This window comes from Larus michahellis, chromosome 1 (genome assembly GCF_964199755.1).
Source record: "Larus michahellis chromosome 1, bLarMic1.1, whole genome shotgun sequence".
NCBI lineage: Eukaryota > Metazoa > Chordata > Aves > Charadriiformes > Laridae > Larus > Larus michahellis.
Window position 1 is genome coordinate 117,143,882 of NC_133896.1, and position 144,179 is coordinate 117,288,060.

Sequence of the window (144,179 nt, forward strand, 5' to 3'; positions counted from 1 at the left end):
TGATGGACAGATCCCACAATACTTGACAGGGATACAAGTCAGCAAACAGAGGAATCGTTTTGGAAATCCTGTTCTCTGTGTCTAGCTGACATTGAATTTATCCTCCATACTGGGAGAGCTACACAAGAAAGTATTCACAGCCTTATTCAGCCTAAATTCAACTGAAACCAATGCTAAGAGTTTCTTACTATACTTCAGACATTAATTAAATTCTATGTACTATTTTTTTTAAGTATTTAACAGTTTCTGTAAAAAGTGACTCCAGGAATTGATGTTACATGCCTAATAGACGAAGGAATGACAGACACACTGCTGTAGCAGTATTGCAGCTCTGTATTCTCTTAGCCACTGGAAATCTTGACTTTTATTAAAAACTTGGGTAAGGGCAATACCAGAGCTCACCTATAGTTGTACTATATATATGGAATCACATATAAAGCCTCACTGTCAAGAAGTAGCAGTCTCCTTTCCTGTATTGCAGAATTCACACATTCTTTCCTGATTCATCTGCTTTTTCCATGAAAAATAATTAATGTACTCATTCACTTTCTTTAGGTCATTCATAAGTGTATCACTAGCAACTGATAGGTCAATACCAAAACTGCCTCTGAAAAAGTCACCAAGGTCAAAAAAAAAAAACCCTCTTGCTATTACTTTGACAAGTTTAAACAAGGCATGTTTATGCTCAATCTATTCTTCTACAATTAATTCAACAGCAAATGCAAGGAACTGGAAATAAAATTTTGTGGTATTATGAAAGTAGGTCTAATTTATCATACAAAATGAAACACGTAGTGTGCAGAAGTGGTGAATATTCAAATGGTATAGAATGGTTTTGAAACTGGTTAGCAGAATTGCATTTCCTGAAATTCCATACACTTTTATGTGAGGAGTACAACAAGTTATGCTATAACATAAGTCTAATTTTATATAGGATTTTATATTCTTTCTATTGATTGACTAATCCTAGAAATGAACCTATTGTTTATTTGCCAGGTATTTCCACAGGAGCAAAAAAATCTACCACTGTCCACTATAGAAGTAGTTCAATAAGGGGCTGAGCAATCCATGGCTGAACATTTAAAAATTGGTTATTATATGAAATGTAAAAAATTTATGCTAGGGTTCCAAACAAAATGGAATTTAATAAATTTTATGACAATCCAGGTCTGCTGCGTAAACTGTTATAAGTCAGGGTATCTTTGCAGCTAATAGTAAACACTTATAAATTTTCCACTAACTTTGATTTTGCATCTGCCATCACATTAACTACTGTATCTTCAATAATCCAATTCATTATCTCCACTAAAGCTTGAAATCAGCAAAGCTATAAAGAGCATACCTAAAGTTCAAAGTGTGTTATTTCTAACAACACATTTCAGGCAGCTGATAAATAACACTGTTAAACAAAGTCTTTGTTTTGTTCTATATGAGTACTAATACACTGCCCCACTGTTCACATTTTCAGGATTTTTATCTAAATATCACTTAGAAGATATGTGAGCTTTTCCTTGAGATACCTTGCATTGGATTATGCAAGTGTTTTTCATTGTAATGTGATGTCCTCAGTGAGGGAGAAGAACCAACATGACATTTTTGAAATTGCATCTCAAAGCAGGCAATCAATAAGTCTTCTCCGAAAATGGAACAGTGATACAAAGATAGGTCTACTCAAAGACAGATAAAGGGAATATTATTCTTCTCCATTCATGAAAACAAAGTAAAGTGAACTACAACTCCAGTAAGACGATTTTGCTATGAAGTTCAACAGTCTCAGTCTTCTACATGAAGACAGTTTCAAGTTGCCATGTAAAAACTTTCTTTTTCTTTGATTATTAAGGAAGAAACAAATTAGAAATGTTCTTCAGTATGTGATATGAAGTTTAGACGTATGCTATTTGAAAAACATGCTCCTTTTTACCCCCAAAAGGCAAAGGAGAGGAAGAGCTTTCAACTAAATAAGTTGTCTTTTAACATTGATTATGCACAACTGAGAATAATTGTTTAAGTCTGACATTTGTTTAGAGAAAGTTTTCTGAAAGTTAAAGTATTCACTATAAGGTCAGCTTCATGCAGAACAAATATCTATTCATTAATTCATGCTTTTTGTGGATGAAAGTACATGAAGAGCATGCTTTGGTATGATTAAGTCATCCCTGAGACTGAAATATTGTGCTGGTAGTCAAATGCATACATTTGCCCATCTTGGAAAGACAATCATAAAAACTGTTTTTAGTATAAGAAAAAAACAGGTGTAATGATTTGAAAGTGAAGCTTACACATGCTTTGCTTCTTATTTTTCTAAGATGTGAAGAAGCTTTCAAGAAATCAAAGTGTACAAAAGAAAATAGAATCTGATATGAAGGTACAATAAGATTATCTGAAGCTATGTTTTGGTGTAAACAGGAAATTAATTTTTAATATTAAAAGTTCTGCTATATTCTGAATGCCAGAATAGGAAGGAATGGTTTTGAATAAATACATTCCTTACTTCATACAGATAAGTATGATCTAATCTGAAAATATATTAATGAAAGATATTAAACTGAAGATTAGTAAAATAGAGAAGAAAAAAAGAAATATTATTAATGTTGTAACAGTTGGGTTGAAAAAGCTAGATTTTCCTTACGTTGTCTTGTTTACAGCTGAAATTTAAGTCTTCATATCATCTATACAATTTGAAGTGCAAAATCTGACATTGTTATTTATTTCTATATCTAGACCAAAATTTGATAGCATATGGAATAATTTAAATCTTTGCAAATGTACCAGGAAAAAAAAAATATCTAAGGCTTTTTTTTTTTATCTTCAAAAGCAAAGATGCTTCTTGTATCCCTTAAAATAAACAGGAATTTTCCAACTAGGTTTACTGGATCCACGCTCTTCTGACAATCTCTGATCTCTGTGCCCCTTCCATCAACATCAGCAATATAAAGCTTTGACAATCCCTGAGTATTGGCCTGAACTGCTAGCTTTGCACATTGATACTTGTGTTCTTAAAGGAATATTTTTGTAAACTGAGAGCTCTTACGTTTCTTGCTATCTGCTCACAAGGCTTTCTGATTCAGTAATGCTCTGCAAACACTTTGAATTTTTCTTCAGAGGTGAGGTTTGAAGATGAATATATAAAATAACAGTACAAAACACAGTGATTCGTTTCAAAAGAGATATATGAAAACTGTAGTATGTTCAGAGAAAAACTGAAGTATGAAACTGATTCCATATGAGAAAAAAATGAGTATCCAAAGCTCCTCAGCTTGGAAAGAAAAGCTTTAATTGCATCTAATCAAGTTCTACAAAATCAGGAAGAGCTAAGATAATCCACCACACACTCCTTCTAATAGAAGAAAAAAGGACCATGAAAAGAACCTAATAGGAGTTTCTAAACAAATAAAAGGATGGGTTTTTTTCACAGAACAGGTAGCAGCATCCTTAAGGAACTTGCCAAAACATATCACAGATACAATCTGTAGCTGAAGATACTTGATCTGTTTTCATACTTTTCTAAATGTCTGCTGATGGCCACAGTTGGAAGCGGAACACAGGGCTAGATGGAGACTCATTTCAAACCAGAACGGTTGTTCTCGGGTTCAGTTCGAGGAAACAAGACTGAAAAAAAATAGTCAATATGAGGACAAAAAACCCCCCGATGTTTATGCCTAACTGTAGTCCATCCAGAAGAGTATTTATGAAATTTTTGATCTGAGCATCACTTGCAAATTACCATAGTAATCTAGGTATCAGAGGAACAAACCTTTCTGAATATTTCATTTGACCTCTTAGGTAGTATAGCACCAAACATTTCATACAAGACTTCATTCATTCAAGGCAACACGTTCAAATCAAGCATGAATTTTACAGCTATTCTTGACTTAAGAAATATAAATACTAGGTTAATATTCCATCTAAAAATGGAATACTCCATTTCTCTGCATTGTATTATTTATTAGACATGACAGTACTCTTTTCTTTCAGGTCTAAGCACCATGATACAGTCACGTTACCCTGCTCTAACTGTTTCTCAGAAGATATGGATATGCTAATCAGAAGTGCATCTGATTGCCAAGTAGGCATAGAGTGTTGTTGATATGTCTTGTCAAAAAACTGTGTCGACATCTCAGCCAAATCCAGAATCCACACTGCCTTCCATCCTGCTGTGGCTAGATTGGGCACTGGTACCCAATTTCGCTGTTCTGAAACTTGTCTCCAACTCTGCAGCTGATTAAAATCTGATTTAAACAGCACTGAAGATGAGTCTAGTTATTTCACTTGCCCTTTAAATCTTGCATACCCAAGCTTGTGCCTATTTTTTTTTCCTCCTCATTCCCTCAGTATTCTGCCCTCAGTTTAACACTTCTGTATTCTGTCCACCTTTACCTTTAGTTCTTCTGAAAACAAACTTTTTTCAATATTCCTTGTGCTCATTTTTAAAATATGAACTATGATGTTATAGTATAAATTCATACCAAAAAACCAAAGAGTAGTGTGTCCAGAAGAGGGCGACCAATTTAGTGACAGGTCTTGAGGGCAAAACTTGGGAAGAGCAGCTGAGGTGACTTGGTTTATTGAGCTTAGAGAAGAGAAGGCTGTGGGGTGACCTCGTCACAGTCTACAACTTCCTCAAGGGGAGCAGTGGAGGGGGAGGTGCTGATCTGGTGACCAGTGATAGGACAGAAGGAAATGGAATGAAGTCGTGTTAGGGAAAGTTAGGACTGGACCTTACGAAAAGGTTTTTCACTGAGAGGGTGGTCAGTCACTGGAACAGGCTCCCCAGGAAAGTGGTCACAACACCCAGCCTGTCGGAGTTCAAGGAGTGTCTGGACAACACTCTTAGTTATATGGTTTCATTTTAAGTAGTCCTTTGAGAAGCAGGGAGTTGATTCCTTCCAAGTCAAAATATTCTATGATTCTATGGTAACTATGCTAAGATAAACATTCAGAAATCAGAAAAATGTGTGAATGCAATCTCAAATTGATACTCTTGCAATTACTCTTTGGTAGAATTTAAATGTTTAAAACATAACTTAAGAAATAAGTATCTTATAGAACCTAACAACTAGTGTCAGGTTTTAGCTGCACAGTACAAGCCACCTGTCCAGATAGACTTAAAAGGTGTTACTCTGATAGATGTTTCTGAGCTGAAAAAAATTCTGCAGAATAAGATGTATCTTGACTGTTCTGCAGATGTTTTCTGTCAGCAGGCATATGGCAGTTATGGAGTTCATTTCTGTTTGGATGTTTTTGTTTTGGGGATTTTATTTTGGGGGCATTTCTTGTAACTGAAAACAATTCCTCTGTATCACCCTTTAGACTGACCTTCTCCCACTCTTCTTCTACCTCATTGTCTCCTTCTTGGTTATTACTCCCAGGTTCCACTCTTACAAGATTTTTTTTTTTTCCTGGTATTATTTTCCTCTCCCAATCCTCATGGCTCTTTAGCCTCTTTCAGTCTGTCTGTTACTATCAATCCTATCTTCCACTACAGATGCCATGTCCAGCCATTGACATTAATACCCTCCAAACAACTTAATTTGGCAGAGCAAAGCTAGTAAAAATCACCTGTCCACCTTCCAATTAAATTGTAAGTCCCTGCTTCAAAACACAGAGGTTAAAAATTCTCAATGAAATAGATATTCTGTTTTCCATTTAAAAATTTATATGTTCCTCTGATCTGATTCTTGGAAAGAGTTGTGGTTTAATTTTTAAAATTAATCTTTCAAAAAAATTTAAGCTAGGGCAAACATCAAATCAGAAATTAAAGATCTGAAAAATTCAGCTAAAGAGTTATGATTTGACTAACTGGAGGAACTGGAAAACAGAGTCTTATCATAGAAAATGATGCAAGGCCTTTGTTATTGGAAAAATATGGCTTCTCTCTATACCAAGAACTATATTTAGCTCTGAACATAATTTTATGTTATCAGTCATTTTCATTCCAAATTAATGAAACCCATTAGGTTAGATGGTTGATTCACTATCCCTGGAGATATTTAAAAAAAACATATAGATGTGGCACTTAGGGACATGCTTTAGCAGTGGATTGGCAGTGTTCGGTTTATGGTTGGACTTGACAATCCAACCTAGTCCAAGGGTCTTTTTCAACCTAAATGATTCTATGATTCTAAGAAATACTTTGTATGACTATACAAAAAGTCATGCTGAAAAAATTCAAACAAAACTAGAGTTTGGCAAAAATAGCAAAACATAATTTTAACACTTTCTACTGACAGCAACACTGTAATATCCTTATTCTTAGGTTGCTTAGTAATTTACTATGTAAGTTGTTCCATTTGAAATTAAGATTTTTCAGTAGCAGATAATAATCAAAGTATACAATAATCAACGTAAAGCATAAGAACACAGCCCTTCGTCAGAGACTAAAGACATTGAAGAAATTCATCAAGCCAGACAGTGAAATACATTTTCATTTCATAATGTTGTGACAGCCTAAGAACATACGTAGTAATTATTATTTAATATCTCTCAGGAGAATTTATTGCTAAAGTTAAAAAGAAATTAAAGTTGAAAAGAGTTTGGTTATTTAAATCAAAATTATTTGTAGTTGACATGGATATCACTTTCCTTAATATCTAGTTAGAAAACACGTAATTTTCAGGTTTCATCAATTCATTAAATTGTTATTTGCTGTCAATTAATATATCCTGAGTTTCTTGATGGCCAAGCAATACTCCCAGTAAGAGTTAACAATAAAAAGATGTGAATAAGCCTCCTGTCCTCATAATTTTAAATGCCCCCATATTTTATGGTATTGTTGTTTAAAAAGATAGACAGGGGTTTTTTTCAAATTATGTAATTTAATTCTAAGAACTGAAGCATGAACAATCCAATGTTTCATATATAAAAATATAATTGAAAAATAAGTGAAAGCTTTATAAGTAATTTAGAAATAAGATCTACGTTTATAAATTCTAATGTTTCATTTTATAATTGCCTTCAACAACATCAAAAAAGTAACTAGAGGTTGCTAACACTAGATGCAGGTATACTTTCTTTTTAAGCTGATGCATTAAGGTGATACTCGTTCTCTCAAACAGCACACAAAACTGTATACTAGCTAGTGACTGTACAAAATGAGCAGTTCTTTCGGATATATTTGAAAGAGAAGCAAGAGAAAATAACTTCCAAAAACTGGAAATGTTTTTGCCAAAATTATTTCTTTGGTATCTCTAGATGCAGTGAAGGACCAAGCAGAAGTTACACGCAAGAAAAGATATGATCTAGATAATCCAGATTTCCAATTGTACTGCAAACCAGACAAAACCCAAATGAGATGTTGATGAGAATGTCATGAAATCAAATCAGTTCATCATCCCAACTTTTCTAATTACTAGCTGTGATGGGTTGACCTTGGATGAATACCAGGTGTCCACCAAAGCTGCTCTATCACTCCCCCTCCTCAACTGGACAGGGGGAGAGAAAATACAACGAAATGTTCATGGGTTGAGATAAGGACAGGGAGAGATCACTGAGCAATCACAGACTCAACTCAGGCAAATCAGCTTAATTTATTACCAATGAAATCAGAGTAGGGTAATGAGAAATAAAAACTAAACCACCTTCCCCCCACTGCTCCCTTCTTCCTGGGCTCAACTTTACTCCTGAATTCTCTACCTCCTCCACCACCAGCAGCATGTGGGGACAGGGAATGGGGGTTGCTATCAGTCCACATTTTGTCTCTGCCATTCCTTCATCCTCACTCTCTTCAACAGCTCCAGTGTAGGGTCCCTTCCATGGGAGACACTTTTCCATGAACTTCTCCAACATGATTTCTTCCCACAGGCTGCAGTTTTTCACAAACTGCTCCATCATGGGTCCCCCGCATGGTCACAGGTCCTGCCAGCAAACCTGCTATGGTTTGCGTGGGCTCCTCTCTCCAAGGGGTCACAGGTCCTGCCAGAAGCCTGCCCCAGTGTTTGCTTCCCCTGGGGTTACAGTCTCCTTTGGGTGCATCCACTTGCTCTGGTGTGGGGTCCTCCAGGGTCTGCAGATGGATATCTGCTCTACAGTTAACATGTATGGGCTGCAGGGGGACAGGCTGACTCACCATGGTCTTCAGCATGGGCTGCAGGGGAATCTCCACTCCTGGAGCACCTCTTCCCCCTCCTTATTTACTGATCTTGGTGCCTGCAGAGTTGTTGCTCTCACATATTCTGACTCCTCTCTCCAGCTGCTGCTGCACAGCACTTTTTTCCCCCCTATTTAAATATGTTAACACTGAGGCACTACAACCATTACTGATCGTCTCAGCCTTCGCCAAGGGCAGGTCCCTCTTAGAGCAGCTGGCATTGGCTCTATCAGACACAGGGGAAGCTTCTAACAGCTTCTCACAGAAGCCACCCCTGTAGCCCTCCCACTAGCACAACCTTGCCATGCAAACCCAATACATTAGATGAGTAATTTGTGTATATTAAATCATATATTGAAAAGGAAGCTTAATTTAAAGAAAACAACAGTAAAATCTCCTCTTTGCATGCACAGCTTACAAGGCTGGTTTGTACATACATAAAAACTGATGCATATCCAACTCTACTCCTTCATCTCCTTTCCTGAGCCTGGTACCCTTTCTCCCTGGGTTCTACCTGACCTTGAATATCATTGACAAAAGATATTTATTTTCCTGTAAAACACAAGTGCAAGTAAAGTTTTTAGTAGATCCCCTAAACCACTAAGAATTTTGAGTCACATGCTTTAAGTCATATGCACAAACTTGAAGTTCTGTAAGTATTATGGTTTGGGCCAGTCTGGCCAGTGACAAAACTACAGATGCTCTCCCTCACCTCCTACTCCAAGGAGAGGAAGAAGAGATATAAAGAGTTATGAGTTTAGAAAATAACTAAACTAGTTCAATAATAAATTAATAATAAAATTAAAAAGGATATAATGAAACAGATACAATATAAATAAATACATACAAAACCAGATCAGGTTCCCAGGATGATGTCACTGGCAGGCACTGGAAAAGTTCCAGACTGGACTCAGTGACAAATGGGAACTGGAACACACTGAGCAGGACCAAAAGGCAGATGAGTTCATGGGGTCCTCTTCAGACATCAGTAGTCAAAGAAAGAGAGACATCAAAGAAGCAGCCCCTTCAAGAAGAGCCAAAGAGCAAGCCTGATCCCTTTGACCCCTCAGTTTTTATACCGAGCACGGCAGATGGGATTGAATATCCGATTGGTCAGTTTGGGTCACCTGACCTGTCCATGCCTCCCCACAGGTGGGACCCCCCCACCGGGTAAACACCCGAGTCAGCTGACCCTGGTTGCCACAGCAACAAGCGTAAGCAAGAGCCTCTCTCACTGCACAGAAAGTTGTCCCTGCTCCACCCCAAACCAGGACAGTAAGTAATACCAAACCAGGACAACCTCCAAGAGGGTGTGAGCCCTGGCGTGTCTCTGATGACTCACGACTGTGGGACATCCTGCTGAAGCTGCAGCCCTGTGTCCCCTCACAGCAGCTGACAGGCAGTGTGCTCTGCACACAGGCAGTAGCTCTCTGCACCTGGGTCCAGTCATGTAATTACAAGTAATGAAGAGAAGAATTGTGTTTGGTAGTATTTCTATAGAGACAGAAAGACTTGTCTAACCTGTATTTGTTCATCATGATGATACAGAAACATGGTAATTTTCCAATATGCATCAAGCTCCATGCAGCTCTTCAAGGTTCATTTGGTGTAGCCTACATTAGCCAGAGATTCCAGATGAGTCTAAATAGGTCCCAAAACGCCTTTGAACTGTAAGGTCAGTTTTATTGGACAATCAACTTTGAACCAAACATTTGAAACAACTTTTTTAATAGAAGATTTTCACAATATAAAAGACATTATAAAGAAATATATCCCCACCCTCTGTGTACTCACAAATAGATCTTTTCTTTCAGGCTTAGTTTCATACGATGAGCTCAGTTACTTTCTAGGTTGCTGAAAACTTTTCACATTACCTGTTTCTCCCTAGAAAATATAATCTTTCTATCTCCCTGTTGAGCTGCCTTTGTATCTGTTCCTTTATGCAATACATCAAGCCAATAAAGTAGTAGAAGTGGGTTAGTAGAAGTGAGGTGCATCCAAAACTGCTGTAATAAAAAATAGAATTATGATAATGCAACTGGACTTGACATTCTAAACTATTTAGAGAGCTTAAATATGAAGTGGCTGATGTAGTAACAACATACAATAACTCTTTGAAAACAGTTTCTATTCCATAAGAAAAGAAGGTACCCAATGCTATCTCTTTTTTTAAGGGCTTTTGGGATTATTTTGGAAAATCGAGACAGCTTGTTGCCCCATATGTGCCTAGCAAGTTACTTAGCATTTTTCTTTAGCAGACTAAAATAAAGTGAAAAAGAATGAAAAAAACTTAAGTTGGAAAAGTAAGGTATGTTGAGCTTGTTCAGTACAATTGTTGTGAGAGAAAACTGTATTGCTAATCTCTTACAACACTCTGAAAGTACTGTGAAAAAGTGGATAAAGCAGAAAAACCTATTCATATAATTTATGATCTACAAGTTGTTATTGAAAAAAACAGTTGTAATGCTTTAAAACTGTCTAGAAAACAAAGCTAAGACTCCATATTGAGATTCAAAATCTTATTATTAAAAAGGCCAAACCCAAGATATTTGTTTTTAGAATTGTATAATCATGTTTGCTGAATGTTGCTTTTTCCTGTGAATTAGCGTCACCATAAGGATATTTGCTAATTATCTTCTCTTTCAAGATCCTTTTTGTTAATCTTAAAAAGTAAAAAAAAAAAAGAAATTAACAAGTTATTCTGTGAGGAATATCAAAGGAACTACTGTAATATGTCCTTCATTACAAAGCAAAAGCACCACTGCATTACTTGAGATAACATCTGATATTCATTACAAAATTAAATGCAGAAAGCTGTCACCAGATCTTCAGTAGCATTGATTTTATACATTGAATATACAGAATCATATTTCTGAGTTGCCATATTGTGTTACACTTGATTATGTGATATAAAAATTCAGTAACATAAAAACGTAACAAACATTTTCATCTCTCTCGGTAGCGTATGAGTAGAGGAGAAGAGACAACCCCTGTTGCTACCATGTCATCTAAATGGAGAAAAATACTATTGCTGATGCTTGGAAAAGCAGAATCCACACATTGCTTTTCCTCCTCTGGAAGTAAAAAAAGAGTCTGGCCTCACTGCCACGTAAAAGGAAATGAAATGTGACAGGCCACACAGGCAATTTACGTGGTGTCCTATGTTGCCATTAGTCTTCATGCTTCAGACTCGTTTAGCACTAGTCAGAGTGGAGCCTCTGTGCACACAGACTCACAGTCTTCTCTTGAAAGTCATATCATCTTACCCTCATGCCTGAATATGTGATATTGAAAAGAGACGCTTTTCAATGAGTGCAAACTGCTATTTGCACTCAGTCAGAAATACTTAAATTATTATTTTCTACCTATTCCATGCAAAATCTAATGTCAAAATCCTGTCTAAATTAAAGCCCAGTGGAAACAGGGATTCAAACTGCAACTGCGGATGGATCCAAAGTCTTTGCAATGTCACTTCCAAAATCCATGCAAAATGCACAGCAGGCACAGAGCTATTTATTGCTTCAATTTGTACTTATGCTAAGTAAATTACAGCAAGAAGGAAAGAAAAAGCAAATCTCACTTAAACGGAAAAGAAGAAAACAAATTTGGCAGGCAAATAGGGCAATCCTGCTCCATTTCAATTACTTAAAGACTATTTGTGCTTGTATTTTTGTTTCACGTTATTATGCATATCTCCTTGCCTTGTTTTTGCTTTCCTACCTCTGCACACTTTTTTTTTTTTTTTTACCCTAGCAGAGTGCAAGGAAATCTCTCAGGGGTTTAAAAGGCCAATAAAACAACCAGTCAATGCTGTTCGTCATTTAAAACTCTTTAATCCCTATAAGAAATTTTCTTGAGAAAGATTTACAAGATAAAGTCAGCAGCAATTAGCTTCCAAAGTGTTCCCTTTTCCAAGTGATCCACATCGTGCTTATCCTGCAGAAATTGATTAGGTGCATCTTAGTGGAAAATCTTTGAGTCTCAACACTTCTGTGTCTGGAGCATAACTTGTTCTGAGGCAAGCTGTTTCTTTTTTGTAAGGGGAAAAAATCAGGAAGAAATTTCTTATTATGAAAGAAAGAAATCTATTTTCTTATAGGACATTTTCCCAAATTACAGCTGTTCATTGCTGCTGAGAGACTTTAAATTTCGCAGTAAATTAGTAATCTTTAGATGGTGTTAGCAAAAGAGAATAATATGTTGTTTTATAATCCTTATCTCAATGTTATGAAGTAGGTATTTGTAATACATGAATGTGTATGTACTGTAATATGAAGGGCCTTGCAAGAATTTGAGACTTAAAAAATACACACAGGAACAAGACTGAAAAGAAAACCTGTCTATTCGAATAGATGTTCAGACACTCACAATAAATTGGAAAAGGCATACATTTAATAACTCCTAGTTATGCTCATTTCAGAAAGAATACTTAGGTAGGAGCTGAAGCTGAAAAAGTCTCACCCACTGGGGTTCCTATTGAGAACACACACATGCAATCAAAAAAATGCATAAGCATCTCTAGATAAATTATACATGAATCTGAATAAGCAATTAACAGCTTCATTTGATTTGCTCAATTTAGGGATCAAAAATATCAGAGCACAACTTATGACATAGGAAAATCACTTCTGTGTTTCTGGGGAGGGAGAGAGAAGGGAAGTCAGAGAAGATGCAGAAGGATGCAACCCCCTACACCAATTTGTTTGGTGAGATGCTTTTTGAAAGTTGTTATATAACACAGTGAAAACATTTTTTTAAGGCTGAAGGTACATAGCTAACCAATTAAACACTGATTTCTGTAAGGTTTTTAAAAGAACCTCTTAAATAAGAACGTGCAAATCGGTTCTTCTGATGAGTTCTCTCATACATGTTCTTTAGTCGAGTCAGACATTTCAGAATAGAACATTGATATTTCTTCATTTCATTTTAACATTCCTGCTATATACACAAGCCTTTGAACGTCAAGATTTTCAGTCTCATTGTTGGTCCAATTTACAACTCTCTAGGGTACAGAATAAAACCAGGAAAATTACCTTTCCATTAAAAAGAACTACCAAACTCACAACCAAACTACAGACCACTCAGATAAACAACAGAACTTTTGCTCTTGTTCTAGCAGACAATTTCAGCTAATTTTTACCTTTTTGGATACTGCTGATACAGTGGAAAACTCGAATTTTTTATTGTGACTCTAACTACCAAGTGGCTTACCAAAGCAACTAAACCTCTAAATATTTACCCCGCAATAATACAGAGGTGCTAATGAGCAGCAACATAGCATTTAGGACAGACAAACAGCTTGTCACTCTTTCTTGTTCAATGCAGAGGCACACTGAACTCTGGGGCACAACATATTAAAAGACTTTTTTTTTTTTTTTTTAATTTTCCCACACAACTCCATTAACCTCAGTGAGGAAGCATTTCCAAGACTTCTATAGCAGTACGAAGGTCAAAAAAATTTTCACAGATTAATAGATTTGCATAACTTCTCCTTCTCATACCATATTCTTAATGTTCCATTCAATTCTCTGTGTGTTGTAAAGTGTTGGCAATCTACCTAGTTAGATATTCCTTAGAGAACAGATAAGGGGAAGATGGTGCAATTATTATTTTAATTTAAAGCTAAGTTCAAAGATGACAGTTCTAAAGATAACATCATGAAATGTTTTTCATCATTACATGGAGCTTGTGTTCTCCTTTTGGAATACTGCCATTTTCAGTGGGGAAAGAAGTAGGTCGGTTAGCTTTAAGACTTTCTCCTTAATAAATATGTCTGCTTTTCCCTCTTTCTTAATGCAATCTCCAACTATCCGCCCTTTGATCATCTATGAAGGAGGTAGAACCTTAAAAATGCCTTGTCTGTATTTTAGGAGCTGAGAAATTACTAAACTAGAGAATGTAAACTAGAGAATCTTCAAAAATTACATTTAAAGGCTCATTAACCATTTTCAACTTTGTGTTTGATACTTAAGTTTCTTTTTGGAGCTACAGGGCAGGAAAGTAATCCTTTATACCACCAGCAGTTTTCTCCATTCACCTTATGAAGGGTGACCTCATTAATTTTTCCTTGCATACATTGGATTTGGTTCATTCTGTCTCTCCTCAGTCTTACCAAATAATATTCTATAGGAAGAATAAGAGCTCACTTCTAGTCATGATCACAGTTTATTCTTCTGTCTCCTAGATAAAAGATGTGACCTTTTGTCAGATGTGTGCTTTCCTTGGGTGTTCACTGACTCTTACCCTGTATGATGTAAGAGTCCTGTTTTTCTGCATTACTAACCACACAGATGCATTACGTATTTGTTCCCCAATTTGAACTCCTGAACTTTGTGCTATTAAAATCATGCTCCTGCCATTACAATTATACAGTTATTTGTACATTACAACGTCCTGTTCACTTGTACATGAATCTATGTTTACAGTTCAACTACTTTGATGATTGATGCATCATTCAAATCACAGTTTCCTGTAGATGCTGTCAAAGCGTTTTCTGTTAAATGTTTGAGTTTGAAGACTTTTTGCAAGCCTTACAGCATGTTGTCCAGTAGGATTGCCTTACACAAATGGCTGGTGTAATGTTGATCTTTGCATGAAATAAATTGTTCCAAGATCCATGACAGAGTGTCCAGAGCTGATGACTCTTGAAAGAGAAAAAATATCTCAGGATATTTTTGTAAAGCTTGGAGAGAAGAAGAGAAGAAACTGTAGTAAAAGGGCAGAATAACATTGTATTTTGATTTAGCTAGTAGCCGAACTTTGTAGGAATTGGGATTTCCTCATGTGAGAAATTATTTCAGTTTAATCCTATAGAAATTTATGAAGAACGGAATTTTCAGAGGAAAGTATTTTGAGTCTCTTTAGGTTTTTATTTTGTGAATCATTTTACAGACTGCATTAAAAAACAAGAAAAATGTTTCAAAAATAATATTAAAGGTGCTTCTAGACATTGCCTTTAAAACACTGAAAAAAAAGATTTTACAAAACTGGTATATTGACATGATAAGTTTTGCTTCTTCCGAATCAGTATATTCAGGTGGAAAACCGTGTCCCAGATAATTGACTAGTATTCAGTGTTAGTTATTCTTCTTTCCATACACCACAACTTGTAAGTTTTTTGATCGTTGTCGTGGTTTAACCCCAGTTGGCAGCTATAACCATGCAGCCTCTCGCTCACCCCCACACCCCTTCCTCCCCACCTCTCCTCACCCCCTTGGAAGGGCAGGGAGAAGAGGGAAAAAAAGGAGGGAAAAGGGAGAAGGAAAAAACCTCATGGGTTGATATGAAGACAGTTTAATAGAACAATAATGGAAAAGGAAAGTAACAATAATAATAACAACAATAATAACAATATTAATAATGACACAGGTAACTCTCCCAGACAGCTGGCACCATCCTGGGGAGTGATTGTGGATCCTCCTCCCCAGCCAACCCCCATTTATATGCTGGGCATGATGTCTATAGTATTGAATATTCCACTGACCATTCCATTTTACTGCCTATTCTACTTCTATGGGAAGCTGAAAAGAGTCCTTGAAAAGCATAACCATTGCATAGTTGCAACTAAAAATAATGTCTACATTTCTGACATTCCTTTCACTGCAATCTCAGGAAAGAAACTTAACTCTTTCTCAGCTGAAACCAGCACAATCATTTAGAAAAAGAATATTGAAAAAATCTCTATAGAACTTACTTTCTACAATCAAACATTCTTGGTGCATTAGCTGCATACTGTAGGACAGAAATATGACAAAGCCCAGATTTTTTAAACAGAATGAATATCATCATAGATTTAACATTTATTTTAACATCCACAGCATTTAGAGAGAATGTAAAATCACAGTTTCAGAAAAAATGTTTTTTATTTCCTAGAATCATAGAATGGTTAGAGTTGGAAGGGACCTTGAAAATCATCTGGTTCCCATCCCCCCATGGGCAGTGACACCTCCCACTAGACCAGGTTGCTCAAAGCTCCATCCAGCCTGGCCTTAAGCACTTCCAGGCATGGGGCCTCCACAAATTCTCTGGACAACCTGTTCCAGTGCGTCACCACCCTCACAGTGAAAAATTTCTTACTGATCTTTAATCTAAATCTATCCTCTTCTAATTTGAAGCCATTACCCCTCGTTCTATCACTACATGCCTTGTAAAAAGTCCCTCTCCAGCTTTCTTGTAGGTCCCTTTCAGATACTGGAAGGATGCTATAAGGTCTCCCTGGAGCCTTCTCTTCTCCAGACTGAACAACCCCAACTCTCTCAGGCTGTCTTCATAGGAGAGGTGCTCCAGCCTTTTGATCATCTTCGTGGCCCTCCTCTGGACCAGCTCCAAGAGGTCCAGGTCCTTAATGTGCTCCAAAGCTGGATGTAGTACTCCACCTGGGATCTCACCAGAACGGAGTAGAAGGGGGGAATCATCTCCCTTGAGCTTCTGGCCACACTTCTTTTGATGTAGCCCAGGATTTGTATTTTTCATAACTATCCTTTAGCCAAAAACCAAGGTTGATGTCAATGAAGCATCAGGAGTGGATGACATTAACCCGTGCATTCTGGAAAAATTCAAAAGTGGAATTGGAGAACTCCCATCCAACTGCATTTGCAAGATACATGGTCACTGTGCTAGACATCTGCTAGGCTGCCTTCAGAACTCCTATCTAGACAAGGGGAACTCTATGGGATACCAGGATACATTATAGGATCTCTATAGAATGGCGTCCTATAGAGTAACCTGTGAGCTGCAGGCTGATGAATCTGACTTCTGTCTCTTGTATGATGGCTTTGTAACCAGGAACACGATCACTGAGACTGTGGAGAAAGTCTGTTGGGAAACGGACAGGCTGGCTTTTGTAATGGAAATCCTGGCTCACTAGCCTGCTGGCATCATAGGAGTTGTCAGTAACCATGTGGATAACAAACATCAGATAGACATAATACATTTGAATTTTCAAAAACCTTTGACAAAGTTCTAGCCTAGAAATCATCAGGAAACTGACCTACCACGGACTGGAGAAATGTTGCTTGCTTTGTAGGCAATGTATCTCTTTTTCATAGACAGAAAATTCCTTAAGAATAGGAAGAAATGTCTTCAAGATCAAGTATTATGATAGGAAGAAGTCAGAGGCTGCGTCATCAGTGGATCAGTTTTGGACTTGGCTTTATCTAATATCTTTATAAGAAAGCCTGGACGAGGCAGTACACAATGTAATCATTATATCTGCAGATGATTAAGCTCTTCCAGGTAGTCAGTTCATAGAAACATAGAATAATTTGGTTTGGAAGGGACCTTTATAGATCATCTAGTCCAATCCCCCTGCAATGAGCATGGACATCTTCAACCAGATCAGGTTGCTCAGAGCCCCGTCCAAACTTACCTTGAATGTTTCCAGGGATGGCGCATCTACCACACCTCTGGGCAACCTGTTCCAGTGTTTCACCACCCTCAATGTAAAAAAATTTTCCTCCTTCTATCTACTCTAAATCTTCCCTCTTTTAGTTTAAAGTCATTACCCCCTGTGCTGTTGCAGCAGGCCCTACTAAAAAGTCTGTCCCGATCTTTCTTATGAGCCCCCTTAAAGTACTGAAAGGCCGCTATAAGGTCTCCCCAGAGTCTTCTCTTCTCCAGGCTGAACAACCCCAACTCTCTCAGCCTGTCTTCATAGGAGAGGTGCTCTAGCCCTCTAATCATTTTTGTGGCCCTGTTCTGTGGCCTGCTCCAACAGGTCCGTGTCTTTCCTGTGCTGAGGGCTCCAGAGCTGGATGCAGTAGTCCAGGTGGGGTCTCATGGGAGCGGAGTAAAGGAGCAGAATCACCTCCCTTGAGCTGCTGGCCACACTTCTTTTGATACAGCCCAGGATACAGGTGGCATTCTGGGCTGTGAGAGCACATTGGCAGATCAAGTCCAGCTTTTCATCCACCAGTGCCCACAAGTTCTTCTCATTAGGGCTGCACTCAATCTTTTCATCCCTCAGCCTGTATTGGCACTGAGGGTTGCCCCGACCCAGATGTAGGACTCTGCACTTGGCTCCGTTGAACCTCATGAGGTTCATACGGGCCCACTCCTTGAGCCTGTCCAGGTCCGCCTAGACGGCATCTGTTCCCTCAGGCCTGTCAACCACACTGCTCAGCTTGGTGTTGTCTACAAACTTGCTGAGGGTGCACTTGATCACACTGTCTATGTCATTGATGAAGATATTGAACAGTATTTGTCCCAATATGGGCTTCTGAGGGACACCATTGTCACCGATCTCCATCTGGAAATTGAGCCGTTGATCACTACCCTCTGGATGCGACCATCCAATCAATTCCTCATCCACTGAACAGTCCACCCATCAAATCCATATCTCTTCAATTTAGAGAGAAGGATGCTGTGGGGAACTGTGTCAAAGACCTTACAGAATTCCAGATAGATGACATCTGTATCTCTTCCCTTTTCCACTGATGTAGTCACTCCACCATAGAAGGCCACTACGTTGGTCATGCAGGACTTGCCCTTGGTGAAGCCTTGCTGGCTGTCTCGAATCACCTCCCTGTCTTCCATTTGCCTTAGCATAGTTTCTAGGAGGATCCGTTCCATGATCTTCCCAGGCACAGAGGTGAGGCTGATGGGTTGGTAGTTCACAGGGTTCTCCTTTCTACTCTTTTTAAAAATGGGTGCAACATTTCCCTTTTTCCAGTCACCAGGGACTTCACCTGGCTGCCACAACTTTCCAAATAGAGTGGCTTGGCAACTACATCAGACAATTCCCTCAGGACTCTGGGATGCATCTCATCAAGTCCCATAGACTTACACGCCAAACCAGTGGTGTCAAATGGCAGAACGATCTCACTGAACGGAATGTGGGAGCAAAACGCTGCCAACTGAGCTACAACGTAGATGAGTGTAAGGTAACACATACAGCAAAAATAATCTAAACCAGGGCTATGTGATGCTGAACTCAGAACTGGAAGTCTCAGCTCTGGAAAGTGATCTGTCAGTTTTCTGAAATAATCTGCTCAGTGTTCAGTGGCAGCCAAAAGAGCTAACAAAATGTTGAGTATCATCAGGAAGGATATTGAGAACAAGACAGAAGGTGTTATTTTATTGCTATATAAAGCTTTGGTATGCTGACTTCTTGAACAGTGCACACAGTTCTGGTCCTGTTACTCAAAGTCTTGTAAGTGGCAAAAGGGAACACACCATGTATATGGAGTCAAGAATGCATTGTTTGTTCAAGTACTGTTTTAACAGTCTAAGAGTCCAAATTATCTAATTAATGTAGAAAAGTCTCATTAGCAATATGGCTAAAATTGTTAGACAAAAATCCCTTCCTATCATCTACTCCTATTCTCTGGTGCTATGCTTAGTCTTCCAATGCACTTGGTTTCAGTCATCTTTTTAGGAAAATGGGTTGGGGAAGTCATCAACAAGTCATCAGCTTCCTGAGTTCTTCACTAGGAGGCATGTGATGTTCCTGGGGGGGGTTCTTCCTCCTCTTCCTTGTCTGTCCTTGGGGTTACTGGAATGTACAGCCTGCTCCCTTCCCACTGCAGGTCTGTCCATGTGCTTGAAGAAGACCAAAAAGTCAGTCCAGAAGGCAATCCTTATTAATCCACCCATGTGAAACACATTTGCTTCCATAGGATGCTTGGAAGTAGGCTGGTATGTTTTTTTATACTTTCATTTAATGTGTTTGTCAAGGTTTGGGCTGGACAGGCCACTGAAATGAATGACAGATGCTCTCCCCCAACCTCTCCCTTCAGGAAGAGGAGGAAGAGAGAGAAAGATTTATGACTTTAAAAGAAACTAAACTACTTTAATGAAATATTAATAAAATAATAAAAAGAAAATAATGAAATATATACAATATACAAAACCAGCATCAAGCTCCTGGGATGATGATCATGTCACCAGCAGGCACTGCAAAGTCCCAGACTGGACTCAGCAATAAATGTGAACTGTATTCTGGAACTGGATTCAGGAATGCATGGATTGGGATCAAAGGCAAACAAACAGACCAAGTCCTCCTCAGGCACCAGCCACTGAAGAAAGAGACTGACCCTTTGATCCCTCAGCTTTTATACTGAGCATGGGGCAGGTGGGATGGAATACCCTGTTGGTCAGTTTTGGTTCACCTGTCCTGTCCGCTCCTCCCTGCAGATGCGAGCCCTGTATGCTTTTCATTTCTAACTCTCCAATGGGGCAAATAACGAGTTGGCTGACCTTGGTTCTTATAGCAATAAGTATAAGCAAGAGCCTCTGTGTATACTATTCCTTGGTATAAATTATAAACAATCAGGTCTTATCACTCTGGAAGCAGACAATGTCTGAAAAATATATGCAATCAATTTCAGAGTTTAGTTAGTGTGGAATAGTTACTAAATTGGCCAAGAATACAAAAGTACAGCATTGTTCACACATTAAGGAAAGTCATAAAATCAAGAGGCTTCTGAGGTAGAATACAGCCACAGCTGGCACGCGAAGAATGCAACATCTGCGATTCCCTGTACAAGGTTGTTTGTGAAACTACACGAGGGATGGAACGGAACACGCTTGTTCCATGGCCTTCCCTTGTGACGAATAGCAGATATGGGGACGAGATGGTACTACGGAACTGATAAGCGGCCTACATGCTACCCGAGCCAACATTTCGTCAAATGTTGATGAAATGCTGTCCTTTGTGCGAACTTTGCTCACTACAATGTACCAAAACACATCTCCATCCCGGAGACTATCCGCCCCCGAGGTGTGAACACTCCTCCTTGAGTACGTTAATCATAATAAAAGTACGTATAACTAAAGTCACTCAAACTCCACTTTGAAGATAAAACATAGTATAAAAATAGCCCAAGAGAGAGGGGATGCCAGGGAAGACACCATCGTGAAGAATTCCATCGCTGATTTCCGGGATCAGTCGACGGGCTGAGCCTTTCTTCCCCCCCATAGGGACGCCTTTGGGTAAGACCTCGATTACACCAAGTGCTTTCTCCAGGACTTAGAAATTTCTCTAGAGAATCTCTACCCTGTATCGTTTATACTTTTGTCACGCGTTTTGTATACTCAACAATGTCTTTATTTGCACGTTCTTTGCAGACAGTGTATTTATCACAGGCAATCCTAAGAACCTATATATCTGTTGTTTAAATAAACTGCACTGTTTAAGTAGCTAGTCGTTTTGGTTTCTCACTGAACGTGACCAAAGATTCGAGAGTGGCCGTGCTAGTTCAGGAGCACGACTAGACTGAAGGTGCAGTCCACTATTAGCGTATCCAAATCGTAACAGTTTAATACATATTAAACGTGACTGGACTGATAGTGGTGGATTGGCATCATTCAGAATTTAAACCTAGCCGCACCAAGCCTCCCACCTCGGTGAGGAGTGCTAGAACACAAGGGGGTTTATCTTCTGCCAAAACCGCTTTGCCCCTTTTTATGCAACAGTTAGATAGAAGATACTTAACTGAAAAGTAAAATTACTGAACAGAAAGTTAGTTCTGTTTTATTTCAACCCAGGACAGTCGTGAAGATATTGATCAGGCTTCAATTACTTATTTTAGATAGGATTATATCTAAGTATTCTAATCCTTGTTCTAGACAGGAGAAGCAAAGCAATGATTACTTTCAATGATTTAATGTGTCATTTTAGAATTGCATTAAGGGAACAATTTCTTAATTTAAAGGTATTAAGCCCCAAATAAGATCCACCTTTAATTTAAAACCCAACATATCTTCAGCTGGGTACATAGAAGATATGTGCCAATCTGACTGCAAATTTACTTTTTACTGTCCTTTTGGTTGCTGCTTTTTGGAGTTTTTTACCTTTTATTGTACTAGTGAAATGGGACTGTTTGGTTTTCACTGCATGTAGTAGCAGTGAATCCAAAAGTTGGATATTTTTCCTCTTAGCTATTAAAAATAAATGGAGACACCTGGAAACTGAGGGTAATGTGGCATATCAAACACCAGTAGTTTTGGAGTCCAACGTAAGAACACAGAAATTCCCCAAATAATAGAATCATAGAATCATAGAACACCAAGTTGTAAGGGACATCAAGGATCATCTAGTACAAACTTTCTTGGCAAAAACACAGTCTAGACAAGATGGCCCAGCACCCTGTCCAGCTGAATCATAAAAGGGTCCAATGTTGGGGGGAATTCACCACTTCCCTGGGGAGATTATTTCAATGGCTGATTGTTCTCTTTGTGAAAAATTTTCCTCTTGTGTCCAATCTGAATCATCCCAGGAGTAATTTGTACCCATTACTGCTCATCTTTTCCATGTGACTCCTTGTAAAAAGGGTGTCTCCATCTTCTTTATAGCCACCCTTTAAATACTGGAACATGGTGATAAGCTCTCTCCTAAGCCTTCTTTTCTCAAGGCTGAACAAATCTCATTCTCTCAGCCTTTCCTCATATGGCAGGCTTCCCTGTCCTTTGATCATCTTTGTGGCCCTTCTTTGGACCCTCTCCAGCCTGTCCACATCTTTTTTGTATAGCGGGGACCAAAACTGAACACAGAGTTCCAGTTGTGGCCTGACAAGCACTGAGTAAATTGGGGTAATTACTTTTTTATCTCTGCTGCTGATGCCCTTACTGATGCAACCCAGCATCCTGTTGGCTTGCTTAGCCACTGCAGCACACTCTTCCTGGTTGTGCACCAGGACCCCCAGATCCCTTTCCACAGAGCTGCTCTCCAGCCACGTAGATCCCAGCCTGTGCTGCGCTCCTGGATTATGTTTTCACAGGTGCAAGACCTTACACTTGTCCTTGTTTGACTTCATAAGGTTCTTGTTAGCCCACTTTTCCAGCCTGTCCAGGTCTTCCTGAAGGGTGGCTCTCCCTTCTGAAGTGTCCACTTCCCCATTCAGTTTGATATCATGAGCAAACTTCACCAGGGTACACCTAGTCCCATCATCCAGATCACTTAATGAAGATATTAAACAGCATTGGGCCCAGTATTGATCCCTGGGAGACCCCACTCATGACAGGTTGCCAGTTTGAAAAAGAGCTCTTTACCACCAGGGTCCAGCCTGCCAGCCAGTTCCCAACCCACCACACAGACCACTTGTATCAAACATAGCGCATCAGTTTCTCTGGGAGGAGGCTCTAGAGAAAGGTGTTGAAAACCTTAGAGAAATCCAGGCAGACAATGTCCACCACTTGACCCACATCAACCAAGCAGGTTACTTTGTTGCAGAAGGTGATCAGGTTTGTCAAGCACAATTTGCCTTTGGTGAATCCATGCTGACTTTTCCAAATCATATGTGTCATTTGACTTGTGAGAGCCCCCAGGATTCATTCCATAACTTTCACAGGGACTGAAGTAAGACTGATAGGCCTTTAATTTCCTGGATCCTCCTTTAAGCCCTTCTTGTAGATGGGGGTGACATTAGCCTTCTTCCAGTTTTCTGGGACATCACCTGGTCTCCATGACTTCTCAAAGATTGTGGAGAGCAGTCTTGCAATAACGTCAGCCAGCTCTCTTAACACCCTCGGGTGGATAGTGTCAGGGCCCATCGATTTCTAGGGGTCAAGCTCCTGTAATAGTTCACATACCAATTCTTCTTTCACTGATTGTGGATCTGAGTTTGCATCAACATGCACTGTTGTTCCCAAGGTCAACTAGGATCTTAATGTCTAGGTAACTAGTATTATCTATTTCTATTAAACAAAAAAAGTTGTTTCAATAATTTCTCAAACATGTTTACAAAATAAAAGCCCCCATAATCCAAGGGGAAATGGTGAATGACTTGCTACAACACTTAAACACACACAAGCCTATGGGGCCGGATGGGATCCATCCGAGGATATTGAGGGAGCTGGCAAGTGTTCACCAAGCCACTTTCCATCATTTATCTGCAGTCCTGGTTAACCAAGGAGGTCCCAGTTGGCTGTCGTCTAGCAAATGTGAAGCCTATCCACAAGAAGGGCCAGAAGGAGGATCCAGGGAACTACAGGCCTGTCAGTCTGACCTCAGTGCCTGAGAAGGTTATAGAACAGATCATCCTGACTGCCATTATGCAGCACATAAAGGACAACCAAGTGATCAGGCCCAGTCAGCATGGGTTTATGAAAGGCAGGTTCTGCTTGACAAACCTGATCTACTTCTATGACAAGGTGACCCACCTAGTGGATGAGGAAAAGGCTGTGGATGTTATTTATGTGGGCTTTAGTAGAGCCTTTGACACTGTTTCCCACAGCATTTTCCTGGAGAAACTGGCTGCTCATGACTTGAACAGGCACACTCTTCACTGGGTAAAAAACTGGCTGGATGGCCGGGGCCAGAGAGTTGTGGAGAATGGGGTTAAATCCAGTCAGCAGCCGATCACAAGTGGTGTTCCCCAGGGCTCAGTATTGGAGACAATTCTGTTTCATATCTTTATCAACAACCTGGACAAGGGGACCAAGTGCACTTTCAGTAAATTTGCAGATGACACCAAATTGGGTGAGAGTGTCAACCTACTTGATGGTAGAAGGGCATTGCAGAGGGATCTGGATAGGCTGCATCGATGGGCTGAGGCCAGTGGTTCAGCAAGACCAAGTGCCAGGTCCTGCACTTGGGCCAAAATAACCCCATGCAGCGTTAAAAGCTTGGGGAGGAATGGCTGGAGAGCTGCCTGGCAGAAAAGCACCTGGGGATGTCGGTTGACTGTCATCTGAATATGAGCCAGCAGTGTGCCCAGGTGGCCAAGAAGGCCAACAGAATCAGCATCCTGGCCTGTGTCAGGAATAGCGTGGTGAGCAGGACAAGGGAATGATTGTCTCGCCGTATTCGGCACTGGTGAGGCACCACCTCGAGTACTGTGTCCAGTTTTGGGCCCCTCATTACAAGAAAGACATTGAGGTGCTGGAGCATGTCCAGAGAAGGGCAATGAAGCTGGTGAGGGGTCTAGAAAACAAGCCTTATGAGGAGCGTCTGAGGGAAGTAGGGTTGGTTAATCTGGAGAAAAGGAGGCTGAGGGCTTTATCGCCCTCTACAGCTACCTGAAAGGAGGTTGTAACAAAGTGGGGCTGGGTCTCTTACCTATCACTGGTAACAAGTGATAGGACAAGAGGAAATGGCCTCAAACTGCACCAGGGGGGATTTAGGATGGATATTATGAAAAATTTCTTCACAGAAATGGTTATCAAGCATTGGAACAGCCTGCCCAGGGAAATGGTGGAGTCGCCAACCTTGGGCGTATTTAAAGACAGGTAGACATGGTGCTTAGGGACTGGTTTAGTAGTGGTTTTAATGTACAAGTGTAGCAATCCCTGAGTGTTTTGAGTGTACTGTGCACAATATTAGAAAGCTGGGGCAAGTCTAAGAAGTTTAGAAAATGGCCTTGATCCTGCATCTTGCAGACTCAGACTGGAAGAATCAAGATCAATGGCAACTTGTTTTAGTGCAATTTCAGCAGCCTCAGCCCTGCAATAAAACATCTGTTTAATTTCTGTTCATTTTTTAGGAACTTACTCCACTCCCTTCTTGGTCACCTTTCTAAGGAGGGAGGGGGAACCAGCTGGGAGGGTCTTTTTTTTCCTGTGGCAATGTTTCTTCAGTGCTTCATGCTTTATTTCAGTAATTATTATCTAAAACACAGAATGAAACTTGTTCATCAGTAATTGAGATGGATCAAATCGCAAGGACAACAAATTGATCCATCCAGAAATCTGATTCATCACTTTACTAATGCAGAGATTACAATGTGCATTTACTTATCCAGCCAGCCTGTGAGAAGATAAAATAGTCATGGGAAAACCTTGGTGTTGGACAAACAGCAAGCAACCTAATTTCTTATCCAATATTGTGTCAATGTCTTTACTTATTTTTTTTTTAAATGCAGAAATCATTATATTTAAAAAAAAGCACTGTGTTTGAAATTCTCAGATTGGTAATGTTTGAAAAAGAGAATTCTATGCTGTCTCAACATCACATTATCAGTGTTTATTTAGGAATACGAGGACCTCAATCATTCAAAGACGTTAGGACGTACTCAGACTTATGTATGTGAGCAGACTCAACTCTAACACTTTAATGAGCATATTAAGTGAAGAAGATGTGGGAACATTTTGATGACTAGGGTTCTGTTATGTGAAAAAGCCAGCCGCTACTGTGATAAGAAGATTCAAGGAGTGGGAAGCTTTTAATGGTCAAATGACACAAACGATATCATGATGAATGTCTTAGTTTAACTCCAGACAGCAACTAAGCACCACAAAGACACTTGCTTATGCTCACTCCCCCGCACCAGGATGGGGAAGAGAATCAGAAGAGTAAAAGTGAGAAAACTTGTGGGTTGAGATAAAGAGTTTATCAGCTAAAACAAAAGCAACGCACACAAGCAAAGCAAAACAAGGAATTCATTCACTGCTTCCCATGGGCAGGCAGGTGTTCAGCCATCTCCAGGAAAGCAGGGCTCCATCACGTGTAATGATTACTTGTGAAGACAAACACTATCATTCCAAATGTCTCCTCCTGCTTTCCTCTTCCTCCAGCTTTTTATTGCTGAACATGACATCATACGGTATGGAATATCCCTTTGGTGAGTTGGGGTCAGCTGTCCCGGCTTTGTCCCCTCCCAGATTCTTGTGCACCCCCAGCCTACTCACTCGTGGGGTGGTGTGAGGAGCAGAAAAGGTCTTGACTCTGTGTGAGCACTGCTCAGCAGTAACTAAAACACCACTGTATTATCAACACTGTTTCCAGCAGAAATCCAAACCATAGCGCCGTACTAACTACTGTGAAGAAAATTAACTCTATCTCAGCCAAAAACCAACACAATGATAAATAGTTAAAATTATGTTAGTTCTAACGATAACATCATATTGAATATGGCCTGTCAATAGTTAAAATTCTTTAATGTGATATGTTTATAGACATATACACACCCAAAAAGAAATTTCATTAAAAGACTGAAGATACAAGTAGGCTTTATTAGAGTTCTTTTGCAAGCCAAGCAGTTTCATGAGCACCAGAATTAATGAACCCTGGTTTCCTATAGATTTGTGTCTCAGGGTTGATTTGTGAGCCCTGACTGATGAGTTCCTTGCAGCAGGGATACATTAAAGCACTCTGCTGGTGTGGATTCTTTCTCACAAAAAGTGAACTCCTGCCATAAGCTTTGCTTTAGTTGGGCACATATGTGACAACATACAGATCATCTCCCAGGCCACTTCTATAGACAAAACTTGTTGAAGCTTAATATCAATGAGATGACCACACATTTCTGACAGCTTGCTTAAAATAAATTATTGAGTTTAAGAATCAAGTGGTGGAGAGTGGAGGGATAAAGATAGCTGCTTTTTCACACCTGCAGATTAATATATTGTCATCAAAACAAGGAAAACCATGCCAGTCCTGTCTGTTGTTTTCTTTTAAATATGTACCTATGCCAGATAAACCGATTAATATGAGCAATGTGCACTGCCCTCCTAAGCACCTCCTCCTAAGAGGACCTAGCGTGGCCCTCTTTTTCCAGTTAGGCACAAGGAATATATTGTTGGCTGTTCCTGTGGTGTAACCACATGAGACAGTTTTGGTTTTATTGTATGACATATTTCTCTAAAAATTTAAAATATACTTTTACTCATATGAAATGAAGACTGCAAATTATTTTATGAGGTGAGGCAGGCATATTCAAAACTACAAAAAAGTCAAAGGGCTGTGTGGCACTTACCAATTCTGCTTCCAAAAAATCACCACTTCAGTGGAGTGTGTCAACCTACAGCAGCAAACAGTGGTGGGAAAAAAGTGAAAATGCTGCAGAACTTTTACATACCTGTGGAAGTGCAGAATTTTAGCATATGGCAAAGTTGGGTTCATTATTTACTATCTACGTGTACTGAAACACAAATGAAAAAGAATATTGTTTGATTTTTTCTTCACTGCTCAGGAGGGAAGAAGAGTGTTAGTGGAGGGAGGGATTTTTATTCTTAGTGTAGAAATTAATTCATAAAACAAAACAAAAACCCACCTGAAGAATCAATGTGCTGATGTCTTTATACCAAAAATGCTGTTTTCCCATTTTTCCTTAAAATTCTACAAACACTGTCATCTCCTGAAATAATACTTGTGTGAGCACATCCCCCATGCTCCCCCCCAGTCTACATGCCTTTGTAACTGATTGCAATTTGTTGCTTGTTCAGCTGCACAGATTTCCAGACAGATTTACAGTTAATAGTACCTTGATGAAAAGCTGACTAGCCACTTCAAGAATTCACAAAATTTAATTAATTGTGTCTGTCATATATGTGACAAAAATGAAACTGCATTCTATCCATGGTCTGATTCCTTTGTAGAGACGTTGGTGATTTTTTCTGTATAAAATGCAACACTGCCAATTTGCTGCAGGGTAGACAGTTTGGAATCTCACAAACAGAAATGCAAACTCGAAAGGAACATCTCTATAACTAGTAGTTATTTCTGATCTGTTACACCACTTCAGGAACGAGAAAACATCACCCCATCATCCATTTACGCAATGGCATTGTATATGCATTGCATTTGTGTGGTAAGGTGTTGGTATAAGTGGGGGCTAAAGCTGCTAGAAGCATTCCTCATGTCCGATAGAGCCAATGCCAGCTCAGTCCAAGATGGGCCCACCCTTGGCCAAGGCTGAGCCCATCAGCGATTGTGTTAGTGCCTCTGCGATAACATATTTAAGAAGGGAACAAAACTGCATGGCAGCAGCCAGGAGAGAGGAGTGAGAACATGTGAGAGCAGCAACCCTGCAGACACTAAGGTTGGTGAAGAAGGAGGGGGAGGAGATGCTCAAGGCACCAGAGCAGAGATTCCCCTGCAGCCCATGCTAGAGACCATGGTGAAGCACGCTGTCCCCCTGAAGTCCATGGAGATTAAAGGTGGAGCAGACATCCACTTGCAGCCCCTGGAGGACCCCACACCAGAGCAGGTGGATGCGCCTGAAGGAGGCTGTGACCCTGTGGAGAGCCTGCGCTGGAGCAGTCTGTTCCTGAAGGACTGCACCCTGTGAGAAAGTCTGACTCTGGAGAAGTTCATGGAGAACTGTCTCCTGTGGGAAGGACTCACACTGGAGGAGGGGAAGAGTGTGAGAAATCCTCCCCCTCAGGAGGAAGGAGAAGCAGAGACCTGATAAACTGACCACAACCTCCATTCCCACCTCCCTGCACTGCTCAGGGAGACAAGGCAGAGAAATCAGGAGTGAAATTGGGCCCAGGAAGAAGGGAGCGGTGGGGGTAAGGTGTTTTAAGGTATGGGGTTTACTTCTGCTTACCCTACTCTGACTTCTAATTGGCAATAAATTCAATTAATATTCATCAAGTCAAGTCTGTTTTGCCTGTGACAGTAATTGCTGGGTGATCTCCCTGTCCTTATCTTGACCCATGAGCCTTTTGCTGTATATTGTCTCCCCCTGTCCAACTGAGGTGGGTAGTGACAGAGCAGCTTTGGTGTGCACCTGGCATCCAGCCGGGTTCCAAACAGCAGAGTGTAACTATGACAATAAAGAAAAAGAGTTATACAAAATACCACTTACAGAAAAGCAAACATATCTTTGATCTCATGAGGAAAAGCGGTGATTTTTAAAGGCCCTCCATGCCTCTGAAATATTTTTTTCTAACCTAATGAGCACATCAAAGGAATATAGATGTGTGTAGATAGGAGAATCAAGTGAAATTGTTTCTTTTCTTTCTTTTTTTTTTCTTTCCCGTCAGCGATAGTCAGCTATTCAATAAGAATCTGTGACATGTTTTGTTGTTTTCTGGGTTTGTTTAAATTATTTTATTCTCGTGTGAGGGTTTTGGGGAACAATTACGTCTGAACCAGAAGGTGTGTTTTTAATTTTCATACTCTGGTCTTGTATAATGTGTTCATTATGATTTATTCTAATTGAATCAGAAGCTATAAATCTACTCTTCAAAGGAATCACACTCTTAGCAGATTGATAATTATGACTCTTGTCTGTCAGATTTATCTTAAGATCTAAACGATACCATAAAAATGCAAACCAAATTATTTCAGAAGAAGCTTAGCTTTCATGTTCATTACTCTGAAATGCTCAAAACCATCACTACATCTGAATGAAGCAGTAGAGTTAGGGAAAACACCCGAGGTTTTTAATCACTGTAAACTCCATCCAAGTGAACTGTTACATTTTACATTAGCTTTAACTTCAGATTTTATATAAGATGGTTTGAGGTGGATTTTACAAGACTAATTTACTAGTGCACTCCTATCCCTAGGAGTGGTCAGCATAACTTTTACCTTTTTTTTTTTTTTGAGAAATTCAGTTACTACAGACTGATTGTTTTATATAATTTGATATTCAGCAAACCTACTTCTAGCCTGGCTTTACTTCCACACAGATTATTTTTTGAGGGCATTTTCCTGCTATTATATCAAGAAGAGTCATCAGAGGTGAGGAACAGTGAACTCAAGCAACATGTGGAATACTTCACCTGGCCCTAGGAAATCCTAATTGAATCTGAATCAACAGTGTTAATTAGATGAATTGGCAGATTGTTCAGTCTTTTACTTTAGGCTGTTAAACCTCGAATGTGTGAAGTTGCTATTTCAGTGCTCTGTAGTCCTCAAAGAAATTGCTTATCGGAATTATCAGAATAGGTGTGTGGAGAGATGGTGAAGTTAATTACAGCTTTTTTGTCTTATATGAATATACTTTCAATTTCTTCAGTTTACAAAGGAAGAAAAAATAGATTTTATGGTTAGGATTTGTTTTTTAAAAAATATCATTAAACTTGAGTGTTACATTTTCAAGTTAAAAATAGGGGAGTTATGCTATAAAAACCTAGGATAGTTTCAGGTTTTCTCAGACATTCAGGATACCTAAGAAAATGCAGAGTATTACTGCTCTAAGCTGATTTTCTTTCTCCCTTTCTAACTTTTTGTAAATGAAACTCCTCATGCAAATCTGCAGATAGAGGCAATAATAAAATGAAAACATATATTCTACAAGCAATGCATCCTTTTGCCTGACAGCTTGTTTACACTACGCAATGGATTGCAGCGCAGAAATTCTGGAGTTGTCCCCTATCGAACTTACCACATTGCTGGACTCAGCATTCACCCATCTACAGTTACCATTCTAGCACTAGCTCAGAGGATGCTAGCTCAGAAGTCACTGCTTCAGGGTCGAATGAAACCCAGTTTCAATGGGAGAGAGGAAAAGGCTGTACACCTTCATAACTTCTGCATCACACAATCAGGATCACAAGCTGACCTTGGCAATGCTAACAGGGCAAAGAAGGATGATTCTGCTATTTTCCCGAGGACTAGAGGAAATCTGTGTCTAGTGCTTTGTTGGTAGACAGATGACTGCCCTTATATATTATTTCCCTTTTCACTTTAGCAGAACACAAACCCTGACAATGCCAAGAAGGAAAATTCCTGTTAGTCTCCACTACTTTGCATCAGGAGATATTGCTAATGACAGCAAAGGGAAATAAAATTAGGTGAGGAAAAAGAAAAACAACACAAAACAAAACAAGTATGGCACTTAAGACCAGAAATTGAACAGTCGGTGTAATCCTCCTTCCATGCCTTGCATCAGAGAAACAACATGTATCCCTTGTTGAATAACATAATAATTGTGATTATTGTGAGGCCGCTGGCAAGGCCTCCTGAGGTCCCTTCCAATCTCAACCATTCTGTGATTTTGTGAACAGCTTCAAAATCTCTGTGATGTCTGTTCTGAAGAGGCATCTGAAAGTTAAGGACAAGATTATACCTAGTTGTGATCTTTCATTTTATTTGCTATTTTATTTGTAAGATACATATCATATTGAAGAAGAATGCAAGGTTTCTTCGAGTTTTGCAAGATACAGCAGAAACATCATTGTGAAAAACCATGTTTGCATAGAATTATCAAGTTATAGTACCTCACATATTTTCCAGGGGGGGAAACCCCACAGGAAAATAAAGGTAACGAAGGGGAAGTTAAATAACTTTTGTCATTATTACAGTTTTTTTTAGCACATTAATTGTTAAGCTATTAAAAATAAAAAACTCCTGTTATATAAAATACATGTATCATAAATAGATATGTATGGGTATATATATGTGCATATATGTATGTGTATGCACATCTATATATGTACACGCTTAAATGCGTGGGTACCTATATATATGTGTAGAAACTACGCTTACGGATCTAAGAAGTCACTCAGAGACTACTTTCAGAGACTTTTAAACATGAACCTAAATACCTGAATTTAGGCACCTGGAAGTGAAAATGTAGGCCTTTGTCCTTTAAACTTAGTCAGCTGAGGAGCTTCTCCATGTTGCTTAAAGAAATAAGCAAGAAAGAAATGTTGCACTGCTGGTACTTAGGATGTCGCACTGTGTTGTGTGCTGCCACGTACAACTTAACTACAGGAGAACCCAAAGTCTCGTAGTACTATACAAAAATTTAGAGAGTTTCTGGTCACAATTACAGAAGAAAAAATTGAAATAAAGGATGACACTGAGGTGTGTTTCTGCTTTAAAAAAAATAGTTTATCACAGCACACAAAATGAGTACGTGAAAACAAAACAATAGAAAGACATAAGCAAATTAGCCCTTTTTCTGCATTGATTGTGAAGTGCAAGTGTAATAGAAGGCAGAATGGGATAAGGGATAGAAATGTGATTCTATTTCCCAGAATATGGGGCAACATCAGGCCAATTTCCTGAGAGGAAGTTATATCCTGAGGGTTACTTGCGCAGAAGTAGGAACTTCTTCAAGTGCAGCAATAGATATCAATCTATCAGTTAATTTCCTGATTTTTTTGAGGCAACTAAAAGATATTTCTGAAGTTCTTTTTGACTTTATCACAATTTCATTGCAGAGAATATTGGAAGAATTGTTTGTTTTGTTTTGTTTAGTTTTGTTTTCATTCTATTAAGGAATGTAAACATTTTAAAAATGAATATTTTTTGAATTTTACTAGAAACCTGACAATAATTGCATGATGACAAAAACAGCATTTGGCTGACCTGTTTGTCAGTGCTACAGTCCTTCCTATTGCATATAATTTTACCAACATCATATACTTTTAGATAGAAAAATATTAAATAACCTGTTTGAAAGTATGGATAGCTTGGAGGTATTGACTTTGAAGTTTCTTTCAATAATCCATCTGGACCAATAGCTTTACTCTCTGCTATGTCTTTAAAACCATTAATTATTTCTACTACTGTTATTATCCTGCTATTTAAAGCATTACATTGTTCTGAGGACAATGTAGTTAATTTTAGATTTTAAGCTGTTCCTATGCTCAGCTGTTATTAAGATGCTGGTAGCTATATAATGATTTGAAATTGGAAATTAATTCCTATTATTCTTCTCTCTATTCTCTCAAATAATGCCACTAAGTTTAACTGCAGAAATTATTTGTCTTGCCAATCTACCTCATCCAAATAAACAATTTTTTATTACATAATTCTTAGTAATATGTTGTAACTCAGTTCTCTGTTGTTCCTTATGTATCATGTATACTGATTTCCTCTTCTAATTCTGCAGTACACTTAAAAATGCTCTTTGCCTATTGTTTTTAATGGTGTTACTATAAAGCCTGGATTTTACTTTGGGAAAGAGGTTGTGTTGTGTTATGTTATGTTTGTTATGTTATGTTATGTTATGTTATGTTATGTTATGTTATGTTATGTTATGTTAACAAAGAGGTAAATTTGCCTCTGGGTATTCTTTATATCTGAGAATAATTGCAAAATTGTACATCAATGTTTTCTATGAAAAGTTTGAAAAGGAATAACTTGCATGGGAGTGCAACAAATTTTTTTAATGGCCATACGATGCGTGAACCTTGAAAACTGACTGAAATCTAAAGCGGCATGGTAATATAAAAGAAACAAAATGATAACTAGAAAGTCACTCCCATTATAGTTTCTCCCAAATGTAGTGTTAGAAACATTCTCTATATTATTTTTCAACTACCTGTTCACCAGTGATAATTAATTTGTTGAAGAAAGAGAACTATTTTAGTGACTAATATTATTTTACCTTCAAGAAGGCTTGAACACTCTGCATCGCCACAATGCTTATTTTCTTTCTTTGTTTTGTCAGAAATGGATGCACTACTGTGACCATAAAGGTAGTGGTGGTATTTGAATGGTCATTTATGCAAGAATTATAAAGAAAAGGTTTTTGAACGCTTTTGGCAGGCAACTGGAGCCACCTGAAACAACGGTGCACAGATAATTACACTGTAGTTACTGCTGCCCTTGATGCTGATAATGATGGTTGCTTACAGATTGCCATAATGTCAAGAAGAAAAATTGCTGTCTTCCACAACTAGCCATCTGATTCTGATGTCAATCAAATCTTACACAGAAGAACTAGAGCAGTATTGAAAAAGTGGTATCAGACTGCATGCATTGAGAGGCACATGCTCAATTCACTTTTCCTTTTGCTAACAGAAACTCTGCTGCAATCCTTTAAAAGCTCAGACGGGGCTGAAACCAAAAGGTTCAAAGGCCACAGCTGCCTTAGAATGTCATTTATTGTGGGGACAACTGCTGGCCATGACTAAGCTCACCCACCCAGTCTTTCCTCAGCTCCCTGGCATAAGGCTCCAGAGACCAGCAGAGGCACTACAGAGAGGCGCTTCTTACGTGAATGCAGTAACTACTGTTTTCTAATGGAGCATGAAAGTTCACTTTGCTTACGGGAGTGAGCAATTGGTTCCTATTCAGTGTACATTGCAGAGTTCAGCTTAATTCTTAAACACTTTCAAACAAGGTTATTGGCAGCAAAGATATCAGGCCATCAAAATTCAGTGAAAGTTGTATATGTCTCTGTCTAGACGGAACAACTTACCTGAGGAGGGGAATAGCCCTGATACCTTTAGTTTATGAACTGGATAGAAAATGTAACCTTAAGCAATAAAATAAGCATAGATCATCCAAGGTAAACATACTACCTACAGATAATTGCAGTAGGAAATAACATTTCTCTTCAAAAAGCCCAGAGTTCAAAACTCTTTGCCAACCTTAAAAAAGATCTGCCAACCTGACGCAATAAGCTAAACAACAAAAAAAAACCAAGCCAAAACCGTAAATGCTTACAATTAATGAGACTTAGTGATATATAGCTCTAATTTTGCTTGTCCAAGAGCATGTAGTACAAAGATATTAGGCTATATTAAGGTATTTTTTATCTATTAAAATGTTTTCTGGTAACATACATCTCAGACATATGATACAAGAAAATCTCCAGACGATAAAAAGAATTTTCCTTCTAGTCACACTAATTTGACAGGTTTAGTGAAGTGGTTTTATGGGCAGCCAAAAGAAGATTATTATATTTAATATATAATATATAATATGACTTGAGGACACTTGATACTGCAGGTCTGTGTAGTTAGAAGCTGAGAGTGCTCAGCACCTAAATGGTACTACCATTTCAGTCAAAATAAGCTGTAATTTTATGGCATGTATTTATGAGGAAAAGGCAGAAATGTCCAGCACACCTGACTACGTGGTGGAGATCGTTTCACAGTAAAAACTTATGTTTTGAACGCCAAACACACTCCTTGGGAAGTAGTGGTGTGCCAGAGGCTCATTGCAGAGCATGCCCAGTCCTTGGAGATTCTCCCGGGATTGCTGCATACACACTACACCCAACAAGTGCTGGAGAACACACTTAGGGGCTGGTGGCAGCGTTTCCAGGATGCCAACACAGCACCATTGAGATGACTGTGTGCTATAGCCTGACAACTATACGACACAAAAGAGAATATACTTTTGCAGGAAAGGCCATATGTGCGGTGTGGTTTTGTTTGGGTTTTTTTAAATTTACTGTATTACTCAGGGAACCACATGAGCGTAAGAATCACATACCTGAAGTGTACAGACCTCTTTTCTGCTTCTTTATCTTATCCAGCCTCCACTCCAGGCCTAGAGAGTTAACATGCTAGTTAGTATCCTTTAAGTGGTCCTTGCTGTGACGTGGAAGTCTTGGGTTACCAAGTGACCAAATTCACCTCTCAACTGTGCAAATTTACCTACTTCCTTTCAAAATGTAGCTTGAAGAAAGATTAATGGTAGAGGTGATGTTCTCTCCTGGCATTTAACAGTTTAGCCACTAGCTAGGGGGAAGAAAAAGTTGTGGACTTAATACGCTTATAGTCTGAGCTTCCTGTTAAATGACCAGTTAAAGATTACTCTAAAGCCAGACAAGATCAAATTCTTCTTGATGAACGTATGTCTTCCAGAACATTCTGAGGCACTGAACCATGGGAGTAGGGGGTACCTGGACTGACAGGGAGAACTTACCCAGGTCCCAGGAACAATTTGAATGAGAAGGTATTCAGTATCCAGCTTAGTAATGCCGACAGGAATCAGCCTTGATAGTAGTGAAAAATAGTATTTGCTATTCTTGATAAATTGTGTGCTGTCTCTTGTCTTGCCACCCTCAGAGGAGAACAGCAGAGGCATAGCACATGCAATCCTAACATGGTCTGAAGTTCTAAGTTATGCACTTAGGCATGTTCTTTTCTTAAAGTCCATGTATAAATCTCATGGAATTCAGTAGGGTTTAAGCACATTCTGAATTGCTTTTCTACATTAAGGCTTTAGGTGAATTGTATGAAAAAAGCAATGTTAAAATGTTCACAGACCATTGATATTGATGCTCCTGCCCTGGATGCAGCAGTGTTGTAGGAAAGAGAAGATCCATCTTAAGGGTTCAGAGTCATAAATGTTGTTCATAAAATTTGTACTTTCTATAAAACCAAGAAAATTGTTCTAAATATCTTAATTCTCTACTACCGTCTTATTTTCTTATAATAATCATTAAAAGGAACAGATGGAGGTTTATTTCCAGTTCTTTATACCAGAAAGAAAGCATACAGACATTTAATTTGCAGACCAATCTTCTTCTTCTTAACAGGTTTACTGATATAAATTGTCAAGCTTTACTTCTTTCTTCTCCTTCACCCACATAAAGTGCTCTGAGTGTGGCTATTATAAATGTAGATGTTCAAGGGATATTGTAGTGTGGAAAAGATAACTTATTCTGTGTAACAGCTTTTGTATCTGATATGAGATAATCTATATGCAAATAGTAAGACTGTTAACTATTGTCACCTCTGTTAAAAGAAACAATAGAACCAAAATGATACTTCTATTCAAACAAATTTAGAGGAAAAACGGTCCCAAAACTGCAAACACCACCTAAATCTCCAGGAATTGCAATTCATTCATTATAATATATTAGTATACGGAATGAAAGTTTGTTTGAATTCTGAGAAAGATACTAATATTTTATCCATCAAATAGACTGCCTTTGTGTTATAATCTTCTGACTCATAAGAAAGGGTTGAATATTTGCAACAGCAAAGTAGAAAGCTTGATCCTGAATGAAAAATTAAATAACCAGTGTTGCCTGGCAGAACTTAATCTCACATGAAAATGTGCACAACAACTTAAAATTATTACAGGCCAAACAAAAAAGATAAGTGCCAAAATGAATTTAAATCAGAGGAAGTATGACTTGTAGCAGGAAGTGTAACTAATATTTTTGACATGGATGAAAGGAAACATTGCAGATCCAGTGAAGTTTAAAATGCAGGAGAGTACTCACTAAGATAATGAATTCAGGGTTAGAGGACAACAAAAATGAGAAGACAGTAAAAGAGCGCATTCAAATGGAACAAAATTTTTAAAGGTAATATCAAGCTTCCAGTATTTTGCCTGAAGTTGAATGATCCTGAGAATATGTTATGATTTATATTCAACTTGGAGAAAGACCTGTCATTTAACCTCCTAAAACAGACTAATTACTTCAAATGATTGTTATATAACAATCCAAATCAAGACACAAAGCCCTAAAACATTTCCAGTGTTTGCATGAAACTCAGTACGTGGTGAAGTCAATTGGAAGGGACTTTGGTGGGGCAATCACTATTTGTTTATATGCTATATGTGCACGCTGATCTAGATGTAGACAAAACCATTTGACCAAAACATCTTTCCTAATCAGCAAATTAGATTTCATGGAAATGACATAGTACACCTGAAAATGTTAACATTAAAGTTGGTGGGGTTTGTTTTGCTTTTTTTCTTGAAATTAGACTTTGAAAAAAATTGAGTTTTGGAAATCAAAAAGTATTTGTTGTCTGTTCTTAGACCTAGGTTCAGCTTGTTCCTCTAGATCCATGGAAAGTGTCCTAACTGCAAGACTAGATAATAATTTCCTAAACATTGGGCCACAGAAAGCAGGAAAAGTGCACAGCTCTGTAACCCAGTGGTTACACTCCCCTGAATGATCATAAACTTGGATCAGAAAACCGTTTTTATTCAGTGGCTCCTTGATGTAAAGTACATAAACAACCATTATTCAATCTAACATTCTGTGCCTTAGTTTCCATTTATAAAATGATGTTGATTGGTACTTCCTTATGTTATGGAGTCGTTTTGAAGATAAACTATAAATATGTGTCTAAATTCATACAGTTTCTTCACATAAAACTACAACACTTACACTCAAATCTGTCAAGCAACATTTTCTGTGTGTTGAATAGACTATGTGCTTCATTGACTACTTTAAGAAATATATGCTATTCCTTTTTCGTTACTCCCAGATGTCATAGGAAGGGTGGGGTAAATGAAAGAATATTAAATAACTAAAAGGAAGAACTGCATAGGTTTTACTATGGACTTCATCATTCTAAATGCCTTAGAATGATAAATGCAGTTTCTTAGATTATCTGCAAAGGCACATTCAGACCATAATCTTAATTCTTCTGTGATAAAGCTGTTCACAAACCTTTCGTAGCAATGGATGTAAGAAGTATCAGAAATTCCTTTCCACACAACAGCAAGAATCATTATCAGATTTATCATGCATGCAGTATTTTTTTTTAATTGAACTATGGAAACGTTATATTCACATATGCACTTGCGTTTTTTTAGGAGTTTGTACAACATTTTGAAGACAAATGCATGGCACAGGGACAAATAAAATGTAATAACTGTTTTAAAATTGGCAAAACATATGGATATATAATTAACATGAATTGTAGTGGAGTTGCTCACCAACTCAGTGAGGTTAAGCTACTTAGAAGCATGAAAAACTTTGAATATATCACCCTGTCATGATGCAGCAGAACTTTAGATACACTGATGAGGCCAGAATTTCTCTTCCCCAGTGTAAAACATCCTCAGGTCAGGCTTGTTTTACCTCACTTTCACAGTGCAGAAGAGTACTGAACATGCTCCAGCTAACCATTTCAGATATATCATGCTTGCAGACACCACAGCTGTTCCCACACCAGCTCATTTCCTCCATGTATCTCTGATGGAAGATCATGGCTGTGTGCTACGGTGCCTTAGAAATCACCTGAACAACAGCTCATGTCACCTGTCACTGTGAGAGCACTTCCTCCTCTCGTTTTAAGAGGCAAATCTCAAGTAAATGAACTGTTGCCTATTAATCACAGTTAAAAAACAAACAAACACACAAACAAACAAAAAACAAAACAAAAAAACCCTGACAGCAACAAAAAAACCCGGAATGAAAACAGAAGAGCAAGGAGAGAAATAGCCACTCTCCTAATTCCAGTACTCCTTAGATATGAGAGAAGAAAATCAAGTATATCCTTCTAATATTTCCAGTGATGCAAAATACTTGAAAAAGAACACGTTTGGAGAGCTCTGCTAATATTTCATTTTTAATCAATTGCTTTCAAGACTAAGAGCAGAATTGTTACTATCTATTCTGAATGTCTGTAAATACTGCAATTATTTTGTTACCAGCATATTGTTATCTAATGTCTGGAAACAAACAAACAGCGTAAGAAAAACATTTTTTTTTCCCTTCATTCTTCTTTCATGCAACTGCAGCATTAACAAGGCGGGCAGAAAGGTGATAGCATGAATTAATGGAACTAGAAATGCGACTAAAAACACAGAAGGCACACAGTAACAGCATAATGTAAGTGAAATCATACTGTTCTAGCATGTAAGTTATTATAGTATTTGCCTTTTGTTAGTCCCTTAAAATATCATTTTCACCCAATTCACCCTCAAAAGATAACATTCAAAAAATTCAACAACATGCTGAGCAAAATTCTATAAAAAAAAAGTTTGGCTGATATGAAGATTAAGAAAGCAAAACTCTAGTGTGGATTCAAAATCTTTAATGTCTGGATCAACTGAGAGATATATGCAAGTGCTCAATTTTTTTAGGCATAAAACCTTGAGTAAAATCAATTTGACCCTAGGTAAGAATCTTGGAGAAAGAATTCTGGATCATTAACAAAATATACTCACAACTGTTGTGTATAAAATAGCTGAACTACATTATACTTATTTACATAGCATGTGCATGTCCCAGGAGGTGTAATTAATAATTAAACTATCTTTCACCATATGGATGCTTCAGTTTTGTACCTTTCCCCTCTTCTTATCATCATCCTCAAATATGCTTTGAAAGAAATAAATAGGGGTCAACCTGTAATTTCTGAGTAAAAATTTAAATGAGGCTGTGAAGCTGCAAATCTATATGAATATGCAAATTGATCTTCTAGCTTCCTCTCAACAGAAATGTAAAAATAGATATTCAATATTTGCCATTAATCAAAAGCATTATAAATTTTCAAATGTTTGGACTAATTAAAATCATTTATAACAAGGTAAACACATACTGTTGATAACTGCAAATATTTTAACTACAGTAATTCCATAGATCAAAGATAACGCTAAGTCTAATTAGGTTAAGTCATATCAGCTTTGATAGTTGTATCCCAGTAAATATGATTATATTTGCCACTGCTTAGGGCAGGCATCAGGCTGTGTCAGGTCCTGGGGGTGGCTGGGCTGCCCTTGGCCTGAGCAGGGCTGACTTGGGTTTACCAGGCGCCCCATGGCCAGGTGCCCATTGCCCAGCCTGTCTGAGCTCCAGCTCTGTGAGTGCTGCTGGGGAAGGGGCTGACATTCCCTGGCAGACAAATGGCCCCTGGGGGATATTGGAGGGCTCTGGGCAACTTTCACCTCTTCCCATGGAGCAAGAGGATAGGGAGCAAGCAGGGGTGTATGAAATGAAAGGAAAATGTATGAAAAGAAAGACAAAAGGACCCCAAGACTGAGGAGGAAGGGACTCCATTTCCAGCATCACATACCTTCCAGTGAGAGCTCAGAGTGGTGGCCATGGGGATGATGGGCCCATCTGTCCTCGGTCTTTCTGTAGGAGACAGAAGCATCATCCTCAGCCTTAGGCCACAAGAACATTGGACCACAGCACCAGAGACAAGGTATAGGTACTGGGAAGATCTGCTGACACCCGTTACTGATTTTAACTGTGTTCCCTGTGGCCTGCCAGAAGAGTCTTTGCCTCAGTCTTCAGCAGTAGGACCAGTTGTTCCCTGAGCGCCCAGACCCCTGAACTAGAAGACAGGGATGGGGAGCAGAATGAAGCCCCTCTAATCCAAAGGGAAATGGTGAGGGACCTGCTTCAGCACCTGGAGGTGCACAAATCTATGGGGCCGGATGGGATCCACCCAAGGGTATTGAAAGAGCTGGCGGAGGTGCTCGCCAGGCCACTTGGTATCATTTATGAGCAGTCCTGGACAACCGGGGAGGTCCCAGCTGACTGGAGGTTAGCAAATGTGACACCCATCCACAAGAAGGGCCGGAAGGAGGATCCGGGGAACTACAGGCCAGTCAGTCTGACCTCGGTGCCTGGGAAGGTCATGGAACAGATCCTCCTCAGTGCCATTACACGGCACATGCAGAAGAACAGGGTGATCAGGCCCAGTCAGCATGGGTTTGTGAAGGGCAGGTCATGCCTATCGAACCTAATATCCTTCTATGATAAGGTGACCCACTTAGTGGATGAGGGAAAAGCTGTGGATGTTATCTACTTGGATTTTTGCAAAGCTTTTGACACTGTTTCCCACAGCATTCTCCTGGAGAAACTGGCTGCTCATGGCCTGGACAGGTGTACTCTTCGCTGGGTAAAAAACTGGCTGGATGGCCATGCCCAGAGCGTGGTGGTAAATGGAGTTAAATCCAGTTGGTGTCCGGTCACAAGTGGTGTCCCCCAGGGCTCGGTGCTGGGGCCGGTTCTCGTTAATATCTTTATCAATGATCTGGATGAAGGGATCGAATGCACCCTCAGTAAGTTCGCAGATGACATTAAACTGGGCGGGCGTGTTGATCTGCTTGAGGGTAGGTTGGCTCTGCAGAGGGATCTGGACAGGCTGGACCGATGGGCTGAGACCAATGGTATGAGGTTCAACAAGGCCAAGTGCCGGGTCCTGCACTTGGGTCACAACAACCCCATGCAGCGGTACAGGATTGGGGCAGAGTGGCTCGAAAGCGGCTCGAAAGCAGCTCGACAGAAAAGGACCTGGGGGTGTTGGTTGACAGCCGGCTGAATATGAGCCAGCAGTGTGCCCAGGTGGCCAAGAAGGCCAACAGCATCCTAGCCTGTATCAGGAATAGTGTGGTGAGCCGGACTAGGGAAGTGATCATCCCCCTGTACTCGGCACTGGTGAGGCCCCACCTCGAGTACTGCGTTCAGTTTTGGGCCCCTCGCTACAAGAGGGACATTGAGGTGTTGGCGCGTGTCCAGAGAAGGGCTACAAAGCTGTTGAGGGGTCTGGAGGACAAACCTTATGAAGAACGACTGAGGGAGCTGGGGTTGTTTAGGCTGGAGAAGAGGAGGCTGAGGGGAGACCTTATCACCCTCTACAACTACCTGAAAGGAGGTTGTAGAGAGATGGGGGCTGACCTCTTCTCCCTGGTGACAAGTGATAGGACGAGGGGAAACGGGTTCAAGTTATGTCAGGGGAGGTTTAGATTGGATATTAGGAAACATTTTTTCACTGAAAGGGTTATTAAACATTGGAATAGGCTGCCCAGGGAGGTGGTGGATTCACCATCCCTGGAGGTGTTTAAAAAAAGGGTAGATGGGGCACTTAGGGACATGGTTCAGAAGTGGCTCTTGTCAGGGTAGGCTAAAGGTTGGACTCGATGATCTTGAAGGTCCCTTCCAACCTCAACAATTCTATGATTCTATGATTCTATGATTCTATGATTTTAACTGTGTTGCCTGTGGCCTGCCAGAAGATCAGTGTGACATGTTCACTAGCATGCAAGGGAACAATGCTGTCATCAGGTTCAGTTTGCTGAGCTTTAACTACCAGGTCTCAATTTAGGTGTGATAAAGCAGGGCTAGACTCTGAGAATGATGCACAACAAAACCAGAACTTATGTTTCTGAACCCATAAATGTGCAATCTCATTTATTCAGTATTGTCTTACATGGGATTTAAGTGCCTGATCTTTTATGCAACAATGATATTTTTAAAGACTTTTTTCAGAATATCTTTGTTAAAATTTGCATGGTGATTAGTGAAAGTATTAACTACTACCTGCCATGCCGTGCTTTTTAAGAACTTTGTTCTTCTGATTTTACATAACACATGAAATGTAAATAAATTAAGTTCCTACTTAATGTATACTAATAATATTACTACTTGAAGAAACTACTAAACGAGGGAAAATCCTTATGATATTCTCTATCTTTGACACCACCTATGCTTCATATCAATTGTGCTGGGTATATTATGCTGGCAAATTAGATTGTCTAAATTGATTTACTATGAAATAGTTTTTAATTAATTTATTTCTCATTGTCACATTTATTTATTTGTATTGCTAAATTTTCTTTAAACAATGTAATCCAAGGCTAATAAGTTTGACTTGGTTTATAAAACAGTCAAAGTAATTTCCCACATTCTCATAGTTTTGTCAATGTGGGTTTTTTACCCAATACTCCTGTTACTAGCTGTGAATGTTAATAGGTTAAAGTGATACTGAGACCTCTAAAGTGTACATAATGTGAAGCTCATTTTGTTGGAATAAAGACGCAACTATTATCCATGAAAATACTTTAGGTAAACCAGCATCCTACATGTCACATGAAAATATATTTGTTTATTAAAAATTCACATTAATTATCTGGTAGTCCTCATTGTGAGACCTCTGTGAAAAGCTGTAATGTTACTTCAATTAAAAAAATTCCTGTCAAATAACAAGCATTGTAAAAGGCATTTGTTTGTAAGAAGAATATAAGAGCTACTTGAACAATTAGCCCCTCAGGTTGTTAAGCATATCCATAACCAGTCTTATCCAATGAGACTTACTGAAGCAAAATTCCTGAAGATTCTGTACAGAGACAGATTCAGTGACTTATGTCAGGAAAAATGCAGTTATAATCTGAGATAATACAAAAAGTAAAAATCTGTCTTACTTGAAATTTGCACCAATCAACACATCTACTGATATATGATGTGTCAGATGACATCTTCTCCTAACACTTTTCCAAAAAAAATAGCTAAGCTCATCTTATTGTCATAAATCTAGCTCCTATGCCTTTCTTATTTACATTGTTTCCACTTATGAAGGAAAGACAAAACCCTGCAAGACTTCATGTTAAAATAGGGATCAAGAATGAGTGTGAGACACGACACAAAACAGACAAGAATTTGTGAAATCAAACAACAGTTTTTCTAATTTTGGTGTATTACTTATGGCCTTGCAGATCTACATACACAGACAGACACACAGACATATATTCTTCTGCAACTCAGCTTTGTGCAATTCTTTGGCACTGATGCACTGTGAAACCTCCTTCTAGGAAACAACCTTAGCACATGAATCAAATACACCATCTTGAAACGAGTTGTAGATACAAAAATGGATTCAGCCCAGAATACTTGGGAAAAACTCTCGTGAGGTGACTTTTTGCGAGATATGTCGAGAAAGTGAGCTGTGCAGCAAGTGCTGGTCTCCACTTTCTTCCTGAATTTGGCCTCATCAGCTTCACTGCTCACAATAGCCATCAGGAGGCCTCGCTGGCCAGGTGAGTGACTTGTTCTTCTCCCCAGAAAACAGCTAAGATGTCCAGAAAACAGATATTGTTTTAGTCAAAGGAATGCTAGTGTTAGAGGAATCAAATCGGGATAGGGCAGAGTACTTTACGGCAAGCAGAAGCTGGAAGTTGAGTTTTAAAATTTTCTCAGGTGAGAAACTATTCCACTTAATTCTTCTTCTGTAAAGAGGAAAGAAAGAAAGAAAGAAAAGAAAGAAAGAAAGAAAGAAAGAAAGAAAGAAAGAAAGAAAGAAAGAAAGAAAGAAAGAAAGAAAGAAAGAAAGAAAGAAAGAAAGAAAGAAAGAAAGAAAGAAAGAAAGAAAGAAAGAAAGAAAGAAAGAAAGAAAGAAAGAAAGAAAGAAAGAAAGAAAGAAAGAAAGAAAGAAAGAAAGAAAGAAAGAAAGAAAGAAAGAAGCCTCTACTTCCTAACACTCCTATTCATAGAATGGTTTAGGTTGGAAGGGATTCTCAAAGACGATTTAGTTCCAATCCCTCTGCCATGGGCAGGGACATCATTCACTAGATCCGGTTGCTCAAAGCCCCATTCAACCTGACCTTGAACACTTCCAGAGATGGGCCATCCACAACTTCTCAGGGAAATCTGTTACAGTGTCTCACCACCCTCACAGTAAAGAAATTCTTCCTAATATCTAATCTAAATCTACCCTCTTTCAGTTTAAAACCGTTACCACTCTCTCATCCTGTTACTACAGGCTTTGGTAAAAATTCTTTATCTTTCTTATAACCCCCTTTTAAATATTGAAAGGCTGAAATAATGTCTCCTTGGAGCCTTCTCTTCTCCAGGCTGAACAACCCCAGTTGTCTCAGCCTTTCTTCCTTGGAAAGGTGTTCCAATCCTCTGACTATTTTTGTGAGCCTCCTCTGGACCCGGTCTTACAAAACCATGTCTTTCTTGTGCAGGAGACCCTAGAGCTGGACTCCAGATGGGGTCTCACAAGAATAAAGTAGATGGGGAGAATCACCTCCCTCAACCTGCTGGACATGCTTCTTTTTATGCAGCCCAGGATACGATTGGCCCTCTGGGCTGTAAGTGCACAGGGTCGGCTCATGTCCAATTTTTTGTCCATCAGTATCCCCAAGCCCTTCTTCGCAGAACTATTCTCAATCCATTGATGCTCCAGTCTGTATTGATGCTAGGGATTGCCACAACCCAGCTGCAGGACCTTACACTTGGCCTTATTCAGTGTCATGAAGTTTGCCCAGGCCCACTCCTCAAGCCTGTTAAGGTCCCTCTGGAAGTCATCCTTTCCCTCTAGCAAATCAACTGCACCACTCAACTTGGTGTCATCCACAAACTTACTGAGGGTTCACTCAGTTCCACTGTCTATGTCACTGATGAAGCTATTAATACTATTAGTCCCAGTACAGACCCTTGAGGGACACCAATTGTTACTGGCTTCCACTTAGATTATCACTCTTAGGATGTGGCCACCCAGCCAGTTCCTTATCCCTCTAACAGTTCATTCATCAAAACCACGTCTCTCCAATTTAGCAGCAAGAATTTTGTGTGGGACTGTATCAAAGGTCTTACAGAAGTCAAGGAAGATGATAGCCTCAGCTCTTCCTTTGTTCACTGATGCAGTAGTAGAAGGCCACTAGATTAGTCAGGCATAATTTCCCCGTGGTGAAGCCATGTTGGCTGTCTCAAATCAGCTCCCTGTGTTACATACATTCGGACATGTCTTCCATGATCTTAAGGGCACAGAGGTAGGTGAAGTGATCGGTATTCCATGCCCAACCAGTCCATGTTAATACCAATACCCGCAATCCCTTTTTTTAATCAGAGAAATCTTTATGAGAAGGTCATGAAGAGACAAAGTGAAGGATCTTCTCTTAGTCACTGCAAGTCACATCGGGATGAGATGCAGTCAATTAGGAGGTAAATCCCAATAAGCCAGATAAAGGACAGCTCAACCATTCTTTGTATGTCTGTACTATCCAGATTGCCAAAAATAGCTATCTTTGACACCATAAAATCCTCTTCCAAGTCTGCTGCTGTTTGCACCTGTACCAATCAGTCATTACTGCCTTTATCATTTGGTGGAAGGACTGTCTTTCTCATACAAAACCCAGGATCATACTGGGAAAGGAGACTTACAAATAGCTCTCCACTCCTAATTTTATATCTTAGAATGTTGTATCATTGTTTATATTAATTCTGTTTCGCTATTTTCCTGTAGGATTAATGAAGCAAGTGAAAGGTCGTATTTTCAATGAGAAAGTGACGCAGAATCCTCTGCTGTCCAGTTCGTAGATATTACGTTATAGTGCAAAACAAATGGTGACACATACAAGACATTTAAAATGCATCTTGAAGGAAAATAAAACCTCACACAAGCAATCATTAAAAGCTGTATTCTTTTTAAATCCTAAGTAGGTTAGGCAATTTCAATGAAATGAGATAACTGATCCAGTCATAAAAGGTACTGCCGAGGTATTTTACTCCTTTAGTAAGAGTGCTGGTTGTTCAATATCTCACATTCTCTGGCTGTAAAAGAATGGCAACAAGAAAATGAAATAGGGTTTTCTTTTCTGTTAGAGACGAGTAATGGATTAGTACAAGTTGGCAAGATGCTTCAGGACCAGACAGTCCACCTTAACCTAGACAATTTTAGAGAAATAAAAAATCCTGAATTTGCTGTTCTAGCAGCAAATAAAACATCTTAAATTGAACTATTTCAGTAATCAATATCTAATCTGCACTCACAGCATTTTTAGTTTAGTTAAAAAGTAAAAGGGCGAAAAGGTGGAGTGTTTTCTAGCCAAAGAAGGAGCTTCAGCTTCGTTACTTTGAGTCTTTTTGCCATAGAAAGTTCCAGTGTTGTGTTTCCAATATTGATAAACTAAGGCAATCCATCTTTTCCACTGAGTTGTTTTTTGCTTTCTAAACACCAGTCTTTTTTAAAGTTTCAGCTAATGCCATTGATCATGCCCTAGAGTATTATCCTTCTTTCAATGACTATGTTGTCATTGTAGGTGTGTCTCATATTCAAAAGCATTTGCACCTCTCAGCCACACTTTATTCTCTGTATTGCAACAAAAACTCATAACATGACAAATGAAACTGGAAGACGTGTCCATGTTGCTGCATCAAAGCACAGCAAATTGCACATAAACAACACTGCAGTTAAAATTATAAGGCCATAGTTAGTCTACAGAGGAGGAATGGTTTCCATTGAGCACATTTTTTGTTGTCACTTTTGGAGAACCAAATTAAGTGAAAGAGGAAAGAGGTATTTTGTTGTTAGCAAAATGATTGCAAACTGAACCTCATAATTATGAGTATTTGAGGGTCTACTTATCAACTGTTTGTGCACTGCATCTATATTTGAGATAGTTTTGTATTTCAGAGTCTGAATACAAAAATTGAGACCACATGAAAACACGACTCTAAAGGTCTGGGAATCATTATTTTTATTTATTTACACATTTATGTATTTTTGCCAGAATAAATTGTCCTTTGTTTTGCACGACCAGGAAACTGCTATTAGGGCATTGTTTAAATACAATAAACATGTTCACCCAGCAGAACTTTTGCTTACAGACAAATACAAAATGTTTTTCTCATGTTCAGACTGCACAGCCTATTTACAAATGAGGAACAGAATTAATAGCTACTTACAGCAGTAAATGTGCATTAAGGAAGGTGAAAAATGCCCAATATGCTTTACTCTTACCTATTTATAATTTAAGCTTTTGTCTGTTGTCTTAATTGAAAGCTATTAGTGCAATTTAAAGCTATTATTCAAGGAGTGCATACTTGGGATTGGCTATGAGAAAAGTTTTCTAAAGAAATGATGCTGGAAAGATAATTGAACTTTGAAGTGAGATCCTGCAAAATCAGGGGAAGAATACACAATGTGATATAAAGATGTATAATATTAATAGACCACATATATAATTCTTACAACAGAATAACGATGTCAACTCATAGCAACTACATTTTGTAAGTTACTTTATACAACAGAAGAGGAAATTTTTGAAGGTAATGCTTTGATCTTAAGGTTTCCATAGCTTTTGGAATACTCCTAAAATGTTTGTTCATGGATAAAAATTGTAGCTGGCACAGTGAATTTCTTTTTAATGTCATTTAGACACTGGAGAAGAGTCATTGCATCTGTATGATTTTTTAACAAAGAAAAACATGCTTCTTGTTGCTATGATCATGGATTTTAAGGATGCAGACGTTACTTTGCCTTTATGTACAGATCTACATAGATACTTTTACTCTAACAAAGATTACCTGTGATAGCCATTTTTATACTAGTATTTGGTAATAACTTTATGTTTGGGTTATTTCTTTAAAAATTGATTTCAAAATTTTAAGTATCAATATTAGGAATATTGAATTTCACATACAAAAGAAATATTCTGTGGAACATTCAGGCTTATATAAAAACTAAGGCATTCAGATTTATCAAAGATGACAGCTGGTTTTGGAATATTTCCTTGGGTTTTATTTTTAATATTGTGATTTGCCATTACCATCTTTTTTTTTTTTTTTTCCCAATTTATGTCTACCGTGATGCATAATTTTCTGGAGCAGAGTTGACTGATTACTTTTTTTTTTCACAAGTCTTAGTGGGTATATATAATGAATAAAAAGATCACTGTAACATTAAAATCATGTATGCAACCTTAAAAAGGGTATTTAATCACTATTATATAACAAGATATTTTAATATATTAATTATATTCATATCAATAATCAATATAGCTTAGGATGAATTCATATCTGAGCATTTTATACATTTGCAATCATCAAATTATGAAAAAGTATTTCCAGCAGAAGAGAAACTCAATTTAATAGCCTTCATACAGTACAAACTGTATATAGCTCGAATTTGTCTAAGCTGCAATCTTATTATATAGTCACTGAACATGTAATTACACCATCTATTATTATAATTGCTTTGTCCTCTGAAGACATCTGAAAATAATTAATAAGACTGAGGCAAATTATACTTTAAAAAAATCTTGAGTGGTACACTAAGAGAGGGAAAACCTTCCTTTTAAATTCTTATACAATAATACTGCCTTCACTGTTTTACTTCAGAGGTCGTTACACTCTTGTGAGCAGTGTACTGAAAAAATGTTTCTTTTTTTTTTAACGAAGCCATTTTTAGCTGTTTCTAAAGAAAATTATTTACCTGTTCCAAATTGTATCAGATTTGTTGATTTTGATAAAGAACTGTCAACCTCAGCAGTTTTGTTACTGCAATTAACAATGCATTTTTAATTGGGTTGGTATTAAAAGGGATTTGAGACACATTAACTTCACTCTTCATCCTGGCTGTAATACATTATTTTTTTTATTTTCAAGCAACTATTGTTACTGCTGAGGAATCCTAGAAGATTCAATTTGCGTCAAGAGAAGAAAATTTGTACTTTTTAATCAAGTTTTTGTTGTTTGTTGCTTTTCTTTATGCCACTTGTGCTCTTCCCTGTGACTACTGAAATTTTTCTGGCCCTTTGTGAAGTCACTTTTTTGCTATAACTACATGCTATTACCCTATATTCACTCTCATTCTCACAGTCAGCTCCTCAAACATACACACTTATTGACTATTAAATACATTTTTAGACTTTTTCAGGAAACAATGTGAAAGATTAAAGATAATTTTTACCAAAAAAATTTTCATTTTTGACCTTTTTCTTCAGATGACATTTTCATTTCTGTAGAAAGCCTCACAAACTTTTACTTCCAACAGGCTATATTAAGAGGTAGCCTACACAATAGTCTTAATATTTTCAAATTTTAATTGCCATTGCTAACCATTAAAAGATATCAAATTGCTATTCTTTCAACTGTAGTTTACCTCTCTCACTGGATTAAAAGCATAAAATGTGTCAGGCATTGCAATATGCAACGGCACAGAGCACGTGAAATAATATTGAAGGAACCCTGCCAAATATTGCTATGGTTAGTGGCACTGAAATGCCATAGACTTCCATTGACCCTTATCATCTTCTATTCATTGTGTTACACTGTGCAATAACACTACCATTAACCAAGATGTGAGCTAGTTTGTGCACAATTTATGTTCCAATAGTTGTAATAAAATAGGCACATATTTTTTATCCAATGTACTTATATCTCATACATATGCCAAATGATTATAATAATATATTTCAGTGATGGTCTTCACATAAATATAAATTTAGCTACAACTTTGCTATATCATTAGCCATAAAAACTTCTAGAGCACTGAGGCAATGTGAGCTGCCAGTGGGCAAGCAATACCGCAGTGTACGTTCATGGGATAATTTCAGCAAATCATTATCAGATTTACTTTCTTTAACTCAGTCAAGCAAAGATCAACGATCATCTTGGTCTCGCTTTATTGAGAAGCACTATAATCCATGATAGAAGATCTTAGCTCATTCTTAAACAATACATGCAATGTGTATGCTAGAATGATTGTGACCTTACGAAGTTTCTTCCTAGCAGAGCAATGTCACCGTTTGCACTTGCAGCTGTTTTTATCTTAGAAATTCAAGATTAACCTCTTTAATAATTAGCTACATGTTATTGACACCTTTATATACCCTTGTCATTGTTTCAGTTTTGATAGAGTTAACTTTTTTACTGGCAGCTGGTATAGTGCTATGTTTTGGAATTGGGATGAGAAATACTTTTGATAGTGAACTGGTGTTTTTAGTTGTTGCTAAGCTCTCAAGGACTTTTCTGCTCCTCACACTGCCCTGTCAGCAAGCAGGCTGGGAGGGCACAAAAAGTTGTGAGGGGTTGCATCCAGAACAGCTGATCCCAACTCACCAAAGGGGTATTCCATACTATGTGATGTCATGCTCAGTATATAAATCTTGTAAAGCTGGGGAAGAAGAAGGAAGGGGAGGACATTCAGAATGATGGCATTTGTCTTCCCAAGTAATCATTATGTGTGATGGAGCCCTGCTTTCCTGGAGATGGCTGAACACCTGTTTGCTGGTGGGAAGCAGTGAATTAATTCCTTGTTTTGCTTTACTTGTGTGCATGGCTTTTCCTTTACCTATTAAACTGTCTTTATCTCAGCCCATGAGTTTTTTCTTACTCTTACTCTTCTGATTCTCTCCCCCATCCAAACTGGGGGGAGTGAGCAAGTGGCTGTGTTGTCCTAGCTCTCAGCTGGGGCTAAGCTATGACAACCCTGTTATTAGTATGCAACAAGAAAATTCGTATTTGTGATCCATCAGCCATCAAACGGAGAAACACGTGCGTGCTGTAAAAGACAATGGAGACTTTACTCAAACTGATATGTTATATTTTCCTGATAATGCATTCTAATAGCATTATTCAAGTATGTCCATTTGTGAGCTGGACTTTCACAATATCAAAGGAACTTTACTGTTTTATTTTTCTGGCATGTGTCAGGGCAATTATATAATCTCAGTGTACCATAACAAGACCATTGCAAATTTATTTATACTGAAATATTTCATTATAATTCTGGCCAACTATCTTGTATTCATGTCAAGCACAATCAGCTTTCAGACCAGACAATGTAAGCAATATTACTTTTGATATACAGTTGTGTTAGACCTTTCTGTAATTCCTTGACTAGGAACTTTATTCTGTATGGGCTGTTGCAGGAACATCAATCTGCTGATAGTTGGTGCCTGATTAGGGATTTATTCATTTGGAACTGGTTCAAGTGAGGGTGGAGAGAGGAAATCAAGATCCAATTTATCAGTCTGACAAGAAAAAGTGTGGACAAAGTACACAGCAAAGAGAAACAACAAATAGATAAATAAAAGTGGAGAATATTATTCTTGAATTATGCTAAGTAATTCTGCTCTGAATTTTGCAGAACACTAAAATTTAGTCAGCGCTTGACAGAGGTCACTAGATGTCTGTACAGTTTTTTTCTTCCTACAGGGACATTAATTCCATGCAAAGGCTACAACCACAGTACAATATTGCTGCATTAAGTCAAATGGCTAAGTCACAAACACCTTGTTTATCCTCAGTGTCTGTTTATTAATGAAATATGACACAGCCCTTTAACTCTTAGAAAAATGTCAGCATAACTGACGAGATAGTGTAGCTGCAGTGACTCTTCCAAATACGAATCTCATGATTTGTAAGTAGGAAAAAATAGTTGAATGAACCTTGAATGTGACATGTTAGTTTGTGGCAAAGGCAATGAGCTGATGATGGCAGCCTCTTGCAGCTTCACGGATGGCACTGTGCCACCATGAGAGAAGGGACGTTTCTTCTTTCAGCTGGACATCACTGTTTAGGAACTTGTCAGGCAGCTCTCCACTGCTGGAGGCCCTCCAGGTTAGTCAGACACATATAGTCTTGCTGATGTGCAGGAAATGGGGCTACATGACCCCCTGAGGTCACTGTCCCATCTATCTGTGTATGATTTTTAAGGTGGGCACAGAACTTTGAACTGGTAAGTGTTGCTCAAGCACTTTTCTACAATATACTTCTGACTGTAAACTCCCCAAATGTAAGTAGAGTTGTAAAAAATTTTGATTCTTTTCAGTACCACTGAAAAAACAACTGAATTAGAAAATTATACCTCTGGACAGATGATTGGCAGCATAAAACCAGCCTGTCGTGACTGTTAATTCATTGTCAAACTTTAAACACCAGAAGTCTCATTCATCCTGGTCAGGTCCTCATCCAATTCTATGTAACACTTCTTAAACGTATCTTCCTTAAATGGTGAAACTGCTTTTCTCCTCAAATGACTGATTTTATTTTAACAGGATAAAATAATATATAGAGAGAACCATAGAACGGTTAGGGTTAGAAGGGACCTTGAAGATCATCTTGTTCCAACCCCCCTGCCATGGGCAGGGACACCTCCTACTAGACCAGGCTGCTCAAAGCCCCATCCAGCCTGGCCTTGAACACTTCCAGGGATGGGGCATCCACAGCTTCTCTGGGCAACCTGTTCCACTGCCTCACCCCACTATATATATATATATATATATATATATATTTATATATGCTGTTTACTACTTTACTTACCATTTTACTGTGCCCAGGCGTTGTGAGGGGGAGCTGCCGGGCGGCCTCTGTGGTGAGCGGCCGGGGCTGCCCCGAGCCGGACACAGCCGGTTCCAGCCGGCTCCAACCCACCCGCAGCCACCATGGCCGTGCCTTGGGGAAAGCCTCTCTCAGAAAGGGAAAAATGCTTTCCAGTGGTGAGCACTGAGGAAAAAAGTGTGAGAAACAGCCCTGAGAGCACCAAGGTGAGAGAAGGAGGAAAGGGAAGAGGTGTTCCAGGTGCCCAAGCAGGGATTTCCCTGCAGCCCCTGGAGGAGACCATGATGAAGCAGGTAGTTTCCCTGCAGCCTGTGGAGGACTCCACCCCAGAGCAGGTGGATATGTCATGAAGGAACTACAGCCTGTGGAGACGACTCATGCTGGAGCAGGGGAAAAGTGTGAGGAAGAAGGAGCGGTAGAGAGGAGCTGTCATGGCCTGACCACAATACCACATTCCCCATACCCCTGCACCACTCAGGATTGGGGAGGTAGAGGAGTTTGGGATGAAGAAGTGAAGCTGAGCCTGGGAAAAGGGAGGAAGAAGGAAGGTGTTGTTTTAATTTGTCTTTGTTTCTCACCACCTAAATCTGTTTAAATTGGCAATAAATTAAATTATTTTTCCTTAGTTGAGTCTGTTTTGCCCATGGAGGTAACTGTCAAGTGATCTCCTTCTCTTTATCTTAGCCCATGGACTTTTCCATCTTTATTTTCCCCTGCCCTGTCCTGTTGAGGAGTCAGAGAGCAGCTGGGTGGGCATCTGGCAGCCAGCCAAGGACAACCTCCACAATCATTTACAACAGAAATTGGTAAAAGTAAATCAGTAAGTAAAAAAATCTATCCAATTTGTAATCAATACGTCTTTTCAGAAATAGTGTAACTTGAAAAGCAAAGGTTTATTAATTAACTTACTAATAAGCATAGCTTTCTGGATAATGAACTAGTAATGATAACGGGTTAAAACATTTGGAATCATTATATTAGATCGTAGAATGGATTTTGAGGCTAAAGTCTTGCCTAAGTTAGTCTAGAAAAATCCATTAAGATTGGTTTTATAATAACAAAAATAGGAACTTTGGAAACAGTACTAACAAAAGATGGGTAAGGAACAATACAAGACAAAAATAGTACTCTTAGAATGTAAATGACTTAATAGTCACTCATTACACTTAAAAGTAGCTTAATAGTCATCTTAACAGTCTGTAGCTGTGACCATTCATAATAGGAACATAGCCATAGCAATGTATATCTAATTGGCCTTCATTGGCAATTGTTGAAGAAGCGTAACGTTCTGAAAAGACATCAGTAGACCATTCCAAAAACCCAAGGGTCTGAGAAGATGAACAACTCAAATTGCTCACTCCAAAATGAATGTTATAGACCTTTCTGGTATTAAACATAGTGGAATCCCAGGTGATGAATGAATGAATCGGGATATTCCAGGCACTGTGGGTCATGCTAGGGAGCACAGTACAGAGCACAAAGTAGTAAGACTCGACGTAGAGGGCCAACATTTGCCACTTAACAACTTGGCACCTGTCTTGCTGGATGCAGCCTGTCTCCTGCAGAGTCATGTCAACGTTCATGACTCATGCGCCCTAGTGGTTGCTTCCAAGAGTTTCACTGCTGGGACATACAGCGCTATGGCAAGGCATCCAGCTCAATGGCATCCAGCTCAATGGCATCCAGCTCAATGGACACAGTGTGAAGCCAACTCAACACCACTGCCCAAAATATACCCTCTAAGGTAAGAGTGCTAGAAGATGTAGAACTGACACAATCTGTCTGGAGGCAGCTGACAGCCGGGCACATCCTCAGTTCTGTGTGCAGCTGGGAAGTGGCAGCATTGCTCTGCTGGTTCTTGAAAGAAAAGTGGATTCACCCACCTACATGCATGAGCTAAGAAATCCTGCAGGTTTAGAGCTGTTTCAGAGTAAAGGCTGACTGCAGGTCATCATGGATAAACCATCCAGATATGAGTGAAGACTCTTTAGAAATATCCTGTGACTTTAGTTTATATTTATTTAAATGTGAATCTTAACATCATGTTAATGAATAGACACCGATTCTCTCCAAAGTGCTCTGCAGTCACTATCGTTTCTCTACCTTAGTTTTAAATACTGTCTTAGCGACATTCCAGATACTGCTGGAGGCAGACAGGTAGAGACAACAAATGCTGTGTAAAACTCAGACACGGAGTGAGATAGACACAGTGCCTGAGTGAGGAGGGATGAAAATGCATGTGGGAATGAAATAAAAGGTGGGGAGAGAGTAAAATAAAAAATTAGAAGGAATATGCATCATGTCAAGTTTATGAAACGCATGTCTTTGAATAAGAACAGTCTTCTTTCTCTGAATCAAAGGCTAAGATTAAGCAGTTGATTCTTAACTAGCTTTCTTGCCCTGACAAACTATTTATGCAGTGGTTTTCTATGTGTTTAGAGTCAATTGCCCTTCTTAATTTAACAAACAAAAAGGCTTTGATACCGTGTATTCAAACATCCATGAAGTGGTTTACTTCATGTGAATATGAGACTGTATGAACTTAAAAAAAGCAGATGGAGAAATTGCAACTGTTTTTAATAGGAGGTATGGATTTAATGATTGGTTGAGTTGTACTAGGCCTTGGAAACTTTCTATGTTTCTCGTAAATCTAAACAGCCAAAATATGGATAGAGTTGTGGCTGATCTAAATCACTAGAGCTCCATGGCCTCAAATTGACAATGTAGCCATATTTGGTGGACAAAAGTTTTAAAAGTATCATTTTCCTTAGCACTGGTAAGTAACACATTGAAGGCTGAAGACAATATTAATTGTACTGCTAGTACAGCACTCAAGAACCTGCATGTACTATACTGTTTTCTCTTTTTAACGACATTTCAAATGCAACCTTGTCTTTGGGCTGTTGAGAGTAAATTAATTTAGAAAATTATTAGAGACTAAAAATAACTTAGAAAAATATAAATCTACATATGGCTGACAAAATAACTCCTCATTCTGGTGAACAATATTTCTGTAGTTTATAAATAAATCAATTCAGCTTCTTAACATTCTGTGACTGAAATAACTCGGAAGCTACTCCAGAATTTGACATTTTGATTTTAAGCTGAAGAGCAGAAAAATAGACCATGTGTGAAGGTCATTGACAATTCATCTAAGAGATAAACATTATAAACTGTGTAGCAACATTTCAGACATTCATTTATTTATGAAAAGGCATCATACATCTTATAATAAGGTTTTAAAATATTTCATGAACAAATAAAACCAACAAAGGACTTACACAGTAGATAAACTATAAGATAAACTATATAGCCAGATAGATTATAAGTACAAAGGTATTACTGTCACCAATTTTAGAAAAAGATAAATGAAATGACAATGTTTGTACTAATTTTTTTTTAATCAGTAATTTGTCAGTTTTCCTTGTGCATGTAACTTTCTTCCTCAAGAAGAACATTGAATATTTTTATCTTTTAAATAATACAGAAAATAGTAGTTTCTATTATATAATTACCGTGATTAAAATAACGACGTATTACAGAACACATCAAGAGCTTCAGTTTTCTGTTTCCTATTTCCTTGTGTGCCAATGTGGAGGATGGCTTCCAGAATTACCATACTCACATATGATGTCCTAAAACTGTGTACTTTGGGCTTCTGTGATAAGATCAGGCATTTGTCACACAGAGAATAAGCGAAGATCAACATATGTCCCTTCTGACACATCATTAAGAAAGGGTGGAATTGCACCATAGTACCAAGGTGATTCTGTCAGAAATCTCTTCCAGGGAACCTTAATGTGACCAATTTCTTATTCTAAAGGAATGGCTTGAGTCTGCAGCATTTGTAGCATCTGTAGCATCAGAATGAGCATTCTGAAGAGAGACAAAAAGCAGAATAACCCATCTTTTATTTATAAATCCTAAATTCTCCTGAATACCTCAAGATCCATGGGATTTACACTTGACTCTTGAGATAGCTGTAAACTTGTCAGGTCTTAATGCCAGGCTGGCAGAACTGACGGTTGTTTTTAACAAGTCCAATTGCAATACAGCAAATAAAAATAATTTAAATAAAGATAATAATAGCGGGGAAGCTTAGATCTAGAACCAAAATAGATTTCTTCAAGACAGGCTATTTATATCACAACATTTTAATGAATAATAAAGAAAAAAAAAATAACTAAACCCTCAAGAAACATATTTTATCTCAGGAAATTGTGAACAGGAAGAAAATAGAAAGTTTGCTCACTATAGTTAGTGCTGCAAAAGACAAATTCAGATTAAAAATTATCCCAGCTAGCATGAGCACTTCTTTTTAAATGAGGTGACCTTGTGTTCTTGTGTAATAACCACAGAAGTAACCTGGTCAACAAGCTTCAGATGAAATCAGGTACCTGATCTGAAGGGGGATGGGGATAGATCCATGCTTGCTAGCAAAAAGCCTGAAGGTGGCATGCTGGCACTAGACTTGGAAAAGATAGGGGGCATAACCAGGCTCCTTAGGAATAAGTCTGGGGGTGGCAGAATTTCGGCTCCCGCCAGTAAAAAGGAGAAAGGACCTATAGCCCAGCTCAAGTGCTTATACACTAATGCACGTAGCATGGGTAACAAACAGGAGGAGCTGGAAGCCATTGTGCAGCAGGATAATTATGATGTAGTCGCCATCACAGAAACATGGTGGGATGACTCACATAGCTATAGTGCTGCCATGGATGCCTATAGGCTCTTCAGGAAGGATAGGCAAGCAAGGAGAGGCGGGGGTGTGGCCCTGTATGTTAAGGAGTGCTATGAATGCTTTGAACTTAATGATGGTGACAATGAGACTGAGTGTTTATGGGTAAGAATCAGGGGCAGGGCTAACAAGGCAGATATCGTAGTAGGAGTCTGTTATAGACCGCCCAATCAGGATGAGGAGGCAGATGAAATATTCTATAAACGGCTGGGAGAAGTCTCAAGATCGCGAGCTCTTGTCCTCGTGGGGGACTTCAATTTGCCGGACATCTGCTGGGAATACAATACAGCAGGGAGGGAACAGTCTAGAAGGTTCCTGGAATGTGCTGGGGATAACTTCCTGACACAGCTAGTGAGAGAGCCAACTAGGGAAGGTGCCCTGCTGGATCTGTTGTTTGTAAATAGGGAAGGTCTTGTGGTGAATGTGAAGGTTGGAGGCTGTCTTGGGAACAGAGACCATGAAATGATAGAGTTTTCAATTCTGCGAGAAGCAAGGAGAGGGGTCAGCAGAACTGCTACCTTGGACTTCCGGAGGGCGGACTTTGGGCTTTTCAGGAGCCTGGTTGACAAAGTCCCCTGGGAGGCAGTCCTCCAGGGCAAAGGAGCCCAGGAAGCCTGGATGATTTTCAAGACGGAAGTCTTAAAGGCGCAGGAGCAGGCTGTCCCCATGTGCCAGAAGACAAGCCGTCGGGGAAAAAGGCCGGCCTGGCTAAACAGGGAGCTAGTGTTGCAACTTCGGGAAAAAAATAGGATCTATAGCCTCTGGAAGGAAGGGCAGGCCACTCAAGACGACTACAAAGAGGTAGTTAAGCTATGTAGGGAAAAAATCAGGAGGGCCAAAGCCCAGCTAGAACTAAACCTGCCTTCTGTTGTCAAGGACAACAAAAAAAGCTTCTATAAATATATTAGCAATAGGAAGAGGACTAAGGATTATCTCTGTCCTCTAGTAGATAGGGCCGGCAACATAGTGACCAAGGATGAGGAAAAGGCTGAGGTACTTAATGAAGTCTTTGCCTCAGTCTTCAGCAGTAGGACCAGTTGTTCCCTGAGCACCCAGACCCCTGAACTAGAAGACAGGGATGGGGAGCAGAATGAAGCCCCTCTAATCCAAAGGGAAATGGTGAGGGACCTGCTTCAGCACCTGGAGGTGCACAAATCTATGGGGCCGGATGGGATCCACCCAAGGGTATTGAAAGAGCTGGCGGAGGTGCTCGCCAGGCCACTTGGTATCATTTATGAGCAGTCCTGGACAACCGGGGAGGTCCCAGCTGACTGGAGGTTAGCAAATGTGACACCCATCCACAAGAAGGGCCGGAAGGAGGATCCGGGGAACTACAGGCCAGTCAGTCTGACCTCGGTGCCTGGGAAGGTCATGGAACAGATCCTCCTCAGTGCCATTACACGGCACATGCAGAAGAACAGGGTGATCAGGCCCAGTCAGCATGGGTTTGTGAAGGGCAGGTCATGCCTATCGAACCTAATATCCTTCTATGATAAGGTGACCCACTTAGTGGATGAGGGAAAAGCTGTGGATGTTATCTACTTGGATTTTTGCAAAGCTTTTGACACTGTTTCCCACAGCATTCTCCTGGAGAAACTGGCTGCTCATGGCCTGGACAGGTGTACTCTTCGCTGGGTAAAAAACTGGCTGGATGGCCATGCCCAGAGCGTGGTGGTAAATGGAGTTAAATCCAGTTGGTGTCCAGTCACAAGTGGTGTCCCCCAGGGCTCGGTGCTGGGGCCGGTTCTCGTTAATATCTTTATCAATGATCTGGATGAAGGGATCGAATGCACCCTCAGTAAGTTCGCAGATGACATTAAACTGGGCGGGCGTGTTGATCTGCTTGAGGGTAGGTTGGCTCTGCAGAGGGATCTGGACAGGCTGGACCGATGGGCTGAGACCAATGGTATGAGGTTCAACAAAGCCAAGTGCCGGGTCCTGCACTTGGGTCACAACAACCCCATGCAGCGCTACAGGATTGGGGCAGAGTGGCTTGAAAGCAGCTCGACAGAAAAGGACCTGGGAGTGTTGGTTGACAGCCGGCTGAATATGAGCCAGCAGTGTGCCCAGGTGGCCAAGAAGGCCAACAGCATCCTAGCCTGTATCAGGAATAGTGTGGTGAGCCGGACTAGGGAAGTGATCATCCCCCTGTACTCGGCACTGGTGAGGCCCCACCTCGAGTACTGCGTTCAGTTTTGGGCCCCTCGCTACAAGAGGGACATTGAGGTGTTGGCGCGTGTCCAGAGAAGGGCTACAAAGCTGTTGAGGGGTCTGGAGGACAAACCTTATGAAGAACGACTGAGGGAGCTGGGGTTGTTTAGCCTGGAGAAGAGGAGGCTGAGGGGAGACCTTATCACCCTCTACAACTACCTGAAAGGAGGTTGTAGAGAGATGGGGGCTGACCTCTTCTCCCTGGTGACAAGTGATAGGACAAGGGGAAACGGGTTCAAGTTACGTCAGGGGAGGTTTAGATTAGATATTAGGAAACATTTTTTCACTGAAAGGGTTATTAAACATTGGAATAGGCTGCTCAGGGAGGTGGTGGATTCACCATCCCTGGAGGTGTTTAAAAAAAGGGTAGATGGGGCACTTAGGGACATGGTTCAGAAGTGGCTCTTGTCAGGGTAGGCTAAAGGTTGGACTCGATGATCTTGAAGGTCCCTTCCAACCTCAACAATTCTATGATTCTATGATTCTATGATCTATCCCTGATCTAATCTACCAGACTAATGTAGGCCTGATTTCCCTGAAATGAAGTCCTCTTAAACCATAAAAAACAAGCATATCTGTGGCAAACACAGTCCACCGGTGGTCTCCTAGGGCACATAAAGAGACGGAGGCTCTCGCATCATATGAGATTTTCATAGCAGACCGTGCAAACTCAAATAAAGTTAAAGAATAATGAATGAAAATTAAAGGTGTATGCCACCTTTCTATAAATTCCACTGCATTATGCTGTTTTTGATTTAATGGGTGCAAGAATTGGCTTAGGATACTTGGGATATTGGGATCTAGAGCTTTTTTCTACAACTCGTCTCTTAAAAAGTCTCAAGTAATCCATAAGCAAATCTACAGATAATTGAAGAGATTATTTTCTTTTTCTATATTACCATATGATGATCTATAAATAATGCTCAAATGTGGCATTATGAATGTACAGTTTTACTTTAGTGAACTTCATTAATATGATCTGACAACTATATTCTATAAGGTAGAGTTTCCAATTTCATGAATTTTAGAGCTGTCAGTTACTGGAGAAAAAAGAAAAACAGAACTTCAACATAACAAAGTACCTCTAATTTCCACATTTGTTATATGGAATACACATACACAGTATGTTTGGAAGTTACTAATTAAAATGCATTCTGTAACATAAAAGGTTACATTTAAGACTTACTGAATATAGGCTTTGTTCACAGCAGAATGGTCCATTTCCTCTTCTGGGCATGCAGGTAACTTAATACATTATTGAAAAATCAATCTAATCTAGGCTGTTTTGATTCCATAAATAATTAAATGCACTGATTCAAAATTCCATCTTTTTACTTATAAACTGCAACTGGCATTTTTATGTAATGTGAGCCCCTACACATTACTTGCTTGTTAATATTTATTTAATTTCCAAATATCAAGAAGAAAAGCAAAGAAACTTCAGGTGGTTTTCAGCCATGCATTGCTAGCATTTCCCTATGCAACTTTTTGTAAATTTCATGAGGTTCCTTTACCGATCAGTGTCTTGGGCATCCTGTCTGCGCTGAAGAGCACAGAAATGCTGGTATTGAGGCTGCTGGGGAGCCAAAGCTTCCAATTGTGTGGTTTTCAAATTAACCACTAAACTATAGAAAGTTTTGTACACGCAACTTAAAAATCACGAGAGGCGATTTGTACTAAGACTATCATAATATACCTCACAGTTTGCAGATACAGCAAGGTCTATAGAAATATTCAATTGATAATTTTTCTGATCCTTCATTCAAAATTGAAGTCAAAGACAATAGTTATCTATAAGTGAATGAGGTCACTAGTGTAACTCTTACTCCACCTGTTACCTATGTGCGCAGGATCAATAAGTATGTCAAAATAACCACGACAACAGAAATGAATCCGAATGCTGAATCTAACCCAAACATTACTATGTACTCCTGAATTTGAAATTAAAAAAGATAATGCAATTAACACAAAAATCTAAAATCACAGGGAATATTAATGTTAGCAATGCAAAAGATGTATTTGTGTTCATGTTATGATAACTACAAGGAACCGGGTTTCGTTCATTATGTTAGGATGCCTGCAAACAGTACACACAAAATTTCATATCAATCTATATTAACAAGGATTTTTTTTTAAAAATAATTAATTTCTTGCTCATGGTGAAGTGTCAGGGTCATTTAAAAAATGAATAGTATAAGTTCCTTCTAGCCTGCTGAATTTCTCTGTAATTTCTTGGAAAAAAATATAAACAACTCTCCCAAGCCCAACAGAAATAAAAGACTGCAAAACTAAAATGAGTGGCATTTTTATACTGTAAACACTCATTTTTTTGTATCATTGTCTAGCATAATATCTTCCATCACAAAGTAACATGTATCTCTTAAAGCTTTTTAGCACTCTCAAAATGAAAAATCCAGTGAACTAAAAGTTGGAAAAACATTCAAATGAGGTTTTATTTTCCTAATGAAAATTTAGGAGTTTCTGTGAGTCAATCCACATCATTCTAAAGGAAGTATGTCTCTCCAGAAAAGAACATTTGAAAACACTTTCAAAACTCATGTTAACCCATCCAATGTTCAGCTAGCTGCTTTCAATATTACTAGATTAAGCTGCTATGAAAATTCCAGTCTCATTTTAATGGACTATGATTTACTGGAACTATGAAATTTAGTTTTCTGAATAGGGCCCAGACTGTACATGTTTAGATTAGTGCATAACCATATATATTGAAACCAACTAGTTAATAAAAGCATCTCTTTCAGTACAATAAAATACTTAATGATATCACTGAAATAAGCTGTGGGAAGACAGAGAGAAAGTAAAAGAGAAATAGAACCGAGACAGAAGATTTATGCAGGCTGAAGAGAAATAATTATGAAAATTTCCTATCTTAACCTAGGCAAACATTAAGACTTCAAAAACTTTTTTAAAATTAACCACAGAAAAGAGATTTTTTGATATAGATTGGTAGATACTAAACAAAGAAGAGTCTTTTATAAAAATTTCCTGAAGACAAATATGTGAAAGTCATTAGCTGACACATAAAATATAACTAAACCTTAAATAAAGTTTGAAAAGAGGACCATACCTGTCTCCAGTGTTAATGCTGCAGGGAGAAAGGAAAAAAATCTCCTGCTATAGAAATATCTCTTATTAGTTCTGCTAGGTATTTTCCAGTATAAATCTTTTTGAGTTAATATACAACAAAACTTCTGTGAAACAAAATATATTTGGGTGGTCAGAAAACATTTATTCAGGCAACCTCAAGGATTTTTTGTACTCAACACAGACAATATTCTTGTACTCAACACAGACGGGCAAATCTTTATTTCTACTTCTAGAGTCGTCTGTACTAGTTCTAGTGATGTTCTAGGATAACGGTTCTTTGTCATTACCAAAATGTGACAAAATCAGCAAATGGAACTAGCACTATAAAATATAGTGTATCGTTATTAATAATATTAATATAAAGAAATATTATTATGTTTGAGATTTAAACATACACATGTGAATATATGTTCTTGAGAAATGTAGCTGAAATGTTATCCTCAGATTCTGGGGGAAAATTTTGTGTTCTGTTCTGCCATTGACAAGACAAAGAATTAAGTGACAAACATTCATTAAGGATATCTACCATAACTTTAATATTGCCATGATGCTAGAAATTTTAATTATGTCTAGAAATAACAGAGAGAAAATAGGTTCTCCTTATGCATTTATAGTTCCATTAAAATCAGAAACTATCAAAAATAAATGGAGGTCTCCCTTTAGAAGGGGAAGAGTTGGCATTGTGCTGTGAGGTAGTACCTTCCAAGTCCTCTATTGATGCTAGGAAGAGTTCTCTGAATACTCTTTCATCATAGAAAAACACACCAGATCCCTCTTGGCTGGGACATAAGACACAGGTATCTTGGAAACATTAGGTTTATTGTTCATCCAAATTGGAGGGATCAAGCACCAACAGTGATGAGCCTCAACCCCATGTTTTGCAACCCCTTATATTCCAGCTCCCTCCTCTTTGGATTCTGAGCTCCACCATCTCGTGGCCATCTACAATGTTTCTCATTTCTGCCATTTCTTAGGTTGCTGTCTTGTTGGTGTAGTCACTGGTCAAGGTTGGCCAGCTGCTACATATGCATTACTCCTCTGCTCTTTGTGATGCGTATTGGGATTTCATGACAAGGTTTCAGTAGCAGGGGGGCTACAGGGGTAGCTTCTGTGAGAAGCTGCTAGAAGCTTCCCCTATGTCCAAGAGAGCTAATGCCAGCTGTCTCCAAGACAGATGTACCACTGGCCAAGGCCGAGCCCATCAGCGATGGTGGTAGTGCCTCTGGGATAGCATGTTTATGAAGGGGAAAAAAACTGCAATGGAAGACCAGCAGATGGAAAGAGGAGAGAGAATACGTGTGAGAAACAACTCTGCAGACACCACAGTCAGTGAAGAAGAGAGGGGGGAGGTACTCGGCGCACTGGAGCAGAGAGTCCCCTGCAGCCTGTGCTAAAGACCACAGTGAGGCAGGTTGTTCTTCTGCAGCCTATGGATGTTAATGGTGGAGCAGATATCCACCTGCAGCCTGGGGAGGACGCCATGCTGGAGCAGGTGGATGTGCCTGAAGGAGGGTGTAACCTCATGGAGAACCTATGTTGGAGCAGGCTCCTGGCAGGACCTGCGGCCCTGTGGAGAGGAGCCCACACTGGAGCAGGTTTGCTGGCAGGACTTGTGACCATGTGGACTGCTCCATGCTGGAGCAGTCTGTTCCTGAAGTACTGCACCCCGTGGGAAGTACTCACATTAGAGAAACTTGTGAAGGATTGTCTCCTGTGGGTGGAACAACACACTGGAGCAGGGGAAGAGTATGAGGAGGAAGGATCAGCAGAGACAACATGTGATGAACTGACTGCAGACCCCATTCCTCATCCCCCTGTGCTGCTTGGGGAGTGGAGGTAGAGAAGCCAGGAGTGAAGTTGAGCCTGGGAAGAAGGAAAGGGTGGTGGGAAGGTGTTTTAAGATTATTGTTTTATTTGTTTTCATTATCCTACTCTGACTTTTGATTGATAAATCGAATTAATTTCCACAAGTCAAGTCTGTTTTGCCCATGACATTAATTAGTGAGTAATCTCTGTCTGTCCTTATCTTGACCCATGAGCTTTTCATCATATTTTCTCTCCCCTGTCCAGGGGGACACCCTGGACAGAGCAGCTTTGGTGGGCACCTGGTGCCCAGCCAGGGTCAACCCACCACAGAGTGCCTTGCAATTTTTCATGTTGTTACCTTGGTATTGTAGCTACTGGCCAAATTTTGGCCTTCTGCACTCATTCTCTAACATTTCCCTTCTCACAGATAGTGTGAGAAGGAGCTGTGCCATCCTACCTCGCTACCCCAGAGCCTGCATGCACCTCCCATTGTAAGTCCCCCATACTTCCAGGAGATTGGATATAGTGGGCATTACCCATGAGGGCTGCAAGTGGCTGCAAAGTGATTTCTTTCCCTCTCTGGCATCACTGTGACCCTTTAAAGGCAGTGCAGCATACCCGCAACAAAATGAAATCAGTAACACCTCTGTAGGGCATATAGTACTTGTAGAAAAGTCAGTGGTTTTGGCTTTGATAATACACACAACATTTTTAGCATATTGGTATTTTTTTGTCAGACATTTACTATTCTTTCCTATCCAAATACACAGGAGTGCACTACACATGATTTTAATAATTACTTACTCTATGAATAGAACTTAGCAGAAATTAAAGCCTAGGGCCTCATTGTGCTAGGTCCTGCACACGTGCGGGATGAAAAGACTGCCTCTTCACCGGAGAGCTTATCATCTAAATTGTTAGAAAGTATGTGCTGTTACAGAGATGATTCAAGCTATTTGATCAAAAAGCTAGGATTTTCAAAGGCAGATAAGAAATTCCTGGCTGTGCTCAACAGCATAAAGTATTCATGAGATTTCTTGCATTACTCTCATTTCATCACTCTGCCATACAATCATTCTAGACAGACTAAAAATTACACTCTTGAACAATTAACAAGTATTAAAGAAAATTTCAAAGAGCAGTCTTCATTCAGCCAGTCTTCTGACAATAAATTCTAAATATTAATGCTAAACCTGAAAAACAGTTTTGTTCTTCTGCAAGGCATATTGCAAAAGAGGACAATAAAACATAACTAAGGACCCTTCCAAAACACCTTGCCCTTTGGAACAGTTTCGTGACTCCATAGAAATCCATGGGAAGTCCACAATTAACTCAGTACTGGAACTGAGTTTAAATTTTATTTACAACTACTGTGACTATAACAGTTTCTAACATGATTCCTGATAAAATATTAACTGGAATGGCTTTTCTGTTGCACGCATCCAGGGAACAGATGCAACATGGCTGCTATGACTGATATGAGATCAGCAACAAAACTGTGCTTGCGTACCCAAATGACCATCTCTGGAAGGCAATGATGCTGTGAAAACTCCCTATAGCAGGTTGTGCGCACAATCAGTTGCATGACTACCCTGAGTGGGAGAAGTGGAACCTCTGAGCTTTCTGAGTTATTTCTCTGTGTAGTCTGCCCTCCAAGGGGTAGTCTTCTCTCCAAGGTGTGTGACATATTACTGTACTACGTGTATGTTTTGGCATGTAGTGTCAGGGGTGCTGACACACTTGCATTATGTGCCCTTCATGGAGTATTGTCACAATATACAGTCCCTTCACACCGTTGAGATATTATATAGATGCATTTGACCATGGATACAGCAGAATCAACATTCAGCGTGAAGTTCAACAGAGTCAAAGCAAATAATTTGCTGTAAATGTGTCTCAAATTCAGCTCAGTTTTGTAATCTGAACATGCTATGTCTAAACTTCGGACCTGCTTCTAAATACACATGCACACAATAAGCCTTGAACTAGTCGGGAGAGCTAAGGATATATATTGTTTGTCTTATCTGGGGTTGTGTACAAAACATATTTTAGAAGTGTTGTTAAAAATGCGTAATAGATATGCAGGTTTTGGTCCGATTTAGACATCCATACTTAAAAAACATAAAGAAACAGCTATCTGATAAATTATTTAGGCAAGTGTTCACATTTTTACGGCACTTCTTCAGTATACTTTACAGATCCCAAGTTACAAAAGCTTAAATTCATCTCAGTATTGATTTTCAGCCGATAAGCTTCATTCAATCTTCAGTAAATTGAAACTGTAAATTGTGTCTGCACAGTTCATACTATATTTTATTTATTTACTTATTTTTCCCAATAAATTATCTTAAGAATGCTTAATTATGAAGAACTTCTGTCTTCATTTACTTGAAAACAATATCTGGATTTTTATTCTTTTAGTGGATTTTGTTGGTTTTTTTCAAATTTTCAGTCCCCGATTGTGTTTTCTCCTGCAATGTTCTCCTTTCCTTAAAAACCATTAAAAATATAAACATATCCTATATATGAGTAGATATCTGTAATTTGACTTTAAAGGATTGTTATATATGTCAAACTGAAGGACACTAAAATCAAACAACAACATCCAGAAAGAAGCTACACAGGATTTTGAAAGCAACTGAAGTCTCACCTGAATGAATACGCGTACTGCAAACCTTACAACAGCAACTTCATATACTAAAAATAGACTTATTTAGCATGTAAGACCTTGAATGTCAAAATAAAAGCTAAGAAATGGCATAAGTAAACATAAAATTTCAAGAGATAAGGTGAGAAAAGTGGCAAGAAATGTTAGTGAGAAAAGGAAATGGTAAAATAATGTGGTGGTTGTAGAACTGAGGCAGTTCTGGAGACCAAGATGGACTTTCTGCCATGGAAGTCTCTACATCTCACCACACAACACAGACATAAGTGTCCCTGCTCAACAACAACTTGCAACCAGAGGAAGATGTTCAGCCAGGAATACTTTATCAGACATTTAAGCCTGTATCACATAGATCATAAAACGTGAGAAGTAATGAAGAAATGAGACTGAGGCTGTCCTCCCACCCCCAGTCAGCAGAGCAGGAGCAGTATCGCTGTGCAAGTGCAAACTAAACTTCAGTGCTTCACTGTCCCCGCAGAGTGAGAGTGCCACACACAATGGTGTTTGCTACGTGAATTGCTCGAACGACTGCAGCAGGACGGTGAATGTGTCCAGTTTGAGACTGATAGGTGGTACTGCAGGAGGCCCAGTTGCTGTCCCAGTGTGATAATGATGGGCCAGTAGCTTAGTCTGTGGTCATGCTGTGGTCTGAAGCACGGTTGAAGCCTATGCAGACAAGCTGGAGCTAGCTGTTAGAGGCTGTTCTGAAGGCCACTCTGCCCTGTCATGTGTTGTTTGCATTGCCCAAGCTGGAAAGCTGAAGACATCTCCACACTTCATGCCATCAGCAGAGGGGGCTGATGGGTGGGCATAGCTTTTTGCTTTGTGGATCTCATTGTAAAAAAACAGTGCTTCCTTTCTAGCCAGAAAAGCTATGTACATAGCAGCAAAACATACCTGAAGGGAATAATTATTTTCCATGTCTAGATAGCGCAACCATTAATAAATTGGGGCATCTAGTTAATTATATCTAAAGATGAGGAAGTCAATGATTTAGCAGAGGAGAACCTGGCCTTTTGACTATTATAATGACCTTGAAATATTCAGAAATCTATGATTTTTTTGGAAGTTGTTACAGCAATAGGACCAATGGAAGAATCAGAATGGGGTTTCCAAGGGGTCTTGATGAGATTACTGGGTGACATCCTAAATCTTGGATTTGTTTTTATAAGAGTGAAGAATCTACACACTTTAGCTCTCCCATTCATCCTAAAAATAAATAACAACTTTATACCTGAGTAATATGTCTTGGACTGAAGAGTATTATAACCTATAAAGCTCAAACATGAATTGGCATGAAAATGTAAATTACACTGTTTATTACATTATCTAGACATGTACATTTGCTGTAACAATCATTTAGCAGTTAATCATCTTGCCATGATTTTAATCTGTTGCTTGCTGCTGGATGGGATCATTTATAAATGGATTTTCCCCTTGTTATTCTATTAATGCATCTTTTTCTTTTGAAATATAAAATTAAATGCACATGGTAGAAACATGCATAAGTATTATTATGAAAATAAAAAAGAAATTATTATGTATCTGAACACTTCACCTGTACTGCATTCAGCATTAGACTGTCTTGATTTTCTTGATCTGTGTTTGCTGAAGCTCTTTGGTTAATTGTGAAAAATTAATAATTACTAAAAAGATTAATGTTATGATATAGGAAATCAGGATATAAATGTCTTTCAGATTAACTTGACTTTTTTCTTACTTCTTACTGTGATATATATTGTTACTTCAAATCATCTGCTATAAATCCCTTAGAAGCAGTCCGTGAATTTGCTCTAGGAATAACTGGGAATCCCACTGAATAACTGGGAAATAAGCATAGGATTGGAACTGTGAGGCAAAAAGTGTGAGGGGAAGACAGTGGAAAACATCAGAACAAGCAGAAAAGCACAGTGATTAGAAAACCGAAAATTTTACAGAAAATGAGCTACTCCACATAGACTGCCCCAACACATGTACAGGACCTTGCACTTGGCGGGGTTGAAGTTCATGAGGTTTGCACAGGCCCACCTCTCAAGCCTGTCAAGGTCCCTCTGGATGACATCCTGTCCCTCCAGCATGTCAACCGCTCCACACATTGGCAAACTTGCTTGCAGTACACTCAATCCCACTGTCCAAGTGACCAACAAAGATGTTAACATTGGTCCCAGTACCGACCCCTGAGGAATGCCACTCGTCACTACTCGCCACTTGGACATCAAGCTGTTGACTGCAACTTTCTGAGTGTGGCCATCGAGCCAATTCCTTATGCAGCGAGTGGTCCATCCTTCAAATCCATGTCTCTCTATTTTAGAGACAAGGATGTCATGCAGGACAATGTCAAATGCTCTGCACAAGTCCTGGTAGATTATGTCAGTTGCTCTTCCCTTATCCACCAACGCTGTAACACTGTTGTACAAGGACACGAGCTTTGTCAGGCATGATTTGCCCCTACTGAAGTCATGTTGGCTGTCATTGATCACCTCCTTATTTTCCATGTGTCTTAACACGTTTTCGGGGAGGATCTGCTCCATGACCTTGCCGGGCACAGAGGTGAGACTGACTGGCATATAGTTCCCTGGGTCTTCCTTTTTTCCCTTTTTGAAAATGGGGGTTATGTTTCCCCTCTTCCTGTCAGCAGGAACTGCACCAGACTGCCATGACTTCTCAAATATGATGGCTAGTGACTTAGCAACTTCATCTGCCAGGTCCTTCAGGAACTGCGGATGAATCTCATCAGGTCCCATGGACTTGTGCACCTTCGGGTTCCTCAGATGGACTTCAACCTGGTATCCTACAGTGCGCATTTCCTCATACTCTCAGTCTCTGCCTTTGCCTTCTGTGACTTGGGCGATGTGGCTACTGCACTTGCCAGTGAAGATCAAGGCCAAAAAGTCATTGAGTACCTCAGCTTTCTCCATATCCTGAGTAACCAGGTTTCCTGTTTCCTTCTGGAGAGAGCCCACATTTTCCCTAGTCTTCCTTTTATCACTGGCATACCTATAGAAGCTTTTCTTGTTGCTTTTGATGTCCCTGGTCAGATTTAATTCTATCAGGGCCTTGGCTTTCCTATCCTGATACCTGGCTGCTTGGACAATTTCTCTGTATTCCTCCCAGCCTACCTATCCTTGCTTTCATCCTTTGTAGTCTCCCTTTTTGAGTTTGTGTTTCTCCAGGATTTCCTTGTTTATCCATGCAGGCCTCCTGGCTTTTTTGCCCAACTTCCTCTTTGTTGGGATGCATTGTTCCTGAGCCTGGAGGAGGTGATCGTTGAATATTAACCAGCTTTCTTGGGCCCCCCGTCCCTCCAGGGCTTTATTCCACGGTACTCTACCAAACAGATCCCTGAAGAGGCCAAAGTCTGCTCTCCTGAAGTCCAGGGTAGTGAGCTTGCTGTGTGCCCTCCTTGCCACCCTAAAGATCATGAACTCCACCATCTCATGGTCACTGTAGTCGAGGCTGCCCTTGAGGTTCATGTTCCACACCAGCCCTTTCTTGATGGTGAGAACAAGGTCCAGCAGAGCAACTCTCTTGTTGGCGCCTCTGTCACTTGGAGAAGGAAGTTATCATCAATGCATTCCAGGAACCTCCTGGATTTCTTATGTCCTGCTGTGTTGTTCCTCCAACAGATATCAGGGTGGTTGAAGTCCCCCATGAGAACCAGGGCTTGTGAATGTGAGGCTGCTCTTATCTGTCTCTAGAGGGCCTCATCCACTCAGTCTTCCTGGTCAGGTGGCCTGTACAAAACCCTCACTGTAACATCACCTTTCTCTTCCCTCCCTTTAATCCTGACCCATAAGCTCTCAGTCAGCTGCTTATCCATCCCCAGGTGGAGCTCCATGCACTCCAGCTGGTCATTGAGATAGAGGGTGACACCCCCACCTCATCTCCCCTGCCTGTCCTTCCTGAAGAGCCTGTAACCTTCCATTCCAGCACTCTAGTCATAGGAGCCATCCCACCACATCTCCATAATGCCAATGAGAGCAGCCCTGCAGGTGTGCACACATCTCTAACTCTTGTTTATTCCCCATGCTACGTGTGTTTGCATAGAGGCATTTAAGTTAGGCCCCCAGTGAAGCTGACTTACTGGCTGGAGTGGCTGGAGTTCCTTTGTGCTTCATTCCAGGTTCTCTCCTGTTGGGCTGAGACACTTCTCCAGGCTCTGGGCATCCGTTACTGGCAGTGGCATCGTACTGGCAGGACTGGGATGAATTGAGGTTCCCCTCCCCCAGCAACTTAGTTTAAAGCCCTCTTCACCAGCTTGGCAAACCTCTGACCGAAGAAACTCTTCCCCTTCTCTGACAAGTGGACCCCACGAAGCCCCACTATACCAGGTTTCTCAAAGCGAGTCCCATGGTCTAAGTAGCCAAATCCCTGCCTGTGTCACCAGCCCTGCAGCCATTTGTTGATTTGCCAGATTCAACTGGTCCTATCAACCCCCTTCCCTTTGACTGGGAGGACTGACAAAAAACTACCTGTGCTCCAGAGTCCCTGACCGCTGCTCCCAGGGCTCTGTAATCCTTGATATTCCTCAGACTGCTTCTGGCTGTATCACTGGTGCCCACGTGAAAAAACAGAGGACTGTAGGACGCTTGGTGGTCTCCCTGTAATGTCCCTGATACAAGCCCCTGGTAAGCAGCACACCTCCCTAGAGAGTGCCTCAGGTTGGCAAGTGGGTGCCTCCATACCTCTCAGAAGAGAGTCACCTACTATTATCATCCACCACTTTTTCTTAGTTATATGTGGAGCAGATCAGGTTGCCTTTATGCAGCTCCAGCATCTCTCCTGATGCAGTGGGTCTATCCTCTTCACTCTACAGAGCACTGAAGTGGTTCTGCAAGGGCACCTCAGGCTTCAGGGGAACTCTCTTCTTCCTGATGGTCCTTGCTGTCACAAGCTTTCATTCTTTTGTGTTACTGGCCCCGCTCCCCTCTGTGCATGCCAGTGTAGGAGTTTTTGCCTGTTTGGCCATGGTCTGTTGGTCCACTGCAGACTGCACTTGGAACCAGCTATCTATCTCCTTCTCAGCCTCTCTGATGTTACACAGCCTTTTCACTGCCTCCTGCAGCTCAGCCACCTGCAGCAGAAGGTCCTCCACTTGGGCACTTCTTTTGCAGTGTGCCACCTATCCCTGCCCCAGGAGAAAGATCAAGGCACCTCCACAGTCTGAGGTCTGCACTGCAGCCTCTCCCTTCAGCAGCTCCATCTGGGTGGAGGCATCGGCCACCGCTGAGGTGGGTGGTGCAGAGTCCTGATCCCAAGCTGCAGCCTTTGCTCTCAGACAAGTGCCCACCATTCTGCTTTGAGGGTCAGATAGGATGAGTGCCCTTGACCTGTGCAATTGGTGACAGAACTGTGCCCAGTGCTTGACCACTGGAAAGCTCCTCCTTCGAAGAGCTGCCCTTATCGCATGCCCTTCCACAAAATCTGCCACCCAAGCTGCCACACCATGCCCTGGCTGACACACCAGGCCTTGTTTGCCCACTCTTTTTGCAGTGCTCATGGTCTCTTGCGCTCCCTGGGCTGCTTTTTATAGGCAGGGGGTGGTCACGGTTGCTCTGACAAGGCCCAGGCCTCATCACCACCTCCCGCAAGAGCTGCCAGCTCCTGGGGGGGTCTCTCTGCTGCCCTGGCGTGCCCTTACCTCGGGAAAACCCTCTGTGGGACGAGCTCTGCTGCTCCGCTGTGGGTTGGTCTGCTTCCAGAGCAGCTCCCCTTGCCCACTCTTTATAGAGTAACAATATGATCTTTTTTCCTCTTCAGTGCTATTCTTGGAAATAAAAGTCCTGTTCTGGACGTAGATCTTGACATTTATTTATTTTTCCCTAAGAAATTGAGCAGTATTTATACAGGAAACAAGGTATTTTCTTCACTTTAAAGATGTATTTTCCTGTGTTTGGCCATGAATTCAAATGTTTGTCCTCACTGCTTTGTCCTCCTGTAGGTGAAAAGGACTCCAAAAGAAGTCAGGTTCTCCGGAAACTCCACCAGGAATTTGCTGTTGATTTTACTAGGAAAAGGTTTAGAAACTTTGTGAGAGATGACAGAAAGGTGATGGATGGATGGATGGATGGATGGATGGATGGATGGATGGATGGACGGACTGATGGAAGGACAGACAGAATCCTACAGTAGTCTTAATTTCTTTAGCTACAATCAATTTATACAAACCGAAGTTGTGTTCCTGGTTTTTTTGCAGTTTTTTTGTGACTTTTTTTCTGAATTCCATTCTAGTATGCTAGGTTTACTGTGTACATTTTAAGTATAAGTAAATAGAAAGCAAGAGAGAGAACCCTGACCACGTACAGATGCAGAAATGAGAATGACTTTAGCAGAAGAGATAAAACAAGGGAGCGACAATTCCCACTGCTGCTGCCACTGGCATCTTGACTGAGAGCTGACACTGGGGCAGATAACCAAATGCTATCGCAGAGAACATATTGTGAACCAGTTTAAAACATTTCTGTACTATTTTTGACTCCTGTCTCCTCAATAGTGTCATTAGCTTTACAGTTTCAGCCTCTGCACTCAGCAGTGGTATCATTTACAACTGCTGCTTCTGCTATTGATTGATGAAATTAAAATGCACTTCAAAGCATTATAGAGAACAGATTTGCAGAATGTTGATTGTGGATTGACATTACCATGAGAAACAGTATTGATTTGTCATACTAATTTATGGGGTTATTTCCATGACAAATTTTTACTATTATTTGAAGGAGGTGAAAAAGAAAAACCCCAAATATGATTCACTTCAAAGACTGGAACTCCCCAGGTGGGTTGAGGAAGCATTAGATTATTATTTTTTTTAATTTTGTTTTTGATGCCTGCATTTGGGTGGGAAACCTGCTACCCTATCTAGAATTTTGAACCTCATATTTACACAGGGGAAGCTAATTCTGCAAACAATTGAGGGTAGGAAAATGTTTTTTTCTTAACCTTTCTGGACATATGTAGAGTGGGCATTCATACCCATTTGCTTTACTTTCACCTGTCTCTGCTTTGTGCAGCAGACCATTCTTCTACATTCCCCTACTACTTCCTCATCTAGTGTGTAGAATAGCAAATGGAGCTAAATGAGCTTGCAGAACAAACTCACTATTATGTCATTAATGTTTAAACTCCTATTAACTTTCAAGATAGAAGGTTCAGCATGAAATTACTCAAAGTGGGCTGTCAAAAATTTCATTTTCAAACCCCATTTTTTGCATCATTCTGCCATATAGTATTATTATTGCTATTATTACACATGCAAATAAATACAACTTGCAGACTGTTTAGATGTTGGTATTGTAGGTTATTGTTTTAATAGCATGGTGGCACTGAAAACCATATGTACATGTTTATAAATAGCAACCATTAACTCACTTGCAATGCAGACGGTATTACCATGATGTTAAATAGGATCTTTATTAGTTCAGCCTCATTATCTTAACAATTTCAGAGAGAAGAAGAATATTGATGAGACAAGATAAACCTTCTTGTCCCTTAAAGCTGAAAAAGTGAAGTAAAATTGTGTCCCTAACTATATCTCCTGTTATCAGGAATGTTATTGGGTAACAGCATTACAATGAAAGATACAGTAATCATTGCAGGTAAAAAGTTATTTTGCAACTGAATTGCACAGTTTAGATGTAAATTTGAGATTATTCTTGAAGTTAAGCTGACCTCATGAGTTGCAGTCATGGCTCCAAACATTCCTAAGTGAAACAGCTTGTCTTGCATCACATTTCTACCAAACAATAGACAGACGAGATGAATAGCATAGAAAATTAAAGTATATTTTTCAAGAAAATGAAACATATTTTTTCAGCAAGAAGAAAACAGGCATATAATATCTTTATCAACTATGCCATTGCACATTAATGCAAAGACTGAAAGATGCAAATAAACAACAGATTAGCAGCTTTTATAAATTATTGTCCTTGGAAGTGTGGATGTTCCTTGACTTTTTTCGGGTAATACATAGTTGATATCAGTTAGTGCTATAATACAGCATTCGGAGTTACAGCTTTTCATAGAAGGTTCACACATTATTTCAAATAATCTTTTAAAATGTCAATGCTTAAGGTTGTCAGTGGATTTCATTTATCTAAGCCTTTTCCTTTGTAAATCAGGCTTTGGCAAGACAACATACATCTCTAGTGAAGGAAACTTGTATTTGCCTTTTTGGCTTGTCTGTCTAGCGTATCTTCTTCACACTTCTTCCTGCGCTCTAGTGAACAAAATCGTTCTAGCTTGTCTTACTAATGTTTAGAAAGTTCCAAAAACTTGGAGAGTCTGCATAACAATATTAGCTTTATTTTTGCACCCCATCAAGAGTGCTGTTGATCCTTTAAGTAGCAAAAGAGAGCTGCACTGAAAATGCAACCTAAAAAAATCTGTGAAATTCAATCAGCTTATATCTCTGAATGTTCTTTCTTCTCCTTTTATAGTTTAAGAAGTAGGACCTAAGCTTGTAAAATGCTGTAAATAGCTGATGTATGAAAGACAGTTCTGAAGTAAAGACAGGATAGACTGGGAATGAATAAACTGCAAAATTTTATTTTAAAAAGATGGATCTTTCTGTATTATTGAAGAAGATATTTGTATATGTTATCTCAAGACACTAGAAGAATTTCAAAGACTGTTCTTGCAAACGATTTAAATGTATCTTATTTCATTACAGACTTTGGAATGTCGCCATATCTTTTAGCACCACTTTGAATAAACACAGTATCTACAGAAGTTTTTCAGTGAGTGGATAGATATTTTGGAAGCATATTAAATGAATGCATTGTGAATGCATATTGTTGTATCTATCTCGATAAGAGGATTAAATTCACATGCCCTAAACTAAGGCAAAATGTGCAAGAAAAACGCTGATCACATAGCTGGATTTTCTGTTTCAAAGAACAGATTAGAGTCAGTAGAAAGGGAAAAAGATAAAAATATATTCAATAGTGCATGAATAGTAATTAAAAAAAATGTTCATGTGGCCAACAAGCTCTGGTCATTTCCTACATTTGTAGTTTTAAGTTTTAAAGCTAGTAAAATGTTACTTCTGCTTTCCTTTTCACAGCTCAGTATTGCAGAACAACTGGATAAAAGGAGGTTAAGTAAAAGACATCCCATACTTGAATAAGTGTCTATTCTTTAATAGCTGTCTCATGCATTGCATTGTTTTAAAAGTAGTGAGTAATCACATTAATAAAGACTTTAGTTTTATAAAGACCAAGGCATGGAAGAGCCAGAATTAGATGGTGTGAGTGGACTGAACTCCCACATATCCTCTTTTGCAAGTTAACTTTAGGTTATTCTCATACTGTTAACTTATATGCCAATGGTTATTTAGTATTAATAAACATGTACAAACATATGCAAGTACATATGCACATAAAGTCATAATTTCTTGTCATAATTTTAGCAGGTTTCCGTATATGAGCATCATGCAGCAATGTTGATCCAAGCATTGTGTGCTGTCTCCAAATAGGTCTCATTTATTCTAAGTGGACTAGCCGTCAAATGAACTATTTTTTGTCTTTTTAGATTTTGTTTGGTTACCCATCTAAAAGTAATCAAGATAAAATGTTCCTTACTTAGCTAAACATGGCAGGGTGGGGTGGTGTCTCAGTAATTTTTCTGAGGTTTATATAATACTAAATTGTAGTACATAGTACTAAGTAATACTAATCTGTGAGTCTATGATTATAAAAGATGTATTTAGCTGTGTTAATTGTATTGTAGTTTTGAATAAGGGATGTCATGTCCTAGGTAGTTTGCCTTTGCTTTGGAAGGGGAACTCCATTTACAAGTGCGCCACACTGTCATAGTACTTGTATGCCATGTGTACTAATCTAACTGGAGAATTGATGATATACATACCTGCCAGTGACAAACTATTACCGGCATACAGTGCATAGTATTTAATGCCAAGAAGCAGGCAAGCAAACAAATAAAAATAGTTCAGCTATACAAAGATGTAATAGACAGAAAATAAATCGCCAAAGGCAAATTGCTAGCAAACTTATACTGAGTTTCTGAAGTGTGAATCTAGACAATAGAACTTCTTAAGATAAGTAGAATCACTCAAATTTAGTATGACAAGAACACACATTCTTGCCATACTTTTAGAGGCATTGAGGATTTTTTTGGTGTAGTTTTGTAGGGTTTTTTGGGTGACAATGGCAATTTTTCATACACATACTCTTTTTTGTGGGATTTCTAGCTTAAAAAGACAATTCTTCGGGAAATGGAGATGCTGAAATTACTGATTAAAATGCCAGAGTGGCCTAGTAGTAGGGCACATATTTCATTATTTGAATTGCCTGGTTTTTGACAGTATTATCTAACCAATTAAATACCTAGTAGGACAGAAAGAGAATGACGCCATAGGCCAAGACGTTAGAGTACTTCAAAGTGGCAGAAAAGTGTAGCTTTATGTCCTGTTTTCAAATGGGATTTAATTATTTCCACAGAGTGTAAAACCCTTTCCCACAACTAGGTGACAATGGCCAAGTGGTTTGGGTAGGCACTAGGGATGTGAAGAAATGGCAGCATACAGATTTAGGTGCACATCTCCCACATTATGGGAGAGGGACCTCCCCATTAAGCTGTTTACCACTCTAGAAGAAAGAAGCCTGGTCACCTGAGCACTGTGTCTCTTTGCCCTCACTAAACTTGTCAAGATACAAAGAGCTTCTATAAACAACAACTTTAAACAACATCTTTCAGTTTCTCCCCAGTGCACCAGAAGGGAGAAGTGAAAATATTGAGAAGAGAGAAGGATTCAAAAATTTTTTTTTTAGTTGTTATACTGAGATCTACAACCCATCTAGCTGCAGTAGGTAAAGCAAGATCCCTTTTGACATGCCACCAAATTATAGATAAATTTGGCCAGTTGAGTGCACGGACAAGAGGTGGGTCAGCTACCTGAAGACAGAAATCTCATTGCCTTGAGGATCCCATTTGTTTTGAAAGACAAAGGCATTTTCATTGCTGTGGTTTTAGCACCAGTGTATTTAAAATATATCAAGATACAATGCTTTTCTCTGTATTATAAAACCCTTCAAAGGTGACTCAGTAATTCCTTCTACATCTTTATCTTACGCTGAAACAGCAACCTTTTGTGGCCGGTGGCAGAAATAGTATTCAGGATTTTTGTTTTTTTATTATGGGCAGCCACAATGATGAATGATTTTACCACTTTTAACCAATAGTTGCACTCTTGTCTTGAATTAGGGGCGCTCCAAGCTTCCTCAACATACTTGAGTCAAGCTGTGTAAGAAGGATGCTTCAGATACCAGAATCAGACAAAAAGATATACTCTTCCCAATTATAAGAGGGCAAAAACTGGAGGATTACTAGTTAATGGAACTTACGCAACTTCAGAAGTGTGCTTTAGTTTTAGAGGTGAGCAAAAGAACAAGTTGGAAAATATTTTATCTTAGCAAAGCAGCTAACTCAGCTCTGCAGGGCAATAAGGCTACCTGTTCATCTATTATGAAATAGAATCATAGAATCATAGAATCTTCATGGTTGGAAAGGACCTTTGAGATCATCGAGTCCAACCATACACACACAAAAAAACCCCTTATAATCTCTGTCACTGGTAGAGGTCAGAAAAAAAATTTTGTCTGAGTGTGCCAATTCCTAGCACTTCAAGACATAATTTCACTCAAAAGTGGTCATCCTAAGAGGAATGAGACTTAAACATCTGACCTTTTGAACTAGATACACAGTGAACTACATGTGCGAATGTTGAACCATAAAAACATAGCCGAACCATAGGAGATGAACCACAAGAAGACATAGAACCAACCGATTCAATATTCAAAAAGCTCATCATAGGTCTATATTATAAAGTCATGATATCAACATCAAAATTATTTACTTATGCACTTATATGTTATCTATCTACACATTCTGCAGTTGCGTAAGAATAATTTCCACTGTGTGAGCTTTGTTCTACATTTTTTAGAATTATGTTTTGTCAAAGGAAAAATTTATATGAAAAAGTTTCTGTTGTTTATGAAGGATGGAGGAAGGCTTTTCAAGTTCTAAATTGTTTAAATGAAACTTTTCATTCTTCTGTTCAAAGTGGATTTTGTTTAGACAATATGTTCCCTTTATAAGAAATCAATATAAATAAAAAATTAGAAGGCTGGGTTTAAAATACTAAAGTGAAACATTTTTATGGAACAAAATAGTCTTTGTGGCTGATAGCTACTTGTCCAGGAACATTAGCTGACTCATGTGAAGAGATAAATATTTAATGTGAGTAGTAGCTGAAATCAGTCTTAAACTGTTTTGTTGTTTGGTTTTTTGTTCTGTTTTTTTTTTTAACACAAAACATTCTGTTTACAATAAAACATATACATTAAAGTATAAAATATCCATAAACATATATTTTTTACTGGATATTATTTTGCCTTTTTGCTACTAATTTTCTGGTTTAAAATGTTACCTACTGCTATTTCTTTTTCCCTGCTAAATAACTTCAAACAGATTTTTAAAAAATAATATTTGCATGACAAATAAGATAGTTCCTTTATAATTTAAATAAATAAAAAAATAGTGAATTATGCTGCTACCAAATTTTTACAAGTGAGACATTGTAGCTCTCATTGTACAGAGCATTAGGTGCAATGCATTTGATGTTGATATTAAGCCTTAACAGAATTGTCAAGAAGGTATTGCTTTCCTAACTTCAAATTTGCTCAAACCTCAAGTTATTATCTTTCCAGTTTCATTTGCAATCAAAGTTGTCTGTAAGACCTATAGTGTGACTATTAGTTACCACAGGTTCTTTTAGTAATCAAAATATTACCATAAGTAAGGTATGTTTGTTCATTTTCTCAACATTAGTCATAGAAAACTTCTTAATATTTAATATGAATCTGACTTTAAAAGCCAAAAAGCTTGTAACATCTGACATCTGGGATTTTTGTTTAATTAAAATTAGTGTGTCTCTGCTGAAGTCAATGGAGCTGAATTTCAATAGCTATTCATCCAATGTATTATTTCTAAAAGTGCAAAGTGGAGGCTGTAAGCATGAGGAAGGCCTAAAAGTTCAGCTAAACATGTTCAGATAGCTCATTTAACTTAACACGTAAGAAGTCTTCCTGTATTTAAAGCTAAACTCCTAATCAAGTCTTTATAGAACTGGAGTTACAAATTAAAAATTTGGTTCTTATATACTGGGACCAGAATCAACAACATTTTTAAATGTAAACCCTTTTAAGCCCAAGTTTTTAAATGCTTGGATGTCAGATAGGAATACAAAACCAAAAGCTCGGCCGTACACTATCTGCTTGCACTCAGTAATGAGTTAAAAAAAAAAAAGTTCTGTATGATGGATAGGAAACATACTAACTGAGACAAAAACACTTAAAGACCTGAAAATCAACCATTTTTAGGATGACAGGTCCTTAAACGTTAGTGACAGGTGAGACACAAGAGGGAAGGACCAAAGTGGAATGTGACGTGGCTCACTGTGATCCCAGGACTGCCCGTCCACTTCACATCTTAACCAGCAGTGGGTGGTTTCTTAATTTCCAAATTTTTGCAAGAAATTTATGGAATTTGCATCATCACAATTGGAGCTTTCTAAAGTAAGAAGACATTTTGGCTTCTTATGAGAGGACCCTAAAAGAAAAATTCCTATGGATGATAGAATGCCTTAACCCAGAGGGGTAGAGCAGCTTGCACCTTCTTGCTTTGCATCCTGGGATGGGTAATGTAAACACTCAGTTCCTCTCAGCATCAGGGCGACTCAAGGCTAAATTTGCCTGTGGGTATGCACTAATCAGTAGGATATAACAGGCAGCTGACATTAAAGACTCTACTGTGCATACCAGGCATGTTCAACATTCACCTATTGGATCAAGCCTTCAGGGAATGGTGACCCATTTCTTTGCAATTCCTGGATCCCAGTGTGGCTTGAACAGGTATTAAATTCTTTGCTGCTTACATGAGGAGATTTTTGACATGAACAGAAGGAGGATGCAATCAGATTCTGTGGTTTAGGTCCCTCCAGGCATACACAATTGCTGAGCAGCCTCTGTCGATCCTCCTTTTGGACACATGTTTGTCTATGCTCGTCTATGCCTTTTTTTTAGATGATTTAGACAGCTTTTAGAACTTTCATTACACTAAAAATATTTTTGTTCTTGTTGAATCAGAGAATATTAAAAATGTTTTAGTTGCCCTCATCATGAATGATTTCTGAGAAAAAAATAAAAAGCTGCCAATTTTGCATTATCAAGATGCACTTGAAATTAAAATTTCACAACTAAAAATACAGAGGAAGATGCATATTCATTTTATTCTTCATTTTTCAAGTGTTCACATCATTAGCATTAGCTATGCAGCAATTTCAACAGTGAGTGAAGACTGCCATCTTCTGACTTCCACAGTACATCTACAGGATGAATATACAGCTAAGTTTGCCGTACTCCTGTTTATCACAGTGCCTCCAACTGGAAAAACCCTCAGCCACACCTTGAGCCTGTCATCTAAAATACCGTAGCCCAGCCAGGGTCTTGCAGTCATAGTATGGTCCTCCAGCCCTGAAAGAGAAACATTTATCTGTGACAAATAAAAATGGTTCACTCCCCTATTTTCTTGTAGAGCTAGCCGTTTCATAAATTTTTCATCTCATCCACACTTTCAAAGGAACATTTTCTATTACCATCAGTTAGTTGTTGGGTTGACTGTTTTCTTATTAACTTTAAGACTAAATGGTTAATGCTCTGAAAACATAAAGTGTATATAGTATAGTAGAGTTCTGCCTCCCATTACAAGTCAATAGTATCCCAGCAACTAATACTAGTACCTTCTTAATTCCCACCCAAAAATTTCAGCTATCTGGCATGTAAACCTAAAAGTAAGTATCAGATGTTTAATCAAATGCCTCAAGCTGTTCACTAAATTAAAATGATATTATAGAAGCCCTGCAGCAAATGGAGCAGATGTATATATATACAGTCTGGCCAATTGTCCCACATTTATTTGTGACTCAAACAACAGACTGAGATAAAATAAAAAGCCTCTTTTAGAAGAGGGAAAGCATCAAAAATAACATCTAAACACTGTTGTTTACCACACCTTTTATTCAGACTTGGCATGCTGCAGACAGAAAGCATGGACAGATCACTTAACCTGAAGCTGTGGATGATCTGACTCTGAAATTTATAACCCAGATATCACACATGAAAATACAACCTCTCGTAGCAAGAGTTTGGTGGACCTACCACTAGCATAGAAGACCAGCTGGTATATAATTAGCAGGAAAGCATGTTCACCACTGCTGAAGACACTGATAATTCAGACAGCTTCCTTGACAAGAAGGAAACCTTTTGGCTACTAAAACACATCTAATATTTAGATCACTTTCTATCTGACCTACAGTATCTGTACCTATGCATTCTAAATGTGTATCCTGCTACGTAGCACAATCAATGCACAGATTCAGAATCCTACAGACAGATCAAATTCAGTATTCCACAGTTTGATCAGTACTTTTGAAGAGTAAGAGAGTGGAATATAAGCTGTCGCTGGGGTGAAGAAAGCAGATGCCTGTATTTGCAACTGCTCTATTACTTCCATCCTTATGTTAAGGAATATCTGTCTTCATATTCTCTTTTACGACTTCCAGGGCGTTTTTATCTCTTTTAAATAATCCAGTTCTTTCAACCTTTTCCTGAGGGAAAACCCGCTACTTAGAAATACTTTATGTTATATTATACAAGCTCACCTTTTGCATTAATTCATTTCAGTGCATTAAAGTGCTAATCCAAGCTTTAATCGAATGTAGGAGTGTGTGCATGTGAATGTTTCTGTGTGTTTATAGAAGAATAGACAAGTATCCTTCATGCAAAGTGTTCAGTCATCCTAAAAAAATCCCACTGATTAGCCATTATAAGTACAATTCCCCCATCTCTCTCCTCCCTGCCCCCAGCTTTTTGATATCTCTGGTTCAACCATCAGGTATCTGTTTAGTCCTTTTGCAGGAAAAACAAAAGAACAGGTGTGTCTTTGAGATCTGTAGTCTAACCGTGTCCTGTTCTCAGCTCCCCAAGACAAGACAGACAGGTACATACCACAGTGAGTCCAGTGAATGGCCACTCATCTGAGTAAGGAACTGGAGCATCTTTCAGGCAAGGAAGGGCTGAGAGATCTAGAACTGTTCAGCCTGGAGCAGAGAAGGCTAAGAGGGATTTTAGCAATTTGTATAAATACAAGTACCTGATGGGGGGGACTAAAATGGGAAGCCAGGTATTCTCAGTGGTTCACAGTGACAGGATGGGAGGCAACGGACACAGATTTCCTAAAATACAAGCTGAAATACAGGAAATTGTGTCTAAACATAAGGAAATAATATTTTATCTCATTATCAGATTGCATCTCTTTTTTTGCATTGTTTTAGGGGGATATGTGCAACTAACAGTGGGAATATGTCATTCTATCAGAAAGGCTGTGTAAATTACTTTTTAAGTTCAGCAATTACACTAAAAAATAGGAAAAAAAAAAAAAAAAAAGAGCTAGAGAAAGCCAAGTGCCACTTCAGAAAATCCTATAAAAGCAGTGAGGATGCTTGCCACAAACCAGCCAAACAAGCAGACCGTGCATCCTGCTGGTCAGTAGTAAAAATAAAAAAAGAGAAGCAAAATGTCCATCTGGAACGTTGTAGTGCAGCCTGTACTGGTTCACACTCCACTGTCCTGTCTTTTTATATTTATAAAAAAATTAAATATAACAATATCCAACAAGGCCTTTAAAGTTTCCCAACATGACATTGTTAATTTTATAGAAAATTATTCAGAATTAAAATGTCTCTGAATGAGGAAGCTTACGGTCCTGATACTACTTCAGAGAATGCTTAATGATTAACACAAGGTAAAATAATGTCAGCAGAACACAGAGCACACAGTAAGTATGTTTAGCTTAAAAATCCACCAGGCAGAAAAGGAACTATCACTTTGTTTCCAGTTTCTAAGTGTAGAAACATTGTGTTACACATAAAGATACTTTAACAAAACAAACAAACAAAAAAAACCCACAAACAAACAAACAAAAAAAACACCCCAAAAATGAAAATACGTAAATGTGATCTTTTACTAAGATAACTGGACAAAAATAAACTGTTTGCTTATTCTGACCAGCTGAGAGATGGGTTAGCACCAACTTTAGCCTTGGTAAGTTTTTCTTTTCTAAGACAAAACTTCATCTGATAAATTTCAGTTCAACAGAACTTAACAGATTACAGTATCTGAATTAATTTCTGAATTCGCTGAATTCATTTCTCATGTGCTATTTCAGTCCACAGATAGAATTATAAAATCAGATTTTTATTTTTTTTTTCTTTTTTTTAACCAAAGTATCCAGTTTGATCTCTGCTGTGGTCTAGCCATCACTGAAATCTTGGCTTGATTGGCTTTCACTTCCTTCTTAGAAGACAGAGAGGAGAAAGACCAGCACCCACAATCCTTCTGACCATGCCGTGTCAGACTACTAGAATACAAACAGATGCTAAATAATGCAAAATTCAGATTTCTTCTGATTCAAGGTTTCCAGCAGCAAAGATAGCACTTTCACATATCTCATACCCTGCCAAAAAAAAATGATCTTGGTTTAAAGGATTATGCAGAAAATCTTGGACAATTTTACTCTTTAAGAACGAATAAAGCAAGGTGTAGCATTACATGCTTATTGTATGAATCTGCCTTTAAGTGTTTCAGGGTCCAGAAGATGTCTTAACAGCTATAAATATTTCATAACTTAGTTTTCTTCTTAAAGCATTACTTTTCTACCTAAAAGAATATATTTATGATAATCACACAGCTAATACCTTGAGCTATAAGGATGATCAGGATTAAATGAGAACCAAAAATCTGCACTGTCTATCCAGAAAATAATCAGGTCCTTAAGTCCCACACTACATTTGTTTGTGCAGGCATTTTAACATGACATCATTCAAATACATTCACGTAATTCATTCTGATTGCACTTTAAATGTTCTCTTGCATACTAACACAAACATTATGAAACAAACAAACAAACAAACAGAGTGATCGTGAAATGCCTACAGACATTGGGCTGCAGCAACATCAAGTACAGTCATAATCTTTAAAAATTCAAATTGTGTAATTTTTCAGTGCTTACACAAGGGTATTGGTAGTCTTACCACTCCTTTGCCCAAGGTGAATGCTGATACTTCTCAGAAAATGAATATTAATGAATACTAACATAGGAACCACCAGTTAAAAGGTACCAAAGTTCCTTTACTCTTCTTTTATGATTCTGGACATATTCCTTCTTTTTTTTCATAAAATTGAGAATAATATCTTGCTGTGTTGAAAAAAATGTTCTGGAAGATTAAAAAAAAAAGATAAAAAAGATCAACTTTTTCATATTCACATAAGAATAGTCATATATTCACCATACTGCTCACTGTTTTTCCAATTCTGTCACAGTCATACGCACAATTTGTCTAGTTAGTATCCTGAATTGATTAACTCAGGAAATGAAAAGATGAGAGAGAGCAGATATAAACAGAGACTTTATTTTTGTCCAATTACCTTATTAATGGATTACATTTTTTTCATCACTTTTTCCTTCTTCCTAAAGTATCTTTAAATGTAAGCGATAACATTGGAAATTCTAATAAGTAATTTACATACACTGCAATGCTGAAATCCTTGATACATACAGTGAATTACCAAGTATCTTCCTGTGAACTGTGCTTGATACCACTGTCTTCAACTACCTAATGGGTGGTGATAAGGAAGACTGAGCCAAACTCCTTACAGAGCCAAGCTCCTTTCAGAGGCACACAATGAAAAGATGAGGCTGCAGCAAGGGAAATCACAACTAGATATAAGGAAAAAAGTCATCAAAAGTGGCCACATGCTGGAACAGGCTCCTGGGCACGTTTTGGAGTCTCCATTTTCATAACTGAGCCTTATAAATCAAGAGAAGTTCAACAAATATAGTTTTCAGTCTTCAAGCTGTCAAGCATTCAATATAAAATAGCCCACATCAAGCACATATATTAGAAATTAGGTATAATTTCCTAATTTTAAACTTCTGTTTCCAATAAGCAGAGCTTGCCCTAGAAGCTAAATATCTCTTCCGCCCTCTGAGTTGCTAACAGAAATGTTGCTGAATTTTTCATGAGTAGCAGCCACTCAGTAAGGAACCACCCACAGCTTAAACATCATCAAGGCCCTCCGAGTGCTGGGCTCAGGCACACCAACAGCATGTTTGCATGGAAAATGTTGTGGCATATAAATCAATGCCACAATAATTCAAGAAACACTTTAGTCTATTCCAAAATGTCAATATGAAAAAAGCACACTGAGAGGTGGTTGAGGCAATTGGTTAGTGTGTGGTGGGTTGACCCCGGCTGGATGCCAAGTGCCCTCCACTCCCCCTCCTCAACTGGACGGGGGAGAGAAAATATAACAAAAGGCTTGTGGGCCAAGATAAGGACAGGGAGATCACTCACCAATTACCGTCACAGGGAAAACAGACTTGACTTGGGGAAATTAATTTAATTTATTGTCAAGCAAATCAGAGTAGGTGTCATGGTTTCAGTTGGAATAGAGTTAATTTTCTTAATAGCAGCTGGTATAGTGCTACGTTTTGTATTTGGTATGGGAATAGCATGATAGTGCACTGGTGGTTTTAGTTGTTGCTAAGCAGTCAAGGCCTTTTCTGCTCCTCACATCTCCCCGCCAGCAAGGAGGCTAGGAGTGCACAAGAAGTTAGGAGGAGACACAGCCAAGACAGCTGGCCCCAACTCACCAAAGGGGTATTCCATGTCACGTGATGTCATGCTCAGCACATAAAACTGGGGAAAGAAGAAGGAAGGGGGGGATGTTTGGAGTTATGGCATTTCTCTTCCCAAGTAATTGTTTTGCATGATGGAGCCATGCTTTCCTGGAGATGGCTGAAGACCTGCCTGCTGATGGGAAGCAGTGAATGAACTTCTTGTTTCGCTTTGCTTGTGCACACAGCTTTTATTCTACCTATTCAACTGTCTTTTTCTCAACCCACGAGTTTTTTCTCACTTTTACTTTTGCCATTCTCTCCCACATCCCAACTGGGGTAAGTGAGCGAGTGGCTGTGTCGTCCTAGTTGCTAGCTGGGGTTAAACCACAACATTGTTTTACAGCACCATTTCCCAGGTAATCTAACAGCCTGTTGTAGTAGAATAGATTTTACTCTCATACAAGAAACACTTCACATTTTTTTGTGCTAAGGTGGTTGAAAACAGCATAGTGGAACTGGTCCTAATCACTCCTCTGCAAAATGCCACTTGCCCTCTCTTTGCAAATCCTGCTATGGATAGTAAGTTTGGACATACCCCTCTCTGTAGGCCTGATGAGTATCCATGTGAGTATATACGTCATTGTGCTCTTCTAGGGTCACACTACCTTTTTCAGAATTCCGCTCAACTAGATTGTTGGCAACATTTGAATCGGTTTTTCTTACTTAAATTTTAATTATATGGAATTTTGTAAGAAGAATAATATACGGAAAAAATAGAGTAGGAAAACAAAAATAATTATATGGAACCCAGAAAAATCTTCAGGTACTAATAGTCTTCTAGATCATCTCTGGAAATTTCCCTACCAGAAGTATGTTTTTTAATTTTATCCTTTTTCCTTCTTACTTGACTGACAAAACTGTGATTGCTTTTGGTAAAATGGGTTCAGGCAATTGTTCTTAAATTATTGTGAGGGCTATCTGAAAATGCACATTGTCTTTGTTCTTTCTTGTATCTCTTCTTTAAGAATGTTCTCAAAGAGGGAAATTGGCACACACTAAAATAATCAAGTCCTCAAATTCTAAGACATTCCCATACATGTGTGGTATTTGATTGCAAAGCTTATCAATAATCAGAGAAGAGGTACTGTAGCTGGAAAGATCACAACTTCACTGTAAATCATATAGATTACTCTTTGATAGAAGCAATAACTTATTTGAATTTATTTTGTATAATTTAGTATATACAAGAAGGAATATACAACACTTCCAAAGAAAGAATTTTCCTTGAATTGAGCTCATTTTGCATGGATTATTATGCACCTAGATGCAACACAACTATAATTGAATTTAACTAAATTGAAATGGAGTTGTCCTAAATAGAGATACATAATCTGAGGATTCCTTTTCATCTCATGTGCAGGGCCTGAATGCAATGCTTGTGGAGTTTGCTTTTATTAAAAGCTTAATGTAGGTTTACTAATGTAGGTTTAAACATGGCCTAATTCTTAATCAAATATATTTCAGCAGCAGGAGGGCCAACGTTCAAATAATGATTAATTGAAAACTTAATTAAATACTTCAAAATACACATGAAAGTGTTATGATAAAGTTTCAGGTCATGCAGTTTGCATCTGAATCTGAGTAATGAAAATGAAGGACTTGATCCGAAAGCCTGTGTAGTGGTAACTGAAATTACCCCAAAGCTTCAGAAAAACATCTAGCTTTGAATATTTGCAAAGAATTTTTCTGGGGTAGTTTTGCATTATACGGAATATATCAATAAAGTGTTGGCTTCACCTACCTGTTCCAAATTCCTGGGCTTCTATGTTTTCTGTGCTGTGAAATGCCACTTTACTAAACTTCATCTGAAACAGCCAGAAAAATATTTTCCCAGTCTAATTGGAACTGAGACTAAAAGATGTAAAGATTGTTGTTTTTAAGTAAATAAAATTTTACAGCTTATGTACTTTATTCTGCATGGTTAGTCACAGCATGCTGATGGGGAGCAACTCATGTACTTACTAAAAACTTCCAGATTGTAAAAACACTCTAATCCATTCACAATGGAAAATGTTTGTTTAGTTATTCACAATTTATGCCACGTTTTCACTCACCCACAGGTGATTCATTTCATGTGATATAACTTTTGTTTAGCACTGTTTATAGCCATTCTGGTGAATAATCCTGCTGATGGCTCACTGACTTGTTTCAAAATCTGTTATGGAGGGATGCATTAACATTGAGAGTCCTGTATACGGTTATGATGTTGTGTAACCTTCACTGTATAAAATCCTCAGGACAAAGATTCATGTAAGTCATAGAAAATAACTCCAGAGACAGATAAGGCAAAGAGGGAAGACACAGAAAGAACAGTACCAAAAGGCTTGTCAGCAAGTACAACATAAATAAGTCCATAGTCCTTTGCAAATTGTAATGTTGCCTTAACTGGCAACTGAAGGTTCACTTGTGTTTTTCATGGAGATAAGCCATGATGGGGGGTGGTGGTGTGGGTGTATGTGGGTGTATGCGTGTGCTTGCACACATCTGCATTTGCACACATTCCTGTGTACTGGGAAGAGAGGAGCAAAACTCGCAGGTCTACAGAGAGACAAAGTAGTAGTTATTCCTTGTATTTACAAGTTTATGATTTTTAACAGCTGAGAAGAATATTTAGGACTGACAATAGAGAGGGTTGGGCTGTGAGATGCTTCTGCACGCTTTGGGAAATAAAACTTGTGAGAAGAAGACCCATACATAGAAGTATGGAAGAGTGAATGAACCACAGGGCAGTAGCACAGCTCAGAGACTATGCTAGAGCTGCATGAGGGGAACACCAACTCTGGGTTAACACTGGTCGTGTGAAGAGCCGCAAAGGAGCTCTATCGTTTTTGGACTCTACAGCTCGTTTACTAGAAGGCACGGCAGGGACCTCTCCATGGTGCTACTTTGTCCACTGCAAAGGTCATCTTGACTTCTTTACTGCTAGCAGCATGGCTTCGGCAGAAAAGAGAAGGAACATCTTCCTTATGCCCAAACAGGAAAAAACAACTATCATCATGTAAATCCAAAGATTAAAATGAGTTTAACATGTCTTAATTAAAGCAGGTCATGTGTCTTGTCTCAGCTGACTTTTTTTTTTTAATGAAAGAGTAACCAAAATGCATCTTTCGTTTCTCTTGTTTGCTCAGTTCAGTGTCGCTGTGCTCTGCATCGTCATTTAGAGCCCAGTGGAAAGAAAATCTAAAATACTTAATATGGTCAGGTAGCAAGTTGTGCTCACTTTGTGTTAACACAAATTGCATGGTCCAATGGTGAAAAAGCTCCATAAGAATTTCTGTCAGTTGAAAAAATGACAGTGTAAACAGAACTGCGATAGCACAGAGAGTACACCTAATACTAGACAAAAAATAAATTTAATCTACTTTATGGAAAACTGACAGGGAAAGCCTTTTCATTCCTACCTGCCAAATGCGGTGCAGGAATGCTCACCACAGTGCAGAATGGGGCAGAGCCAACGTACCCATGCCTATGTGTTGAAAGCATGCCCATCACACCCTGCCTAGCTTGGAGGAAAAGGCAGCTGCTGTCAGATCTGGTGGTCAGAGCGCTTGCGTGCCTATCTGACCCCTGTTAGCAGCATGGTCAACTTCTGGCCTCAACAAGTGAGATAACTAGTCAACCACCAGTAAGCTGTGAGAAATAAAAGTCAGCCAGAGGGATCTGGTGTCACAGCTGAACATCAGTTGCTGAGTGTTGATTTGAGGGGTAACAGAGTTTGGGTTGGAGCTGGGAGAGGAAGGTGGGAGAGAGTTAATTTAACGTGTTATTTACAGTGACACAGTAATTATTCTCTTATTAGGAGTGTGTAGGAGCCACAGGTGTATTTCATGCTGTGGCACTTCGCAGCATTATACAAAATAAAAGATTCTTCTCCCAAACAAGATAAAACCTCATCTCTCTGCTGTCACTGCATAGGCTATGTCTGCCATACAGAGAATCTGACTCCTGGGTCAGGCTTCCTAGGTGCACACCCCTTCCAGAGCCCAACTCACTTTTGTTTCCTAAAGTAGCTCTGTGGCCCACTTATTACATGTTATATTTGTTAGCATACATCTGTCAGCCTAGGCAGTACAAGGCTGTACTTTTGTACTCGGCAGTACAAAAAAAATACACAACACAGTGTTCAAAGAACAGATGCTTTACCAGACTGCTGGAGTTGTATGTGGTCTGTGCCCCAATGGGCTTACAGTGCCTTGTTAATGTTCATGTAAAGATGGCATATGTCTCCCTGGTGGCTGTTATTAAGGTCAATTTCCTAAACATCTATGGATTTTACTTTTCCAACTCCACTAAGTATTTCATTAAATTGTTTGATTGATTTCCCACTTCTGTCTCGTTCTTGCTCCTGGATGCCTTGCTGTCTTTGAAGTATAGAAAGGAAATTACATGATTAAATAAGGAAAAGAGGAATACCATGGCTTGATTTCCACTGCCAGGAGCAGCATGTTATAGAGCTACATATATCTGAGCTACATTTTTGAAAATAGAGAAATCCATACTTAATACAGAGTGAAGCTCCTGAACTATATAATCTGTCCTTCAAGAGAGATATGTCACATTCTGGTTACTATCAAGAAAAGCAAAAATGAAAGGGTAGTCCATAAATAGATTTCTGAGGTAAAGCTTACAAGGAAACAGCATCCTTCAGTCATATACAAGAGAGCCTTAGTAGCTGAGACAATGCATCTTGCCTTGCTTTTTATACCCATAGCTATGCTAAAGCTCTAATTTAGCCTTCTCTATTTTAGTGATAACAAAACCAAGTACAGCGCCAATTTAAGAAGAAACAAAAGCCTAGAAAATCTGGAGACTGTTATTATCAACTTTGTCTATTCATTGAAACTATTCCATTTTTTTTGCTTTCATTGTCACTGTCTTTATGAGTCACCACCAGCACATGTATTTCTTTATATTACTGGACTCATAATGGACCTATTATTCCCCTGAATTTAATGTTTCTACACCCTGTCCCAATCATAGCCTGTATCCTTAGAAATGCAGACACTATGTACTGACTTTCAGCTATAAAGCTGATAAAACAGCAGCCTCTTATTAGATTGGGCTCTGCCTAAGAGAGTGCGTCATTCCAACAATCTCAGTGCTTTTTAAAAGCTCAGGTTTAGAGAATCAGAGTGACACCATCTTGAAAAACGTGCAAACCACCCCTTGCAGAGCTGTTCTTCAGTCATTTCCTCTCTGAAGCATCGGTTTGCTCAGATTTCTGCAGCAGATCTTCTAATAGGATGTGCCTATGCTTGTTCCTCTCTTTAGCTGGAATAAACAAAGCATTTTTAATACATAAGTGATTGCTATGATGGAAATGATCATTTGGTATAAAACAGGTTTTATCCAAGTTTTGTATCCTCTCCTTTTGCCTCTTCTCCCATAAAACCATGGAAATCTGGCAAAAGGGGGCATAAAATGCATCCATTTGTGTCTGTTCGGAAGCTTAATATCTAGTTGCCCAAATAGTGCCTGTCTGGCAGGCCACCCTCTTTTTGTTTGCTTCTTTGCTAAACGAGAAACACAGAGTACATATCACGCTGCGATCCTCGCATAAGTAGCCCCGTAAATGGTCTTGATTACTCCGCTTTGTTGTGTCGACTCTTTCATTCTGAATGACAACAGCAGCAGTCACACTGCGAGTGCACATCTTGGCATTTCGTATGGGTTTGGCGTCCTTACAGGCAGCCTGCTGCCCCGTGACCACGATCCCCTTCAGTTTAATCAGCGTGCACAGATGTTCAGTGTCTATGTACCTACCAGAGGTTGCTGGCAGGTTGATCATGCCAGGACTCTCAAACATCAAATAGCTCAGATCATTGATTTTCCTGAGTCCCCATGGAACTGCAAGAAACATTTACCTTACATGTATTTGTCAGGTACATCAACTCACATGAGTTTTACTCTGAACTTTCTCCCATCTCCTTCGGTCTGTCTTACTGTCTGTCAGTGCATGGAAGTGCACAAAACAAAAGGATATTTAATTTTCCTTAAACCATTTTTCCTTATCTTAATGTCACATTTGTACACAATATTCAATGCAGGGTAGTGACAGTCTGATTCAGTTTGTTCTCTTTTTTGTTTCCTTTTGTTTCTATGCAAAATAGGCTGGTCTTTGGTTTATAAGCTCTTTTTTTTTCATTAAATTTTGGGGTGATATACAAAAGGCACAAATCACTGCATAGGTAACAAAAATGGTAAACATGAAGGAAGCTTGTATGTTTCTGCTCTTGCTTCACTTACTCCCTGGCTTCCCTTACTCCCTTACTCTTAGCCCTCTATCTAACATCTACCTGATCTTGTACCTCTTCTGGCCTTCAAATAATTCTTGCACTCATTCTGTTTTAGAAAATACTTTGGCCTCACCCATAAGTGCCTTACAAAGTACCTGATTCAGTATCTTCCTCTCTAAAATTGAGTAACTTTATGGGCTTGATTCTTTTCAGAGTAGTTTCCATCTTCTTCAGTCAATACAAACTGACTTCAGAAAGTCAAAAAAGAGATACTTCCATGCTCCAACTCTTCAATTTAACATTTTGTAACCCCTTTACCAGTGTCTTGTTTAGTTTGTCATTGGAGATCTGGACACTGCCATAAACTTCAGTTTCTTCTGGTTCTTCTTTTTATCTCGTTCACTGCTGCAATTCTAATGAACATGTCTTTAGGCTGAATACCTTGCTGCTACGAATAGCTACCTTCCAAACATATTATTTTGAAACTCCTTACTTTCCCTTTCTGAGCACTAGGCAATCTCACACACTTGCTTCTTTTTTTTTCCCTCTGCCTCCCACTCTTCACTTCACTATCTTCAGTTTTTGTCTGTCAGCTTTGACCTGAAAGCTTTGTCTGTCAGGACAGAGAAATAAAAACACATTCTCTTGCATAGGGAGGTAGAGGAGAAAGAGGAGCACAAGGCTGTATTTCCACTGAGAGAAGTGTTCCCAGCCAAGGGAGTTATTAAGTTTTGTACTTAATTGTTTCTCTTATTTTTCAAATGTCACATTTTCAGATTCTCCCTTCTCTCTCTTTTTTTCATCTTTTACCTTTCCCAAGCATGGGATACAAGGTTAGGAGTTTTCACTGTCTGTTTTACTTGGATCCAACTAAAAAATTAATATAATCAGTTTTAGGATTTTCAAAGCAATCCTGCCACTGAACTCCAGTTTCATTCACAGAATGGTAGTTTCTTGTAAATTGGGTTTCAATACTTTTTTTTTCTGTAAAATAACTAGCTAATCTTCAAATCAAGCCTGAAACAATTTCACTTTCTTGTTCTTTCAACTCTCTAGGGTACAGAGAAAAGGTGGCATCTTCCCAGTGAGTGTAGCTGCTATGGAATTCTCTTTGCAACTTGCAACAGAGAAAACATGCCACTCTTGAAGGAAAGTTTTAATTTGTCACTGCTTATAATGTGATGTGTAAGTAATGGGCAATAGTTTGACTCTCCAATCAAGGCAGATCCTACCTCCTTTTAAATTCAGATCAGAGCTCTTTTCCTGCATTCTGGAATATTAATGCTTATTTCTGTGCTGATTTTTCTCTGGTGGAAGGCATGTATTCTTGCTATATTGTTAATATTGAAGAAAAATACAGAAAAGAAACATGATACAGCGGGTGAGATAAGGATAATGAAGTTGTAGTTTTATTTTCCGTTTTACAGAAAAGGCTTTGAGTCGTTGCAAGATAAACATATATAGACCGTGTGTGAATACACCACAGTATACAGACTGCTATTGACAACCTAGCTGCAAAACACGATGGCCAAGATAAGCCCCAGTTATGACCTCAGAGTCATAATGGGAATTGTATTGTAGGTGCACTTAAGTACATAGTCACAAGAAGAATGTGCTATGGAGCTAGGGACTGATCTTCAAAGTCTTACGAGAGTACTCTGAGGCCGCACTATTTTTCCTTTGAAAATTAACCTTTCACATGTATGTTCTGAGAAATGCCAAAGACAATGGAACTTTAGAACAAAGTAAGAAAAAACAGATCACTTAAAAATAAATACACTCATATGAAGGCAAACTGTCATAATTTTGAACAGTCTGACTGTACATTACATTACTAGTTCAACATATTTCTGCCCTCATAAACAGTTAGCTCCTCTAAGTGCTGCCAAGAATACAAATGTGGAACAAAAATCTAAATAATTACTGTATTTTTTTTTCCATGGATAACTTCACCATGGTAAATTTATAATTGATCTTAACATTTAAGCAAAAGATGAATTTGTGTACATGTTTACTGTAGGAAAATATTTTTTTAAGAGCAGGCACACAGAGCTTCCTGAAATATTTTTCAATAATATTACATTTAGAACTTCTCAAGGGAAACTAATGAAATATTGTACAATTTTCTTTCCATTTTAAGCTTCATGACTTTGTCCTGCAATGCACTTTTTTTCTCATGCCATCATATTTTGTGGATCACCAGCATTTATATTTTTCATGCCATTACATTTTTGTGGAAAAAAAAAAGTCTATCTAGGTCCATTCAAACTGACTTGTCTTTGCCCTTCTTCTTTCAAATTTGGATGTACATCCTAATTTCTTTTCTGGTAATATTAATTTTAAAGAAAATATTAACTTTTTAAATTTTGGTGAACTTTTTTTTTCTTCTTCTTTTATCCAAAGTAGCTGGCCCAAATTTTTACATGAATTCCTTACAAGCTGCTGGATTCCACGTTACAAAGTACGCATTTCTTTTACGGTGCTTAACAGTTAGTCTTAGATGGATTTCCCTGTAGTGGTTGAGAGATCAAAGGGCAAAACACTTTCCACTGTAGTGGTTAATTTATCTTAGCTCTATAATTTGTGTCCTGCTATATATAATTTCCTTCCTGCTCCCTTTTAAATTTTTTATAGAATTTCCTTCAAAGAATAAACACAGTTAGAGTTTGCTCTCCCCCGCCGCTTCCCCCCGCCCAGTACTATCTACTTTTTTCATCTCTACTTGCCTTAAATAGATTCCAAATTGAACCAGTCTAGAATAACTGTCTCAGAACAATTTGGAATTCTTTCAGTGTGAACATTAAACATTTCTGCTCACTTAATGTGCTGCATATGTAATAAGAAAAATTCAGACAACTCTCACCTCTGACTCATATTTACACATGCCCTTTATTAGTATTTATAATTCAAGATGGCTTTAACAGCTTATGTTATCAGAGAACTCAAACATTGAATTTGATGGATAAGTTCTTATTTGTAAATAATTCCTACAGTATCAAGAGGAAAAAATGTGGATAAGTGTTTCAGCAACTTGTTTGTTTATATAATGGATTTGCACCTACATTATGAGTAATTTTGCAGTGACATACGAGTGGGCAATCCCTGTTTCATGCTGAGGAAATGACCAGCAATGGAGCTCATGCAAGGATGTTCCTGGCAGCCCTTAATACTAAAGATATAATAAAGAATGAGAAATTTAGTTCTAAGGACTTCTATCAATACAGTGTAGAAATACGCATATGCACATATCTATATTTTAATAGGTAGAATTATATAGTGTGCATTTAATTGTAATTAATCTCTCTAGAAATTAATCTCTATCTAGAAACAGATAGCTTTTCATGCCCTTTCTTCTCACTATGAAGTTATATTACAAAAAAATCATGCATATTTTTTTTAGAGGTAAAGCTAAGCCCCCAGTTTTCACCAAATGTGACTGTGTTCAGATGTCATGTCTTATTTCCTATTCACCATTAAATACATATACAAATTTCATAGGTAAAATAGAGTTTATATTACAGGTAACATGGAGACCGTAAATACAACAACTTATCTTCATACACATGTAATTCCATTTTACCAATATGACTTTGTGACTTTAGAGTCAAACTTGCCCGTTTTGTTGATTTTGCTTTGGGACAGGTTTTACTTTGGGCATCAGATTTAGCTGGACTAACAGGGCTATTTGTTAGAAAACTAACATATGCAAACATAATACTAACAAAGTGTGTTTTGTCCTGGGCATGAAAGAAAAGGAGAATACTACCTGACATTTTTTAAACGTTAAAAGTGCACAAATACTAAGAGGGTACAACTATATTACATAAATAGAAAGATAGGAAGATGACTAGTTAAAATATGAATGTGCTGTTTTTAAGTTAAGTTAAAGGTAGTCACTGCAGAAGAGAGACCTTTTTCACCATTTCTGACCATGGAAGGAATTTGCACAGGATTTAAAGATTTCTATTCCAGATGCAAGACAGACTTATTTAACCTGACTTCTCCAAAACAAGAAAAACAAACAAACAAGGAAACAAACATCCCTATCCCTGAAAATGTCATGTACGTACAGTTTATTCCCTTGAGAGAGAGAGCGCAAACCACGTGTGACTATGTTAAGCACATTGGTAAATGTATGTCTGGAAGATCCTTTGATGCTGCAGTGTCAAAGGAGGTATAAGAACTCACATAGAAAGTAATTTCTTGTTCATTAACTCTTGTTCTGATTTTATCCATAATACTTTTTAATGCTTTATAACCTTAAGGAGTATAAGAAGCTTCAGAACAGTTTTCATTATTCAAAGTATACCTTACCTACCATCTGTAATACACTGCATGAAGCTGAATTTGGTCATTTGACCTTTCTTAGGGCTCCAGAGCCATAGCACAGACACATTTTACAAAACCCTGGATTTCTTCAACCATGACAAAGTTCTTTACCCACTAAAGTGACAGTGGAGTACATGGTGTTGCCTCCATCTCACTGCCCTGAGCATTCTGCATCCCCACTACAGGTAGCACTTTACTTTTAAATAGACAATCATGCCTTCTTTTTCTGAAAAAATATTAGTCTGTCACTTTTCACTGTGCTTTCACAATTCATACTTTACCTGTAATTTAATTGAAATGATGTCATAATTGTCTTCCCTATATGGGTTTCATATTCCATAAAAGAAAATATATTGGTACATACCATTCTAAATTTCTCACTTGTTGTTGCAGTTTTATTCAGTGTCTCAATACTGCAACAAATTTAAAGATTGTTGATTACATTTTTCTGTTTCAAGTGTGCAAAAAGACTGGTTTGAAGTTTGCATTTTAGGACTGATGGACCCGACAGCTCTATCAGCCTTCTGAATGAAAAAATCCCATTATAATGAACACCTACCCTAAGGAAGTTGTGAGAGTTTTGCTGTTGAACCTAAAGTTGGAAGGATTCGACAGTTAAAGCTGTTTTCATGAAGGGCTTGAAAGATTAGTCTACCGTTCTTTCTACTTGATCATTAATATCATCTTGATTTTTTTATTGTAAGTCTTCCTTAATAGCATGGGAGCTACATATGTGAATTATAAAATCTAGCTATTATGAAGTCATTAATTTTAATCCCCCCTAGAAAGGAGTGATTACTCTAAAGTTAAATCACTGAGCCAAGCTTTTGGTTTGGTAAAATTAAATCTCCAATAAATACCTCTCTTGTGGTTTAACCTTATTTTACATAAATTTGATTCAGACTGATTATATTCTGAGAAAAAGTGATACATATGAACTGGGTCAGGACATGAAGTACAAAACAAAACCACAGACATGAAGATGGCATGCTTAGCCCTATATCTCTGACTTCCTGTTATCCACAAGCACTAGAACATGTGTAGGGGGGAAAAAAAAACAAACAAAACAAAACAAAACAAAAAAAGAGCAAGGGGAGCAGTAATGACTTCTGTCGTTCCTGTATAGATGATAAAACTTCTGTTTTCTCTCATGAAATCTAAACATCTGTTCTTTCTGGCTGAAGAAGAGGCAACATGGCAAAGGCCAAATTCAGTGGGGAGGCTTATGGAGCAGTGACGCCAGACCCTCTTTGTACTGCCCAAAACAGAGTGAACATGGATACAGGCTCCTATTCCTATCATTGTAGTAAGGTAAGGCAGCCAGACCCTCTGTTTCTAGATAGCTTTTAGTACAGAAACTAAATATTAACCTGGACAGAATTATAAATACTTAAAGGAAAAGGTCCAGAGGTGGAGGCTGTTCCGGGGAATTTGTGGGCAGTACTGTTTACCTCTGCAAGCCAGGTCTTCTACTCTGCAGCTGCAACTGCAGGAGGTAGTTTCATCACCTGTTGTCCCTGCAGTGCTGCTTAGTCCAGCAGCTTCATAGCCCTATCCCATGCCAAAAGGTTGAGACAATGGGAGAACAAGTCCAGGATTTTCTGTCTTGAATTCAACTTCCTCTGCCAGTACTTATCAAAGTTTTTGATCATTGCTCCAGAACATGTACTTCTCATCTTAGATTCTCATCTTCAGCATCTCGGTTCTGCATCCATGGCTTAGCCCACTGGTCTGGGGTCAGGAATCACCCCTCAATAATCCTATATTTATTCCTTAACCCTGAGAAAGGCTGCAACTGTTTCTATTTTTCTTCCATTGCACGATTCGGGCAAGCAGTTTATCTACCTTGTTCCTAATGCTTTGGGGAACTGACAGAGGCTGGAAGGTGTGTTTGGGCTTGAGGAAGGGAAGGAAAAAAGAGGGAGTCAGGCTTACTTCCTCCTGTTTCTTCTAATATAAAAATACAATATTGCATTCATGCTGGTTTTACATATTTTTCTTCTCAACTGTGCTCCAGCCAGTTGACTTATTTCCCCCTCAGCAGCTTCCCCCTGCCCTCTGCCCTGTATTTTCTTATTCTTTCAGAACAATTCCACAAAAATAAAACCAGTTATAAATGAAGGTATTGTTTCTTATGTTTCCCAAGTCATAAAATCACAGAATCGTAGACTATCCTAGGTTGGAATAGACCTTGAAAGATCGTGTGGTCCAGATTTGCGGGAAAGGAAGCCTAGATGAGTTTATCTAGCACCCTGTCTAGTTGCATCTTGGAAACCTCTGCTGATGGGGACTCTACTGGGGACTCAACTCCTTGGGGACGTTGTTCCAGTGAATGACTGTTCTCACTGTGAAAACTCTCTTATATCAAGATGAAACCTCTCCTGGTGCAACTGGTACCCATTGCCCCTTGTCCTCTCAATGTGGCTCCTTGTGAAGAGGGAGACTTCATCCTCTATGTAGCCTCTCTTTTAGTACTGGAAAACTGTGATGAGGTTTCTTCAAGCCCTCTCTACTCCAGGTTGAAAAGACCTAAAACCTTCAGTCTTTCCTCATAAGGTAGGTTCTCCAGCCTACCCTATCTCCTACCTACATCTCCAGAGGATCTCCAGATCATCTTCATGGCTCTCCTTTGGACCTTCTCTAGTCTGTTCATGTATTTTTTGAATTGTAGGAACCAGAGTTGGATAGGTGTGGCCTGACAAGTGCTGAGTAGACTAGGATGATCACATCTTTATCTCTGTTAGTAACAGCCCTGCAGAAGCAGCCCAGTATCTGATTTGCCTTCATCGCTGCAACAATGCAATGCTGACTCATGTTCTGCTTGTTGTCCACCAAGACCACCAGGACCTTTTCAGCAAGGTCATATGGTAGCAGGTCACAAAAGCTACCACTATATTCAAAAAGATAAAATAAAGTTAGTTCCAATTTAGTAATTTTAATTGAAAATCTAGCAAGAAACTCCTTCTTAAACTATCTGGTAAGGTCCAAAGGAATATTAATTCACTGGTGTTCTTATGTAGTGTAACCTTTCCAGTTCAAACTTATTACCTGAAGTTTAATTGCAGATTAAGGAAAGTTTTTCAACGTATAAGCAAGGCTGCAGTTTTTCTAGATTAAGACATGCTGGAAGGCACTTTATTCATTCAGAACATTTATTCAAAGTTTTGTATTAATTTTCTAAATTATTATCTGTATATATATTGATATTCCCTGAAGTCTTACCAGAAGAAAATTTATAAAATTACTCTGCTACTAAGTCTTCCTCAAGAACTGAACATCTGTGTTTTCAGTGTGAGAAATCATGAAAAATATAGTTTGGGATTTTTGAAAGTAATAGGAAAACAATTCCAAGGAAGCCTGAATTTCAGCAGTGAGCTGAGTGCCTGTCTATTCTAACTGGCTTTAAAAGCACCAGCCATAACGCATAACCTTTATATTTACCTCTATTTTCAAACTGAATGTTATTTTAACTCTAATTTCTGAAATATTGCTATATTTCAGTTTCCACACAAAATTAGAAAAAAAATATTTCAGTCAATAAAGACAAATGTAAATTTTGCCTCTCAAACAACTACAAGTTATTTACTTCCTGCCCTATTAATAGCCATGTGTGCAGAAAACCTACACTGAAAAAACGCTATCAGAGATCCACACAAAATACCCTCCAGCCATTTCATACATAAGTAGAATTTCTCCACACTAGACTGAGTTTAAGATGTTCTATTCCTTTCCAAAGAATCCACATTTACATATTTCGATTTCAATATAAAACATTTAATATTCCCAGTAGGTTAAAAAAAATATCCAAAATTGTTAGGCTTTCTCTTTAATTTTTTTTCTTCCTTGATACTTTTGCACAGTTTTAACTCAGACTGGAACAACAGATTGGTGATTAGATGGCAGTGACCCAAGACAAGACTTACCTTGGCAACATTAGGAGTAATACAGGAAAATTATTTTCATGGGAATGAAGTGTTCTTAACCAATTTTGACAATGCTTTAGGCTCAGACAGGTTTTTCTTCAATATCAGGCATGTTTTTTGCCCCTGTTTCTCTGTAGAAGTGAGACAAATTCTGATTTCATTTAGAGAACTCAAGTACTGCGTCATTGAAAGAAGAAAAGCTAAAATAGCTTAGTACCAGGATGAAATACAGCTACACTATTAAAAGTCAGAAAGGCAATCTGAAATGAAAGAATTGTAATTGCACAACTGAATTGCTTCAGGCATGTATGCTTGTAGGGTTTTATACCTTATGCAACTTCTTAATAAAATGAATTCATAGTATTGCACTGACCAAAATAGGAAGTCTAGAATTTGAAACACGTTGTTTGTTTTAGTGCAATTGCCTATAAAAGGCTCTTTAGTAGTAGCTTCTTTTTTTTTCCAGATATTTAAACCACAGTCTGTACAGATCCATGCTGCCCATCGACACCATCACTACAGAATATGTTCTGATACTACCCAAAGACAATTCAGAAGTATTTTTCTTAAATTGTGTGCAACAGTATTATCATTAAAGTTATTGTCAGTGAAAGCAAAATGTGCTGGTGTAAAGAGAATATCTCTGCTATTAACTGCGGTAATTGTAATTTGCATGAAACCTTTTACTTTCATATATTACACAGAATTCACTATGGTTCACTAAGGTTATCAGACAATTGTGTTTCAATTATTATGATACAAGTGCATTTAAGGGTCTGGACAAAGATCTGATTATAGGTACTGAACACACACAAAGACATACAGAGTTTCTGCACCAAGGAACTTACAGACTGTAAAGATGAGAGAGAAAAAGGGGACAGAGAGACTATAAAGGAACAAAAAGTGAGCAAATGCTCATAGCAGGACAGATCCAAGAAAAGCACCAAGGGCCCAATACCAGACTCCGCTAATTTTGCTCCTTTCAAAAAATTAACTATGAACTGCAACCTGTAAAACCACATTTATCCTGCTAATGTAGAAGCATATATATAACATATATAAAACATAGAAGCATATACATTTATGAAACAGAATACTATTTACACACATACTTATATTTTTGGTAGTGATGGCATTTTATTACCCAGCCTTATACTTAATGTAGCTTTCTTCTTTTTATCCCATCCAATCCTTGACTTTCTGAAACACAGATTTGGTGACAGGAACATGAGATCTCTTTGCCTCCTAATGATCTGTTCTCTGTACCTTCAAAACCCCACCATTTACATCAGAAATGTCAAGGTTGCTCAAAAGATTGGTTGATGATAATATGGCATACAATAAACTATATAATTGAACTCCAATCAAGCTCCTCTTTGAAAGACCCCTGCAGCAAATAGTCTTTTCAGTTATCATAAAAATAAAAACCTGACTATCTCTCTCACATAACATTCCAATCCAAGCAGAGATAATGAAAATAAGACTTTCCATCTTTAGAAAATTCTGACATTTTAAATAATGTTTCATAGAAGAAAAAATCTAGACAATATTTCAGGCTTTCATACTGCGTAAAACACTTCAGCAAAAGAACATATTTCAAAAGTAAACTGTGTCAAAACCTTTTCACAGACCTAAGCTATGGGTTGGGGTTTTTCCTAGAAAATAAACACGTAGAACAAATTGTCCATTGTTTTGTATCTTTAGGATATACATATTGCATACAGGTTTATGTTAAGCACTGAGACATTATTCCCTTTCTCCTGGTGTAACTATGTCATATACATAACAATGATTTATTAAGTTGTATTTTAGGACACTTAGAATACTTTTTAGGCTTTGAAAAAATCCTCATGGATTTATAGGCACTAACTGTGACAGCACAGGTTAAGTTTATCTTCATCAGTTTCATAAACTGATAGGTTTATTTTACTCATAAAATAAGTTTCCACATTGGCACAAAGAAGACAGCAAATTCAATATTCCTGAAAACATTTTCTCATATCCAGATGATGCTGGCAATCCTGCCATTACATTTCTAGACATAACTCTCAGTAATGCTGCTGTTAAGTCTCCTCTGTTATACAACATTCACAAGTACAATAGATCTGAAATAAGTTGTTGGAAACTGAGCCTGTTCCACTTTGCGATAGCTAACCCAGCCCAGAGATCTGTTAATTAATTTCTTCTTCCCTCATGGAGGCACTTATTAACATTGCGTAAATCTCCTGTGTAATTCAGGGGTGTCTTGGAAGCAGGGTTTTAGACCAAAATTACTCTATCAGTTACTTTCTGGAAACTTCAAGGACAGCTGGGCAGATCTCTTCTGGAACAGAAAACTTCACCTGGCACGTGGGAGCCCACCTCAGGCTGCAGGAAACCCCCACATCCATGGGAGTTGGTAACCATCTTCATGCAGTACAAGTACCCCTATGCTAGTGAGACATACTGGAGAGATGTGCCCATCCCACTGCATACTAAGCAGGCAGGTGAGATCTTGGGAGGCCAACTTATGTGAGTTTTGTGGACCTCATAATCCTGGGCACTGGTCTTGGAAGTGCTCCCTAGAAAACCATTTAAGTGAGCAATGGCATAGTTAGTGATATTAATAAAATTATTTCTTCATAAACCGCATTGAAAGAATGCTCAGTTCTGAAGCAAAATGTTTAGAAATCAAATATTTTTTAGCAACGCATATCTTTTTAGAAAGTGATAGTTTTAAAATTTTTATACTGTCACATATGACCATTATCTTCTTATTGCTCAAAACCTAACTTTGAAACAGATTTAACTGTCGAAAGACAACATATTAAACAAATCTCTGTACAACTGCTGTTGCAATATGTTACTTAAAAACCCGATATAAGAACATTTGTTTTAATTTAATGTATAGTATTAACTCAGAAAATTGAAATGTCTTCATCTTTCTGGTTACAGCTGCAAAATTTGATGGGGTTGGGGACTTCATTTGTATTTTTTCATGTATTACTTTTCATATATTTTAAACTGATCAAGTGAGAAATGGGAAATTTTAGGCTTACTTAATACTGTAAATATTCCCAGTGGTTTTCCACTGTGTTATTTAGCACAGATGTTTCTATAATTGTGATATATCAAGAGAATTTTGCGTTAAATTGGCCTCAAAATTTCTCATGTTTTACCTGTGGAGAGGTAGATACAAATTGGCCCAAGGGGCAAGGCATTTGAGAAACTACTCAATCTGTCTGAAAGACTGATTTTTCCCAGCACAGTTATCTAGCTCCTCAGCTACCTTAAACTATCAAGACTGGGATTTGTATATTGGAAATTATACATATGAATCTCATATACATACTTAAATAGATACACACACAGAAACACAGATGATTTCCAGAGCAGAGTCAATCAACCAAATATCCTTGATTTTAATGACTCTGCCTCTTCAAATCAGCAGTATTCTTTGTCAATCTGCCTGGGGCTTTGGATGAGTCTGCAGTAAAAGCACACAGAAGTCTGGTTGTAGCTCCATTTTGGAAAAACAAATAGCTCTTAAACCTTGTACGATAAATAGTGTAATGATACAAATACTGTTGGAACCTTCCCCAAATGCAAGGAATATACAAGTCACCTACTTTTACACTTAATTTATAGAGATAATAGGAAGTGGTTTAGTCATGCTAAATCACACACTTTTGGACAAACTTGCAAACTTTATCACACTTGACACTTCACTTGAAGTGAAGTTCCTTTTGCTCATGATCCTTCCTCTCCTCATTTCCTATCAGATCGATGACACTTCTCCACGTCAAATTGATTGGAGAACCTGTAAGATTACCATTTTCTCTATAGAGCACTGTAGAGCACTAATTAACCAAGATTCAGATTCTGAAACATTTAAAATAACAAGAGGTTCTCATATCTTTATATGGTTATCACATCAGAAATCAGAATATGTATCTGTAGCAACCAATAGCATTTAATTATTACTATCCTAATTATTAGTATCACAGCTCAAACTTGTGAAGCTATCAGCTGTTTGCTGTGGTAACTAACCCAGTTTGAGAGCAGTGACAACAAATGTTTCTGAAACACTGCTTAGCAATTTCTTCAGGAAAAAAAAAGATTTTAGGGCAATAATTGCTTGTCAATTAAAATAATTAATATTTGCCAAGTAGTACTTAAGTATTGTGTTATTACTTCATTTCTATCTACCAAAATAATAATTCCGTTCAGCCATTCCAGTAAGTAAGTAGGATTATTTTACACTTTATAGAATGAATTGTAGAGAGCTTTATTTGTCAGAGCCTGCAAAGCTTAATTTAAAAAAAAAAGAAATTATTAAACTGTTATTGCAGTTAAATAATAATCAACAGTCTTTTTCTGTTCAACAACCAATGGAAATATTATCAGCACATGAGTTCAAATTATGCTCCATTGTCTTAAAGAGTTTAAGAAAATAAACCAGAAAATTTGTATTGGTCTTCAGAAACATAGGCAAACCATCGTTAAAAAAAAAAAATAACTGTGGACCTGCATATATTAATTTTATTAAAGACCACTTCTCCTGTAATTATTTGTAATTTTAGAAATGAAATGTAGTTTAACACATCTGAAATATGGTAGCAACTCAATAAAATTTAAAATACTGCTGTCATTAATTTTACTGAACTGATATTCACAGCTAACTGCAGCGTGAACATTAAGGCACTACTGTGTGCTTATAACACTGAACAAACTATATTCCTCTCAGTTTTTTTATATAGACCCTGTTTGTAACTATTATATTGAAACTATAGGAAAAAATCTTCATCTTAAATTCTGGCCATGTTTACAATGTGGTAGGCACAGAAAAAATATGAGAATAATATACTCCAGTGTTTTATTATCTAAAGAAGACAAACAAAGCATAAATTAAAAGAAATAGACAAGGATCAAAGTGGATAAGGCAGCGAGTGTCCTTGTAATAAAGCTTTTCCAGCTCTTGGATCTTCATGACCCTGCTGGGCAGGCTAATGGGATGGGACCTCCCTGTGGCAGGATCCCTGTTCTTGCCACGCTGGTGTGGGACTGCAGTGCTTTGAAAGAGACTTTTCTGAATTGTGATGTGGGAGGGGAGAAGCCCAGCTCCACAGGATGCTCACTCCTCTTGCGCCTGCCTTAGCTGTGCCTCCAGCTCTTGGAGCCGCTCCCCTGTGTTGGCTCATGTCCAAGCCTTAAGCTGCTGCTGCAGCCAGAGCAGCCAGAGCTGCACGGTGCAGAGGGCACCCTGCTTTTAGAGTGTGATAGCCACCTCCCTGGGATCACCCCAGGGCAACGCGGTCAGGCTCCCAGGGCTTGGTTTGCCTTGAGCCCATCAGGCACCCGCTTCAGGCTCCCCATGGTACAAGAAGCAGTAGGTAGCCAAGAACAGCATGAGCCACTTGATGTGACCGGCCAAAAATCTGCTCAGATCCCATGTGTCATCAGTCTTCTTCTACCTCCTCCTGCTCCTTTCGTTGTGCATAATATATCCCCTCCATAGGTCCTACACTTAATTCTGTTGTCAAGCAGATGAGTATGACTGCAGTTAAACTATTTATTGCTTCTTCCAATAATAGTGTATAAACTAATGGGAAAAAAAAATATATAGTTAAGAGCAAATCCTTCCCTTCCTTTTACTTACTGAAACACTAAGGAAGTGCAAGGAGGCAGAAAGCAACTTCCACATCCGAGTCAGTGTCATCAGCCCTGTACAACTTCAAAGACAGAAAAGTTTTGAGACATAGCTAGTATGCGATAGCTATGCCAAAGACACCTAAGGGCCCACCACCCTTTGATTACTTTGCCTTTTTTCTGAATTTAGCAAATGTTAGGCACTGGAAAATATCTGATCCACACTCATTAAAGACATCACCCAAAAATTGTGTGAATTAACAGGAATTTTGCAGTAACCTTTGACAGAAACAGGATTTCAATAAATATCTGTGCTTAGCAGTAATGCAAACATTAAGAAAAATGTCACACAAGTGCAGCTACAGGACCTTAGAGAACTTTGATTACAGATAATTTGACAAAGGAGTTGTGACAGAATATAGATTGCTTGAGGACTCAGTTTTTTTTGCTCCTTGTGAAATTAGTATGTTGTAAACTGCCTTGCCTGTCTATTATCAAATTTTTCTTTCAGTTTATTAACTTGGCAGAAGTTTTCGGGAACTAATGGACATGCCTAAGACAAACAAATAACACAGGCAGGACTCCAGCCTCTCATCTGCCACAGGTCAGAGGGACCAAATTGCAGCGTCTCCCTGCCACATGCCATTGAAGTTTCACAGTTCTGAGAAACTCAGCTCCTCGCTGAGCGTTTGGAAAAGATCTTATGTACGCCTTTCTTGGAGACATGCTACTGACAGCACAAGAACCAGCGGAGAGGATTATTACACAGGAGATTCCTACAGGAAACTCAAGTCAGTTAAAGCACTTGCCACAAAATATTGGCAATTGCTGCAAGTTAACTAACAAGTAGACCTTAAAAGAAGGAAAGCAGTAGAGAGGAAAAGAGTTTTAAAAGAACAAATGTTAGATAAGACAATGTTAGATGATAGGACCTTTCCTCATTTTTTTTCTTTCCAGTATGAGTTATTCACCTTTCTGCCACTTGCTGCTTAAGAAATTTTCCCTGTAATCTTCCTAACCTACAGTAGTCAGGAAATAAGAAAGCCTGGTTGCCAGATTCTTTAAAAAGTCTATGCCGAGTAAATCAGATCAGCAAGTTTCTTCTATCACACGCTTTCACTACCCTTTCTCTCTCACTTGAGAGAATAGGACTCATATATCTTTTCTGGTTCTGTCCTATAGATTTTTCCCATTAAAAATGATCTATAGCACTATTGCCATTTATCCTGACCAAGTGACCAGACTGTAACGAATGGAAATTTCCAATCAGTCATGGCAGCTCTTTCTGTCCCTGTATCCACCAGGTACCATCCCAGCATCCCACGGAGGCTGCTCTCACACCTGTGCTTGTTCATACAGTTTCCTACAGCAGCAGCAGTACTCTGCCCCTTGTCCGTGCCACAACATGCAGTCCCTTGGCTTGTCTTTGCTGCATATATTTTGGATCAGATGTCAAATCTAAAGAGCTTTTTGCTCTGCCACTATCTCGCTACATTTTGATGATTTTTCCATTCTTTTTCTGTGTTTGCAAAGATTGCTGGAGGATGCATCAGTCAGATGTAGACATCTACACAAAAAGGAGAGTAATTAAAACTTCCCAGCTGGGTAATACAAATTGTAAGAAAAATTGAAAAATAAAATCACAAAGAGGAGAAAGTAAAATGTTACTAAGATTCTTCCTTCTAGTTTTCTGTACAAGTTCAAAGATGATTTGCAATCCAACCTTCAAATCTCTTGGTGACTGTCCAGGGAAAACAATTACATTCTGAGTACAAAAACCTAAATATCAGGACTTCAGAGATATTTTTATTTGAGTCCATAGCATTACTGAAAGAGGACAAAAAATACACCCAGAGAGATAATAGTATGCTGAATATATTCAGATTTATTTGCAAGCTAAAAAACAATGCAACAAAACTGATGTTCAGCTTTATGTTGTCTGCAAAATCAGAACTGATTATATTTCCAACTGCCATTTAAACTCCAGGAAATATTTTCCAGTAAAAAAGGAGGCAGAATAGATATATACATATTTTAAAAAATCCTTAAAGGAAAAGAATATGGGTGAATTTATTACACTTTTTGGGGGAAAAAAAAAAAAAACAAACTCCAAACCCAAACCCCAGAAACCCTCCAAGCAACACATTCCTTTTCAATGAAGAAATTCACTCTCTTAATATAGGAAAAGTTTCATTAAAATTAAGGAATAAACCCCACATATTAAACAAAACAAAGTACACAAATTGGGGTTTGGCTCTAAACCTCTCTGTTTGTAGGCAACTTGGACCAAGACCAAGAAACTTCTATAGACAGTAGGCAAAAAATATGCATCTAAGCATTTGCCCAGTTTTGGTCTAATACCACTTAACTTACTTATTTTGGAGAGAATCCCAAAAGAGCAGAGAATCTACCTATAATGATGTGCCAATTTTAGTTTAAAGTCTGGAAAAGCAAGACCCAGGGCAATGGAAGATTATTACAGGGTGCTGCTTGCTAAACGAGGCACAGCATGTGCCCAGAGAGAACACCCAAAGTTAAGAAGTCAACTTTGTTATTCATGTCAATCCACTGATATCCTTTTAGACACTGGCAGAGAAAATACAAGTTAGGGTAGAAGTTACCAGCAGATACTTGTCTTTAAGAAGTGGAATGAAAACACTTAACTGACACGTTCCTTATTCAGGAACAAATTGAGGCCCCAGTCTTGTATCAAACAGGTCTTCCTAGGTCATTTCTTTCAGGATCTTATGTACGTAATGAGACTGAACCCCTTCTAAAAGCATTTTTTAAAATAAATGAGTATTAATAGAATGTTTTTCCACTGTATGTTATTAGTCATTTTAAAATGTAAAAAGCTACATAAACATGAATGCTTAAAGCATAAAATATTTCAGAAGATACTGAAAATAATGCTATATTTGTCAAACTACCACTGATGCATGGAAGCACCCCAAATGGCCCAGTATATGAGTTTATATGTTAACAGGGCATGCATGTAAAACTAGACAGTCCATATCTCAAAGATGCTACAGTATTAATTCTGTGGGATATATCTGTTCAAGTTATGGTAATTTTATCTATTAAATGTGTCTGCCTGTGTGACTGACATGATAATTTGCGGAATCTGTCAAATTATTTTAAAATATTTTGGAATACTTTTTTTTTCCTTTTTCCCCCCAGTAGAAAATTCATCTACTATTTGCACCCAAAATCATGAAAAAAACTTCAGCCACATCAGTCACTGCATAGTTTTGGAAAGGTCATATTTTCATGGACCTCAGTCTTTCAAAATGGATTAGACTAATACCAATGGAATGGGTGACAGCGCTTATTAAGTCCACTGTCTTGGATGAAATCCAGCCTGTTCTGCCAGGTTGTTTCGGAATGACATCTTTGCTTTTGGGGCACTGGTAAATGTCTTACCTATTGAGTGTGATATGAAACATTTTTTATATTAGAATGTATTTTCTTTTAATCTTACAATAAAAGTTAATTAGAGTATTTCAGTTTCCTTACATATTTTAGATATAATTGTATATAAAAACTGCTGTTCCATTTAGCTGACAGATATTATTATATAAATCATATAGGTTATTGACATTTCAGTGAAAATTTGAACAAATTTAAACACAGAGTTTTTTAATCAGTATTTTATTTATTTAGAAAGGAAAGAAGGTTGGTTGATTTAGAGGAACCAGAACTGAAAGTTCACAAAATTAGTGAAAATAAAGAATAACTAGCACAAGATATTCAATAAACAGATCAGTTTCCATTTGCTAGCTTAGGTATTTCACTTAACTCCTCTTTTGTTTCTGAGAAAATGGAGAGAATCTGACAGCACCCAAATGCTTTTATTAAAAAATTAAAGTAGCTATGGCTTAGACCTGATTCAATATTTACCCCTGAACTTCTACGGGACGATGCCATAGAAGGACTTAAGTGGTTACAGTACTTGCACAAAACTGTGAAAATTATGTGAAGTAATGTGAAGCATTACTCCTCAGGTGCCTCTCTCTGAATAAAGAGAGTATCGGAGGCTTAAAAAAAATTGAGCATCTCAACGCATGCCTATTGCAATCCCTGATTGGGATCCGGAAGGCAGGCCTCCAAAGGACTCAATATCATTGGTATTCCAGGCCACACTAGCCTACAGAAACAAAATCAAGGCTAATACTCCTACTGAGAGGGAGAACAATAATTATCTTATTGAGACAGAAATGTTTCATTCAGACATCTCTGCTTTAATGAAACAATGCCAAATGCAACTCAGTTTTCTGATAGATTAAGACTGTGAGCCAAATCTTCTCTCTCCCAGGTGACAAACCATCAGGATTAAAAAATCATACTGAATCTGGATGACTCCTCCTGGCTCAGTGAAAGCTGTACGCTTTCTGTCTCAATTGTATCCTTTTGAAAGGGCTATATAGAAGAGTGTCTTCAGTCTATTACTTCAGTATTGCTTTGGGAGGTCTCAATGTGAAGCAAATAAAAAGTGTCTCTTTCTTCCTTACTTCTTTATAAAAGGCCAGACAATTACACCTTCTCCATGACGTATATAAGGGATTTTCATTCCTCCCTCCCTTCCCCAATGAAATTACTCATGCGTCTTCCTCAGAAGCATGTCTGTAGATATTTATTAGTAGGAGAGACCCCTGCCACCTCCACTTTGTAAATTCAATAGGCGAAATAGCCTTCCCAAGCCCTGGACACCCAGTGTGCCCATCCAGCTAGCACTGAGTTACCTGTGCTCTGCTGAAGGGCTGGATCCTGACTCCTGATTAGCATGCTGCAAGTTTTAGATCTCATTTGATTGCCCTTATCATCCTCCTGCAAAAATGCAAGGAAAGCCCAAATATCTTGCCCAATAGTCATGGTATTGTATCTAGTCTCAAGTTTCTCTCTAGCCTGTTCCTGTAACTGGAATGATACACCTTCTCAAATGACTCTGCTCATTTCCTAATACTATCTCACCCCCGCCACCATTTTCTTCTGCCTTCAGATCTTTTGAAGGGCAGAAAATAACAAAAGGGAGCCTTCCATCTACAGAGTGGGTCCTTCAATCTACAAATCCCATTTAAGAACAAATGAATTTATCAAGACTCCGTCTTACCTCTGGAAACTGGCAGATTTCAATGAACCATAATATTTCTTAATACTAAGCTTTCAAAACCTGCTGCCTATCTAAGTTCTTCAGTGCCTCCAAGATTACTCTCTCTACCAAAAATGTGCATGATCAGGATTTGGTGAATATGCTCCAATTATTAATGCAGATTTATTGAAGACAATACACTTTTCTAAAATTAATCCTTCAAAAGGACAAATTTAAATAAGGAATTCAGTGAACCAGTTTGGCACAGAAAATTGGCCACATAAAAATTTATTCTTTCACCTCAAAGTAGGTGAAAGTATAGGCAAGTATAAATAGACTTTTTTTTCTATAGCTATTAGTTAATTTGCCAAATGCAAGTTATTTCTGACCTGGAAACTATATAGGTTAGTTCTGCATCGAGGCAAATAAAGGGCACTGAGGAAAAAGATACTTAAACATTGTTCAACAATGACAGTGCTGTTTATGGTCAACTAAGGACAGCAGCAGGGTGAATGGACACCTGCAGACAGCTATATATACAGGAAGACAAGGCTGCTGAAATGGAGAGAAATGGGCAGCTGAGGTGGAAAGAGTGAAGGAGCAATGACTGGAAAATATCTTTGAAGAAATGGAATGAGGCAATCTGGTGTGTATGTCAGGAAAGATAATACTAACATGGTCTGCAAGCTGCACTGTTCAAAACAAGTGCTTGTCAAACAGATAGGAATAGGGCTGTTGCTATAGGCAGCTGCAAAACCAGAGTGTTTTTAATTTTTTTTAAGCTAACCACACTTTCAGTCAAAAAGATGAATCTCCACATCCCACCTAAAAATATTTAGCAATGCCAATGCTTCTAACATACTCTAATTTATAACAGAGAATCAAAATATTTTATCAGTGCAGTATGGAAGGAATAAATATAAGTTACAGATGTACCTTTGAATATACTAGAAGCATGCAAATACCACATGCAGTCACAGCACAGAAAATCTAGCATCCTTTGAATATACTAGGAGCGTGTGAATATCACACGCAGCCATAGCACATAAAATCCAGCATACAAAGCAGATTAAAAATTGCTTATTGAATACCTATTGCTCAAGAGGAAAAATCACAGAATCACAGAATGGTAGGGGTTAGAAAGGACCTTCGGAGATCATCTAGTCCAACCCCCCGCCAGAGCAGGTTCACCGAGAGCAGGTTGTACAGGAAGGCATCCAGGTGTGTTGTGAATATCTCCAGCGAGGGAGATTCTACAACTTCTCTGGGCAGCCTGTTCCAGTGCTCTGTCACCCTCAAAGTAAAGAAGCTTTTCCTCATGTTGAGATGGAATTCCCTGTGTTCCCATTTTTGCCTGTTGCCCTGTCGCTGGCACTACTGAAAAGAGTCTGGCCCCATCCTCTTGACACCCATCCTTTAAATATTAATAAGCATTGATGAGATCCCTTTTCAGTGTTCTCTTCTCCAGGCTAAACAGAGCCAGGGCCCTCAGCCTTTCCTCATAAAGAAGGAAGGAAGGAAGGAAGGAAGAAATGCTTCCCTTGATCATCTTTGTAGCCCTCCACTGGACTCTCTTCAGTAGTTCCTTGTCTTTCTTGAACTGGGGAGCCAAGAACTGGACACAATACTCCAGATGTGGCCTCACCAGGGCAGAGTACAGGGGGAGGATGACCTCCCTTGACCTGCTGGCCACGCTCTTTTTAATGCACCCCAGGAGACCATTGACCTTCTCGGCCACAAGGGCATATTGCTGGCTCATGGTCATCCTGTTGTCCACCAGGATTCCCAGGTCCCTCTCTGCAGAGCTGCTTTCCAGCAGGTCAGCCCCTAACCTGTACTGGTGAATGGGATTACTCCTCCCGAGGTGCAGGACCCTATACTTGCCCTTGGTGAACTTCATTAGGCTCCTCTCCGCCCACCTCTCTAGCCTGTCCAGGTCTCACTGAATGGCAGCACAGCCTTATGGTGTCTCAGACACTCCTCCCAATTTGGTGTCATCAGCAAACTTGCTGAGGGTACAGTCTGTCCCCTCATCCAGGTTATTGATGAATATGTCGAACAAGACTGGACACTGTACTGACCCGTGGGGAACACCACTGGTTACAGGCCTCCAACTAAACTCTGTGCCACGGATCAGAACCCTCTGAGCTCTGCCATTCAGACAGTTCTCAATCCACCCCACTGTCCACTCATCTAACCCACACTTCCTAGGCTTACCTATGAGGATGTCATGGGAGACGTAGTGTCAAAAGCCTTGCTGAAGTCAAGGTAGGCAATGTCCACTGCTCTCCCCTCATCTACCCAACCAGTCATACCATCATGGAAAGCTGTCAGATTGGTCAAGCATGATTTTGCCTTGAATCCATGTTGACCACTCCCAATAACCTTCTTTTCCTCCACATGCTTAGAGATGACTTCCAGGATGAGCTGTTCTATGATCTTTCCAGGGATAGAAGTGAGGCTGACCAGACTCTAGTTTCCTGGGTCCTACTTCTTGCCCTTCTTGAAGACTGTTGTGACAGTGGCTTTCCTCCTGTCCTCAGGCACCTCCCTGTTCTCCATGACAGGAGATAAATAAGTAAAAGTGTGCATCTCTGCTATACAATTTCCCTTTAACTCTTGTTCTTAGATGTCACTTAGAGAAGTACTTAAGTCTTCAGAGTAACAGGCTGGTCTGTGATTCAAAAATGTAGCATTAAGTTACACAGGACTTCTACAGCCTTGTTAAGATCACTTTCTCACTTGTGTATCTCTCTATCTTTTTACTTTTCTTCCACATTAGGCCTGTCTTTCCTGTTTATGTTATAATCTCTTCATGGCAGATGACATGTTTGTTCACGTTCAGGATCCTGCACAATGGGGCTGTAATCTCTACTGCATTACACATAATACAAATAATAATTTCAACCCTATCTTTTCTATTTACTTTTTTCTGTATAATCACACTTGATTGAAATCCTGCTAGGAAAAATATTGACTCAGACAAATAATGTCTTCATTTTGCCACTCGCTCTTCTTCTCTCACTGTCTGAGGCCACCTAAGTGACATTTAAACAAAAAACACAATCACACCATACACACAACTATAAGAAGATGCCTTTCCACTTCTATGTCTTTTCTTTTTCTTTTCCTTTTTTCCCTTTTCAACAGCAGTCACTTCTTTGATCTATGATAATGTGAGGTAATTCATGCCCTCATCTTGTTCTGAAGACGCAAGTCCACTAATTTTGTATTTCTTCCCTGAAATCAGTCAGTGCCACCTGTCATCATCCTGTACACTTTCTCACAGACTACCCTATAGCTTTCAAGGCTGCAGACAATGTTACCCTATAAAGGTTCTGTTCCGGGACTCTAGCACTCCATTTGTCCAGCTATTTCTATACTTTTCTGTGATGAAATACATAATATGTTTTTGTTCTTGTTATTTTTTCCTTCTGGTACCACATTATTGGTGGTGGTTTGGGGTTTTTTGTTTGTTTGTGTTTGTTTGTTTTCCTATTTAACATATTTGTGCCTCCATTTTATAATAAATTTGTTTTGACAGAGATACAGATTAAATGAATGACATTGTCCCTTTACTCTGAAGTGGAATATACAGCAGTTCTCAAATTAATGATCAGAAAATAAGGTAAAATAAACTCAAGAAATGCACTGGTATAATAAAGCCTCATTCAGACTTGAGTTATTTCCTGTCCTCTTTTCTCATCTCTGCTGATGTTCACATCAGGTTATTGGTTTTCCTACAGTCTTAATGTTACAAAAAATCTTTTGTAACAATTCAGTACAGAAAAAACATGGACTTGTTGAAGCAGGTCCACAGGAGGGCCATGAAGATAATCAGAGGGCTGGAGCACCTCTTCTATGAGGACAGGCTGACACAGTTGGGGTGGTTCAGCCTGGAGATGAGAAGGCTCCAGGGAAACCTTATAGCAGCCTTTCAGTACTTAAAGGGAGCTTATAAGAAAGATGGGGACAAACTTTTTAGCAGGGCCTGTTGTGATAGGACAAGCAATAATGGTTTTAAACTCAAAGAGAGTAGATTTAGACTAGATATAAGGAAGAAGATTTTTGTAATGGGGGTGATGAAACACTGGAACAGGTTGCCCAGAGAGGTGGTAGGTGTGCCACCCCTGGAAACATTCAAGGTCATGTTGAATGGGGCTCTGAGCAATTTGCTCTAATTGAAGATGTCCCTGCTCATTGCAGGGGGGTTGGATTAGATGACCTTTAAAAGTCCCTTACAACAATGAAGCACTCGGTAATTCCATGTTGATTATGGTAAACAGAACAGGCTGTTCAGCAGTTTTGTATATTGGGTCTTACAAGATGTATAAAATGTGTTCAGGAAACCTATGATAAATAAAATGGGGAAAAAAAAGATTTGCTTTTTTTCTCATGCTGATAATTCAGTCATAAACAACAGAATAGTCTCATCTAACTTCAGGCAATATTGTCTCTGGATTTTTTCACAATCATCTTCTATCCCAATGCCTAGTCTTCTTTGGGAGGTAGGGTGAGGTAAGTAACATTTTCATTTCAAAAAGGGATGAAATTACAAAGTTCTTTCACGAAAAATCTTACCGTAGATGTAGTCCTTTTTCCTTTGTCATCCAAATACTTGCTATGCTTCAAAGACTACATTATTATGTGCAAACACAAGCAGGTTGACACTGAACATGCTGTCTTAAATCAGGCTTTTCCTAAGCTTGAAAAAGCTCTTTCTTCCCTAACATACTTTTAATATTTTTGTATTAAACTCAAAGTACACCATATAAAAATTTAAAATTTGCAAGTGTAGAAATGTTTCTGACACCCTGGAAAATAAACACATTTTTTATATGGAAAATAAGCACATACATTTAGCATCTTAAAAATACAGAAAGCAATGATCTTATGAAAAATCACATTCTTTACTATATTGAATCATCTTAAGAAACAACAGCTAGCATTAAACTTCCATAAACTTACAGCAGAGGGAAATCATCTAATGGAAAATAAATAAAGAAAATGTATTTTTAAATTTGAATATCAGAGGAGGAAATGCTTGACATTCAAATGTGACTGTTTTAGACTGATTCTGAGAGTGCAATATTACTTGGTGAGGAAGTGTCATGCTATATTTAGTTCTTGAGAAAGTAGAGAGAAGAAATATGTGATAGAAAAGGTTGAAAAACTAACCTTTTTTCTTAAGAATTTTGAAATATACAATGATGTTATGTGAAAGAAATGTATCATTGGCATGAGCACAAGACTATAATTCTTTTTAACAGATATGCGTTGTCAATTGCTATAGAAAGTACTTTCAAAAATATGCTTTCCTTCACATTGGATTTGAGAGAGTGAACTTACAATTTGACCTTCCATAAACCCTTGTGCTTGATAAACTCAGATCCATAAATGCTTCTAAAAAGCACTTAAATAAAAGCACAAACATGTCTCAAGCAAATTAATTGAAGAATTGATGTGAAAATTAATTGAATTATCTCTACTGGTGAAAAATGGTCAAAGTCAAGGTCAGCATGTGTTTCAAATTCCCAAACTTTTATATGCATTCTCATTGCAATATTTTAATGCTTTTCATAACATGTAAAATCCATTCATATCATGAAAAAATGTAATTAGAAAACTTCCTGAGCTGCACAATGTCGCTATATAATTGATAGCTACTCTACAAATTGTTTTCATGATAAACTCTTTCGTCTGAATAATTTTTTTTCATCTCCACTGTCTATTGACACAAAGAAAAATGTGATGGAGAGTAAACTCCAGGTTTTTGAAGCCATTTCACGCCTCCACCCAGCTTCTGGAAGCAAACCAGATCACAGTAAGTAGGGACAAAAGGAGATTTGCTTCAGAAATGCACTGCTGATATAAACTGATGAACTGATGTAGGTGCTTCCAGAAAAAGCTTCCTTAATAGAACGGGACTGCAAAGATTTCACTGTGATGTGGGAACCTATTTGGCTGATTGGAACCAAACTAAGAAGCCAACACTTGCCCTCAAGGGCAGACAGAATTTGAAGAAAAAAAAACATCTTTTTATTCATGTCAGACCTTGTCACTCCGGGTTTTAAAACGTTAATTTTTCTAATTAATTTTAAAAGCCTTTTGTCCTTTTTTGAGGAGCTTTCTGTAGGAGAGATCTAAGAAAACCCACCTCAAATCTCTGACTGTCTGGGCACCCCTGTCCCATTTACACTGGCAGATGTATTGTAAAGGTTAGTAAGACCAATTTTGGTTTGACAGTCCTTCGCTGTTGATGTTACAACATATGATCTAAATTGAGTGTACAAGCTGACTGCACACAGTGGGCTGAAAATGGCTAGTACAGCTAGATATAATTCTGTCCTGATATTCTCCCTTCCTCTATACACTTTCTTTTACTAAGAATAAAAGACTTTGCTTTAACAGACACTGTTTCTGCAATGATGGACTCAAGTCCTTTGTTCTGCCTATAAGGAAGAAATCATGTCCAGTGTGACTAGGAAACGGAGCATCTCAAAATTTACGCAGGACAAACATAGTTCATCATATTCCCACATAGAGAAAGGTAACACTACCACTAAGGACAAGACTTCAAAACCAGACAGAAAAACCCAAAATACAAAGCTAAAAATTTTTCCCCAGATGTGATTTCTTCAGGGGCCTTAGGTGAGGGAGTAGGGCCACAGCTGATGTCACTACTTTTTAACTTGAATGTATCCATCTCCACAGGTATTTCACCCACAGATTAGAACTTTATTCTTTTAATCATTCTTGGGAGCTGTGTACCACAGTCTTTGCTGTTTATTTGCCTAAACCCATTTTATGTAGCTTTGTCCATTTTTCTTGAAAGCAAGAACATCACCATTCATATTCCAAAACCAATTAAGTGTCAAAGAGGATGTTTTACCCTTTCTCATGATTTAAACCCAGCTGGCAACTGGGACCACACAGCCACTAGCTCACTTCTCCCCCTCCCCAGCTGGGGTGGGGAAGAGAATGGCAAAAGCAAAAGTGAGAAAAAAAACATGCATTGAGAAAAAGACAGTTTTATAAGTAAAGCAAAAGCCACATGCACAAGCAAAGCAAAACATTCACTGCTTCCCCCAAAATGAACTCTTTGTTGCCTTGAAATGATCTAAAGGAGTAATACAATGCTTCATCAATGGAACTAAAACAAATTAAAGAAAATTTCAATTTCTTCTGATGAATAAAATAACAATACATAGTTACACACAATAAAATGAGCAAGAACAGAAATATGGAGAGAAAAATATTTCATTAAAACATTAGCAAATTTATTTTGTAGTAACAAAAATGCTTGTGGTAGCATTGGAACATACCATAGCCCTGATTACAGCACAAATACCTTTAAAAAAAGGGCAGAAATAGAATTTTCTGTAATCATGAACTTTCTATCAAATAACAAAGTATTTATGTATGCACTAATGTTTACCCACATGGGAATAGTCCAAGACTCAGTTTTTATTGTTCTCCCTCTATTACTGTTATTCAGACTTTTTGAAATATTTTGCTTACTGGTGACATCCTCTTCTCTTTATAAAGTAACTCTGAACTACAAATAATAGAATCTGTGTATGTATTGCAAAAGAGGTGAAAGCATTTTCTCTGCTCATTCTCCAATTCTAATGTCTCATATTAAAGTTCTGCACAGCATATAAGATTGTGTTCCTATGAAAAAGGTGTCTGTTTATTAAGTGTTACCTCCACAATCAGAGACTATAAATGTGAAAAGCTTGTAATGTCATGTCTCATCCATTTCTATCTCATCAGGATTATCTCTTTCTCTGGATGTTTGGAAATTGAATCTCAAGGACTGGAAAAAGCCTAGGATTTCTCTTCAACCAGTTTACAGCTACAAGATCTCTTTTCATAATCTTTTTGGATAGCACCAACATTTTGTTCGGGTATGGCCTGCCAACAGTCTTTGAATGGTTATCTGAACCCAGAAAAGCCACCCCTTTTACATGGTGGAAAAAAATGTAACCAATTCTGAGTTCAAATATTTTTAGATTTATGTGCTGATGTTTCTACACTCCCCCCACCTCTTTTTTGCTAGGAATGGAAACATCACTTAAAAAGTCATTGTGGTTTATTCTCCTAGAAGATTCTAACATGATTACAAATGGAAATTGAGCATTAGTATTACTACATTGTGTGCAGAATGCTCTGCTCTTTACCACTTTCTCTTTGATCTGTAATGTGTTTTTGATGCTATTTACTGATTAGTACTACTATAACACTCCAGCATTAGAAACTGTTGTACACACACAATCATTCTCTTCTCCTTTAAACACTTCATAATTTTTCCCTTCGACTAAACCGTATACTAACTATTTTATCTAAAAAACACTTTTAATGTGAATAAAATGCAATTAGAAAATGTAAACCACTGACCTTTCCTTACTTTTATTCATGTTTTCTTTTATTCTGGACATATTTTTAAATGATTATGCTCAACAGTTACTTAGGCACTATCATGCAGTTGTGAGTTTACTACTTAATGGCACATTAAGAATCTTCTCTGGCTCTTAATCCTAGACTCAGTAAAATATTTCCTAGTGCCATATGATTACTACATTGTATTCCTGGAGCCTCATTAAAAACTTTACTGGTAAGTTATAAAGATAAAAAATTTTGGCAGAAATTCATACATTTATCTTAGAGAGAGAGGCTAATATGTATATGTTCCTACAAATAAATGAAAAATATTTTCCGGAAGATATCAGCTATTTGTAACTGTGAAGAACAGATTAAAGACGTTATGAGGAAACTGCAGAGGGAAAAATTAATACGTGAGTTGCTTTTAAGAATAACTAATTAAAAGTCACATGCTTTTTTGAATGCAAAAAATAACATTGTCCAATAATATCTTCTAAAATACAGTTATATTAACTTCTCGTTCTGATCAACATTTAATTTTGCCACTTACTAGCAGATCTCAAGGTCTTCCAGTTACTGAGGTCAGAGAAGTAAATACCACAAGGAGATTGACAAAGTCATTATCCTCTACCAGTCCTTCCTTCCTCTCAGAGGAACCTGAGAATTTACTGGTATGAACCACAGGAACCGCACCTTTAATTTTCCTGTCAGGGGAACTGTGATCACATGAACAATGAAAACTGATGGGTCCATCAGCCCTAGGACGTAAAGGTCTCTCCTAACAGGAGAAATCAAACACCACTGCAAACCCCAAATGATTCTTTCAATGAACATAGGACATACAGTCCTGTCTGGATAAGCAATTTTCACAAATTATTTTTCCATCTCTTTTCTGCATCCTGATCTACAAGGGAAACCTATAATGTACCTTCAAAGACAGGTTCAGAAACCAGAAGCAATTCATGCTTTAGGTACAAAAAACAGGGATTAGGGAAGAATATGATTCTATAGCACATAACATTTTTTTACAACTCACTACCAGCTGATCCTTCTTTTTGAGGGTTGTAAAAGGGGTATTTACCTGTATCTCTTATTTTCTAGAGACAGTAACTTTTACTTCACCTTTTGTTAACACCTCAATGAAAGTATTTATTAGTATAAATAAGAAAACTCTGAGAAATTCTTTCAAACTTGGATTGCAGATAGTAATACTTGTACATTTGTCTGAATAAACCAACGTAGTGCTTTAGTTGCACCACTGTAGATGGAGCAAAAAGGCAGAATTCTTGTGTTTTGTACATTCTCTGAGACAGTTACAGAGGCTGTTGAAAGTCCCAGATTTACAAAGCAATCTGTAAATTTTACAGTACAGTTTAAGTTTTCTAGTTGCTGCATTCTGTTTTATGTAACAAAGATCCTTTGGTCATCCATTCAAAGCATTGGATGTCAGGAAGAAATTCAGCATGCTAAGAACATCTAGGAAAGGATTTACAAATTTTATTCTCAAACTTCTGAATAAGGACTCAAGCCAATTTCAATGTTCATTTAAATTGCCTCCAGAAATATGTTACTAGGGGTTTTTGTCTGTCTTCACTTTTGCAAACAGAACTCATTAAAACACTTTTTCCGTGCTGTTATGCAATGATGATATAGCCTGAAATGATGTTTTATCTACCTAATTTCTTTCAATACCCAGCCTCTAGGAACTACCATAAACTCTGATGAACTATATCCCGCCTTCTAGTTATCATTTAAAGAGATTTTCTACCTCATAAACTGATTTCCAATTGTATTGCAGTTTTCAAGTTTTCAAGTGCTACTTATATTGAAATAGAAAGTTAATGGTATAGACCACATAAATAGCAAACAGTATGAGGTCATAAGTTTGTTAGAGAAACCTCCCTTGTTTGCAATAAAACAGATAACTCATCCACGAAAAATTCTTATAAAATTCCAAAATTCTTATAAAAGTCTTATAAAAGTAATTTTCACTTACTAGTATTGTAGTTAGTCTTTGGCTCTCAAAAGATTCTTTGCCCAGGCAGCTGTTCTAATTCCTGTTTTGCAACACAGGTCAAATAGCCATGAGGTAAATGGTCCCCGAGACACAAAGGCTAAAAAACCATGCTCTGTTCTGAGCTGTGGAGCCTTCGGGTAGGCCACATACCTAATGTATCACCATCATCTTCTGGGATTTCCTTTGAGATTTAAAGTATTTCTCTGCACATTATTTAAAGGCAGAAACTTAAGTGCCTAGTGCCAGAATCATTCTGTGCAGTGTAAAAAATAGACCTATAATAGCTGTCACTCATTCATCAATGTCAGAGAGAAAATGAACTACCGTACAAGGGAAGGTTTACTCCTTTTGACTAAAGAAAGTCTTTGCAGCTCAGGTTCAGCTGGGGTAACTTGTTCATCAGTAATTTTGAAATAATAAAAAAAGAAATTAACGACAAAATTACCAGTCCATCATGCTGCATGGTGTACATCATGTGGCAAACACGAAAACAGTGGATTTCCTGGCTTCTTTTTGCTTACTGGGGCCAGTATGTGCCAGTGTCCCTAGAGAGACACTGTGCAACATGGAAGTTACTGTGACTAGAATGGATCACCAATATAGCTGCAAATTCTGTCTCCAGCGAAGTTCTGCACATTCGCTGTCCACAGAAGCACACTTGGCCAATGTTGACCTTCCAACAGCCTTATTCACCTTTTAAGGTGAGTAGACCACAGGAACACGAGCCACTACAGTCACTACAAACACAAGCCGCATTATTCCTTCATGAAATGCTAAAGGGTTTGTCTGCATTCTCCTTTTCACACAGAAACTATCACAAGTTGACAATGCTATGTTTGCTCTACGATCCTTGAAAGGCTAAGTCTGAATTAATTACTAGATGCTGAAGGACTAGGTCATATTTTGTACCAAGCCCCTATTAACTTTAGGGACTTTATTTGAAACTTCTTTGTTGCAGTATGGCATACTGGTAAAGTATTCGTTAAGTAGCAGAGTAGCCAGAACCCCCAATTCTAGCCTCACCCATTATTTCATTTCTTATTTAATTAGTTAATTGTTGTGTGCATTATTTTTGTTATACAGAAGTTCAGATGGTCCATTGTGTACGTGTGCATGTTGAGAGAATATTATAATTAGAAATTAAACTCAATTGGTCTAACTTCAGGTACATTTTTGCTTGCATCTTCACAAGAGTCTTAGGACGAAGGGTAGTAGATTAGAAACTCTTCAAATCGGTAGTAGTTCATGAACATTCAACTCTTTTTATCACTAACGAAACGTCAATCCCCTGTGCTGCTTCTGCCAGGGAAGCTGAAATAAGAATAGACAATGGCAGCAGGGAGTCAATGTTTTGCCAGTTAGGTTCATGCCATTATTGCAGCAAGAACTAAATATGAAAAAACAGATGCATCTTATTTACAAAACAGTTGCTCCCTGCTGAAATTTTAAGATGTAAGCTTAATTTTGCAGAAAAAGTAATTATCTATTCATATGTTATACTGCAATAGCACAGTATTTTGCAATGGATAACACAGCATTCACTGTAGGAAAAATTCTATAATTACTCTATTAGTTGCATGACAATGAACCAGGGGAAACTGTAAGAAATTCGTTGCAAAATTTATACTTAGAAGTCCAAATGCTTAATTTAAATGTGTTTAAATTAAAAATTATTATTACTATTACTATTATTATTATGAAAAAATATTCACTTAGGTCTTCAGATTCAGGTGATTCTTCTACTTCTTTCCAAATTTTGTGTAATAGAAGTTGGCAATATTCTGATGTTTCTGAAAATAACACGTTTTCCTCCATTCCATCCCATCCCATCCCTCACCTCTATGAATAACATCTTTAAGAATTATCATTAAAATACGTATTTATCACAAATTCTAAAATCTTCACAAAATTCATATACATCAACGAAAAGAATTTCACACACCAAAATCAAATAACATTACCACAACACTGATAAGTGTACAATTTACATACAATCCACTTTGTCCCTTCACCACAATTACAACAAAAAATTCCCCACAATCATTCTGCTCTTCACTCTCTAGCAGTCCATGTTTTGCCTGTTACCTCTCCCCGTTATTCAAATTCATCATGCCCCACATTTGATGCCAAAAAAGGACTGTGGTGGGTTGACCTTGGCTGGATGCTCCAGTGTGGGCTCCTCTCTCCACGGGACAACAAATTTTGCCAGCAGCCTGCTCCAGTGTGGGCTTCCCACAGGGTCACAGCCTCCTTTGGGCCCATGCACCTCTCCACTGTAGTGTCCTCCATGGGCTGCAGGGGAACAACCTGGCTCACAATGGTCTTCAGCACAGGCTGCAGCAGAATCTCTGCTCCAGTGCCTGGAGTACCTCCTGCCCCTCCTTCTTCTCTGACGTTGGTGTCTGCAGAGTTGTTTCTGTTCCTTGACGTCAATCCAAAAAACCACAAATGTCTATGCTCAGTTTACATTTGATTAACTACAAACAGGACAGTAATAATGTGCTTCCATAATTTCAATACTTGCCATACTTAAAAGCAGACAAATTACTTACATTATCTACTTGTCATTCCATCTAGAATGATGTCTGCCACCACAGAGACTTTTTTTCAGGTTAAAAAAAGTTGGAGTTTAATTGTCTGCACTTCAGTAAGGGGTGGTGGGTGGGCATCTGGCAGCTGGCCAGCATTAGCCCACCACAGATACCTTATGATTTTTGTATGCTCAAGGTTGCTGATAAACTATTTGACCAAATCCAGAAATTTCGTATGTTGTTATGCATCAATGTTGCTGCTACAACTGCTACCTATTTTAGATCTCCAAGTGTAAAGACTTTTTCCCCATATATTCAAAAAGAAGGTAGTGGCAAAGAATTGACCAAAAAAAATAGTCTACGCAGAGGTCTATATTATAAGAGCTCCTAAGTCCTTAAAAAATGCTCATGCAATATTCTGTTCAATTGCAGCAATATTAAAAATTCAATTACAAAGAATATACCATATTGACTATAAAATGAATATTTGTTTTTAATTGTACACACAACAGAGTACAGCTAAGTATATTCTCTTAAACAAAGGAAGATAAGTCCAAGCAATTGTCAGTGGAATATTGTTTATACATTTAGGAAATCCTGACACTGTATTATGTTAAATGCGACCAGAAGAACTGAGACATTTTTTGATTCTCTTGTGACGGGATACAAAATACAACTATAAACTATGTCAATATTAACTAGGTAAGTCTAAAACTTAATTCAGCAGAAGACAGTACATGTAAATTAAGTCTGCAGTTACACAGTATTTTTTTTTCTGATTAATATATTGAGGAGATTTTTATTAAAAAATTTTTAGTTCATTGTTCCTCATTGCTATAGGCCTACATACAAATTCAGCACTATTCCCCTACACCAGTCTTTGGATGCCAAGAGTACAGAATTTCTGAACCAGTTAGTCATGGGATACGGATGTGAAAATTGCATAAAATGTAATTTTCTCTGATATTAACAGCAGGACTTACTCTAGACAGTATTCAGGAAGAATGGGATTTAATAGAAAATCCTTATTCCTATCATCCAGCTTTAAAATTGGCATGTTTCAGACATGCATATAAAACACTGAACTCCAAGCAATACAAATTGTTTTAAGGTTTACATTTACACCAAAGAAGTGCCCTACGAGGGCCATAGTGGTGGTCCAGCCTCTGGACTGGCTGCAGAGACTATTCAATGTATTACATTCCAAAAAAAGTTATTTTCATCCACAGTTTAAATTTTCACTCACATGTTAGAAAAATTCTATTAATATAAAGCTTACTCCTGCATCCAAGGATTTCAGGCAGATTCCCAAGGCACTAATACTGGATGTTTTCTCTGTCTGAGAACTGCTATAAGGAATAGCAAAAAATGAAGATATGTATATATGGATGTATGTATGTGTGTACAGTAGAACTGACCATCTCACTATCTAACACTCTATTAAAAATGCAGTGACAGTAGAATGAATTATATAAGTCTGCAGATGAACATAAGGCAACCAGACGTCATGTACAAGAGTTGGTAATAGCTTACTCACATCCCAGGGAGAAAGAAAACGCCTGGTTTTAAGAAACATCATCTTAGGGAGCCTTTTGCAAAAGAAGTTCCACACATCAACACTTTAGTTTTCCTAATCAGCAATTTGGAATTCTGATTCATAGCTTTCCTCTTTGGATTTTAATCCAAGATAAATTGATTTTGCTGATGAATGAGCCAGAGTTCTTCCTGAGCATAAACTAAGAGATATGTTTGAAAAGGGACTGAATATCAACCTCTGACTTGGAAATATCACATACACCAAAAGATGTCTTCACTGGATACGTTGTTTTCCCCTAGCATGGAAATACTTCATAATTTTGCACAATCAGCACAATCAGTTTCTGTATGTTGGTTTTCTCAGCTTTCTTAAAGGGAACACATCTGGGTCATGATTAGAAGAAATAGCATGCGGATAGAAAAACTTGTGTGTTTCTCCACACAAACCTACACATAAACTTTAGTAGAAGTATTGTGCCAGGTGGCATGCCTTAGAGTTAGCCCTGGAATAAAGGATTCATCTTTCCAGCTGAAATAGAAATTTAAACTTTACAATTTCAACTCTTTATAAAATTAATATTAAAACCAAAAATAAACTTTTATGTTTTCCTTAGCATGATTTCACCAAGCTAAAGATTATATTTGTTTCAAGTCTCTTATGACCATTTTTTGTTCTTATATTAACACTCTTGTAACCCATTTACTTTTAAGTCATTCCCTTTCACCCCCCAAACATGCCCTTCAAATACATCTAAAAATGCACCATTTGTTCCATCTAGCATGAGAACCCAGAAAAATACGATAAGTTCATTCTACAGCTCCTAGCATGACATTCAGTCTCATTTGGCAACAATAATCATCAAACCTGAAAAATCTAAATTTATCATCTTATTTTACAAAATACACATGTATAATATGCTATATATAACTGTGCATGTACATGGAAAGATAGTTTTCATCAGTATGAGATTCAATAAATCATAAGATACTTTAGATAATTACAGCAATTCAGGGACCAGTTGAAAAATGTTTAAAATGCAGGGTTTTGTTAAAAAATAGACAACATTTTAGCAACTTTGCTCTAAAAGCTTCAATATCTTGATTTTACTTCCCATTGCCCCTAGCAGCACAGGGGATTAGAGGCACAGAAAAGACTATTTGAGAGATAGAAATGTATAAAGTGGGGAATCTGCAAGGATTTCACCCTTTAAATCTCTATTAGACCTCTATTTCACAGTTCAATTTTACAAACTCTGTACCGAGGAAGATAGCAATAGCGGATATATTCAAACCTCTTGACCCGATGGAAAATCCCACTGGTGCTACAACAGAACATAAAAGGAATAGCCCTGCCCAGCATGGTCAGTGCTGCCCCTGACCTTGTAAACTCAGGAGTAAGGCAAATGCAAAAAGTGGTCAGAAAAGAGGGCTGATAGACTTTTTTAGTCTTTGGGAGAATACTGAATGGCATCAAGTGAAAATCTGGTAAAGTGTTAGGGTTAAACAGGGTACTTAACTGTGTGCCAGCGTGCAAGCCAAGGTTCTGGTCCTGTTTGATTTTCTAGGATAGTTGCAGACTTTGAAGAAGGCTGAAGGAGCTGGCATTCAGGACAAAGAAGAAAAAGACAGTCATAGCATAGTACCACTCATTTCCTGGAATGGAAGGTAAAAGAATCTTCCTCAAAGGCAAAGTTGACCAGGGTCAGCCTGAGTCTTCACTGTGAATGCAGCACATGGCTATTCCTCAGAGGTAAAAGACACAATTAGTAAGGCAGAGAATATTGAGTGTCATAGGAACAGGTAGAGAGACTCAGGTCCAAAGAATTCTAGCTGTTGTCCTGTGAGGCAGCTCCTAAATGGATCAAGCAAATCCGTTATCCACTATGGTAGGGTCTACCTATGTGCACAGCTATTATGGGATACACTGAACACATACTATGTATGATCATAATCATGATTGTTTCATATGCTTACCAAAATAAAGTTCTGTCCTACCATCAAAGTAATGCTGTGCTCTCCCTGCTCTTTTTGCCCATTTTTACTGACCAATTACTCTTTTTTCTGTTTAATCATTGTTTGCGTTCAGCATAGCTTCCAAATTTCCCAAGTTCTTTTTTATCCAAAAATTTAATTGGAGAAAAATATCTACTGAACACTAATTAGTTTGGAGGGCAATCTGAAAGAAAGCTCAGTGAGATAAATCACTTTCACCCCAAAATGATTAATTATTTTCCTGTCTAGTCTCATTTAAGAGCCCATAATGAGACACACACAATGAACCTGTTCAGGTATTTATATCATATGTTTTTAATATACAGGTTGACACAGTGACAGAGCAGTGAAAGATGCAGATAGCAACAGAAGTAAGTGAGGAGAGTTTTACATTACAATAGGCAAGGAATTGTTTACAAACCAGTTAAATGCAAGAGATGGCTTCTAGTATAACAAAGAGAAGGTTTTTTTAATGTTAATGAAGAGCCTAACACGACAGTACCTAGCAGGGGATGGGGAGCAGGGAGAGGAGGAGAACAGAGTGAGTTCTGTGTGTAAGGATGTGCTGGTGTATTCTCTCCTCCCCATCCCCCAGGAGGACTTGGCTAAGGTAATTCTGGAATAGCAGAGAAAGCATGAGAAGTGTCTGAAACCTCTATGATCATCTAAAGGGAAATAGCAACAGGGCTGTATGAGGGAAAGAGACTTTCCTGATGTAATCTTCTTCTATAAAGTGACATGATTTCTTCCATTTCATCACCCATGTAACTCAAATTTGTGACTGTGTTGACTGCTTCAGATATGATGATTGATTTCACATTTTATCTTAACCTGGCTTCAATGGAATGTGATTTAAGATAGCCTTCTTCCTAAAGAACTTGCAGTATTGGTCAATTGTTATTTTTCACTGTTCTTTTTTTTTGTTAATTGATATAATTAATAGTCAACAAAACCAGAAAGTTATTAAAACCACAAGCCAATCTGCAATGAATTTGCCCTACAAGATCCCCAAAATTTAATTGGGAGTACTGGAATACAGTATTGTGTTGCATGAATCAGAAGGGCAAAATAAGGCTCTGAGTAGCACAGAAGGAAGAATATTTTTATCATGCTAATTCTTTTTAAATGCTAGGGAAGAAAATAAACACGTTTACAAAGCATTTTCTGTCAAACTGTATATCTTCTCTAGCTTATTACAAGTAGGAAACTAAATATTTGTCTTTTGTATGACCCAACATTTTTCCACTATGGTGGAACACAGCTTTCTGAAGCAGTTTCTGTTGCATATACTCTTTTGTGATTATGTTTTTACACTTCATTTTCCTTTTCAGAATTTTGCTTTTCTGCTCATAAGAATTCTACACACTTTCATCGGAAATTGGAAAGTCGGCAATCAGCTTGCTACAAATTCATTTGTAGCTAAAAAAGTGAAAAGTTTCACACTAGCATATGTCACAGAGTTTAACCAGTTTATGAGAGCATGATTTTTGATACCAGAACAGGACAAATGCTTATGAACTTGCAGAATTTAATTCATAATTTTGTTCTTAAAAACAAGCCTTGACATTTAAAAAGAAATTAAAAAAGAGGCATTGAGGAAAACCATATAATGCCATAAAATTATGCCTTATGTACAATATTTGACTGATTTAAACTAGTAAATTTCTTAACTGCCTTTTTTTTTCACATCTAAATGTTACGTGGCTTTAGATATCAGTCCTTAAAGTTCTTGTCATAATCTTAAGAAGTTCCTAAGCATAATTTCAGAAGACATTACTTGATGTTGTTTACTTCACTTGTTTTATAAGTATTTCTGTGATATTTGTCAATTATGCAATATGAGAAAGTTATGATTTTTATCACAGTGTTTTAACACCAGGAGCGAGAGCCCATCTTCAAGACAAAACTGTAAAGACCTAAAAAGGGCTAAAATTTCTGCTCTAAGGAAAGAGTATCTTTCACCTCATAGAATTTATTATGAATTTCTTTGTGATGAGAAATTTAACAGAGTCAAAACAATTAGACTGGTATTTGGCATACCTGGAAGCAGTTTTCATTTTTCTCTTGAAGACGAAGTGCAGAGAAGCACATAAATATGGGTTTATAAGTAAAGAAGCTTAGTTATACAGCAGACAAGTCCATTTCTTACTTTGTTCAGAATTAATTTTCTCCTCTCTCTTCAACGCTCAAAAGCTGTCAGGGAGAGATGAAGAACATGTATTATTTCCATGAAATTATTTTTAAACAGAAATATCTCTGTAACAGTACAAGTAGAAACTTTAATTCCTCACAGGAAGCAGACTCGCAAATTTTATTTCAATTTAGCTTCTAAACATGGGGGATCTCAGTCCTGTCACACAAAGAGTTGAGTTTTTAAGGTGCTGAGAAGCCAATACAGAAAGGCAAAAATGTAACTGCAGATTAGTAACAACTAATTAACTTATATAGTGTAATTTCCATTCACTAGTTATAGCATATCCTGTCGACTTGGATGCTAATCATGCACATTTTAATCCTATGTTACAGTTGTGAATCACTGCTTTTTTTGCAAGAGCCTGTGAGAGAATAGTTTTAACAACTAAAGCTGGGGAGTACTGTCCTGGGAGGAGGAAAAGAGGAAATTCATTTCAGGGGGATACTGTGACTTTATCCCTCGGCTTACTTTTTCCTGACTTTCAGCAGAGATTCTACTTGTAGAAGCAAAACCTTTTTCTTCAGTACTTGTATGCCTCAAGCTAACACCACTGCCATTTGTACTCCCTTTGGACTGATGCCCTGCGAGGTTACTCTACTGACACAGTTCACTTGTTTGTCAATAAAAGCCATCTTGGACTGTCCAAGCAGTCAAAACCTGAGGAACTGGCTCTCAAAACTTATGCCAGGCTATGTTTTCCTCATTTGAAATTCCCTCTATTGTTGCAGCAGTCTCCAAAGAAATGTAGCAGGAAAAACCTTTCCTCTTCCAGTTCTTACAAGTAAATTAGATATGGTCATGAGAGGCTGCAGGAGTACTGACTAATAGCAAAATTCAGCCCTTTGTCAGACTCTTATTTTCTTATAGACCTACGCTTTAATTCAATTAGAATCTTGTTAGAATTTAATGACAGTTAAATGACAAGATCCATTATTTTTAATCATTGCTCTATTTTACAAGCTAAGAGAAATACTCCCAGCGGCTTTCATTTCCCTCTGCAAACACTGGTCTGGGAGAGGGAGAGAAGTTGAGAGAATGGATTATTCTTCACCATGGTTTTCCTGTGGTATGATCGTACATATTTGCAATGGATTTATTCTGGGCTATATTCATGGAGGTCAATTTAAAAACTTTTCTTAATGGCTTTCTTTTGGGTAAAGAAGTCCAGTTAGGTAAATTTTTCCATGTTAATGTATTTGGCTGTTCTCAATTGTTTTGTTTGTTTCCTTATGAAGTGTTCTGAGTTCCTGTCCCAATGTGTAAACTAGAAACCTTTTAAATGCCAACTCCTCAGGTCTCTTTTTAGTCCCAGGAAGCTTTCCAAATCTTATTAAAACAAATTCCGTTTCACTCTGGCGGTGCAATAGATTTGTTATTCGTTCTTCTTCTCTTCTTCCTCTTTTTCATCCTTCTAATAAGCAATCTAAAAACATCCTTCTAATAAGCAATCTAAAAACACAATTTTCTCGAGCTAAATAGCTCTTACAGAAATATGTCCCTATGTAAAATAGGGATAATGATATTCATCTCCTTTGTAAACCACTTAAGTTCTTCAGAATGAAAGTACCAGATAAGTAAGTATTATCATAATAAGCATGTCTTTCATACAAACCAACAGTCATAACACAAATCAGATTCATTGTCAAGAGAAGTAAACAATCATAGCCTCAGAAATACATTTTCTCGTTAAACAACACTCAAAGGTACAGATGGCAATTATTTGAAAAGTGGTAAGAAGAACACATTCTTAAAGAAAAACATGCTGAAAGTTTATCTAGAAAAAACAGAAGTAATCCTTGGTAGATGATTGCCTTCAAAACATAGACATTTTTTTCCTGATAAAAGAAGAAAGAATGCTAATAAACAGTACAATTACTTGTTCACTACTGTGTCAAAATGGGCAATAAAGAAAACAAATCAATTGAACTCTCAGTGTTTATTTTTCAGTTAGTCATTACTCTACCATAGGGCTAGAATACATGCATGTGTAAAGAAATATTTGTAATGACTGCATCAAAATTAAAGTTTAAAAAATTATCCTCTTTAGGTTGTTCTAACATGTGCAACATAGTGTGGAGTCCTGCGGAGAAGGTCACAAGTGTAATGAGTCTCCTGTTTTGAGTCTTTAAAATAAAAATAATAAGGAATTTATGTTGGCCATGAAATACATTCTCTGTTAATATAGATCCATCAAGATTTTTAGTCAATAATAATCTATTACTTAATTATTCTCTCACAAGTTTTGCTAACTGCTATTCAATATTTACTCTGAAAGACTTTCAACCATGTTTTCCCAGGTGTTTTCTATTACAATAAAATAAAATTGCCAAAAATACTTCAAGAAATGAATGAATCAGAAAAACATCGCTTAGAAAACTTGGTTTGGAAAGATGTCTCCTCATGAAAGGTAATATTCTGTGAAGCCTCTATAATGTGCTACAGAACTAACCTAACATGCTAGCTGTAGGTTCATTTAAGTCTGAACAAGTTTGAGTCAAGTTAGTTGAATTACACTATTTTTAACATGAAAGCAGGATAAAACCATTTCTTTAAAAAAAATTTTATCAAAGCATTTTAGTTTTTCCATTGAGAAAACAACTGTGAGCCACAAAGACAAACATTTGATCATAGGTCAATTAGAATTTGTATTTTGGCAACAACTCTGAAACAACCTTGCCAAACAAGTGAGTGGATGAGTTCTTTCATGCACAAATTCCCCGTCTGCAATGCTCAAGTATAACTAATTTATAAAGAAACAGCAGACATTTTTTGAGTGTAGAGCAGAAGCAGGTCTTACAGAAAGTGCTTCTTCTGATGTCTATAATGCAGAAAAAATATTAAGATTATTTAATAACAATTATAGAAAGTCTGTATTTGTTTAATATTGAACTTCCAAAATATTTTGACAGCTTACATATATGATATACTGCAAAATATCTCTAACTGATTTATTATACATTTTCCCCAAAATTTTCTTATGCATATAATGTGATACTGTTCACCCAAACAATTATTTTGTAGTATTAAATAGAATATAAAAAAAAATAAATCATAGAGATCAACTGTTAATTATGACTTCTCTGATCTACTTAAGAGACAGCTGAGGTTTTTTTTAATCAGAGTAACATATGCCTTGACCTCAAGATTCCCTGTCTTGAACCTACAAGTAAAAAGTCATGCAAGTGAAGCATTACCTACTGTGAAAGAAGACAGAGGTAGGGAGTACTTAAGCAAATTGGACATACACAAGCCTGGGACTAGATGGGACGCAACTGAGAGTGGGGGGGAGCTGGACAATGTTATTGGAAGGTTCATATGTAGCTCTTTCTTATACTAGGGACACTAACTCGAAGTCCCTCTCAACTACATCTCAGTATCTATTTTCACTGCAGCTGAAGAAATTTGACATATTTCAGACCTATGCTATTCTGCCTTACTTGGCAGAAAGTTGCCGAAAAGGTTAAGACACATTTGGAGAGAAACACGCAAAGAACGGTCACAAAATGTTATTTCATAAAACCATACTGAAGACCTGAAATGGTGATTTCATTCTTAAATCCATGGTTTACACCTTATTTTGGGAAAAGTGCAGGACATTATCTCATTCAAAATCAATCTTGCCATCTTTAAAGAAATACCTTTTTTCAATGTGTATTTAATCAAATGATACAACCATAACTGATGATGTTATTTGACTTTTAATGCCTGATATTTGATCTTTGTCCTGTATCATTCAAAAATTACTTTGGGAAAGAAAGATCATATCAAAAGACTTAGAAGCAGCTGTAACATCTCTATATATTTATGCTACCTTTTTTCCTTCCTTGGTGTTTGTACATCTATCAAAGTTTTTAAGCACTTGTACTCTTTTTTTCAGACTTCTACACCACGACATCCTCATTTTGCCGAGGAGATCAGCTCCAGTGCAGGTAAGTCTGTGCTGGGGAAGGAAATCACGGCAAAGAAACAGCCAGGGGCTTGTTTTTGAGGCTTTTAAAGCCAGGAAAAGGGGCCAGCCCGAGCCGGTACCTGGCCCTTCTGGGGGGCGGGGACAGCTGAGGAGCCGAGGGCGGAGCCACCACCCCCGGCGGCAGGTGTTAACGAGCAGAGGGTGGGACCACTCTCCCCCCTCATAAAAGAAACCTTTTGGGAGCTACACTGAGCAAATGAGCTGCAAGTGGGTGTTCTCTGGGTGTGACCTGAGGTATCACCCAGATGCACCACAACAAGAGTGTATTTCCTGGGCTGGAGAAGGGGGCGGCCAAGCAGGGTGTGACACGCCAGTCCAATCACAGCAGTCTGCACAGCAGTTCGTGCAGGATAGAGCTGAAAGACTGCTAACCCGGCTAGGTAGTGATGGTAACTACTCGCAAGATGACTGTGGCGTCCATGAGCTCCACAACCACCAGGTCTGATGCCGCCTCTCAGACGGAGCTCTTGTGGGAACATGCTACCACACAGACATCAGGCTGTAGGGTATGCCCTGCTCTTATGCCAGTGTCGGATGGCAATGATGGGCATACCTGTAGGAGATGTGCTCAGGTAGAGGATCTTCTCCAATTAGTCATGGAGCTCAGGGAGGAGGTAAGTAGGTTGAGGAGCATCAGGGAATGCGAGAGGGAGATAGATTCCTGGAGTAGAATCCTGCATCCCATGACAGAAACCCAGCAGGCAGATAGAACCCCTGCAACAGAGAGCTCCATATCCTCTCTCACCTCAACTGAAGGCGGTAACCTGGAGGACAAGGGGCAATGGCAGGAAGTTCCTGCGCGGCGCAACAGGCGCTGCACTCGAGACTGCCTGATGACTACCCCATCTTCCCAGGTGGCATTACTTAACAGGTACAGTGCTCTACAGAGGAACCTGGATGATGACGAGCACAATATTTCTCCTATTTCTCCTACCCTGGAGCCGCCATCAAGGTCTAGTCAGACCCCCCCCTGCAACAAAACCTCTGCGGTAAAGAAGAAAAGACGGGTCCTTGTCATAGGTGACTCATTACTGAAGGGAACAGAAGGCCCAATATGCAGGCCGGACCCGGTACATAGGGAGGTCTGCTGCCTCCCTGGGGCCCGGGTCAAGGACGTGAAGAGGATGCTTCCTTCCCTGCTACGGCCCTCAGACTACTATCCACTTTTGCTCTTTCAGGTAGGTAGCGACGAGGTAACAAGAAGAAGTCCAAGGGCAATGAAGAAAGATTTCAAGACCCTGGGACGCCTGGTCAAGGGATCAGGAGCACAAGTTGTGTTCTCGTCTATTCCCCCAGTTGCGGGGAATGATGAGGGGCTAAATAGAAGGAGCCAGCAGATCAATGCCTGGCTTCGAGCTTGGTGCTGCCGGCAGGACTTTGGGTTCTTTGATCATGGCCTGATCTACAAAACGCCTGGCCTGCTGGTAACAGGCAGGAATACCTTGACCTCTAGGGGAAAAAGGGTTCTAGGACAAGAGTTATCGGGGCTCATTGAGAGGGCTTTAAACTAGATTTGAAGGGGGGTGGGGATGGTACTGGGCTTGCTGGTGAGGTGCCAGGGTGTAGTTGCTCAGCGCTCGTGGGCCAGTGTGCCAGTATTTCTGAAAGCCAGAAGGCACACCACATCTCAAGGGTCAAAACTACACACACAACTCCCTCTCTGAAATGCTTATACACCAATGCACGCAGCATGGGGAATAAGCAGGAAGAGCTGGAGGTCTGTGTGCGGTTGCGGGGCCATGATCTCATTGCAATTACTGAGACGTGGTGGGACAACTCGCATGACTGGAATGCTGTCATGGATGGCTATGTCCTTTTCAGGAAAGACAGACCAGCGAGGCGTGGTGGTGGAATTGCACTCTATGTGAGAGAGCATTTGGAATGCATTGAGCTCTCACTAGGGGCGGATGAAGAGCGGGTCGAGAGCTTATGGGTGAGGATTAAGGGACAGGCAAATATGAGGGACACTGTTGTGGGTGTTTATTACAGGCCACCTGATCAGGATGGAGAAACTGATGAGGCTTTCTACAGACAACTGAAGGTAGCCTCGCAATCGCAGGCCCTGGTTCTCATGGGGGACTTCAATCACCCCGATATCTGCTGGGAAGATCACACAGCCAGGCATGCACAGTCCAGGAGGCTCCTCCAGTGCATTGATGACAACTTTTTGACACAGGTGGTGCAGGAGCCAACAAGGAGAGGAGCACTTCTAGACCTGGTACTGACAAACACAGAGGGATTGGTGGAGGACATTAAGGTTGGGGGCACCCTAGGTTGTAGTGATCATGAAATGATTGAGTTCAGGATCATGGGTACTATCCACAAAACAACAACAAGAAGTAAAATTACAACCTTGGATTTCAGGAGGGCTAACTTTGACCTCTTCAAGAAACTGCTTGGAGAGATCCCGTGGGCTAGGGCTCTGGAAGGCAAAGGGGCTCAAGAAAGCTGGTTGATATTCAAAGACCACTTCCTCCAAGCTCAGGATCGGTGCATCCCTAAGAGAAAGAAATCAGCCAAGGGACGCAGGAGACCTGCATGGTTGAGCAGGGAGCTTCAGAAAAAGCTCAAGTGGAAGAAGGAAGTTTATAATAAGTGGAAGAAGGGACTGACCCCTTGGGAGGATTACAAGAATGCCACCAGAGCGTGCAGGGATGAAACAAGGAAAGCCAAGGCCGCCTTGGAATTAGACCTGGCTAGGGACATCAAGCACAACAAAAAGAGCTTCTACAAGTATATTGGAAGCAAAAGGAAGATCAGAGAAGTTGTAGGCCCACTGCTGAATGAGGCAGGAGTCATGGTGACGGAGGATGTGGAGAAGGCAGAGTTACTGAATGCCTTCTTTGCTTCGGTCTTTTCTGCTCGGCCCAGCCCTCAGGAGTCCCAGGCATTGAATAAAGTAACAGGGAAAGAAGACGACTTCCCTTGGGTTGAGGAGGAGCGAGTGAGGGACCAATTAGATCATCTAGATATTCACAAGTCCATGGGCCCTGATGGGATGCACCCGAGAGTGCTGAGGGAGCTGGCAGAAGTCATTGCTGGGCTGCTCTCCATCATCTTTGAAAAGTCCTGGAGAACAGGCGAGGTGCCTGGACTGGAGGAAAGCCAATGTCACTCCAGTCTTCAAGAAAGGCAAAAAGGAAGAGCCCGGGAACTACAGGCCGGTCAGCCTCACCTCCATCCCTGGAAAGATGATGGAACAGCTCGTTCTGGGTGTCATCTCAAGGCACGTGGAGGAAAGGAAAGCTATCAGAAGTACTCAGCATGGATTCACCAAGGGGAAATCATGTCTGACTAATCTAATAGCCTTCTATGATGGCATGACTGGATTGATAGATGAGGGGAGGGCGGTAGATGTGGTCTACCTTGACTTAAGCAAGGCGTTTGACACGGTCTCCCACAGCATCCTCATAGGGAAGCTTAGGAAGTGTGGGTTAGATGAATGGACAGTGGGGTGGATAGAAAACTGGTTGAAAGATAGAGCTCAGAGGGTTGTGATTAGGGGCAGAGAGTCTAGTTGGAGACCAGTGACGAGTGGTGTTCCCCAGGGGTCAGTACTGGGTCCAGTCCTGTTCAATATATTCATCAATGACCTGGATGAGGGGATAGAGTGCACCCTCAGCAAGTTTGCTGATGACACCAAGCTGGGTGGGGTGGCTGACACACCGGAAGGCTGTGCCGCCATACAGAGAGACCTGGACAGGTTGGAGATCTGGGCAGAGAGAAACCTTAAGTTCAACAAGGGCAAGTGTAGGGTGCTGCACCTGGGGAGGAACAACCCCATGCACCAGTACAGGTTGGGTGCTGACCTGCTGGAGAGCACCTCCGTGGAAAGAGACCTGGGAGTCCTGGTGGACAACAGGATGACCATGAGCCAGCAATGTGCCCTTGTGGCCAAGAAGGCCAATGGCATCCTGGGGTGCATCAAGAAGAGTGTGGCCAGCAGGTCAAGGGAGGTCATCCTCCCCCTCTACTCTGCCTTGGTGAGGCTGCACCTGGAGTACTGTGTCCGGTTCTGGGCTCCCAGTTCAAGAAGGACAGGGAACTGCTGGAGAGGGTGCAGCAGAGAGCTACAAAGATGATTAGGGAACTGGAACACCTCTCTTATGAGGAAAGGCTGAGGGATTTGGGTCTTTTTAGTCTGGAAAAAAGACGTCTGAGGGGGGACCTTATCAACACTTATAAACACTTAAAGGGTGGGTGTCAGGGGGATGGGGCCAGGCTCTTTTCAGTGGTGCCCAGGGACAGGACAAGAGGTAATGGGCACAAACTTGAACATAGGAAGTTCCACCTAAACATGAGGAGGAACTTCTTTACTTTGAGGGTGGCAGAGCACTGGAACAGGCTGCCCAGAGAGGTGGTGGAGTCTCCAACTCTGGAGACATTCAAAACCCACCTGGACGTGTTCCTGTGTAACCTGCTCTAGGTGACCCTGCTTTGGCACGGGGTTGGACTAGATGATCTCCAGAGGTCCCTTCCAACCCTATGATTCTATGGCTGACAACCAGCATGAAAACAAATCAAATGTGAAATAAGCTCATTATAGTAACTATAGATATGCAGAGAAATAGACTTTAAAACATATAAAGTCCCAAAAGAGATCTAATGGGCTAAGTGAAAACCCTTCTGAAACACAAGTTCTTCGGACAGTCAAAATCTGAACTTCCAGATCAGAACAGTCTTGACATAAGTCGAGAAGGCTTATTTTCTGTTAAGGATATTTTATTTTTTTTTTTATATTGCCTTTTTTTCTTTACGCAGAAATTAAGTTCAAAGTCTTATGGAGATGGAATAATAAAATCCATTGATCAGCACTGGAAAAATCAACATGAAAACAGAGGCATTAAAATCCACACCTAAATCCTGTTCAGCATGGGTGAGACTATACCCAGCTACATCCCATGCATTCAAATACCATGCAGGACAAATCATAGAATCATAGAATGGTTTGGGTTGAAAGGGACCTTAAAGATCATCTAGTTCCAACGTGCCTGCCATGGGCAGGGACACCTCCCACTAGAAAATATAACATATACCGAATGCAATAAGATGAAAGCATTAATTGAAGAACCACAGCAAGAGTGGACTGCAGTGACCCAAGAGATGAGGGTGGCTGCAGTATTGGCATAGGCCATACTCTCACCACCAGCACCTGGGCAAGGGTTAGTGACAGAAAGCAGAGCGTCCCCCCAACCACAGGGTGACCACAACACAAATGCAAACTGACAAAGCAGGTCCAGCTGGAAAGACCAGTGAGTGAGACAGGTCTGTCTGTGAGGCCAAAGCTCAAAGACGGCTCCTGTGTTCCTGGGAAGGAGTATGAAGGAGGTCTCAAATGGGGCACTTAAGGCAATATAGGACTGGTGGTACGCTCATGGCTGATATCGCTTGATGTATGCATTTGTGTTACGTATTTGAAGTAACCCTTAAAGAAGCATATATAATTCTGTGTTCGTGTGTGTATATATATTTGTAGTTGTAAATGATTCTTACATATGATTGTTGTATGTTCTTATCATATTCTATATATATTATATGTATATATCCCCTTATAAGATTTGAAGAAAGTTTGGATTTTTCTGCCTGTACCTTATGGTAGACATATCAGTTTAGAAAAATATTATATACATCAGAGAAAGTCCCTGAAGAAGAAAGCGATATCATTTTGGTAAATACATCAAATTACAGGTACATTCAAGGTACTTTCTTTCTCCTGAATTTTTTGAAGATGCAGTTACGTGGCAGCTTTCTCACACAAAATGGTGGAAGAACTTTTGGTGTTACATATATTGTACAGCTATTATATATGAAGTTCTATAAGTTATTCTCTGCAGTTTAAAGGTTCCTTCGCACGACAATCATTCTTTATTAAAGAATTAGCATGTATTTCCATTACGAGTAGTGGAAGTTAAAATTCCCCTTGGAGACATCTCTATTGTCATTCAAGGAGTACTTATCCAGGGTTACAATTTTACATTTTAACTATTGCAGATCATTTGCAAAACACATGGGGAGCAGATTTGACATGCATTAGATCAATGTACGGTTAATGCGAGAAAATATAGGCCAACGCGAGGCTGTTTTTCAGGAAAACAAATTGTTTTCAGTGGAGCTGATTTATGAAGTGGACCACGATGAAATTTGGGAAAAGCAATTGCGGTACAGACTAATGATGTTAAGTTCCATTAGTGTCATATATCAAGTCAGTGTTTATCAAACCATGTCTCAGTCTAAGACAAATTATTGCAGATTTTTGCAAAATGATAGAAAAAATCCAAAAGAAGAAAAACATTTATAGGTGAGTGGAAGGTAGAGAAAAATACTCTAACATTTGAAAAAGAAGTGATAGGCTATTTCTTACACGAACATGATGAGAGACTTAAAAGCAGGAATAGAAATATTTTCAAATGCATTTACTTTAGATGGAATAGTTTTTATGTAACAAATTAAGAATAATAAATTTAACTCTGGAAAATGTTGATTTCAGTTGTAATCACAGTTGTAAAAGTTATGCAAGTAGATAATATCTACATAGTACTACACTGACAGTACATGTTACTAGTACATGACAAAATAACACTATGATTATGTGAAGAATTAAGTGCAAAGCTTCCTTTATTAGACTTTAGGAAGAACCTAAAACATGTTGTGAATCACCTGGAGCTATTAGGGCAGTATGAGTAACTTCGTTGTTCTCTTCCCTTCCCCAGAATTCTAAATCCTTCTTATGTGATTTATGAACAATAATTTATTTTCTTTTTTACCTTGGTACTTCAGTATTATTACTTCTATCAAAAGCATTTTACCACTTTTTTTTTTTTTTCAGAGAGATACACCCTTTTAGAAAGTTGATTAATATGAAATGCTCAGGCCTCACAGTAACAGTGCTCAGTTTCGCATCTCTTACTTGCAAGGAATCCACTTTCACGTGAATGAATTCAAGCCTATTGATGTGAATTTTGCTCAAGTCTGAGATTTAATTAATGCCCTTAATTAACTTATAGGAACTCGAATTAAACTCTGTGAAATATCTTCCTTCCTACCATTTTTCAATTAATTAATTTCAATTAAGTTTTTACAGACAAAAGAGAATTGGGGCTGAAGTTAGTAAGTGGTGATAAACATTAAAATGGGAGTTTGTAAGGCAAGTATTTGAATGATATATAGAATTACCATTTAGTGTTTATTCTTAATATTTTTTTGCAGAAGATAAATCTGGGGCTTCATCAGCTGCACAGAAATAATACATGAAGGGACAAACTGGAAGAAGGTGGCAAATATCTGGCAAACTAATTCAAAACCACGATTACCTTTTTCTAGTTGAAGATAGAGTAATAAAGAAACAAAGCAAGCTACGAAATTTGATTGAATTAATTGAAGAGCGGGTTTCAAATATATATTAAAAATATATAGTATATACAATATAATGTATAGTGAGAGAACTCAACACTAGAAGCTGACTTTAGATAAGTTCTGTTGCAACTAAATCATATCCTTGGTTGCCTCAAAACAAACTGTACAGACTGCTGTGCATAAACACGTATTCTAGATATTATCTCAAGAATTAATGTCTCTCATACATGTTTCACTAAGGCTTTTATTCAAAAAGATTGTAAAAACAGCTTTATTAAATCTTTCTAAAACGTATCTTCAAATGATGATGTTCTTTTTCCCTGACCCAACAAAATGAAGGGTTATTTTTTCATGGTTGTCATATAGTAAAGATACATTTTAAGAAGATGCCCTGGTGAGGAAAGGATGGCTTGCACGTAACTACAATACTAAAGCTGAATATTTGGAACAGTTCCTTCTTTTTAACTTTATGTCAAAGAACCTAGAGTGTCAATCTTGTTGTGTTTTTTTTTTTTCCTCCAGAATCTATTTTCAATAAAATAGCTACATTTTTTGTATCTCTTTATTCAAGGTTATCGCAAGGTAGAAAATCTGTAATAGCAGAAATTCAATTAGGGTTATTTTTTTTGTGTGTTATCAATATTGATTGTTGTTTACTGTGTCTTTCTAGGGCTTTGCATAACTGTTCGGTTAGCATTAACATTAATGAAAAGTCTTTTAACAAG